We start from the raw sequence: 144,179 nt of genomic DNA, 5'->3' as shown, positions 1-144,179 counted from the left end.
CTGTCATTTTTTTATGAAATCAAAGAGCTTAATTTTGAAAATTATGTCCACTGATCCCATCAACCATGCATACTTTAAGTACCAAAACCTCTTCAAGAGTAAATTGCTATGAAGTAGCTAGAAAAAAAAATATCAATATATATATATATATATATATATATATATATATATATATATATATAAAAACGAAACACTAAACTTATGGGATGGTGAAAAGATAATTCCTCATGATAATTAAAATAAAGATGGTGTGAAGAACCCTCGTACAACTGCTTATTTAACTATAAAAATCTCTCACGATCGCTCCAAAAAAAATACGGGTTAAATGTAAGTGTATAAATATTTGAGAAAGACATCTTTGACAAGAATAAGCATAAAATATTATCTCAGCACATATATGCTGCCTTGAAACACAATTGGAACAGATATAGAAAGATGGGCCCTCAAGCCTTGTCAACAATTGTCCTATTCTTCAGATTCATTTCCTCCCTTGACAGAAACTAGGGTCTCCATGTAAGTAACCAACTGCATCTCCTTCGAGTCACTATGTCCATGAATTTGGAGATCAGTCATTTGTTGTGTAGAGGGGTCATACAAGAACAGTTGTCCGCTATCAATTTTAGTCAAGAACATGGTGTCATTCTTCCAAAATCCTAATGGTTGGTGAATTCTTGCAATCGATGGTCCAATAGTAAAAAGTCTATTCCAGGAGTCCTTAACACCAACTTTAAGCAACAACCATATATCATATCCAATCTCCCTCCATCTTTCATCAAACGGCATGAGAGCAACCATGGCAATCGATTCATTCAACATGAAAAGGCTTTGCCCAGTAACATTATCTGGAAGTGGTGTTTTTAGGAATACCTCATCGCTCATGTCAAATGACAAAACAAATAACTTCGGGTCTTCAACATATGCCAGCCAAGAACCCATCCCAGTGGTGTGTGTACCACTCGCAATAAAACACTGGGGTCCATCAACTTTTCTCCAAGAATCGGTGCTTAAGCTGTATACCTCTTTTTGGTATATGATTTCTTTAACGTCTTTCATAACATAGTCGTCGAAATTGGGTTCATACATACTAACAAAGTTGATTATCTTGTAGTCATTAGTTTTGGCATCAAAACCAAATCCCATATCTTGAATAAGGGTGCAATAGCCAGCGGGGGCGAAGATGGGCAGGTTTGATTCGGGGACAACCTTTGTTTCTTTAGTTGTAGGGTTCCATATAACAACATTCAATGTATTGTAAGCGTGGAGACAAACGAGACCATTGCAAGAACCCACCACAGAAATACTAAACATCTCGCCAAACGGCTCATCGTTCCTAAAATACTGTGGAGGTAGAGGTTGTGTAAGGGGGGATATTTGGAGTTCTTCATAAGAAATCGTGGATACAACATAATCGTCCATTGTTTTGTTGCTCGTTTTAAGGAGAAGGTGGGTGTTGCTGTTGTTGTTGTTGTGTAGGAGGTGTTTCCTTACGAAGTTTTGGTGTGTGATGAGAGCGTACCAGGATTTGCAGACGCACTTGAAACGCAAGAGAGAGACGACCGGAAGCCATAGCAGAATCTGCGTCACCAAGTCTTCAGGCAATTCGTTGGCCATTGGTTTCTCTGTTGCTTTAGGGTTAGAGAATAAGAACGCCAAGCCGCAGGGTTAGGTTTTTATTTTGCGAATATTTATTCTTATCAATTTTTTGTTTCCTTTTTCCTTTTTCGGTTTGTTGTTATTGTAAGTTAGTTATATCGTGGTGGCTGGTAGAGTGGTAGGTAATACGAATTATAATTAATAGTTACATTTTGCTGGAAAATTATATATACATATGACTATTAATTAGAGTATATGGTAATCTTTCTGATAATAAATTTCTTCAATTCTCATTTAAATTTAAATATCATAAATTAGGCAACTACATTATTATTAGATATTTCTTTCTATTTTTCCAATTTAACGTAATTAGGTTATATATTTAAAGAGATATATAACCTAATTAAAAGTATATTAAACAAAAGTATATTAGGTTATTTATTTATTCCAAAAAAAAAAAATTCTTAAAAAATTGTTTAGTTATTTTACAATTATTTTATTTGTTAAAAGAATAAAGGTATTATAGGAATATAAAAAAATATGTGGCCTTTTGGCTTCTGTCTCAACCTAACATACTGAGCAATGTAAACAGTTGTTAGCGTAGTGTTGTGCAATGTGACTGGTAATAGTTCCAACGGTGAGTGCAACAACATCCTGTGTTCCTTGAAGAACAAGATCTTGCTAAAGAAATGGATGCAACTATTCACAGGCATGAGATCAAGTCTGCCTTAAAACTTTGCTTCTTCCTGCGATGCTTTATGTGATGATATGGACTTATATATAGCACCGTACCATTAGAATTATTGAAATCCGGGAAATATGAGATTTGGTGAAATTCATTTTTTTTAACCCTTAAATATAATGGGCAGTCAAATTTTAAAATACGAACTCAAATTCTCTAAAAATTCAAGGGAATCCAAATCTTTGTTTAGTTGTTTTGGTGTTCGCCAGGCCGGTGAGAGTTAAGCAACTTGTGGTGTAGCAAATAAAAAAATGAAACTATTCTTTGCTTATCTTCTTCTTTTTATAACGAAAGACAATTTATTATAAAAAATTGTAATATTAGATTTCATATATTTCATCCCATTTCACGTTTGCAATCATCCCTTCGTTTTTTTCATAATCCATAAATAGATTAGTGTTCTATTAAAAAACATAGAAAAGAAAAGTAAAAGAAAAACCTCAACGAAAGATTATTCACCAAAAACTTTGCAGGAAATGCATATGATGCAGAAGAAAATCGACGTATTAGGCTCATCTTCATGTGGAAATGAGTTGAATAGATCAGGTAGCAAAAAAACTCTTCATGTGGAAAAGAGTTGATTGGACTTTGGAGCATTGTTGTTCAGCTGTGGCCACGTACAGTCTATAATGATGAAGGTAGGGCCTCAAGAGCACTTGATTTCGCAGTATTGCACAATGCGGGAGGCGGGGTAGGAATACGAGTAGTCATATGCCAATCCAGGCAATCCTTGAACACATAACCTGGTGATAAAAACCAGGTATCCCATTAGACTTAATTCTGTCATTTTATTCTCGTATTTACTGTGTGGAGCTGCATGTGTGTAGACCTTCCTGAATTTTGGCATCCAGCAAACCCAAAGAAGTATGATCTATGTCAATTTCGTTTGTTATTTGAGCAAATGCTGATCGAGTTTGTGGTCAATTGATGAGAGTTGTGAGCAAATCTGTTGGTTTTCAATTTCGTTTGTGGTCTGATGTTTTTAATTTCTTCAAGTTTGACGAGCTTTGTGTGTTCAGTTAGTGGAGTGGAATATTATCTGGATTTGGGCATTCGTTTTAGGTGCGCTTTGTGGAGGGGGTATGCATGGGCTTTGTGGATGGCATTCGATTTGATTTGTGGTTGACAAGCTTTGTGTAGTTGGAAAATCTGGTTTTGGGGGAGAAGAAAAAACAGTAGATGGGATATGCGCGGAGAGCGAGTGTGAGAGAGACGTTTTAAAAATGAATAAAAAATTTTGGAAAATATATTTTAACAAAGTTGAGAGTGGAATAGATAATTTATTGAAATTTGTATTAAAAAGCTAGTAGCTAAAATAGGAAGAAAAAAATGTTGAGTAGCTAAAATAACCACTATTCATTCTATAAGAAAAAAAATGTTAGAGAAGCTGCTGGAAACAAAAAATAGCATAATAGTCAAATTTGGCTATTATCGGTCATTTGCCTATTCTGCTAGAGAAGCTCTAATATGTCACGTCAACTAAACATATGTGCACAAAAAATTTGCTATTCACCTATTGATGGCATTGTGACATTTCTAAAAAAAAAAAAAAAAAGAAGAAGAGAAATTTGACACAGTTCAAGAACAAAAATTATACTATCACCTAATTACAATCTCTTAAAAGATAAAAGATGGTAAGCCCACACCCCGCTGAAGGCCCATGGTGGGGGTGAGCCCAAGGTACTGTTTCGGGCCATAGGTGAAACCGGATACCTCGTATAAAAAACAAAAACAAAAGAAAAAAGAAGAAAAAAAAAAAACCTTAAATCACTAAGTGGCTACTAATTGAAATCTTTGATACCAAAATTGTTTGTCAAAAAAATGTTGCGACATAAGTAAAATACAGAAACAATTCAGTGTCAATTCATTTTGAAAGCAAAAGAATATTGAAATAGTGTGTTGCTTGTAGTAAAATCTTCCTTCAGCCAGCCCTATCCTAACATTTTAAGATTGATCTCGAAGAACCAAAATAATTGAGTTAGAGTGACAAAAAATCCGTTGACTAAAAGTTCTGGCACTTATAGTGTTCCTAACTGGACTTGATAAAAATTGATTGGAATCCCCCCACACTGAGTCACAATTGCAGCATTCACTGGATCTGCAGAACTAAAACACAAAAACTTGGTAAATCACGGGCTGGGGCCCAACCATCATTATATTCTATAAGGGAAAACAATATGTCTTTAGGATTTCTTAGGATCTGCAAAGAGGGTAAGTTGCTACACAGGAATTGCAGATCCCTCCAAGCTCGAATTGCACAAGCTTCTCATTGCATTCTGTTATGCAGTCAGGGAAAAGTTCCAAAACATTGAGTTGTTTATGAATCACATGTATAAGAGATGGAAAAAAAAAAAAAATAGTTGCATTGTAGAAAAATTATTACCAAAAGCAATACACCGTACCTGGCGCAAGAATTTATAATTGTAAGGGTCATATGCATAGTTTGTTAGATTAGAAGCAATTCTCTCTTTCGTTTTTGTCAATAAAAGAACAATTGATTAATTACATGTTTCAGAGTTAAGGATATTCCCACAAGTGAATTAATTGTCATTAAAAATTAAAAGCCTTACCCCAAGTACACCCTGCACCCAGATATTGACAAAGTGAGTGACAATATCAGATAAAAATTCTTTTGGAAAACAAATTAAAAAACGATATGAAAGCAAAGGAGCATGTCTACATATAGCATAAATGGTGAATGCCACACTTTTTCCGGGAGTTGCCTCAAAGCTCAATTAAGAGAATCCATGTGTCCTCAAGAGCAGTAATGAGAGGAGCATGGAAGGAGAATTGTTTCAACAATTAAAACAAAAACTAATTATATAGAGAATTTGAGTTTGAACCAACATGAAGGAAACTTTGTACTACAAGGAACAAGAGTAGAGGTGGTAGAACTCATGCTCTGGTAACCATTCAAGCTGATGATGAAAGGAAATAAACAATTAGCAGTTATCAACTTAAATCAATAGCAGATATTCTTCACATCAGTGCAATTGCTCATAACCGATCTGTCCTTAATTCCAGCAACAAATTAGCTAGGTTTAGTACTTAAACTACACTGACATGGGTGTAGTTACAAATGTGGTGCCTGTTATTAGTAGCAATCAATCACCAGATAACAATCAAATCACATCATTCATGCATCCTAAATGTTTAAGAGCCTATCTACATTAGAGCCCTAACACTGTATTTGAAATAAGGTTTGCTATGAAGCCACAACATATATGATATAGCCTACACAGTAAAAAAAAAATTGGCGGCAACCGTATTTCATGAAGATCGAAAGATGCAGTGGAGGTAAGCTTTTACATAGTACAGGGCACGTTACGATTGAGCTCCTAAATGGAAAAACCATACAAATCAACAAAACTAGAGAACTAGACAGCCCCTTTATGCAGGCAATACATCAGGTGAATCAAGAAAAGGAAGCATCCATTTGAGCTTCTTCACTCTTCAGAGGTCAGGAAAAGAATTTAACAGCATACACAAAAGGTATGGATGTCTCAATTCAAAGGTAAAATTCCAATGGCAACCAACACATGCAAATTAGATAAGCCAATTCATCTTAGAGCCAGGAAAACCCAGCTTAATTCCATCCTTACAAAACCTCATTTCAAAACTAGAGAAGCGCAACATCAACTAGACATGCCAATATCTACATACTAATCTAAAATCTATAGCAGATATCACAAACACTAAATGAGGAGGAATTTTGCATATGATCAAGGTTAGAAAACTAGTCAACAAAGGAAAAAATGAAAAGAACGCAATAGAATTTTGTCTACACAACTACTTGCAAGAAATATGAAGGTTTCTTCGACGTGTGTTCATGCATACGTGTAAAGATAATACATGAATAAAGCTCTCAAAAAAGAAACTAATAATAGGAAGGTAGAGTAGCGAAGGCTTTATACACATGTAATAATAAGAACAATAACAGAGTTGTCCCATGTAAGAGCTATGCTAGATATCTTAATGATATGTGGAAGAAACGTTTTCCAGGAAGCTATTCCAGATTTGAACCTAACAGAAATTTGCTTTAGTGAACTATTCTTGTTTTTATTTTACTTTTTCACACATTTTTGTTGATAAATCTTGCATCCTAGTGTTTCTCTTTCCTAAAATGCTGCTGCTGTTGGGGTTTTAAATTCCAGAAGACAATATGAAGTGCTTTCATATCCATTTGGCCTAGACAAAATTATATAACTAAAATCTTGCATCACACGCATTGCTTGTCCTGGCATCACCCATGGTCACAGTTATGTAATTGGTTTAGTTCCTCTTGGTAAACATTTATCTTATGGGAAAATGGTGCAACAGAGTTGTTCTACGTAAGAGCTTCTCCGAACACCTGCCCGAACAAGTTTGGATAAAGTCTCATATAGAAGCAATTTTTTTGCACATGATTTAAATTGGGAAAATTCTACCATAACTGTTTTCTGGTACTAAAATTCATCAACTTTTTGATACAATTGCTGAATTGTTTATACTTTATATGTGCACTTAGGCACTGAAAAACTTCGAACATTATGACATCCCATTTACTCATTCCTTAGTGACCCCTCAAAATCCACCTAAGTCCTAAAGTAATAAACAATATTTAAACCTGGGGGGTTTCTGAAACTTAGCCAACTGACCTGAAAAAGTTTGTATTTTAAACCAGGTGAACCACCTTTTACAGCAACCTGCATTACCTATTACACTTAAAATGTCTATAGTGACTTAAAAGATTAACAGTCCTTATCAACTTTTACTTCATATAGTTCACAGACAAAATTTCTGTTTGTAAAACAAGGTAGTTAGAAGCATTTTTGTAGTGAATTTTCAAATTTTCAATATAAAACAACAAATAAACGTAATAATTAATAAACCAAAATACTTTTAGGCATTGGATTTTAAGAAAATAGGGAAGACTAAAAAACATTGACCTACAGGCCAAAAATGATGTGTCATTTCTTGTGAAATCTGACGTCTAATTAAAGAGCTCAATCTTGAAAATTACTTCCACTGACCCCATCAACCATACCTAAGTACCAAAGCCTCTTCAAGAGTAAAGTCCTATGAAGTAACAAGATAATTCCTCATGATAAGTAAAATAAAGATCATGTGAAGAACCCTTGTACAACTGGTTATTTAACCATAAAAATCTTTCACAATTGCTCCAAAAAAAAATACGGATTAAATGTAAGTGTATAAATATTCGAGAAAGACATCTTTGACAAGAATAAGCATAATATAAGCGCATATATGCTGCCTTGAAACACAATTGGAACAGATATAGAAAGATGGGCCCTCAAGCCTTGTCAACGATTGTCCTATTCTTTAGATTCATTTCCTCCCTTGACAGAGAAACTAGGGTCTCCATGTAAGTAACCAACTGCATCGAGTTACTGTGCCCATGAATTTGGAGATCAGTCATTTGTTTGGTAGAGAGGTCATACAAGAACAGTTGTCCATTATCAATTTTATTCCAGAACATGGTGTCATTCTTCCAAAATCCTAATGGTTGGTGAATTTTTGCAAAAGATGGTCTAATAGTAAAAAGCCTATTCCAGGAGTCCTTAACACCAACTTTAAGCAACAACCATATATCATATCGGATCTCCCTCCATTTTTCATCAACCGGCATGAAAGCAACCATGGCAATCGATTCATTCAACACGAAAAGCTCTTGCCCATTAACATTATCTGAAAGTGGTGTTTCTAGGAATACCTCATCGCTCATGTCAAATGACAAAACAAATAACTTCGGGTCTTCAACATATGCCAGCCAAGAACCCATCCCGGTGGTGTACGTCATCGAGCCAAAGTCCGAAATAAAACACTGGGGTCCATCAACTTTTCTCCAAGAATCGGTGCTTAAGCTGTATACCTCTTTTTGGTATATGATTTCTTTAACGTCTTTAATAAAATAGTCGTCGAAATTGGGTTCATACATACTAACAAAGTTGATTATCTTGTAGTCATTAGTTTTGGCATCAAAACCAAATCCCATTCCTTGAATACGGGTGCAATAGCCAGCGGGGGCGAAGATGGACAGCCTTTGTTTGTCTAGTTGTAGGATTCCATATAACAACATTCAATGTATCCTAAGCGTGGAGACAAACGAGACCATTGCAAGAACCCACCACAGAAATACAAAAATTCTCGCCGTTCCCGAATAACGGAGGAGGTAGAGGTTGTGTAAGGGATATTTGGAGTTCTTCATAAGAAATCGTGGATACAAAATAATCTTCCATTGTTTCGTTGAACGTTTTAAGGAGAAGGTGGGTGTTGCTGCTCTTGTTGTGTAGGAGGTGTTTTCTTACGAAGTTTTGGTGCGTGATGAGAACGTACCAGGATTTGCAGACGCACTTGAATCGCAAGAGAGAGACGACCGGAAGCCATAGCAGAATCTGCGTCACCAAGTCTTCAGGCAATTCGTTGGCCATCATCATCATCATCATATGTGCGTTGCTTGATTAATTAGGGAAAGCAGAGATGGTTCGCAGCCGCAGGGTTTTCAGTTTCGACAAAGAGGGACACGAAATGTAAAAGAGAGAGATTGAAGTTCAACATTTGCCCATTTGGGCTTGGGCTTGAGCTTGGGCTTGAGCAATAAGCTTTGAGTTAGCAGTTCAAAATTCTCTAGAATCAGGCCCAGCCCAGTGTGCAGCTTCCTAATCGTATTCAAACTTGATAGAAATTAATTTCCAATATCTCTATAGACTATGGAGGACTGAAGCAGCCAATTTTTATTCAAAACTAATCTCAAAGAGCTCCTCTCAGTGAAGAATTTCAGAGAGCTTCTTGGTATTTTTGACTGAAATTATTATTATTATTATCAAAAAAAAAAAAAAAAAAAAAAAAAAAAAAAGGAGAGACAAAAACAGAATTAAGACATGTTATTTACTTTCAAACAATTGAACCCTCTCTGCCCATCTGGCCATCACTATTCCGAATTTGCTCAAAAATAAATAGGGAAAAGAGTTACAAAATTACCGGTCGATAGGGGCATGTCCGGGCTAGAATTCGAGCACTAATGGGTGTTTTAGGGTCTGGGTGTTGCGAAAGAAGGAGCTTGGAGCTTAATGGGTGTTTTAAGGTCTGTTTGGAATTGTAGTTTCAATAAGCGCGATTTTAAAAATTGCATTTTTGAAATCGCTTATTTTTAAAATCGCAACGACGTTTGGTAAAACATGTTAAAAAATATCTTCTTTCTTTTTTTTATCAAATATTTGTTATGCGAAATCATGATTTTTGCTTAAATTCGCACTTCTTCAAATAATCACCCCTAGTCTACTTATAGAAATCGTTGAATGTTTTCGTATATTAAATTAAGTACTTTTTAAATCGCAATGTCAAACGCTTTATGTTTTACGATATCTTTTAAAAATCCAGATTATTTTTACAAAATTGTAATTTCAAACGCATCCTTAGAATCATACATGGAGGTTGAACATGATCAGGAAGCTGCACATTGGGCTGGGCCTTAGTCTAGCGAATTTTGAACTACTAACTCAAACTTATTGTTCAAGCCCAAGCCCAAGCCCAAATGAGCAAATGTTCAAATTCAATATTTTACATTTGGTTCCCTGAGAGTAACTTTGTGGGGATGTTACACAAAACTTATTTTTTGTGACTTTTAGAATTACTTTAAAGAACCCGTGAAATAGATTCTTTTGTTGTTCCCTGAAGCAAGGGAATAGAAGTTGTACCCTAAATCGTTTTTATTGCCAACAAAAATGGTAGTATTTTTTTCTTTTATAAAGCGTGCACGTAAAATACTTTAATTATGTTAAATGGATAATTCTTAAGCATTTGAGCTTCCCTCATCCAAGCATTAACATATCCACTAAAATGATTTAATTGCCTAATTAATCACATTACCCTTACACATAAAGAGATCCAAATATTGAATTTCTATCTTATAATGTATAATGTCTATCTAGTATATTGAGCATTCATGTTCTTGGAGATCTGACCCAACCCTCCTTTGGTCTGCCAAATGGATAAGCAAATATTGCTTTCACAATATTCATATAATTATGACCATTACATGCACCTACCACCTGATAATTGATGTCCATACCCCTTAATTTTTCTCAAAAAAACCCAATAATTGTTTTTTTTTAAAAAAAAAATAAAAAAATGAAAAAGACTAAACCACACTGAAATTATTAAAAAAAAAAAAAAAAAAAAAGGGTCAATCAAGGTTTATTGAATCAAGCCCATGCATTTTGGACTGAAATCATCCACAAATTTTGAAGCAACGAAAACCTAATGGTTGGCATACGATAAAGAGCGACTTTCAAGTTGACGGAATACAAATCTCTACCTTCAATAGGCTCATAGGCTTATGACCGACAAGGCTTAGTAGCAAATAGCTAGAGTGTGAGCTCAGTCAATAAATATTTGCTTTTTGATAATTGATGGTTGTCCAATTATAATGTACAATTAGTTGTTACAGGTATTTTCATTATATTTCAGTATGGAGAAATGGAAATTAAAAATGAATTACCAGAAAGATTATCAAGTCTTTTCACTTATTAAGTGAGGACTTTTTATAATGATGATATTTATTTATAGTTATATATTGAAATTTTTATAATTTCATAATAATAATAATAATAATAATAATAAAAGGCTAGGAGTTTTGATTTTGGAACACGTACAATCATTCATGGACACAATTGCTATTCTTCGATTTGTGCTTTCGTGTTCTTGCTTTGAGTGAAATGAATGAAGAAAATGAAAGACAATTCTTTTTGTTTGGTTTATTTCGTGTCGTCTCAAACATACATACTTTAAAAAAATAATAATAAAATAAAAATGAAGAAAGACATCAAAGACAGTGACCCAATAAGACCAAGGCACGTCAGCTAGGTAGACCCAATTATTATACAGAATATGCACAAAAAGACTTGCATAAATTAATCTAAAAATAAGATAACATGTGAAAAAGCAGAACTTCCTCTATCTAAGCTCAAGCTCCAAACCAGTAGCCAACATCCAAAAGATAAATGTGTAACACTTCTCATTACATCACCATTAACTCATTGACTGCAATTAATCACTCTTACCAAAACCCATCTTCATTAATTTGTCAGATAGTGGGCATTGCAATTAAGGTGGTCACCATAGACTCCTCAAATAGGATCTTCAATTCTCATTAAAAGCCCCATAAGATATAAAATACTTTATTCAAATGCCATCTAAAAAGAAGAAGATAAAACCCTAAAAAATTATGTTTTAATTAATGATGGCAACATCTTAGTTGGTCAAACATATTCTGAATTGTCCCCAAGAGATAGCTCAATCGGTTAGAGACCACACCCTATGAAGCGAAGGTCATTAATTCGAATCCTCCATCTCCCTCTTGTGTGGACATGTCCAAAAAAAAAAAAAAAAAATATTCTGAATTTATTTTTACTATTTTGTTTTTCAAGAGATACAAAAATTAAAAAAGGAAGATAAATAATGTAATTAAAGGAAAAAAGAATGATAGAATTAAATTAATATCATCAAACTTTTAATGCATCTAGGTGGAGCAATAATTTCAAGCGACTTTAGTTTTTATTCCTTAATCATGACAAATATCCTTTTGAATTCCTATTTGTTTGGGTCCCACAGTGTCTTAATTAAAATTACATCTCTATTCACCAACTTCCATATATTTGTTATTCATTTCTTTTATCTTCAAATTAAGGAAGAAGGGGTTGAGCTTAATTTTGACCAAACACAAATCACTTATCTGATTTTCCAAAATTTCCTAGTAGCATGAGAAGAAGGATTTGGCTAATTAAGTGATGTCTTAATTGTCCATATTTAATTTGTTATAGGGTCTATATTTAATTTAATTTAATTTTTCTCTCTTTCTCATAAAAAAATAAAAAATGAAATATAGACAACAATAAAAACTTCAACATAGATGCTGTAGTTTTCTTTACATCAATATTTATAAAAGATATATATATGTCTCGATTATATAATGTGATAATTAATTAAGCAGGGATTTAATTAATCCAAGAGTGTCAAATCAATTAAGGATTTGATGAATTATACACATGCATGCAGGAGTGTGTATAGGTGACCAATAATTATTATGTGCACAAATATAGAAGGCAGATACGTGTAGGGGTAATTGAATCAAATAAATAGTTTTCTCATATTGTTAGCCAACGCAATTCATTGTTAATGAAGATGGATGGGGGCATTAATTACTCATGTGTGCATTATTTAGTCACATATATATGATTCATTAATTGTCAAATTAATATTAGAGACAACCTTTTTATTTTATTTTTATCTTTTTAAAACCAATTTTAACCAAAATATCTTCCTAAAATACCCTTAATTTGACCATTTCAAAACCAATTTTACCCTTTGTAATTATGAATTGGTAAAATAAAGACTACTAAATTTTTGTTTAAAAAATAAAAATAAAAATCTAAGGTCCCCAGATGCAATGAATGTTGGAGCCACGTCACTATAAAAAAAGATTTGTTTTTAAGTTTTATTAAAAAAGAAATGAGATAAAAAATTTAAGTGCGACCGAACCACCTAATTTTTATTTGAAAAAAATGTAAAATAAATCTGTGTCAAATCATCATTTTAAATATTTTAAAAAATAAGTTTTTGGGAAATTTGAAATACCAATCGATGACTTCTGTCATTTTGGGAAATTTCCTAATCGTATAATTAAGTAAAATGATTTGGAAATTTCCTAATAGTATAATTAAGTAGAATGATTTGGCTTATAAGGTACCATGTAAAGAAAACTAGAGCATCTATATATGTTGTAAATTTTTATTATATATAATGAATTTTTATTACCATGTTTTCAAAATCTTTATATATATATGATAAATTTTTTATTATATCAAAATATATAAATTTTGAAAATTAATTGATCAGGTTTAATATATTTTATTTTTGAGTATTTGGAGTTTTTTAACACTTAATTAAAAACAGTTTTGGGTCTCCATCGCTCTTCATTACATCCTATTTAGCCGTAGCCTTCCACTCCCTTGTCCACTAGCACCTCCATTCAATCTAAATCAGGTATTGTGCATGCTATATATGTATTTAAGTTTCTAATAAGTGATCAAGTTTAATATATTTTATTTTTGAGTAGTTGGAGTTCTTTAACACTTAATTAAAAACAGTTTTGGGTCTCCATCGCTCTCTTCATACATCCTGTTTGGCATGCACTCCCTGATCATTAATTGAAAACCAGTTCGATCTCTCCCAGGTAATTAAGGTTGATTGCTTGCAATTGGTGCTTTCTTCAGCTATAGGGATTATTAGCATCACATTAATTAATCCAAGGCACCAACTCCCCAACTTCCACCAAACAACTTAATTTAATACCTCTAATCATCTATATATTCAAGGGAGTAGTGTACGCGGGAGAAGCATGTTCTTGAGATCGAGTAATTAAGAGTACGTATAGGGATCAGTAAGAATGAAAGTTTTCTTTGTGTTTTTCGTTTTTCTTTTCTGTCTCCCACCAATAGTATTGGGCGCCTTTGATTTTTATCTCTTGTCCCTACAGTGGCCACCGGGTTATTGCTATCAAAGCAATTCAACTTATAACCAATGTAAGCAACCTTTTCCTATGTCGTTCACCATACATGGCCTATGGCCACAGAACTATAGCCATAGCCTTCCACTCCCTTGTCCACAGGCACCTCCATTTAATCTAAATGAGGTATTGTTCATGCTATATATGTATTTAAGTTTCTAATAAGTGATTAGAATTTAGTAGTGTTAATTATGGATAGTCATGATTCTTCTTATTTTCTCATCATTTGTTATATGCATATACGTAGGTGACAAGTGACCCACAACTCTTCCAGAATATGAACGCACTTTGGCCTAACTTATTAAGAGTTAAAAACTCAATATTCTGGGGGAATGAATGGACTAAGCACGGAACTTGTACCACTTTTACTCAGCATGACTATTTTCAAACAACTTGTGGCCTCGCCCTTAGCCTCAATCAGCTGCTTGGTGAACTACAGAACAATGGTTTAATTGCTACACATTTGTGTTTTTTCTTCTTCTTCTTCTAAAACTCCGGCCCTTCTACTTCTACGTGTTTAATCAATATATATTTACATTAATGCTTATTTATTTATTTATTTTCTACTTTTTTGTGTAACAACTAACAGGGATGTCTCCCGGTCGATCATACCCGTTGAATGACTATAAGGCAACCATCGAAAGTGCATATAACGTAACACCACTCATAGCATGCAACAGGCACTTCCAAAGCCGCGCCATACAAATGTTCGAGATAAGATTTTGTGTTGACCCGACAGCAAATGATTTTATAAACTGTGCATGGACCGTTTCTAAGTCGTGTGGAAGTTCCTCCTCCTCCCCTATTGCATTTACTATGTGAATGTCATATAATTTCCCATGTGCATGGACTCGGGCTCTATGTGTGGTTCCTCCTGATCTAGCTATTGCCGTTGGTGGGTATTTTGGGTTGTAGTGAAAAATTTAGTATTAAGTCTTATATTTGAGTATGTATGTTTCTAAATTATTGCCTTTAATTTGTATGGATCGAAGGGTATTATCTTATAATATTTGATCAGTATGCATGTTTCTAATTAACCACGTTCTGTAACTTCTTTTTTTTATTTTTTTTTATTATTTTTTTTTTTTATGTTAATTATGTCATAAATACTGTTCATCATAGCTCACATAATTAATTCGGACGTACATATTCAAAAACCCAAAATAATAATAATAATAATAATGAAATGAGAGAGAGAGAGATAAAGAGGTTGGTCTACCTTTGGCTTCTAAATGGAGATTTGGGTGAATATCTTTAAGATAAAATGAAATCATGAGACACTGCAAGAAAATCAGGATGCCCCCTGGCCTTAATTAATTATTGTTGTCCTTAATTATGATACACATTCCTTCAAACTCCCACAACCGTTTAAGGCAATGGCAATGGCAATGCAATTCAAAATATATGTAGTACTTAATTCTATGTATATATATGTCAACCAAGTACGTAAAATCCAATTGCATGTATTTGTGAACCATCAACTAATTAATTTATTTAGTAGAATTTTCAAGGCCAAAATATATTTAGTTTTTTTAGTGTTTCAACACAATGGATCGAGGGTGGTTAATTGGTGCCTTATGAATCATGGCTCGATCGGTTGGTTTTGCAATCTTTTCTTATTTTTCTCTTTGTATTAAGTCCGTTTGGCATGCAATTTTGAAATATATATATATATGCTGCAGACTGCAGAGCATGCATCTGCAGGCATTTATTATTTACATAATACATGTCAATTCTTTTCCCACAAATAGTATGCAAGTAAGAGTAGTGTCTTATAATTTGGTCCACATCTCTATTTTCCCCATGGGGGAAAGCTTTCGATTTCATGGCCATCAATGCGATGCTAATAATCCCAATACTCCTCTCTTTGAAATAAAGGACAGATGTTCTGTCACATATATATATATATATCGAACACTAAGCCAGTTTTGTACTTAACCCACTAATATTAATATTTTGATTAAACATAAGTAGGAGTTTAAAAAAAAAGAAAACAAATGAAATGTAAACCAAACCATATTGATGTACAAAAATTACAGCATTTATGTTGAAGTTTTTTAATTGTCTATATTCAATTTTATGTTTTTCTTGAGAAAGAGAGAAAATAAAATTAAATATGAACAATTAAAAAACATGTGGAAGTTCGTGAATATATATGTAATTTTAATTCAGACATTGTGGGACCGAACAAATAAGAATTCAAAATGATATTTATAGTGGTTAAGGAATAAAGACTCAAGTGGCTTGAAATTGCTCCACCTAAATGCATTAAAAGTTTGGTGATATTAATTTTATTCCATCTTCTTTTTTCTTTAGTTACATTACTTATCTTTTATTTTTTTTATTCTTTTATTTTTAATTTTTTATCCCTTGAAAAGCAAAATAATAAAAATAAATTCAAACATGCTAAGATGCTGCCAGGGTTTATTTCTTTCGTCTCCCGAAGTCTCAAGACACTCTCTGCTAGGGTTTCATCTCTAGTAGAGAGCACCGTCGGAGGGGGAGAACCCCTGTTCTCCCCCTCCCCCCTCCTCCCCCTCATCTTCTCCCATTGCCCTAAAGCTAGCCTATTTACTTAATGTCCCTTGCTCTTTGAGCGTTTTCTTCATCTCCCTCCCTCTCTGCCCCTTTTTTGATTTTATGTTTTTTAAGAGGTCGATCTTCTGCCCTTCTCCATCTGCCGTGCCTGTTGCGTGGTTGGGTTTGGCTCTAGTTCATGTCCTGCCCGATCGATCGCCTGTCGCCTGGTCCACTTCGACGCATGTTCCACCACCTTGCTACTCGGATCTGCTAGTGCCCATCACACCTTTTGCACGAGATTCGTCTCTCCAGATGTGGTTTGGTTTCGGCTCTCTCCAGCTGTTTTTTTATTTTGTTTCTAGTTGTTTTATTTCATTTCCTTTATGTATGTTTTTTGCTGTGTATTTTGGTATGTTGTTTTTGTTGTCTTGCCTGTTTGTCACACTTTGTGGGTGATGCTCTTAGGGAATTCACTCAAACTCCCCCCTCCTGGTTTGTTTTGTGTGCGACGTCGATCTCCTCCACGTCCGCTCTGCCACCCACCGTCAGCATCTTTCCTCGTATCCCTTGTCCCCCCACGATGAGCTCCAACGCCACCTTCCGCGTCGGTTACTAGCATGTGATCGGCTTCCTTCTGGCTGCCGTTTCCTGCTTAGTGTGATTCTCTAGTTTTTTCCCTGTTTTGTTGGTTTCCTTTTGTTGTTTGTCCATTTTTTCTATTCTGTTTGTATTTCTGTTTTAGCCCCTTTATTTCTCTGTACGCTTTTATTTCCTGTTTTTTGCTTGTAATAAGGCTCTTTCCCCTCTTGATCTGCATGCGTGATGCCCTCTGGGTTATTTGCTATGGTCTAGACCTTTGGGTTGTGGATGTGAACGTTATCCTCGCTTTCAAGTCAATGAGGTAGAGTTTCGGTTGGGGGTTTGTCTACCCTCAGTTCCGAGAAATAAGCACTACCTACGCATTAGTTTGAGTCTATTTGGCACATATCTGTTTTTTAATATGTAGATTAGTCATGGGTTAGTAGATTGGTTTTGGGTCTGAAATGCAATACGTCATCTATGACGCTTGTAACATCGTAGCTTTGGTTATGATTGCTTATAAGAGCTTTATGCTCATGATAATTTCTATGAATGAGACTGATATGGATTCCCTTTCAAAAAAAAAAACTAAGATGCTGCCATCATTAATTAAAACATAATTTTTTAGGATTTTATTTTCTCTTTTTTTAGGGGGCATTTGAATCAAGTATTTTATATCTTATTGGACTTTTAATGCAGAGATCCTATTCGAAGAGCCAATGGTGACAACCTTAATTGCAATGCCCTCTAGCTAGCATTTGATGCCTTGCAAATAAAGATGGGTTTTGGTAAGAGGGGTTGCAGTTACAATTGGTTGATGGTTGTATAAGGAGAAACACATCCATATCTTACTCATCTTTTTTGTAAATCCACAATTAAATCTGTAGGACCACATGTGATCCCACATATTCAATGGTAGATTGGTCAATCTCTTGTATGAGATGAACAAAAGATGAGTGAAGGATAAAAACAAAAAGCTTTGTTTGTAATAATGGTAATAGTAATTGGGTAAAATTTCTTTTCTTCATATAGACGATAAGTGGTTGATGTGGCTAATTTTTTTTTATTTTATTATGTAAAAAAAAAAAGGAAAACTTATTTGGGAGCACAAAATTTGTTGTATATTAGCACACTAGGAATTAGGAAACATACTAATTTCACATAAGTGAATTAGTATTATATTTTGAGAATAACTTCATTCTGGATGTGGTGTAAAGCAACACTTTTATAACCTTCAATATAAAGTTAACACATCAGTTAAAAAAAAAAAAAAAAACAAACAAACAAACTTATAGAATGCTGATGAGAACACAAGATCTTTGACCCAAGGGAAAGATGGTGGCCTTGGAAGGTGGCTTTGGGCGAATTTCAGTGATGGCATTTGATAGAAGAGGTGGACTTTAGGCATGAAGTTAGAATGGATGGAAAAAGTGAAAATGTTTTGTCAATCAATTGATTTAGTTTAAAGATCTGTCGTTTTCATATCTATTTTAGTTAATTTTACATGTGTAGATAGAAGGGGCTCTCTTTTTTAGATCTATCCATGGCTAAATTCAAGATATATAAATGATATGCAGAAGTCCTCTCTTTGTAGCAAATTGGCCATCGCAACTTTAACAATCGAGCCATGTAATTTGTCATCCTCTGAAAAAGTCTCATCATTCTTGCAAAAACACTTATGGTAATCATGTTACTCTTTGCATGCTTCTTATTTATATGCCAAAGAATAATGAGACTCTCATTTATCAACAAAAATTAATCATTGGATGAACTATTGTAATAATAAAAAATAAAAAACCAAGAGTTCATATGCTAATAGTAAAAAAAATATTTAATTAATATTTTAAAACACTTTATGAGCACAAAATTTCCTTCAAGTTCAACATAGGACGTGGAGACATGTTCCGAATTAGGATCTCTACTCTCATAGTAATTAGATGTCCTAAAGTTTAAATTGATTTAAAACAAAAACGAATTTAATCATTTAATTAATATTTTAATAATTAACAATTAACATAAATGACTCTAGTGCAATATTGTCCTTCTATATTAAATTCCTAGTTACGTCCTTAATATTGAATAAATAATGTATAAATAACTTGAGAACAATGAGAATAATATACCTTGATCCAAATGACTAGTCTTGAAAGGAATCTCATTCGTCCAATTGTTAATGGCTATTGAAGTAATGTTACAAGTCCCTCTTGTGTCATTCCAAAAATAATATGGCTCTTAAAATCAGCATTAGGCTTGTGATTGATCATTATTGGATTTTGATCAAATAGTACTTTTAAGAGCCACATCTTTATTAGAGTGACTTTTAAAATTACTCTGAATAGTGCTACATGTTTCTGCTCAAATATCACCAAATATATTTTCTATGAGGCCTCATATAAAGGAATGGTTGAAAATGCACATACTACAGAGAAATTTTAGCCACCAACAAAGGAAAATTTTCTCTAAAGCCAAGCTTGATAGCATATAGAATAGCAATCAAAGCCAGAACTTGCAAAAAAAGGGAAGCCAGTGTTCAGCCAAGCACAAGCAGCATGGGAGCTTCCATTCCATGGACAAATACCAAAGGTGGCTTTTGAATCTTTCACCAACAGAAAAATGCTTCATATGGAGAAATCATCACAGAAAGAAAACAGTCGAGTTAAGAGATAGCGAAAGAGTTATAAAAATAGCGTCCAGATTTGAGAGTGACTCAGAAAGAGACGAGAAGAATGAGAGATGATTTATACCTGGAAGCTGGAGGACGGAGCAATTACGACGGCAGCGACGGGGAAGAGCAAGTTGAGAGCTTCAGAGGAAGGTTTAGGGCTCAAATTTCTTTAGGCATCAAATGAATTGGGGGAATAGACATTGTTTTCGTTTTTTATTTTTACAAAAACCTCTTTAAAATAAGGGAAAAGAATAGAGGTTAAAATATTCCTAGTTCAAAGATTAAAGATATTAGAAATAAAAACTTCATTTGCCTATCCTGCACAAGTCATAATCCATGCAGTATTTCACAAGTTTCAGCAACTCCTTCCAAGGATATAGATCTACATACTTGACGGCTAAATTGACCTTTTTAGGCCCTAAGAAGTGTACCACAACCAGACCAATCCATCCTCATGTCCAAATTAGCAAATGTACAAGAACTAGACAAAAATTAGCATTTCACATTCATAAATTTCAGGATCTTAAAGCAATTGCATAAACCACTACGAAACCATTCTTTATAATATTCTCCTATTGTTTAATTTACTAGCACTGATGGAAAGTTGATGCTATCCAGCAACAGAAAGCCAAATAAGAACACCACAACCACTATGTATCTAAGACAATAACAGGATAGCATGAAAATAATTTACCTTCTTTGCATCATCTGTCTTCAATCAGTTCAATGTAGGAACATGGTAAGTGACAGAGAAAGCATCACAAATACCAATTGAATCTAAGAAGCCAACTTCATTCGCTGTCCCTATAACCAGAAGTTTTTTTTCCCTGACAACAAAAATCACAAGATGAACTATTAATTATGACTTCAGCAAGGTCAGAAAACTACCATTCACCAAATCATACTTCACAAAATTGCTGAAGAAAAAACCATGGCCCAAGATATCAGAAATTGTCACACATGAGGCTGTCTATGAATTCAGCCAGTCATCGCTCATTGGAGAGCCAGTGATTGTGACCTGAATAATCATGGACAAAAGAGCAAAACAACTTTTGACCATTGCAGCAAAATAGTACTATGATTTAATGCATCCATCTAGCTCCAAATGTCACTTCTTTCTTTTATAGGTATTTACAGCTCATTTACCCGTAGAAGGGATTTGAACCCATGACCTCATCCTCCACCCTTTCATTGGATAGGAGATGCCAGATCTTAGCTTTGCTGTCAAAAATTGCTTAAAGAAATAGCAGTCTAATATAGACTGAGAGTTGCAAATTTAACAAATGAATTACAATAGCCTTGTGGGATTTTCGTGTTCTCCACAGACCAGAAAAAGCAAGCTCAATTGTTTGTTTCCAATGGCTGCAAATCCATTTCACCAGTAGTCGAGTTTTGGCAACCAAAACAAAGACAGAAGAACCAACTAGTTCAGAGTTCATCATAGTACTACCAACCCATGACATGGAATTCAATGCATAAATTTCAACAAGCATATGATAACATCAAAATGAAAAGGAAAAAATAGTATTATAACCATGAAAGCCACAACGCGCAACATTATTACAACCAAAGTTGACTAGCTTGCATGAGATCAAAAATGCTCAGGTAATGCACGAACATTTAATTAAATAATAAGGTTTGTAATTTCTACACATCTACAGTACAGGGATTACGCTCAAGAGTTACAAAACAAAAATCCATTTGTTTTATTGCACTTATAAAATTGAATACAAAAACATGCGCAAGGTAAATTGCAGTATATGATTTGAGATGTCAATACTTATTCCACAGCTGCCAAATCAATCGTTGACTTCTTGTTTGATCTCTCTTTGTAACTCCTCCTTGTACTCCTCAAATGTTCCAGGGTAAGTACTCGCAGTTCCATTTTCCACAAACCAAATTTCACTCCTCTCTTCATCCTCATAAACACATGATATGAGCCTAGAGTCATGAGTCATGACCGACAAGGACAACTCCACCAGAAAACTCATCCAATGCATCAGCCAGTGCGTCAATGCTCTGCATGTCCAAATGATTTGTAGGCTCATCCAATAGCAATATGTGTGACTTCGACATGGAAATTGAAGTGAAGACAACCCGTGACTTTTGCCCTCCAGATAATTTTGCTATTGGGGTGAGGTGATTATGGCTGGGTAGTCCAAATTTCCCAAGCTTTGCACGAACAGCCTCTTGCTTGCTAAGTCTCTCTTGATCTGGATGAAGACGAAGAAGATACTGCACTAGTTTTCCTCCATTGTTAGCACGTCCACAAAGTGCTGTGAATACCTCCCAATCCTCAACTTCTGACTCCTCCGTACTTCACCCTCAGTTGGAACCAAATCTCCCCAAACCATTATCTATGCACAAACAAATTCCATTCCAAGCCCACCTCTGACCCTTCTAAAACCTATGAACAATCTAAAAGAGGTAGTAGGAAGAGGTGCCAAGAGGGTGGATGAGGTGAGTGAGCACTAGCCCACAAGCATTAGCACTTATGCAATCCTTTGGTCAATTGAAGTCCCTGGAGAAAATTGCTTACGAAATTTCTGCTCTAAAATATTTTGTCTACAAGTCCCTTTTTGTCATCTAGAATCCAAAAATCAACCAAAACAAAAAACTCCATGGTTTGAGCAAAGTAAATAATTAATGAGAAAGTAACATTACTCTGTCTCACAAAATCATCCGATAAGTAAACCTTCTTGATATATATATTTTTTTTATATCGGGGAACCTCTACAAGGCAGGGTCTTTCGAACCCACCCCTGCAGAGTAAACATCGGTCTCGTGCACCGCACCTTCGGGAGTTTTCTACACGGAATTGGATAAATCGCTGGCTTTTCACCAGGGGGTATGGCCCCAAAGAATTGTTTGCACCCAAGAAGTACTAAACCTTAGACCTTGAAGGGACTAAACCTCCGAGACCAAGGCCTTCACCACTTGGGCCAACCCTTTGGGGTTCATGATAATTAAAGTGAAAAGAAGAAATTTTTTCGATGTCCTTGCTACCTTAAATGAACAAGATTAAGAAATGCTGGTGGAACAGCTGGTTTCAGAACAAAAATCTGAAAGACAAGTAAATAATTAATACCAAGGAAACTAGACACGTTAAGAATTGACACCATAGAAAGGAAAGCAGCAGGAAGATGAGTTATGATCATGATGAGTAAAACAAAAGCGCTTCTACACGAATGTCAATAGTTTTGTCTTAATAAAAAGTGAAAAGCGCAACTCAGGTACACAAAAACAAATGTCAATACTTAATCACTAAGGAAGTTTTATCTTAAACAATGAAGAAACGTTGTAGCTTAAGAATTTAATATTAGAGTATACATGAACTTAAAGAAATCAATATAACTATAATACCATAAAAAGCCCATATTATAACAAAGAAATCCCTACCACATCTTCAACCAATACAACTTTGGCTCTCAACCAAAACCATTTTGGAACATAAAAAGTTCATTGATATTTCAAATATATGATTTCATATAAATTGTTTCAAATCCATATTCTGTTAGTTGTATAATACTAATGTGCATCTATATATAATCAGGTTCCGATGCTTGTTACTTATCTTTCTTATTTAAATTCTTCCTGTATCATTTCTGCATTTCATCGTCTATGAACCCCAATTCAAACGAATCAGCCCCTACCAATATAACAGCCAATCCCAATGCTTAAACCCATGCTGGAACCTGAGCCAACTATTGTAAATGTTTAACATCATCAAAAGATATTGGTGATGATTAGATTCTTCCCATCATCATCAACAACTCAGATGCAAGCAAAGAGACTCGATTACATTCTCATCCTGACTTGATAGTTAATTTAATTATCAAGAACACAGATAGGATTCTACAATTACCACTAAAACTTTTTATACAACCAAGAAAGCATCTCACACAAAAACAAAACAAAAACAAGAACAAATTAATAAATATACAACTTGAAAGTCAATTCTTTCAAGAATTCACAAATCCTCTAAAAGTGATATACATCCTACGAAGATGAGCTTAGGAGAGAAACCTTTTTTGCCGGATTATCCAACTTCCTTTGGGCTAGATAAAGCTAAAGCATGACAAAATTGTTATTTTATTTCACCAACTTCTTTTTTGCCAGATAATCCAAATTGTTATTAGTATTTCCAACTAAAGAGAAAAATCATAAAACATTTCACAAAACACTAGATTCATATCTAAATGGCAAGCTTGTAATGGAAATTACATGCTCACTAACCAATAAGAAAATACTCTTGCCTCCAGGATTGTCAGCAACCTTTTGCCATTAAAACTTGAAACCCATTGCTGCTTTCTAGCTTCTATTGACCAGTAACACATTGAATGTAAAGTTTTTTTTTGATAAGTAATAAACAGTTTTATTAAAAGCGTATAGGCGCCCCAAAGTACACTGGGAGTATACAACGGAATCACCTAACGAGAAGAGGAAAAGTGAAAAAGAAAATCATCATAAGTAAACGACGTCGTAAAGACATTCGCCACAGTCCAGAGGTACAAAGTATGAAAACAAAAGGCTAAGATGTCTTCCAAGGTCCCCTCTAAATCCTCAAAACACTTACTATTTCTTTCTTTCCATAAACACCAAAAAAAACAAGTGGGCACCATCTTCCAAACCGCGGCACTCCCCCTCCTCCCCGAGGACCACCAACAGGCTAGTAGATCCGAAACCCGTCTCGGCATCACCCAAGACAACCCAAACCGACCAAAAAAAGTACACCATAGGGCATAGACAACCTCGCAATGAAGGAGAAGATGATCCACTGTCTCCTCACTCCTTTTGCACATATAGCATCTATTCGTTACAATCACCTGTCGCTTCCTAAGGTTATCTAGGGTCAGAATTTTGCCCAAAGCCGCTGACCAAACAAAGAACCTCGCCATCGGCGGCGCTTGAGTTTGCCACACACTCTTCCAAGGAAAACCCCTCCCTTCGGTGCAAGCCAATGTAGAAGAGTTTGACCTTAAAGCAGCCTCTTTTGGAAGAGTTCCACCACAACCTATCTTTACACCCTCGACGCACTCTAGTAGAATGTAACACCTGAAAAAAGGAGGCCAAAACATCCACCTCCCAATCATGAGCCTCTCTAGCAAAACTAACATTCCACTGGATAGAGCCACCTAGCATCTCCAAGTGATCCGCAACTGAGGCGGCCTTGGCACAGGCAATGTTGAATAAGCCTGGGAAAGCTATCTTGAGAGCCGTATTACCACAACACAAATCATGCCAGAATCTGACCCTAGTCCCAGCCCCCACCTCAAAGCTAATAAACCTTTTGAAGGTGTCCCAACCTTTCCAAATGTTCTTCCATAACCCCACCCTAAAAGACCCACCCGGCTCCAAAGAGCACCACCCTCCCCAAACACGACCAAACTTCGCCTCCACCACAGTTCTCCACCAAGAATCTCGCTCAACTCCATAGCGCCACAACCATTTCCCTAACAGGGCGCGATTGAACACCAAAATGTTCCTGATGCCCAAGCCTCCCACCTTAATCGGGGTACAAACCTTCAACCACTTTACTAGATGGTACTTGAACTCATCGTTTAGACCTCCCCAAAGGAAACCCCGCTGCAGCTTCTCAATCCGCTTAGCAACGCTAACTGGAATGGGGAAACGAGACAAAAAGTATGTAGGCAAATTGGAGAGAGTGCTCTTGATCAACGTGACTCTTCCACCCTTCGACATGAATGTAAAGTTATTATTCACTTCATGTTAAATGCCATAGAAGACGACACACAAAAGTTCTCTCTCCTACAAGCATCTTAATATTCAAACATTCTAATTCTCCTTCTAGCTAGGTGCTGTTCTTGTATACTTCTTGTGTATCTGGGTTCGTTTACGTTTTTAATGACATCTCGATTACTTATTAAAAAAAAATTCAAACATTCTAATCATCTTATAGTTTCAATGATTAGCAAATATGATATAACATCTCATTTATCTATTTTTTAGTGATCTTTAAAAAGTCACTGATGGTCCTAAAACGATAAACAATGTTTAACCCTCGGGTGGTTGAAACTTAGCCAACTAATTGGCATGGGAACTTGAGAAGAATCCCTAAAAAAGTTCATTAGATCTCAACCGGATGAACCATCTTGCATTACCTATCACACTTAAAACATCTATAGTGATTTGAAAGATTAACATATAATTCAATGCCAAAATTTATGTTAGTAGAACAAGGTAACGAGAAGCCTTTATTTATTTTAAATGAAACTTCAAATTTTCAATACATAAATCTACAAAAAAATGCCATAATTAATAAGCCAAGAGATTTTTGGGCATTTTTTTTTTTTTTTTTTTATAAGTAATGAAAAACTTTATTGAAAGCGTATAATGTAACGAAGAAACTGGAAGAATGTTCAAAACACCCGCGCAATGGAAAAACAAATTGAGAAACCTATTGCTAAGTTCTGCCATTGTCAATTCCTTATCTTCGAAACATCGAGCATTCCTCTCCCTCCAAATAGTCCACATAAGGCACAAAGGGGCCATTCTCCAAACCTCCATCACCATTTATTACCTCTTTGGCCTTTCCAGCAAGCCAGGAGATCACTAATCCTACCATTCATGACCCACTTCACATCAAAAAGGGAAAAAAGAACACTCCATAGAGCATGAGCCACGTCACAACGGAGGAGGAGATAATCAATGGACTCTCCACTCCTTTTACACATGCTACACCAATCCACCACGATTAAACCTTGCTTCCGAAGGTTATCCAAAGTGAGAATCCTTCCAAGGGTAGCTGTCCACACAAAGAAACTAACTCTGAGCGGGACTTTTAACCTTCCAAATACTCTTTCACGGGAAAGAATAGCTCCCCACCTCATGCCTCTCCACAGGAGAAGGAATCTCATCGAAGAAAGAACATACCTCAAAAAGCTTCCTCTTTGAGGGGATCCACCAAATGCGATCCACCCCCCCATTTACTGTATGGAGCTGTGTGTGTGAAGACCATCCTGAATTTCGGCATCCAGCAAAATTTTGGAGAGTAAGAGTGTGAGAGAAGTTTTAAAAATGAATATAAAATTTTGGAAAATATGTTTTAAGAAAGTAGAGAGTGGAATAGAAAATCTGTTAAAATTTGTATTAAAAAGCTAGTAGCTAAAATAGAAAAAAAAAAAAAAATGTTGAGTAGCAAAAATAACCACTATTCATTCAATAAGAAAAATAAAATGTTAAAGAAGCTGTTGGATACAAAAAAAAAAAAAAAAAATTGCCCATAATAGTCAAATTTGGCTATTGTGGGTCATTTGCCTATTTTGTTGGAGAAGCTCTAATATGTCACGTCAACTAAGGATATGTGCACAAAAAAGTTGCTATTCGCCTACTGATATCATTGTGACATTTAAAAACAAAAATGAAATTTGGAACAGTTGAAGAACCAAAATCATACTATCACCTAATTACCATCTTTTAAAAGATAAACGAAAAAGAAACCTTAAATCATCAAGTGGCTAGCAATTGAAATCTTTGATACCTAAATTGTTTGTCAAAAAAATGTTGGGACATAAGTAAAATACAGAAACAATTCAGTGTCACTTCATTTTGAAAGCAAAAGAATATTGAAATAGTGTGTTGTGTGTAGTAAAATCTTCTTTCAGCTAGCCCTATGCTAACATTTGAAGTTAGATCTCCAAGGACCAAAATAATTGAGTTAATGGAGTGACAAAAAATCCATTGACTAAAAGTTTTGGCACTTACAGTGTTTCTAACTGGACTCGATAAACATTGAATGGAATCCCCCCACACTGAGCGACAATTGCAGCATTCACTGGATCTGTAGAACTAAAACATGAAAACTCGGTAAATCACGCGCTAGGGCCCAACCATCATTATATTCTATAAGGGAAAACAATGTCTTTAGGATTTCTTAGGACCTGCAACAAGGGTAAATTGACATACTTATCAACATAGGAATTGCAGATCCCTCCAAGCCCGAATTGCACAAGCTTGTCATTGAATTCGGTTATGCAGTCAGGGAAAAGTTCCAAAACATTAAGTTGTTTATGAGTCACAAGTATAATAGATGAAAAAAAAAAAAAAATTAGTTCCTTCGTAGAAAAATTATTACCAAAAGCAATGCACCATACCTGCAGGCGCAACAATTTATAATTGTAAGGGTCATACGCAAAGTTTGTTAGATTAGCTGCAATTCTCTCTTTTGTTTCTATAAATAAAAGAATAATTGATTAATTACATGTTTCAGAGTTAAGGATATTCCCTCAAGTGAATTAATTGTAATTAAAAATTAAAAGTCTTACCCCCAAGTACACCCTGTAGGCTGTAGCCTGATATTGACAAAGTGAGTGACAATATCAGATAATAATTCATTTTAGAAAACAAATCAAAAAACAATATGAAAGCAAAGGAGCATGTCTACATTTACCATAAATGGTGAATGCCACACTTTTTCTCTGAGTTGCCTCAAGGCTCAATTAAGAGAATTCATGTGTCCTCAAGTGCAGTAATGAGAGTAGCATGGAAGGAGAATTGTTTCAACAATTAAAACAAAAACTAATTATATAGAGAATTTGAGTTTGAACCAACATGAAGGAAACTTTGTACTACAAGGAACAAGAGTCGAGGCAGTAGAACTCAGGCTCTGGTAACCATTCAAGTTGATGATGAAAGGAAATAAACAATTAGCAGTTATCAACTTTAATCAATAGCAGATATTCTTCACATCAGTGCCATTGCTCATAACCGATCTGTCCAATCAATAAACCCCTATTATTTATAGGTTCTATCTGTATGAAAAAGTACATCTTTAGAGCTAGTAGTAAACTACAGAGTCAATAGGAACCCTTCAGACAATCAATAATCATATCTACTACATCTAAAATCCCCTGAAATTAAAATTTTTTGGTGCACCTTAACACATACAAAAGCAAAAATTCCAGCCACAAATTAGCTAGGTTTAGTACTTAAACTACACTGAAATGGGTAAAGTTACAAATGTGGCACCTGTTACGATTGAGCTCCTAAACGGAAAAACCATACAACTCAACAAAACTAGAAGACTAGACAGCCTCTTTATGCAGGCAATACGTCAGGAGAATCAAGAAAAGGAAGCATCCATTTGAGCTTCTTCACTCTTTAGAGGTCGGGAAAAGAATTTAACAAGATACACAAAAAGTATGGATGTCTCAATTCAAAGCTAAAATTCCAATGCCAACCAACACTTGCAAATTAGATAAGCCAATTCATCTTAGAGCCAAGAAAACCCAGCTTAATTCCATCATAACAAAACCTCATTTCAAAACTAGATAAGCACAACATCAACTAGACATGCCAATATCTACATACTAATCTAAAATCTATAGCAGATACAACAAACACTATATGAGAAGGAATTTTGCATATGATCAAGGTTAGAAAACTAGTCAATAAAGGAAAAAATGAAAAGAACGCAATAGAATTTTGTCTACACAACTGGTTGCAAGAAATATGAAGGCTTTTTCGACATGTGTTAATGCATGCGTGTAAAGATAATACATGAATAAAGCTCTCAGAAAAGAAACTAATAATAGGAAGGTAGAGTAGCGAAGGCTTTATGCACATGTAATAATAAGAACAATAACAGAGTTGTCATATGTAAGAGCTATCCTAGATATCTTAATGCTATGTGGAAGAAAAGTTTTCCAGGAAGTTATTTCAGATTTGAACCCGACAGGAATTTGCTTTAGTGAACTGTTCTTGTTTTTATTTTACTTTTTCACGCATTTTTGTTGATAAATCTTGAATCCTAGTGTTTCTCTTTGCTCAAATGCCGCTGCTGTTGGGGTTTTAAATTCCAAAAGACAATATGAAGTGCTTTCATATCCATTTGGGCCAGACAAAATTATATAACTAAAATGTTGCATCACACGCATTGATACAATTTCTGGGACTAAAATTCATCAACTTTTTGATACAATTGCTGAATTGTTTATACTTTATATGTGCACTTAGACACTGAACAACTTCAAACATTAGGATTGGACTGGCTCAAAAGGAAGAACTATATTAACATTTAAAATCACTTAAATTTGGGTAAAAAAGGAAGAACCATATTAACATTTGCTTCGACACAGCCGAGCCCCTCATAACACACAAACCATTCCCAAAATCCAATTTACAGCAAGCAATTTAGCAGTAACAATTTACGCAGCATGTAGATACATGTCAGTCCAATAAAATCTGTCCATCTACTTTATCCAAATACCGAAATTACAGCCAATAGTTACAGCACTAGCAGCAGCTTCCCTTTGATTTTCCGTAAGTTTAGGGAATAAAACTCTTTTTGCTTCTCTATAAAAATATATTTCGCAATAGATCCCCTTACATTTCTCAATACCATTAAAATATTATTTCTTTACAAAATACAAGTTCCCTACCTACCATCACTTTTTTTCACAAAATCCCAACACAATCCCCAATTAAATACAAAAAAGATGAAAGATGAGAGAGGAAAGAGAAATGTTTTATATTAAAATAATGTATAGGGAACCACTTTTGGTTCCCTATACATTGGTAAACACTGTAGCAACCCTTGAAGGATGGTTAAATGTAGAGAATCTGATGTAATTAGGTTTTTGAGGTTTTTTTGAAATTTTTCCTAAACATAAGGAAGGGAATGACATATAGAGCATCTGTTGCTAGTGCTTTAACCACTAAATCTTTGAAAACACCATAGTTTATGATATCTTAATGACCAGCAAGAGAACTCAAAACAACATTGTCAATTCAAATAACATTCCTGTTGATAGCCATTAACTGTTACATTTACAGCAAACCAAGCATGACACTCAAGTATGCTTGGAAAATCCATCAGTGGCAACAAAGAAGAACACCACCAAAACTCTAAGTTTCTATGTGCTTTATAAAATCTAGACAACAGTGTGTATTTGTATTTTCTAATCCATACAACACTCTTAAGAAACTCAAACTCACACCTTTGGCAATCAATAATTCAATATCCCATGGGAGTAGTAATTAAATATCATGCTACTCTCCCATCTTGCAATACTTTGGCATTCGGACACGCTTAGGATTTTGAAATTCAAAACCTATATCTGCAACTATTTACAGTTTCATATTCATATTTTCTTATGAACTGGTTCCAAAACAAGGTCATCTTCTTCATATGAAGGAGGGATAAAATACAGCACACGAAAAAAAAAAAAAAAAAAAAAAAAAGGAGTTATGTTTCCTTTACTCATTTACGATTCGTCAAACAAAATCAATAGACCCAACCCGTAAAGACTGATTTATAATTTCTCATTAACCTTTGGCAAGGTTGTAATGGAAATTAGATGTTCACCAACCAAAAAGAAAATGCTCTATCCTCCAAAACTGTTAGCAAATTTTTGCCTTGGAATCTTGCAACCCATTGCTGCTTTTTAGCTTCTATTGACCAGCAGCATGCAAAGATATTATTCACTACGTGTTAGGTGCCATAGAAGACTAGACACAAAAGTTGCAGCATCTTAATATTCAAACATTCTAATCATCCTATAGTTACAATGGTTAGCAAATAGGGTATAACATCCCATTTACCTAATCCTTAGTGATCCTTGAAAATCTACCTGAATTCCTAAAGTAATAAACAATGTTAAAACCTGGGGGGTTCTGAAACTTAGCCAACTGACCTGAAAAAGTTTGTTTTTTTCAACTAGCTAAACCATCGTTTACAACAACATGCATTACCTATCACACTTAAAAGCATGTATGGTGACTTAAAGCTTAACAGCCCTTATCAACTTTTACTTCATATAGTTCACAGACAACATTTATGTTTGTAAAACAAGGTAGCCAGAAGCCTTTTTGAAGTGAAATTTCAAATTTTCAATGTAAACTCTGAATAAATGTTATCATTGATAAACCAAAATACTTTTAGGCATTGGATTTTATGGAAATAGGGATAGACTGAAAAAAAAAAACATTGATTATCAGGTACTAATGTGCTGTCATTTTTTTATGAAATCAAAGAGCTCAATTTTGAAAATTATGTCCACTGATCCCATCAACCATACTTTAAGTACCAAAACCTCTTCAAGAGTAAATTGCTATGAAGTAGCTAGAAAAAAAATATCAATATAAATAAACAAAACACTAAACTTATGGGATGGTGAAAAGATAATTCCTCATGATAATTAAAATAAAGATGGTGTGAAGAACCCTTGTACAACTGCTTATTTAACCATAAAAATCTCTAACAATCGCTCCAAAAAAAATATGGGTTAAATGTAAGTGTATAAATATTTGAGAAAGACATCTTTGACAAGAATAAGTATAAAATATTATCTCAGCACATATATGCTGCCTTGAAACACAATTGGAACAGATATAGAAAGATGGGCCCTCAAGCCTTGTCAACAATTGTCCTATTCTTCAGATTCATTTCCTCCCTTGATAGAAACTAGGGTCTCCATGTAGTTAACCAATTGCATCTCCTTCGAGTCACTATGTCCATGAATTTGGAGATCAGTCATTTGTTGGGTAGAGGGGTCATACAAGAACAGTTGTCCGCTATCAATTTTAGTCAAGAACATGGTGTCATTCTTCCAAAATCCTAATGGTTGGTGAATTCTTGCAATCGATGGTCCAATAGTAAAAAGCCTATTCCAGGAGTCCTTAACACCAACTTTAAGTAACAACCATATATCAAATCCAATCTCCCACCAATTTTCATCAATTGGCAGCAAAGCAACCATGGCTATCGATTCATTCAACACCAAAAGGGCTTGCCCATTAACATTATCTGGAAGTAGTGTTTTTAGGAATACCTCATCGCTCATGTCAAATGACAAAACAAATAAGTCCCGTTGATTAACATAATCAACATATGCCAGCCAAGAACCCATCCCAGTGATGTATGTCATCGGAACATCTTCCACAATAAAACACTGGGGTCCATCAACTTTTCTCCAAGAATCGGTGCTTAAGCTGTATACCTCTTTTTGGTATATGATTTCTTTAACGTCCTTCATAAAATAGATGTCGGAATTGCATTCATACATACTATCAAAGTTGATTATCTTGTAGTCATTAGTTTTGGCATCAAAACCAAATCCCATACCTTGAATATGGGTGTAATAGCCAGCGGGGGCGAAGATGGGCAGGTTTGATTCGGGGACAACCTTTGTTTCTCTAGTTGTAGGGTTCCATATAACAACCTTCAATGTATCGTAAGCGTGGAGACAAACGAGACCATTGCAAGAACCCACCACAGAAATACTAAACATCTCGCCAAACGGCTCACCGTTCCTAAAATACTGTGGAGGTAGAGGCTGTGTAAGGGGGGATATTTGGAGTTCTTCATAAGAAATCGTGGATACAACATAATCGTCCATTGTTTTGTTGCTCGTTTTAAGGAGAAGGTGGGTGTTGCTGTTGTTGTTGTTGTTGTGTAGGAGGTGTTTCCTTACGAAGTTTTGGTGTGTGATGAGAGCGTACCAGGATTTGCAGACGCACTTGAAACGCAAGAGAGAGACGACCGGAAGCCATAGCAGAATTTGCGTCACCAAGTCTTCAGCCAATTCGTTGGCCATCATCATCATCGGGTAACTGGTAGAGAGCTTCGTAGGGTTTTTAGTTTCAACAAATAGGGGATCGTAGCCAATTTGGGGTTGGGCTTGAGCAATAAGCTCTGAGTTAAGCCCAAATGCATCAGCAAATATTGCTTTTACAATATTTATATAATTATGACCATTACATGCACGGATGCACCTGCCACCTGATAATTGATATGTCCATAGACTCCATACCCCATAATTTTTCTCAAAAAAACCTGATAAATATTTTTTTTTTAAATGAAAGGACTAAACCACTCGGAAATTGTTAAAAAAATAAATAAAAAATAAAAAAGACTCGGGCTCCATCAAGGTTTATTGAATCAAGCTCAGGCATTTCGGACCGAAATCATCCACAAATTTCAAAGCAATGAAAGCCTAATGGTTGGCATACGATAAAGAGGGACTTTTAAGTTGACAGAATGCAAATCACTATCTTCAACAAGCCCATGGGCTTATGACCAAAAATTTTGAGTTGCAAGCAGCTAGAGTGTGTGTAAGCCCAGTCAAGAAATATTGCTTCTTGATAATTGATGGTTGTCCAATTATAATGTACAATTAATTATTTTAGGTATTTTTATTATATTCCAGTATGAAGAAATGGAAAAATGAATTACCAAAAAGATCAAGCAGCTATACACATGCATGCAGGCGTGTGTATAGGTGACTAATAATTATTATGTGCACAAATATAGAAGGTAGATAGGTGTAGGGGTAATTGAATCAAATAAATAGTTTTCTCATATTGTTAACCAATGCAATTCATTGTTAATGAAGATGGATGATGGGAGCATTAATTACTCATGTGTGCATTTTTTTTTTTTATCAAAAAAATATATATGATTCATTAATTGTCAAATTAATATTAGAGACAACCTTTTTATTTTGTTTTTATCTTTTTAAAACCAATTTTAACCAAAATATCTTCCTAAAATACCCTTAATTTGACCATTTCAAAACCAATTTTACCCTTTGTAATTATGAATTGGTAAAAATAAAGACTACTAAATTTTTGTTTAAAAAATAAAAATAAAAATCTAAGGTCCCCATATGCAATGAATGTTGGAACCACGTCACTTTAAAAAAGATTTGTTTTTAAGATTTATTAAAAAAGAAATGAGATAAAAAATTTAAGTGTGACCGAACCACCTAATTTTTATTTGGAAAAAATGTAAAATAAATCTGTGTCAAATCATCATTTTAAATATTTTAAAAAATAAGTTTTTGGGAATTTTGAAATACCAATCGATGACTTTTGTCATTTTGGGAAATTTCTTAATAGTATAATTAAGTAGAATGATTTGGCTTATAAGGTACCATGTAAAGAAAACTAGAGCATCTGTATAGGTTGTAAATTTTTATTATATATAATAAAATTTTATTACCATGTTTTCAAAATCTTTATATATATATGATAAATTTTTTATTATATCAAAATATATAAATTTTGAAAATTAATTGATCAGGTTTAATATATTATATTTTTGAGTAGTTGGAGTTTTTTAACACTTAATTAAAAACAGTTTTGGGTCTCCATCGCTCTTCATTACATCCTATTTAGCCGTAGCCTTCCACTCCCTTGTCCACTAGCACCTCCATTCAATCTAAATCAGGTATTGTGCATGCTGTATATGTATTTAAGTTTCTAATAAGTGATCAAGTTTAATATATTTTATTTTTGAGTAGTTGGAGTTTTTTAACACTTAATTAAAAACAGTTTTGGGTCTCCATCGCTCTCTTCATTACATCCTGTTTGGCATGCACTCCCTGCTCATTAATTGAAAACTAGTTCGATCTCTCCCAGGTAATTAAGGTTGATTGCTTGCAATTGGTGCTCTCTTCAGCTATAGGGATTATTAGCATCACAGTAATTAATCCAAGGCACCAACTCCCCAACTTCCACCAAACAACTTAATTTAATGCCTCTGATCATCTATATATTCAAGGGAGTAGTGTACGCAGGAGAAGCATGTTCTTGAGATCGAGTAACTAAGAGTACGTATAGGGATCAGCGAGAATGAAAGTTTTCTTTGTATTTTTCTTTTTTGTTAATTATGTCATAAATACTGTTCATCATAGCTCACATAATTAATTCGGACGTACATATTCAAAAACCCAAAAAAATAAAAATAATAATAATAATAAAATGAGAGAGAGATAAAGAGGTTGGTCAACCTTTGGCTTCTAAATGGAGATTTGGGTGAATATCTTTAAGATAAAATGAAATCATGAGACAATGCAAGGAAATCAGGATGCCCCCTGGCCTTAATTAATTATTGTTGTCCTTAATTATGATACACATTCCTTCAAACTCTCACAACCGTTTAAGGCATTGGCAATGTAATTAAAATTTTATGTAGTACTTAATTCTATGTATATATATGTCACCCAAGTAGGTAAAATCCAATTGCATGTATTTGTGAACCATCAACTAATTAATTTAATTAGTAGAAGTTTCAAGGCCAAAATATATTAAGTTTTTTAGTGTTTCAACACAATGGATCGAGGGTGGTGAATTGGTGCCTTATGAATCATGGCTCGATCGGTTGCTTTTGAAATCTTTTCTTATTTTTCTCTTTGTATTAAGTCCGTTTGGCATGCAATTTTGAAATATATATATATTAACAACATATTTATGCATGCTGCAGACTGCAGAGCATGCATTTGCAGGCATTTATCATTTACATAATATATGTCAATTCTTTTCCCACAAATAGTATGCAAGTAAGAGTGTCTTAGAGCATTCTCAGCAGCTTCCTCGTCATTTTTCTTATATTTAAGGATCCAAATTACTTTTTGCTTCCCTATATCAAAATACACCCCAATAGCTTCCCTTCATCATTCCCTATATCATTAAAATATTATTACTTTTATTTTACTTTTATTTTATTTTATACTTTTAATTTATTAGACAAACTTTCTCTCTCTCCCTCATATTTCTTCCCAAGACTGAAACCCATTTGAAATCCATCATCTTCTTCTATAGAGTCCACAAAATAGAAGTAATATTTGATGTTTTGGTTTCAGTTTCTTAAATTTTTGTCCGACATGACGAAGAAGAACGGAGAGTGGGTGTCGTCCGGCATGATGAAGAAGAACGGATATGCGTTGTACTGGGTTTTTGAAGGCATATGCGTTGTTCTCTTAAATCTACTGGGTTTCTATTTCTATGGATGATTTTGGTTTCTTGAGGGCAAAAATCTATGGTTGATTTTGGTTTCTTGAGGGTTGATCCAAAATCTATGGTTGATTTTGGTTTCTTAAGGGCAAAAAACAACTGGGTTTCCAGATTAAGAAGAAGAAGAACGAAGATCAGAAGTAACGGAGATCAAAAATAGCGTCTGCGATTTCTTCTCCGATTTGCAGTCCATAAAATAGCAGTAATATTTGATGTTTTGGGAGCGATGTTGGTTGAACTCCATTGCAGGTGCTTGAACAAAGAAGAAGAGGATGCTTTGAGAGGCGTGAGAAGAGAGAGAGTATTTTCTTATTTGTGATTATAATAATCACATGGATTGCTACAGTGGAACCCAAAACATTGGGTTCCACTGTAACATCTGATGGTTTAAGAAAGCATATAGGGAGTTTGCTGTGGGTGGCTTTTTGCGATTTTTCTGACATTTTCCCTAAACTTAGGGAACAAACCCCCTTATAGGGAGTCTACTGGGAATGCTCTTATAATTTGGTCCACATCTCTATTTTCCCCATGGGGGAAAGCTTTCGATTTCATGGCCATCAATGCGATGCTAAATCCCAATACTCTTCTCTTTGAAATAAAGGACAAATTTTCTGTCATATATATATATATATATCGAGCACTCATTTTATACTGGCTAACGTGATGTGTTTTATACAGTTAAAAAGCTCAAGGACTAATTTTATCACTTTTGAAAACCCAATGACTAATTTGATACACACCAAAAGCATAAGGACCAATTTTGTATTTAACCCAATAATATTAATATTTTGATTAAACATAAGTAGGAGTTTAAAAAAATGAAAACAAATGAAATGTAAACCAAACCATATTGATGTAAAAAAAATTACAGCATTTATGTTGAAGTTTTTTAATTGTCTATATTCAATTTTACGTTTTTCATGAGAAAGAGAGAAAATAAAATTAAATATGAACAATTAAAAAACATGTGGAAGTTGGTGAACAGATATGTAATTTTAATTAAGACATTTTGGGACCGAACAAATAAGAATTCAAAAGGATATTTGTAGTGGTTAAGGAATAAAGACTCAAGTGGCTTGAAATTGCTCCACCTAAATGCATTAAAAGTTTGGTGATATTAATTTAATTCTATCTTCTTTTTTTCTTTAGTTACATTATTTATCTTTTATTTATTTATTATTTATTTATTTTTTTAATTTTTATCCCTTGAAAAGCAAAATAATAAAAATAAATTCAAAACATGTTTGATCAACTAAGATCCTGCTAGGGTTTATTTCTTTCGTCTCCCGAAGTCTCAAGACACTCTCTGCTAGGGTTTCATCTCTAGCAGAGAGCGCCGTCGAAGGGGGAGAACCCCTGTTCTCCCCTTCCTCCTCATCTTCTCCCATTGCCCTAGAGCTAGCCTATTTACTTAATGTCTATAACATCCCCAGCCCGTTAAGGCTGAGTTTGTCACTTTTCTTCTTTTACAACAAACATTTTTTTTTGCAAAGATCTATAAGGTCTATCAGAGTACTTGATTTTAAAGGATACGATCAATGTATAAAACATTCTTCAAGAGATTTTATTACAAGCGAAATTAGGAAACATTAAACTTTAGTTGCGGAATATCATATTAATACAATAACTGATATGAAAAGACTTAAAAGTTAATAATTATTCCCGCCCTCATTCCGGCCTCCTATTCCAGCGTCCTTTCTACCTGAAAACAAAAAATAAAACTGAATGAGCCCAAAGGGGGCTCAGCAAGTAAAATCCACAACCATAAATAGTTTTACTCATTGTTCTCAATTTTGAAAATCGTTTTCACAAATAAATATACATCCAGCCATAATAATACCTGTATGTACGGTTGCATCTCCCTCTGACTAAAGCTAAAAAGTGAATTTACTTACCTCTAGATTGAAGCTAAAAAGTGGTCTGAAAGATCTAGTTGCTCCAATCTGACTAACGCCACTAGTATATCTTTTGAAACTAATTTCTCAAGTCCGTTCTCTCTCGTGTTCTTTCTTTCTTGCAACGCTTTGTCTCGCCCTTTCTCTCTGCGCTTCGTGTAAACACTTTCAGAAAGAAGAAAGACCGAGTAGAAAACGGAAGAAGGAAGAATATGTGGAAGAGAAGGGAGAGGAGATGAGTGGTGAAAATTGTGAAGGGTGAGAACTCTATTTATAGAAAAAAAAAAAACCAAATATTATTTCGCCTTTCATTTACAATTCTACCCTCCATTTACTATTTCACCTACCAAATACTATTATACCTACCATTTACTATTCTACCTTCCATTTACTATTCTACCTACCCTATACTACTATACCTACCATTTACTATTCTACCTTACTATTTCATCTACCAACACTATTATACCTACTTTTACCCATCTACAATTCTACCCTCCTTCTATCAATACTATTTCTCTTACCATTTACTATCCTATTATTTTACCAATTACCATTCTCTAATTATCATTCTCTATAACACCATAAATTTCCCAAAAATCATTGGCTAAAATTGATATTAAAATAACATCATCATCAAAATAGTCCAAACCGTGTGGTAAGAGAAGGAAGGAAGAAAAGAAAGGAAAATTAAGTAAAGGAAAGGTAGGTGTGTTGTCGGCAAGAGTGGGTTGGTGAAAGTAAAGAAAAGAAAGATAATATAACTTAAAAGGTAAAGAAGAAAGAATATGCATGATTGAGGGGAAGAGAGAGAAAAGTAAAGGAAAAGAGTGGTAATGTCAAAAATGGACAAAGAAGAAAAGTGGACTAATTTGGGTACAGATTTTCCGAAATCTGACCCATCATAATCTGTCTAATGTCCTCATTTAATTAGTCACCAAATATTATAATCATACTCCAAAATATATTAATCAATCTTCAATTATTATATCTCTTAAATCACCTAATAAAATAATCAGATAAAAATCAATATCATATGATCTAATAAATTCCTCAAGATTAAATATCATTACTTAATTATTATCAAAATAAATATCTAAAATAAGACTTTTAAGATCTGGGGCGCTACAATGTCCCTTGCTCTTTGAGCGTTTTCTTCATCTCCCTCCCTCTCCGCCCCTTTTTTGATTTTATGTTTTTTTAGAGGTCAATCTTCTGCCCTTCTCCATCTGCCGCGCCTGTTGCTTGGTTGGGTTTGGCTCTTGTTCGTGTCCTGCCCGATCGACCGCCTGTCGCCTGGTCCACCTCGACACGTGTTCCACCACCTTGCTACTTGGATCTGCTAGTGCCCATCACACCTTTTGCACTAGATCCGTCTCTCTGGATGTAGTTTGGTTTCGGTTCTCTCCGGCTGTTGTTTTATTTCGTTTCTGGTTGTTTTATTTCCTTTCCTTTATGTTTGTCTTTTGCCGTGTATTTGGTGTGTTGTTTTTATTGCCTTGCCTGTTTGTCACACTTTGTGGGTGATGCTCTTGAGGGATTCACTCAAACTCCCCCTCTCCCCCCCCCCCCCCCAGTTTGTTTTGTGTGCGACGTTGATCTCCTCCGCGTCCGCTCTGCCATCCACCGTCTGCTGTTTGGTCTTTCCTCGTGTCCCTTGTCCCCTCGCGATGAGCTCCAATGCCACCTTCCGGGTCGGTTACCAGCACGCGATCTGCTTCCTTCTGGCTGCCGTTTCCAGCTTAGTGTTATTCTCCGGTTTTTTCCTTGTTCTGTTGGTTTCCTTTTGTTGTTTGTCCATTTTTTTCTATTCTGTTTGTATTTCTATTTTAGTTCCTTTATTTCCCTATACGCTTTTATTTCCTATTTTTTGCTTGTAATAAGGCTATTTCCCCTCTTGATTTGCATGCGTGATGCCCTCTGGTTTATTTGCTATGGTCTAAACCTTTGGGTTGTGGATGTGAACGTTATCCTTGCTTTCGGGTCAATGAGGAAGAGTTTCGGTTGGGAGTTTGTCTACCCTCAGTTTCGAGGAATAAGCACTACCTACGCATTAGTTTGAGTCTGTTTGGCACATATCTGTTTTTTAATATGTAGATTAGTCATGGGTTAGTGGATTGGTTTTGGGTTTGGAATGTAATACGTCATCTGTGATGCTTGTAACCTCGTAGCTTTGGTTATAGTTGCTTGTAAGAGCTTTATGCTCATGATGATTTCTATGAATGAGACTGATATTGTTTCCCTTTCAAAAAAAAAAAAAAAAACCCTAAGATGCTGCCATCATTAATTAAAACATAATTTTTTAGGGTTTTATCTTTTCTGTTTTTAGGGGGCATTTGAATAAAGTATTTTATATCTTAATGGATTTTTAATGCAGAGATCCTATTCGAAGAGTCTATGGTGACAACCTTAATTGCAATGCCCTCTAGCTAGCATTTGATGCCTTGCAAATAAAAATGGGTTTTGGTAAGAAGGATTGCAGTTGCAATTGGTTGATGGTTGTATAAGGAGAAACACATCCATATCTTACTCATCTTTTTTGTAAATCCACCATTAAATCTGTAGGACCACATGTCATCCCATATATTCAATGGTAGATTGGTCAATCTCTTGTATGGGATGAACAAAAGATGAGTGAAAGATAAAAATAAAAAGCTTTGTTTGTAATAATGGTAATTGTAATTGGGTGAAATTTCCTTTCTTCATATAGACGATAAGTGGTTGATGTGGTTGATCTTTTTATTTTATTATGTAAACAAAAAAGGAAAACTTATTTGGGAGCACAAAATTTGTTGTATATTAGCACACCAGGAATTAGGAAACATACTAATTTCACATAAGTGAATTAGTATTATATTTTGAGAATAACTTCATTCTGGGTGTAAAACGACACTTTTATAGCCTTCAATATAAAGTTAACACATCAGTTAAAAAAAAACACAAACTTATAGAATGCAGATGAGAACACCAGATCTTTGACCCAAGGGAAAGATGGTGGCCTTGGAAGGTGGCTTTGGGCGAATTTAAGTGATGGCGTTTGACAGAAGAGGTGGACTTTAGGCATGAAGTTAGAATGAATGGAAAAAGTGAAAATGTTTTGTCAATCAATTGATTTAGTTTAAAGATCTATCGTTTTCATATCTATTTTAGTTAATTTTACATGTGTAGATAGAAGCGGCTCTCTTTTTCAGATCTATCCATGGCTAAATTCAAGATATATAAATGATATGCAGAAGTCCCCTCTCTTTGTAGCAAATTGGCCTTCGCAACTTTAACAATCGAGCCATGTAATTTGTCATTCTCTGAAAAAGTCGTCATTCTTGCAAAAACACATGGTAATCATGTTACTCTTTGCATGCTTCTTATTATATGCCAAAGAATAATGAGACTCTCATTTATCAACAAAAATTAATCATTGGATGAACTATTGTAATAATAAAAAATAAAAAACCAAGAGTTCATATGCTAATAGAAAATAAAATATTTAATTAATATTGTAACACTTTATGAGCTCAAAATTTCCTTCAAGTTCAACGTAGGACTATAATGTGGAGACATGTTCCGAATGAGGATCTCTACTCTCATAGTAATTAGACGTCCTAAAGTTTAAATTGATTAAAAAAAAACGAATTTAATCATTTAATTAATATTTTAATAATTAACAGTTAACATAAATGACTCTAGTGCAATATGGTCCTCCTATATTAAATTCTTAGTTATGTCCTTAATATTGAATAAATAATGTATAAATAACTTGAGAACAATGAGAATAATATACCTTGGTCCAAATGACCAGTCTTGAAAGGAATCTCATTCGTCCAACTGTTAATGGATATTAGAGTAATGCTACAAGTCTCTCTTATGTCATTCCAAGAATAATATGGCTCTTAAAATCAGCATTGGGCTTGTGATTGATCATTATTGAATTTTGATCAAATAGTAATTTTAAGAGCCACATCTTTATTAGAGTGACACAAGAGTGACTTTTAGAATTACTCTGGATATTGTTACATGTTTCTGCTCAAATATCACCAAATATATTTTCTATGAGGCCTCATATAAAGGAATGGTTGAAAATGCACATACTACGTAGAAATTTTAGCCACCAACAAAGGAAAATTTTCTCTAAAGCCAAGCCTGATAGCATATAGAATAGCAATCAAAGCCAGAACCTGAAAAGAAGGGAAGCCAGTGACTTTTAGAATTACTCTGGATATTGCTACACGTTTCTGCTCAAATATCACCAAATATATTTTCTATGAGGCCTCATATAAAGGAATGGTTGAAAATGCACATACTACAGAGAAATTTTAGCCACACACAAAGGAAAATTTTCTCTAAAGCCAAGCCTGATAGCACATAAAATAGCAATCAAAGTCAGAACCTGAAAAGAAGGGAAGCCAGTGTTCAGCCAAGCACAAGCAGCATGGGAGCTTCCATTCCATGGACAAATACCAAAGGTGGCTTTTGAATCTTTCACCAACAAGCAGCATGGGAGCTTCCATTCCATGGACAAATACCAAAGGTGGCTTTTGAATCTTTCACCAACAGAAAAATACTTCATATGGAGAAATCCTCACAGAAAGACAACAGTCGAGTTGAGAGATAGAGAAAGAGCTACAAAAATAGCGTCCAGATTTGAGAGTGACAGAGAAAGAGACGAGAAGAATGAGAGATGATTTATACCTGGAAGCTGGAGGACGGAGCAATTACGACGGCAGCGATGGGGAAGAGGAAGTTGAGAGCTTCAGAGGAAGGTTTAGGGCTCAAATTTCTTTAGGCATCAAATGAATTGGGGGAATAGACATTGTTTTCGTTTTTTATTTTTACAAAAACCTCTTTAAAATAAGGGAAAAGAATAGAGGCTAAAATATTCCTAGTTCAAAGATTAAAGATACTAGAAATAAAAACTTCATTTGCCTATCCTGCACAAGTCATAATCCATGGAGTATTTCACAAGTTTCAGCAACTCCTTCCAAGGATATAGATCTACATACTTGACGGCTAAATTGACCGTTTCAGGCCCTAAGAAGTGTACCACAACCAGACCAATCCATCCTCATGTCCAAATTGTCAAATGTACAAGAACTAGACAAAAATTAGCATTTCACATTCAGGATCTTAAAGCAATTGCCTAAACCACTACGAAACCATTCTTTATAATATTCTCCTATTGTTTAATTTACTAGCATTGATGGAAAGTTGATGCTATCCAGCAACAGAAAGCCAAATAAGAACACCACAACCACTATATATCTAAGACAATAACAGGATAGCATGAAAATAATTTACCTTCTTTGCATCATCTGTCTTCAATGTAGGAACATGGTAAGTGACAGAGAAAGCATCACAAATACCAATTGAATCTAAGAAGCCAACTTCACTCGCTGTCCCTATAACCAGAAGTTTTTTTTCCCTGACAACAAAAATCACAAGATGAACTATTAATTATGACTTCAGCAAGGTCAGAAAACTACCATTCACCAAATCATACTTCACAAAGTTGCTGAAGAAAAAACCATGGCCAAAGATATCAGAAATTGTCACACATGAGGCTGTCTATGACTTCAGCTAGTCATCGCTCATTGGAATTTGGACAGCCAGTGATTGTGACCTGAATAATCATGGACAAAAGAGCAAAACAACTTTTAACCATTGCAGCAAAATAGTACTATGATTTAATGCATCCATCTAGCTCCAAATGTTACTTCTTTCTTTTATAGGTATTTACAGCTCATTTACCCGTAGAAGGGATTTGAACCCATGACCTCATCCTCCACCCTTTCATTGGATAGGAGATGCCAGATCTTAGCTCTGCTGTTAAAAATTGCTTAAAAAAATAGCAGTCTAATATAGACTGAGAGTTGCAAATTTAACAAATGAATTACAATAGCCATGTGGGATTTTCTTGTTCTCCACAAACGAGAAGAAGCAAGCTCAATTGGTTGTTTCCAAGGGCCACAAATCCATTTCACCAGTAGTCGAGTTTTGGCAACCAAAACAAAGACAGAAGAACCAACCAGTTCAGAGTTCATCATAGTACTACCAACCCATGACATGGAATTCAATGCATAAATTTCAACAAGCATATGATAACATCAAAATGGAAAGGAAAAAATAGTATTATAACCAAGAAAGCCACAACGCGCAACATTATTACAACCAAAGTTGACTAGCTTGCATGAGATCAAAAATGCTCAGGTAACGCACGGACATTTAATTAAATAATAAGGTTTGTAATTTCTACACATCTGCAGTACAGGGATTACGCTAAGAGTTACAAAACAAAGATCCATCTGTTTTATTGCACTTATAAAATTGAATACAAAAACATGCGCAATGTAAATTGCAGTATATGATTTGAGATGTCAATACTTATGCCACAGCTGCAAATCAATCGTCGACTTCTTGTTTGATCTCTCTTTGTAACTCCTCCTTGTACTCCTCAAATGTTCCAGGGTAAGTACTCGCAGTTCCATTTTCCACAACCCAAATTTCACTCCTCTCTTCATCCTCACAAATACATGATATGAGCCTAGAGTCATGACTGACAAGGACAACTCCACCAGAAAACTCATCCAGTGCATTAGCCAGTGCGTCAATGCTCTGCATGTCCAAATGATTTGTAGGCTCATCCAATAGAAATATGTGTGGCTTCGACATGGAAATTGAAGTGAAGACAACCCGTGACTTTTACCCTCCAGATAATTTTGCTATTGGGGTGAGGTGATTATGGCCTGCTAAGTCACTCTTGATCTGGATGAAGACGAAGAGGATACTGCACTGGTGTTTCCTCCATTGTTAGCACGTCCACATAGTGCTGTGAATACCTCCGAATCCTCAACTTCTGACTCCTCCGTACTTCACCCTCAGTTGGAACCAAATCTCCCCAAACCATTATCTATGCACAAACAAATTCCATTCCAAGCCCACCTCTAACCCTTCTAAAACCTATGAACAATCTAAAAGAGGTAGTAGGAAGAGGCGCCAAGAGGGTGGATGAGGTGAGTGAGCACTAGCCCACAAGCATCAGCACTTATGCAATCCCTTGGTCAATTGAAGTCCCTGGAGAAAATTGGTTACCAAGTTTCTGCTCTAAAATATTTTGTCTACAAGTCCCTTTCTGTCATCTAGAATCCAAAAATCAACCAAAACAAAAAACACCATGGTTTGAGCAAAGTAAATAATTAATGAGAAAGTAACATTACTATGTCTCACAAAATCATCCGATAAGTAAACCTTCTTGATAATTTTTTTTTTTTTGATATAGGGGAACCTCTACAAGGCAGGGCCCTTCGAACCCACCACTGCAGAGGAAACCTTGGTCCCGTGCACCGCACTCTTGGGAGTTTTCCTACACGAAATTGGGTAAATCACTGGCTTTTCACCAGGGGGTATGGCCCCAAGGAATTGTTTGCACCTAAGAAGTATTGAACCTTGGACCTTGAAGGGACTAAACCTCCGAGACCAAGGCCTTCACCACTTGGGCCAACCCTTTGGGATTCTTGATAATTAAAGTGAAGAGAAGAAATTTTTTCAATGTCCTTGCTACCTTAAATGAACAAGATTAAGAAATGCTGGTGGAACAGCTAGTTTCAGAACAAAAATCTGAAATACAAGTAAATAATTAATACCAAGGAAACTAGACACGTTAAGAATTGACACCATAGAAAGGAAAGCAGCAGGAAGATGAGTTATGATCATGATGAGTAAAACAAAAGCACTTCTACACAAATGTCAATAGTTTTGTCTTTATAAAAAGTGAAAAGCGCAACCCAGGTACACAAAAACAAATGTCAATACTTAAACACTAAGGAAGTTTTATCTTAAACAATAAAGAAACGTTGTAGCTTAAGAATTTAATATTAGAGTATACATGAACTTAAAGAAATCAATATAACTATAACACCATAAAAAGCCCATATTATAACAAAGAAATCCCTACCACATCTTCAACCACTACAATTTTGGCTCTCAACCAAAACCATTTTGGAACACTAAAAAGTTCATTGATATTTCAAATATATGATTTCATATAAATTGTTTTAAATCCATCTTTTTTTTTTTTTTTTTTTTGAGATAACGTAGGAGAACTTTACTCATATTAATTGCACGTTGCAAACGCATACTGTACAACAATCCTCACCGTTAATCAAACTCCTACGGGTAACTGACCCCACCCGCCAGAACTAGTTACCAGGTAATCCAGGAGCTTTCACCTCTGACGGGCTAAGCAGTTTATCCTCATGTCTAGCAGTTTAAATCCATCTTCTGTTAGTTGTATAATACTAATGTGCATCTATATATAATCAGGTTCCGATGTTTGTTACTTATCTTTCTTATTTAAATTCTTCCTGTATCATTTCTGCATTTCATCGTCTATGAACCCCAATTCAAACGAATCAGCCCCTACCAATATAACAGCCAATCCCAATGCTTAAACCCATGCTGAAACCTGAGCCAACTATTGTAAATGTTTAACATCATCAAAAGATATTGGTGATAATTAGATTCTTCCCATCATCATCAACAACTCAGATGCAAGCAAAGAGACTCGATTAAATTCTCACCCTGACTTGATAGTTAATTTAATTATCAAGAACATAGACAGGATTCTACAATTACCACTAAAACTTTTTATACAACCAAGAAAGCATGTCACACAAAAAGAAAACAAGAACAAGAACAAATTAATAAATATACAACTTGAAAGTCAATTCTTTCAAGAATTCACAAATCCTCTAAAAGTGATATACATCCTACGAAGATGAGCTTAGGAGAAACCTTTTTTGCCGGATTATCCAACTTCCTTTGGGCTAGATAAAGCTAAAGCATGACAAAGTTGTTATTTTATTTCACCAGCTTCTTTTTTGCTAGATAATCCAAATTGTTATTAGTATTTCCAACTAAAGAGAAAAATCATAAAACATTTTACAAAACACTAGATTCATATCTAAATAATCTTTGGCAAGCTTGTAATGGAAATTACATGCTCACTAACCAATAAGAAAATACTCTTGCCTCCAGGATTGTTAGCAACCTTTTGCCATTAAAACTTGAAACCCATTGCAGCTTTCAAGCTTCTATTGACCAGTAACACATTGAATGTAAAGTTATTATTCACTTCATGTTAAGTGCCATAGAAGACGACACACAAAAGTTCTTTCTCTCCTACAAGCATCTTAATATTCAAACATTCCAATTCTCCTTCTAGCTAGGTGTTGTTCTTGTATACTTCTTGTGTATCTGGGTTTGTTTACGTTTTTAATGACATTTCGATTACTTATCAAAAAAAATTCAAACATTCTAATCATCTTATAGTTTCAATGATTAGCAAATATGATATAACATCTCATTTATCTATTTTTTAGTGATCTCTGAAAAGTCACTGAAGGTCCTAAAACGATAAACAATGTTTAACCCTCGGGTGGTTCTGGAAACTTAGCCAACTAATTGGCATGGGAACTTGAGAAGAATCCTTGAAAAAGTTCATTAGATCTCAACCGGATGAACCATCTTGCATTACCTATCACACTTAAAACATCTATAGTGATTTGAAAGATTAACATATAGTTCAATGCCAAAATTTCTGTTAGTAGAACAAGGTAACGAGAAGCCTTTATTTATTTTAAATGAAACTTCAAATTTTCAATACATAAATCTACAAAAAAATGCCATAATTAATATGCTAAGAGATTTTTGGGCATTGCATTTTTTTTTTTATAAGTAATGAAAAACTTTATTGAAAGCGTATAACGCAACGAAGAAACTTGAGGAATGTTCAAAACACCCGCGCAATGGAAAAACAAATTGAGAAACCTATTGCTAAGTTCTGCCATTGTCAATTCCTTATCTTCGAAACATCGAGCATTCCTCTCCCTCCAAATAGTCCACATAAGGCAAAAAGGGGCCATTCTCCAAACCTCGATCACCATTTTATTACCTCTTTGGCCTTTCCAGCAAGCAAGGAGATCACTAATCCTACCATTCATGACCCACTTCACATCAAAAAGGGAAAAAAGAACACTCAATAGAGCACGAGCCACGTCACAATGGAGGAGGAGATAATCAATGGACTCTCCACTCCCACATGCTGCACCAATCCACCACGATCAAACCTTGCTTCCGAAGGTTATCCAAAGTGAGAATCCTTCCAAGGGTAGCTGTCCACACAAAGAAACTAACTATGTGCAGGACTTTTAACCTTCCAAATACTCTTCCACGGGAAAGAATAGCTCCCCACCTCGTGCCTCTCCACAGGAGAAGGAATCACACCGAAGAAAGAACGTACCTCAAAAAGCTTCCTCTTTGAGGGGATCCACCAAATGCGATCCACCCCCCCATTTACTGTATGGAGCTGCGTGTGTGAAGACCATCCTGAATTTCGGCATCCAGCAAACCCAAAAAAGTATGATCTATGTCCATTTTGTTTTTATTTGAGGAAATGCTAAGTTCGTGGTCAATTAATGAGAGTTGCGAGCAGATCTGTTGGTTTTCAATTTCGTTTGGGGTCTGTTGTTTTCAATTTCTTCGAGTTTGATGAGCTTTGTTCGGTTAGTGGAGTGGAATATTATCTAGATTTGGGCATTCGTTTCAGGCGCACTTTGTGGACGGCGTTAGATTTGATTTGTGGTTGAAATGCTGTGTCGTCAGAAAATTTGGTTTTGGGGAGAAGAAAAAATAGTAGAGGGGATATGCGTGGAGAGTAAGAGTGTGAGAGAGAAGTTTTAAAAATGAATATAAAATTTTGAAAAATATATTTTAAGAAAGTAGAGAGTGTGGAATAGATAATCTGTTAAAATTTGTATTGAAAAGCTAGTAGCTAAAATAGAAAAAAAAAAAAAAAAATGTTGAGTAGCAAAAATAACCACTATTCATTCAATAAGAAAAATAAAATGTTAAAGAAGCTGTTGGACACAAAAAAATAGCCCATAATAGTCAAATTTGGCTATTATGGGTCATTTGCCTATCCTGTTGGAGAAGCTCTAATATGTCACGTCAACTAAGGATATGTGCACAAAAAAGTTGCTATTCGCCTATTGATGCCATTGTGACATTTCAAAACAAAAATGAAATTTGGAACAGTTGAAGAACCAAAATCATACTATCACCTAATTACCATCTTTTAAAAGATAAAAGAAAAAGAAACCTTAAATCATCAAGTGGCTAGTAATTGAAACCTTTGATACCTAAATTGTTTGTCAAAAAAATGTTGGTACATAAGTAAAATACAGAAACAATTCAGTGTCACTTCATTTTGAAAGCAAAAGAATATTGAAATAGTGTGTTGCGTGTAGTAAAATCTTCTTTCAGCTAGCCTTATGCTAACATTTGAAGTTAGATCTCCAAGAACCAAAATAATTGAGTTAATGGAGTGACAAAAAATCCATTGACTAAAAGTTTTGGCACTTCTAGTGTTTCTAACTGGACTCGATAAACATTGAATGGAATCCCCCCACACTGAGTGACAATTGCAGCATTCACTGGATCTGTAGAACTAAAACACGAAAACTTGGTAAATCACGCGCTAGGGCCCAACCATCATTATATTCTATAAGGGAAAACAATGTGTCTTTCGGATTTCTTAGGATCTGCAAAGAGGGTAAATTGACATACTTATCTACACAGGAATTGCATATCCCTCCAAGCCCAAATTGCACAAGCTTGTCATTGAATTCGGTTATGCAGTCAGGGAAAAGTTCCAAAACATTAAGTTGTTTATGAATCACAAGTATAATAGATGGAAAAAAAAAAAAAAAAAAAAAATTAGTTCCTTCATAGAAAAACTATTATCAAAAGCACTCCACCATACCTGGGGCAACAATTTATAATTGTAAGGGTCATACGCAAAGTTTGTTAGATTAGCTGCAATTCTCTCTTTTGTTTCTATAAATAAAAGAATAATTGATTAATTACATGTTTCAGAGTTAAGGATATTCCCTCAAGTGAATTAATTGTCATTAAAAATTAAAAGTCTTACCCCCAAGTACACCCTGTAGCCCGATATTGACAAAGTGAGTGACAATATCAGATAATAATTCCTTTTAGAAAACAAATCAAAAAACGATATGAAAGCAAAGGAGCATGTCTACATTTACCATAAATGGTGAATGCCACACTTTTTCTCTAAGTTGCCTCAAAGCTCAATTAAGAGAACTCATGTGTCCTCAAGTGCAGTAACGAGAGTAGCATGGAAGGAGAATTGTTTCAACAATTAAAACAAAAACTAATTATATAGAGAATTTGAGTTTGAACCAACATGAAGGAAACTTTGTACTACAAGGAACAAGAGTAGAGGCAGTAGAACTCATGCTCTGGTAACCATTCAAGTTGATGATGAAAGGAAATAAACAATTAGCAGTTATCAACTTAAATCAATAGCAGATATTCTTCACATCAGTGCCATTGCTCATAACCGATCTGTCCAATCAATAAACCTCAATTATTTACAGGTTCTATCTGTATGAAAAAGTACAGCTTTAGAGCTAGTAGTCAACTACAAAGTCAATAGGAACCCTTCAAACGATCAATAATCATATCTACTGCATCTAAAATCCCCTGAAATTGTTTTATCATTCTCATTTGACCATATAAGAATTTTTGGTGCACCTTAACACATAGAAAAGCAAAAATTCTAGCCACAAATTAGCTAGGTTTAGTACTTAAACTACACTGACATGGGTAAAGTTACAAATGTGGTGCCTGTTACGATTGAGCTCTTAAACTGAAAAACCATACAACTCAACAAAACTAGAAGACTAGACAGCCCCTTTATGCAGGCAATACGTCAGGTGAATCAAGAAAAGGAAGCATCCATTTGAGCTTCTTCACTCTTTAGAGGTCAGGAAGAGAATTTAACAGCATACACAAAAGGTATGGATGTCTCAATTCAAAGCTAAAATTCCAATGCCAACCAACACTTGTAAATTAGATAAGCCAATTCATCTTAGAGCCGGGAAAACCCAGCTTAATTCCATCCTTATAAAACCTCATTTCAAAACTAGATAAGCGCAACATCAACTAGACATGCCAATATCTACATACTAATCTAAAATCTATAGCAGATACCACAAACACTATATGAGAAGGAATTTTGCATATGATCAAGGTTAGAAAACTAGTCAACAAAGGAAAAAATGAAAAGAACGCAATAGAATTTTGTCTACACAACTGGTTGCAAGAAATATGAAGGATTTTTCGACATGTGTTAATGCATGCGTGTAAAGATAATACATGAATAAAGCTCTCAGAAAAGAAACTAATAATAGGAAGGTAGAGTAGCGAAGGCTTTATGCACATGTAATAATAAGAACAATAACAGAGTTGTCATATGTAAGAGCTATCCTAGATATCTTAATGCTATGTGGAAGAAATGTTTTCCAGGAAGTTATTTCAGATTTGAACCCGACAGGAATTTGCTTTAGTGAACTGTTCTTGTTTTTATTTTACTTTTTCACGCATTTTCGTTTATAAATCTTGAATCCTAGTGTTTGTCTTTGCTCAAATGCCGCTGCTGATGGGGTTTTAAATTCCAAAAGACAATATGAAGTGCTTTCATATCCATTTGGGCCAGACAAAATTATATAACTAAAATGTTGCATCACACGCATTGATACAATTTCTGGGACTAAAATTCATCAACTTTTTGATACATTTGCTGAATTGTTTATACTTTATATGTGCACTTAGACACTGAACAACTTCGAACATTAGGATTGGACTGGCTCAAAAGGAAGAACTATATTAACATTTAAAATCACTTAAATTTGGGTAAAAAAGGAAGAACCATATTAACATTTGCTTCGACACAGCCGAGGCCCTCATAACACACAAACCATTCCCAAAATCCAATTTACAGCAAGCAATTTAGCAGTAACAATTCACGCTAAATTTAGCAGTAACAATTTACGCAGCATGTAGATACAAGTCAATCCAATAAAATCTGTCCATCTACTTTATCAAATACCGAAATTACAACCAATAGTAAGAGCACTAACAGCAGCTTCCCTTTCATTTTTCGTAAGTTTAGAGAATAAAACTCTTTTTGCTTCCCTATAAAAATATATTTCGCAATAGATCCCCTTACGTTTCTCAATACTATTAAAATATTATTTCTTTACAGAATACCAGTTCCCTACCAAACATCACTTTTTTTTCACAAAATCCCAACAAAATCCCCAATTAAATACAAAAAGACTAAAGATGAGAGAGGAAAGAGAAATGTTTATATTAAAATAATGTATAGGGAACCACTTTTGGTTCCCTATACATTGGTAAACACTGTAACAACCCTTGAAGGATGGTTAAATGTAGAGAATCTGATGTGATTAGGTTTTTATGGTTTTTTTGAAATTTTTCCTAAATATAAGGAAGGGAATGGCATATAGGGCATCTGTTGCTAGTGCTCTAACCACTAAATCTTTGAAAACACCATAGTTTATGATATCTTAATGACCAGCAAGAGAACTCAAAACAACATTGTCAATTCAAATAACATTCCTCTTGATAGCTCTTAACTGTTACGTTTACATCAAACCAAGCATGACACTCAAGTATGTTTGGAAAATCCATCAGTGGCAACAAAGAAGAACACCACCAAAACTCTAAGTTTCTATGTGCTTTATAAAATCTAGACAATAGTGTGTATTCGTATTTTCTAATCCATACAACATTCTTAAGAAACTCAAACTCACACCTTTGGTAATCAATAATTCAATATCCCATGGGAGTAGTAATTAAATATCATGCTACTCTCCTCATCTTGCAATACTTTGGCATTCAGACACACTTAGGATTTTGATATCTGCAACTATTTACAGTTTCATATTCATATTTTCTTATGAACTGGTCCCAAAACAAGGTCTTCTTCTTCATATGAAGGAGGGATAAAATACAGCACACGAAAAAAAGAAAAAAAGAAAAAAAAAAAAAAGGAGTTATGTTTCCTTTACTCATTTACGATTCGTCAAACAAAATCAATAGACCCAACCCATAAAGACTGATTTATAATTTCTCATTAACCTTTGGCAAGGTTGTAATGGAAATTAGATGTTCACCAACCAAAAAGAAAATGCTCTAGCCTCCAAAACTGTTGGAAAATTTTTGCCTTGGAATCTTGCAACCCATTGCTGCTTTTTAGCTTCTATTGACCAGCAGCATACAAAGATATTATTCACTACGTGTGAGGTGTCATAGAAGACTAGACACAAAAGTTGCAGCATCTTAATATTCAAACATTCTAATCATCCTATAGTTACAATGCTTAGCAAATAGGGTATAACATCTCATTTACCTAATCCTTAGTGATCCTTGAAAATCCACCTGAGTTCCTAAAGTAATAAACAATGTTAAAACCTGGGGGGTTCTAGAACTTAGCCAACTGACCTGAAAAAGTTTGTTTTTTTCAACTAGCTAAACCATCTTTTACAACAACATGCATTGCCTATTACACTTAAAAGCGTCTATGGTGACTTAAAAGCTTAACAGCCCTTATCAACTTTTACTTCATATAGTTCACAGACAACATTTATGTTTGTAAAACAAGGTAGCCAGAAGCCTTTTTGAAGTGAAATTTCAAATTTTCAATGTAAACTCTGAATAAATGTTATCATTAATAAACCCAAATACTTTTAGGCATTGGATTTTATGGAAATAGGGATAGACTTAAAAAAAACATTGATTATCAGGTTCTAATATGCTGTCATTTTTTTATGAAATCAAAAAGCTCAATTTTGAAAATTATGTCCACTGATCCCATCAACCATACTTTAAGTACAAAAACCTCTTCAAGAGTAAATTGCTATGAAGTAGCTAGAAAAAAAATATCAATATATATATATAAACGAAACACTAAACTTATGGGATGGTGAAAAGATAATTCCTCATGATAATTAAAATAAAGATGGTGTGAAGAAATATGGGTTAAATGTAAGTGTATAAATATTTGAGAAATACATCTTTGACAAGAATAAGCATAAAATATTATCTCAGCACATATATGCTGCTTGAAACACAATTGGAACAGATATAGAAAGATGGGCCCTCAAGCCTTGTCAACAATTGTCCTATTCTTCAGATTCATTTCCTCCCTTGACAGAAACTAGGGTCTCCATATAAGTAACCAACTGCATCTCCTTCGAGTCACTGTGTCCATGAATTTGGAGATCAGTCATTTGTTGGGTAGAGGGGTCATACAAGAACAGTTGTCCGCTATCAATTTTAGTCAAGAACATGGTGTCATTCTTCCAAAATCCTAATGGTTGGTGAATTCTTGCAATCGATGGTCCAATAGTAAAAAGCCTATTCCAGGAGTCCTTAACACCAACTTTAAGTAACAACCATATATCAAATCCAATCTCCCTCCAATTGTCATCAACCGGCTTGAAAGCAACCATGGCTATCGATTCATTCAACACCAAAAGGGCTTGCCCATTAACATTATCTGGAAGTGGTGTTTTTAGGAATACCTCATTGCTCATGTCAAATGACAAAACAAATAAGTCCCGTTGATTAACATAATCAACATATGCCAGCCAAGAACCCATCCCAGTGATGTATGTCATCGGAACATGTTCCACAATAAAACACTGGGGTCCATCAACTTTTCTCCAAGAATCGGTGCTTAAGCTGTATACCTCTTTTTGGTATATGATTTCTTTAACGTCCTTCGTAAAATAGCTGTCGAAATTTGGTTCATACATACTAACAAAGTTGATTACCTTGTAGTCATTAGTTTTGGCATCAAAACCAAATCCCATACCTTGAATATGGGTGCAATAGCCAGCGGGGGCGAAGATGGGCAGGTTTGATTCGGGGACAACCTTTGTTTCTCTAGTTGTAGGGTTCCATATAACAACCTTCAATTTATCGCAAGCGTGGATACAAACGAGACCATTGCAAGAACCCACCACAGAAATACTAAACACCTCGCTAAACTCGCCAAACTCCTCGCCGTTCCTAAAATACTGTGGAGGTACAGGTTGTGTAAGGGGGGTAAGGGGGGTTATTTGGAGTCCTTCATAAGAAATCGTGGATACAACATAATCGTCCATTGTTTTGTTGCTCGTTTTAAGGAGAAGGTGGGTGTTGCTGTTGTTGTTGTTGTTGTTGTTGTTGTGTAGGAGGTGTTTTCTTACGAAGTTTTGGTGTGTGATGAGAGCGTACCAGGATTTGCAGACGCACTTGAAACGCAAGAGAGAGACGACCGGAAGCCATAGCAGAATCTGCGTCACCAAGTCTTCAGGCAATTCGTTGGCCATTGGTTTCTCTGTTGCTTTAGGGTTAGAGAATAAGAACGCCAAGCCGCAGGGTTAGGCTTTTATTTTCGAATATTTATTCTTAATTTCTTATCAATTTATTTATTATTATTATTTTTTTTTTCCTTTTTCGGTTTCTTGTTTGGCGAATAGCTGTAATATTAATATCGTGGTAGGTAATACGAATTATAAATAATTATATTTTGCTAGAAAATTATATAGACATGAAAACCGGATCGTATATGGTAAGGGTAATATCATAAATTAGGCAACTACATTATTATTAGATATTTATTTCTATTTTCCCAATTTACCATAATTAGATTATATATTTAAAGAGATATGTGAGATATATTCAACAAAAGTATATACCGTGTGTATATTCGCATTTTTTATTCTTAAATTTTGTACAATTTGATCAATTTCTCAAAGTATTTTAGGTGGGGAACCACTACATATCATTTGCTCTTCAACTTATTAACTAAATTATTAAAACAATTCTAGATTTAGAGCCTAATTATGAGAAATTATCCAAAATCATATTTGAAAAGAAAAAAAGAAAAAAAAAAGACTTATCTTCAAAGAAATTACAATTTAATATAATTTGTTTTTGTTTTGGGAGGTAAACGAATTGTAAGTTGTTTTTTGTTTTGAGAGAGAATCAAAATAAATAAAATTACTTCAAAAAATATATATCCATTTGTGCGTTGCTTTTTTATTTTGAGAAAAAAATAAGTTTTTTCATTTCTTTAATGAGACCAAAAAACATTTCATTTTTTTAAACTCTTAGATATAATAGACGGTCAGATTTAATAATTTGAAAAACTCGAATTCTCTAAAAATTCGAGGGGATCCAAATCCTTGTTTTGGCGTTCGCTAGGATGAGGGCTGTGAGAGTTGAGCAGCTTGTGGTGTAGCAAATAAAAAATGAAACTATTCTCTGCTTATCTTCTTCTTTTTATAATGAAAGACAATTTAATTAGTATAAAAAATTGTCATAATAGATTTCATACATTTTTTTTTTTTTTTTTTGATAAGTAAAGAAGATTTCATACATTTCATCCCATTTCACGTTTTCAATCATCCATTTTTTTTTTTTATTCATAATCCATAAACAGATTAGTGTTCTGTTATAAAACATAAAAAATTAAAAAATTAAAAAAAAAAAAACAGATTAGTGTTCTGTTAAAAAACACAAGTAAAGCAAGATCAAGACATTCTGCATGAGCTCGCATATCAAGTAGACATTACGTTGACAGTAAATTATAATCAACAGCCAATTTAAAGCAAAGAGCCTACATGATATGATAGGGACTAGAATACCTAATCCCAAGTATACGTATTAGCTCGATCTTCTTCAGCTAGGAGAGTAAAGGATAAAGGGATGAGTCAATAAAGTTATTTATGATTATCATGTTAGTAAGTCGTTTATGTCATTTACTTAACCTTGCTCTTATGATCGATTGGTATCAAAAACTTTTCCCAATCCTGACCAAGTTATTTTCAAAGACATTGCTCCAATATTTTGAAAAGTTTTCTATCCAAATTTCATCAAATTAGTAGAAGATATTAGATAAATCAACACTTGGGACTTTATTTTTCCATAAAAAGGCCAAACATACAGCCAAGTATCTACAAAAGAAGTAACAAGACAATTCAGAAACGACTGAAATAAATATAGGAGTATTAATACCTTGAAAGCTACATGAGACTTGCAGGTGTTTTTAAGACCTGCGTACTAGGCTCATCTTCGTGTGGAAATGAGTTGAATAGATCAAGTAGCAAAAAAACTCTTCATGTGGAAAAGAGTTGATTGGACTTTGGAGCATTGTTGTTCAGCTGTGGCCACAGTCTATAATGATGAAGTAGGAAGGGCCTCAAGAGCACTTGATTTCGCAGTATTGCACAATGCGGGAGGCGGGGCAGGAATAAGAGTAGTCATATGCCAATCCAGACAATCCTTGAACACAGAACCTGGTGACAAAAACCAGGTATATTCCCTTTAGACTTAATTCTGTCATTTTTTTTTTTTTTTTTGATAAATAATCAAGAATATCATTGAAAAGCGTAGAGGAGCGCAACCCAAGGACACATGAAGTATACAAAGACACCCCTTTGCTTTAAAGATAAAAAGAAGAACATAAATCTACAAATTGATGCAACGAAGAAACTTGAGGAATGTTCAAAACACCCGCCCAATGGAAGAACAAATTGAGAAACTTATTGCTAAGTTCCGTCATTGTCAATTCCTTATCTTTGAAACATCAAGCATTCCTCTCCCTCCAAATAGTCCACATAAGGCACAAAAGGGCCATTCTCCAAACCTCCATCACCATTTTATTACCTCTTTGGCCTTTCCAGCAAGCAAGGAGATCACTAATCCTACCATTCGTGATCCACTTCACATCAAAAAGGGAAAAAAGAACACTCCATAGAGCACGAGCCACGTCACAATGGAGGAGGAGATGATCAATGGACTCTCCACTCCTTTTACACATATATCACCAATCCACCACGATCAAACCTCGCTTCCGAAGGTTATCCAAAGTGAGAATCCTTCCAAGGGAAGCCGTCCACACAAAGAAACTAACTCTGAGCGGGACTTTAACCTTCCAAATACTCTTCAACGGGAAAGAATATCTCCCCATCTCGTGCCTCTCCACAGGAGAAGAAATCACACCGAAGAAAGAACGTACCTCAAAAAGCTTCCTCTTTGAGGAGATCCACATAATGCGATCCACCCCCCCCCCCCCCCCCCATTTACTGTGTGGAGCTGCGTGTGTGAAGACCATCCTGAATTTTGGTATCCAGCAAACCCATAAAAGTATGATCTATGTCCATTTTGTTTTTATTTGAGGAAATGCTAAGTTCGTGGTCAATTGATGAGAGTTGCAAGTAGATATGTTGGTTTTCAATTTCGTTTGTGGTCTGTTGTTTTCAATTTCTTCGAGTTTGACGAGCTTTGTGCGTTCAGTTAGTGGAGTGGAATATTATCTAGATTTGGGCATTCGTTTCAGGTGCGCTTTGTGGACGGCGTTCGATTTGATTTGTGGTTGAAATGCTGTGTAGTCGGAAAATCTGGTTTTGGGGGAGAAGAAAAAACAGTAGAGGGGATATGCGTGGAGAGTAAGAGTGTGAGAGAGAAGTTTAAAAAATGAATATAAAATTTTATATTTTAAGAAAGTAGAGAGTGGAATAGATAATCTGTTAAAATTTGTATTAAAAAGCTAGTAGCTAAAATAGAAAAAAAAAAAATGTTTAGTACCAAAAATAACCACTATTCATTCAATAAGAAAAATAAAATGTTAAAGAAGCTATTGGACACAAAAAAATAGCGCATAATAGTCAAATTTGGCTATTATGGGTCATTTGCCTATTCTGTTGGAGAAGCTCTAATATGTCACGTCAACTAAGGATATGTGCACAAAAAAGTTGCTATTCGCCTATTGATGCCATTGTGACATTTAAAAACAAAAATGAAATTTGGAACAGTTGAAGAACCAAAATCATACTATCACCTAATTACCATCTTTTAAAAGATAAAAGAAAAAGAAACCTTAAATCATCAAGTGGCTAGTAATTGAAATCTTTGATACCTAAATTGTTTGTCAAAAAAATGTTGGGACATAAGTAAAATACAGAAACAATTCAGTGTCACTTCATTTTGAAAGCAAAAGAATATTGAAATAGTGTGTTGCGTGTAGTAAAATCTTCTTTCAGCTAGCCCTATGCTAACATTTGAAGTTAGATCTCCAAGAACCAAAATAATTGAGTTAATGGAGTGACAAAAAATCCATTGACTAAAAGTTTTGGCACTTACAGTGTTTCTAACTGGACTCGATAAACATTGAATGGAATCCCCCCACACTGAGTGACAATTGCAGCATTCACTGGATCTGTAGAACTAAAACACGAAAAACTTGCTAAATCACGCGCTAGGGCCCAACCATCATTATATTCTATAAGGGAAAACAATGTGTCTTTAGGATTTCTTAGGATCTGCAAAGAGGGTAAATTGACATACTTATCTACACAGGAATTGCAGATCCCTCCAAGCCCGAATTGCACAAGCTTGTCATTGAATTCGGTTATGCAGTCAGGGAAAAGTTCCAAAACATTAAGTTGTTTATGAATCACAAGTATAATAGATGAAAAAAAAAAAAAAATTAGTTCCTTCGTAGAAAAATTATTACCAAAAGCAATGCACCATACCTGGCGCAACAATTTATAATTGTAAGGGTCATACGCAAAGTTTGTTAGATTAGCTACAATTCTCTCTTTTGTTTCTATAATGTTTCTATAAATAAAAGAATAATTGATTAATTACATGTTTCAGAGTTAAGGATATACCCTCAAGTGAATTAATTGTAATTAAAAATTAAAAGTCTTACCCCCAAGTACACCCTGTAGCCTGATATTGACAAAGTGAGCGACAATATCAGATAATAATTCCTTTTAGAAAACAAATCAAAAAACGATATGAAAGCAAAGGAGCATGTCTACATTTACCATAAATGGTGAATGCCACACTTTTTCTCTGAGTTGCCTCAAAGCTCAATTAAGAGAATTCATGTGTCCTCAAGTGCAGTAATGAGAGTAGCATGGAAGGAGAATTGTTTCAACAATTAAAACAACAACTAATTATATAGAGAATTTGAGTTTGAACCAACATGAAGGCAAATTTGTACTACAAGGAACAAGAGTAGAGGCAGTAGAACTCATGCTCTGGTAACCATTCAAGTTGATGATGAAAGGAAATAAACAATTAGCAGTTATCAACTTAAATCAATAGCAGATATTCTTCACATCAGTGCCATTGCTCATAACCAATCTGTCCAATCAATAAACCCCAATTAATTACAGGTTCTATCTGTATGAAAAAGTACAGCTTTAGAGCTAGTAGTCAACTACAGAGTTAATAGGAACCCTTCAGACAATCAATAATCATATCTACTGCATCTAAAATCCCTTGAAATTGTTTTATCATTCTCATTTGACCATATAAAAAGTTTTGGTGCACCTTAACACATACAAAAGCAAAAATTCCAGCCACAAATTAGCTAGGTTTAGTACTTAAACTACACTGACATGGGTAAAGTTACAAATGTGGTGCCTGTTACGATTGAGCTCTTAAACTGAAAAACCATACAACTCAACAAAACTAGAAGACTAGACAGCCCCTTTATGCATGCAATACGTTTGGTGAATCAAGAAAAGGAAGCATCCATTTGAGCTTCTTCACTCTTTAGAGGTCGGAGAGAGAATTTAACAGCATACACAAAAGGTATGGATGTCTCAATTCAAAGCTAAAATTCCAATGGCAACCAACACTTGCAAATTAGATAAGCCAATTCATCTTAGAGCCGGGAAAACCCAGCTTAATTCCATCCTTATAAAACCTCATTTCAAAACTAGATACGCGCAACATCAACTAGACATGCCAATATCTACATACTAATCTAAAATCTATAGCAGATACCACAAACACTATATGAGAAGGAATTTTGCATATGATCAAGGTTAGAAAACTAGTCAACAAAGGAAAAAATGAAAAGAACGCAATAGAATTTTGTCTACACAACTGGTTGGAAGAAATATGAAGGATTTTTCGACATGTGTTAATGCATGCGTGTAAAGATAATACATGAATAAAGCTCTCAGAAAAGAAACTAATAATAGGAAGGTAGAGTAGCGAAGGCTTTATGCACATGTAATAATAAGAACAATAACAGAGTTGTCATATGTAAGAGCTATCCTAGATATCTTAATGCTATGTGAAAGAAATGTTTTCCAGGAAGTTATTTCAGATTTGAACCCGACAGGAATTTGCTTTAGTGAACTGTTCTTGTTTTTATTTTACTTTTTCACGCATTTTCGTTGATAAATCTTGAATCCTAGTGTTTGTCTTTGCTCAAATGCCGCTGCTGATGGGGTTTTAAATTCCAAAAGACAATATGAAGTGCTTTCATATCCATTTGGGCCAGACAAAATTATATAACTAAAATGTTGCATCACACGCATTGATACAATTTCTGGGACTAAAATTCATCAACTTTTTGATACATTTGCTGAATTGTTTATACTTTATATGTGCACTTAGACACTGAACAACTTCGAACATTAGGATTGGACTGGCTCAAAAGGAAGAACTATATTAACATTTAAAATCACTTAAATTTAGGTAAAAAATGAAGAACCATATTAACATTTGCTTCGACACAGCCGAGGCCCTCATAACACACAAACCATTCCCAAAATCCAATTTACAGGAAGCAATTTAGCAGTAACAATTTACACAGCATGTAGATACATGTCAGTCCAATAAAATCTGTCCATCTACTTTATCCAAATACCGAAATTACAGCCAATAGTAAGAGCACTAGCAGCAGCTTCTCTTTGATTTTCCGTAAGTTTAGGGATTAAAACTCTTTTTGCTTCCCTATAAAAATATATTTCGTAATAGTTCCCCTTACATTTCTCAATACCATTAAAATATTATTTCTTTACAAAATACAAGTTTCCTACCTACCATCACTTTTTTTTCATAAAATCCCAACACAATCCCCAATTAAATACAAAAAGATGAAAGATGAGAGAGGAAAGAGGAAAGAGAAATGTTTATATTAAAATAATGTATAGGGAACCACTTTTGGTTCCCTATACAATGGTAAACACTGTAGCAACCATTGAAGGATGGTTAAATGTAGAGAATCTGATGTGATTAGGTTTTTATGGTTTTTTTGAAATTTTTCCTAAACATAAGGAAGGGAATGGCATATAGGGCATCTGTTGCTAGTGCTCTAACTAGGGGTGTAAACGAGCCGAGCTTGAGCGAGCTTCCCTTGTTCAGGCTTGGCTCGTTTAAATTTGACTCGAGCTCGAGCTCGAGTCGAGCTTAAGGGCGAGCCAAAAAAATCGAGCTCGAGCTAATAATAAGTCGAGCCGAGCCAGCTCGCGAACTAGCTCTTATATTTAATGTTTTTGTTTTCAATTTTTTTTTTTAACTTCAAGTACTCTTAAACGGCTTAAGAAGTTAGTTTGCATATGAGCATTTGCTTAACCTGACTAGTCGAGTATAGAGCCTGAGTCAATACAGTAAGGCATTTGGTTTCAAAGAGAGAGGATATGCATCCTTTTATAGATAAGCAAACTTAGAGATTGATGTTTTCTTAACAGGTAGTGATAGTGTTTGGGTCTATTTGATTCTTCAATAGTTTATACCTTTCACAATCTCCCTCAATAGTTTCTGCTTGATTCTTCTTCATTTCGTTTGGATATGTTCTAATTGAATCAAGGTCTTTTTAATGATTGCTCTCTCTCTTTGATTATGAAGGGTCTAGAATTTTCCATTCTCTAACGCTTAAATATAAATGCAATTTTAAGGTTTTAATAATTATGAGATTTATAATTAATTATGTATTACTTAGTTTATATATATATATAAACTAAGTAATACATAATTAATTATAAATCTCATAATTATTAAAACCTTAAAATTGCATTTATATTTAAGCGTTAGTATATATATATATATATAGACATACACACACACTCGAGCTTATACGAGCTGTTCACGAGCTTAGCCGAGCCGAGCTTGCTTCGTTTAATATTCGAGCTAGGATTTGTGTTCATGAAGTGTTTCATTTAATATTCGAGTCGAGCACGAGCCGAGCTTATGCGAGCCGAGCCCGAGCTTGCTCGCGAGACGCTTCGCTCACATAACAGCCCTAGCTCTAACCACTAAATCTTTGAAAACACCATAGTTTATGATATCTTAATGATCACTAGCAAGAGAACTCAAAACAACATTGTCAATTCAAATAACATTCCTCTTGATAGCTATTAACTGTTACGTTTACATCAAACCAAGCATGACACTCAAGTATGTTTGGAAAATCCATCAGTGACAACAAAGAAGAACACCACCAAAACTCTAAGTTTCTATGTGCTTTATAAAATCTAGAGAACAGTGTGTATTCGTATTTTCTAATCCATACAACATTCTTAAGAAACTCAAACTCACACCTTTGGTAATCAATAATTCAATATCCCATGGGAGTAGTAATTAAATATCATGCTACTCTCCTCATCTTGCAATACTTTGGCATTCGGACACAGTTAGGATTTTGAAATTCAAAACCTATATCTGCAACTATTTACAGTTTCATATTCATATTTTCTTATGAACTGGTTCCAAAACAAGGTCATCTTCTTCATATGAAGGAGGGATAAAATACAGCACACGAAAAAAAAAAAAAAATGGGAGTTATGTTTCCTTTACTCATTTACGATTTGTCAAACAAAATCAATAGACCCAACCCGTAAAGACTGATTTATAATTTCTCATTAACCTTTGGCAAGGTTGTAATGGAAATTAGATGTTCACCAACCAAAAAGAAAATGCTCTAGCCTCCAAAACTGTTAGCAAATTTTTCCCTTGGAATCTTGCAACCCATTGCTGCTTTTTAGCTTCTATTGACCAGCAGCATGCAAAGATATTATTCACGACGTGTTAGGTGCCATAGAAGACTAGACACAAAAGTTGCAGCATCTTAATATTCAAACATTCTAATCATCCCATAGTTACAATGGTTAGAAAATAGGGTATAACATCCCATTTACCCAATCCTTAGTGATCCTTGAAAATCCACCTGAGTTCCTAAAGTAATAAACAATGTTAAAACCTGGGGGGTTCTGAAATTCAGCCAACTGAACTGAAAAAGTTTGTTTTTTTCAACTAGCTAAACCATCTTTTACAACAACATGCATTACCTATTACACTTAAAAGCGTCTATGGTACTTAAAAGCTTAACAGCCCTTATCAACTTTTACTTCATATGGTTCACAGACAACATTTATGTTTGTAAAACAAGGTAGCCAGAAGCCTTTTTGAAGTGAAATTTCAAATTTTCAATGTAAACTCTGAATAAATGTTATCATTAATAAACCAAAATACTTTTAGGCATTGGATTTTATGGAAACAGGGATAGACTGAAAAAAAACATTGATTATCAGGTTCTAATGTGCTGTCATTTTTTTTATGAAATCAAAGAGCTCAATTTTGAAAATTATGTCCACTGATCCCATCAACCATACTTTAAGTACCACAACCTCTTCAAGAGTAAATTGCTATGAAGTAGCTAGAAAAAAAATATCCATATATATATAAACGAAACATTAAACTTATGGGATGGTGAAAAGATAATTCCTCATGATAATTAAAATAAAGATGGTGTGAAGAACCCTCGTACAATTGCTTATTTAACCATAAAAATCTCTCACAATCGCTCCAAAAAAAAAATACGGGTTAAATGTAAGTGTATAAATATTTGAGAAAGACATCTTTGACAAGAATAAGCATAAAGTATTATCTCAACACATATATGCTGCCTTGAAACACAATTGGAACAGATATAGAAAGATGGGCCCTCAAGCCTTCTCAACAATTGTCCTATTCTTCAGATTCATTTCCTCCCTAGCTTGACAGAAACTAGGGTCTCCATGTAAGTAACCAACTGCATCTCCTTCGAGTGACTATGTCCATGAATTTGGAGATCAGTCATTTGTTGGGTAGAGGGGTCATACAAGAACAGTTGTCCGCTATCAATTTTAGTCAAGAACATGGTGTCATTCTTCCAAAATCCTAATGGTTGGTGAATTCTTGCAATCGATGGTCCAATAGTAAAAAGCCTATTCCAGGAGTCCTTAACACCAACTTTAAGCAACAACCATATATCATATCCAATCTCCCTCCATCGTTCATCAACCGGTATGAGAGCAACCATGGCAATCGATTCATTCAACATGAAAAGGCTTTGCCCAGTAACATTATCTGGAAGTGGTGTTTTTAGGAATACCTCATCGCTCATGTCAAATGAAAAAACAAATAACTTCGGGTCTTCAACATATGCCAGCCAAGAACCCATCCCAGTGGTGTGTGTACCACTCGAAATAAAACACTGGGGTCCATCAACTTTTCTCCAAGAATCGGTGCTTAAGCTGTATACCTCTTTTTGGTATATGATTTCTTTAACATCTTTAATAAAATAGTCGTCGAAATTGGGTTCATACATACTAACAAAGTTGATTATCTTGTAGTCATTAGTTTTGGCATCAAAACCAAATCCCATATCTTGAATACGGGTGCAATAGCCAGCGGGGGCGAAGATGGGCAGGTTTGATTCGGGGACAACCTTTGTTTCTTTAGTTGTAGGGTTCCATATAACAACATTCAATGTATTGTAAGCGTGGAGACAAACGAGACCATTGCAAGAACCCACCACAGAAATACTAAACATCTCGCCAAACGGCTCATCGTTCCTAAAATACTGTGGAGGTAGAGGTTGTGTGAGGGGGGATATTTGGAGTTCTTCATAAGAAATGGTGGATACAACATAATCGTCCATTGTTTTGTTGCTCGTTTTAAGGAGAAGGTGGGTGTTGCTGTTGTTGTTGTTGTGTAGGAGGTGTTTCCTTACGAAGTTTTGGTGTGTGATGAGAGCGTACCAGGATTTGCAGACGCACTTGAAACGCAAGAGAGAGATGACCAGAAGCCATAGCAGAATCTGCGTCACCAAGTCTTCAGGCAATTCGTTGGCCATTGGTTTCTCTGTTGCTTTAGGGTTAGAGAATACGAACGCCAAGCCGCAGGGTTAGGTTTTTTTTTCGAATATTTATTCTTATCAATTTTTTGTTTCCTTTTTCCTTTTTCGGTTTGTTGTTAACTTGTTATGGTAAGTTAGTTATATCGTGGTGGCTGGTAGGTAATACGAATTATAATTAATAGTTATATTTTGCTGGAAAATTATATATACATATGACTATTAATTAGAGTATATGGTAATCTTTCTGATATTAAATTTTTTCAATTCTCATTTAAATTTAAATATCATAAATTAGGCAACTACATTATTATTAGATATTTCTTTCTATTTTCCCAATTTAACATAATTAGGTTATATATTTAAAGAGGTATGTGAGATATATTCAACAAAAGTATATTAGGTTATTTATTTATTCAAAAAAACTTTTTTTCTTTTTGTATTTTAAAAAAATTGTTTAGTTTTTTTTACAATTATTTTATTATTCTATTTGTTAAAAGAATAGGGGTATTATAGGAATATAAAAAAATAAGTGGCATTTTTGATACATTTCGGTAGTTTGGGAGGGCTATATTGCAAATGACTAGTAGTTTGAAGTTCTTTTTATATTTTTCCCTTGTTTTTTTGTTTTGAGAGAGAAACAAAATAAATAAAATTACTTCAAAAACAAATCCATTCATGCGTTGCTTTTTTATTTTGAGAAGAAAATAAGTTATTTCATTTGTTTAATGAGACCAAAAAACATTTTTTTTTTTAACCCTTAGATATAATGGATGGTCAGATTGAAAAATTTGAACTCAAATTCTCTAAAAATTCAAGGGATCCAAATCCTTGTTTTGGCATTCGCCAGGGTGAGGCCAGGTTGGTGAGAGTTAAGCCCAACCCCAAATTGGCAAAAGTTTAACTTCAATATCTGTCTTTTACGTTGAGAGTACATTACGATCCCCTCTTTGTTGAAACTAAAAACCCTACGAAGCTCTCTACCAGTTACCCGATGATGATGATGGCCAACGAATTGCCTGAAGACTTGGTGACGCAGATTCTGCTATGGCTTCCGGTCGTCTCTCTCTTGCGTTTCAAGTGCGTCTGCAAATCCTGGTACGCTCTCATCACACACCAAAACTTCGTAAGAAAACACCTCCTACGCAACAAGAACAGCAACACCCACCTTCTCCTTAGTACGTTCAACAAAACAATGGACGATTATGTTATATCCACCATTTCTTATGAAGAACTCCAAATATCCCTTACACATCCTCTACCTCGAACGTATTTTGAGAACAGCGAGAATTTTTGTATTTCTGTGGTGGGTTCTTACAATGGTCTCGTTTGTCTCCACGTTTACGATACATTGAAGGTTGTTATATGGAACCCTACAACTAGAGAAACAAAGGTTGTCCCTGAATCAAACCTTCCCATCTTCGCCCCCGCTGGCTATTTCACCCGTATTCAAGATATGGGATTTGGTTTTGATGCCAAAACTAATGACTACAAGATAATCAACTTTGTTAGCATGTATGAACCCATTTACGACGCCTATTCTATGAAGGACGTTAAAGAAATCAGATTCCAAAAAGAGGTATACAGCTTAAGCACCGATTCTTGGAGAAAAGTTGATGGACCCCAGTGTTTTATTTCGGATGGTACATTTACATACACCACTGGGATGGGTTCTTGGCTGGCATATGTTGAAGACCCGAAGTTATTTGTTTTGTCATTTGACATGAGCGATGAGGTATTCCTAAAAACACCACTTCCAGATAATGTTACTGGGCATAGCCTTTTTGTGTTGAATGAATCGATTGCCATGGTTGCTCTCATGCCGGTTGATGAAAGATGGAGGGAGATTGGATATGATATATGGTTGTTGCTTAAAGTTGGTGTTAAGGACTCCTGGAATAGGCTTTTTACTATTGGACCATCGATTGCAAGAATTCACCAACCATTAGGATTTTGGAAGAATGACACCATGTTCTTGACTAAAGTTGATAGCGGACAACTGTTCTTGTATGACCCCTCTACCCAACAAATGACTGATCTCCAAATTCATGGACATAGTGACTCGAAGCAGATGCAGTTGGTTACTTACATGGAGACCCTAGTTTCTGTCAAGGGAGGAAATGAATCTGAAGAAAAGGACAATTGTTGACAAGGCTTAAGGGCCTATGTTTCTATATCTGTTCCAATTGTGTTTCAGGCAGCATATATGTGCTGAGATAATATATTATGCTTATTCTTGTCAAAGTTGTCTTTCTCAAATATTTATACATTTACATTTAACCCGGCTTTTTTTTGGAGCAATTGTGAGAGATTTTTATTGTTAAATAAGCAGTTGTACGGGGTTCTTCACACCATCTTTATTGTAATTATCATGAGGAATTATCTTTTCACCATCCCATAAGTTTAGTGTTTCATTTATATATATATTGATATTTTTTTCTAGCTACTTCATAGCAATTTACTCTTGAAGAGGTTTTGGTACTTCAAAGTATGGTTGATGGGATTAGTGGACATAATTTTCAAAATTGAGCTCTTTGATTTCTTAAAAAAATGACATAGCACATTAGAACCTGATAATAAATTTTTTTCACTCTTCCCCTATTTCCAACCATCTTTTAAGCTTTTAAGTCACCACATATGCTTTAAGTGTAATAGGTAATGAAGGTTGTTGTAAACGATGGTTTAGCTGGTTGAAAAAACGAACTTTTTCAGGTCAGTTGGCTAAGTTTCAGAACCCCACCAGGTTTAAACATTGTTTATTACTTTAGGAACTCAGGTGGATTTTCAAGGGTCACTAAGGAATAGGTAAATGGGATGTTATACCCTATTTGCTAACCATTGTAACTATAGGACGATTAGAATGTTTGAATATTAAGATGCTGCAACTTTTGTGTCTAGTCTTCTATGGCACCAAACACGTAGTGAATAATATCTTTGCATGCTGCTGGTCAATAGAAGCTAGAAAGCAGCAATGAGTTGCAAGATTCAAAGGCAAAGATTTGCAAACAGTTTTGGAGGCTAGAGCATTTTCTTTTTGGTTGGTGAACATCTAATTTCCTTTACAAGCTTGCCAAAGGTTAATGAGAAATTATAAATCAGTCTTTATGGGTTGGGTCTATTGATTTTGTTTGACGAATTGTAAATGCGTAAAGGAAACATAACTCTTTTTTTCTTTTCTTTTCATGTGCTGTATTTTATCCCTCCTTTGTATGAAGAAGATGACCTTGTTTTGGAACCAGTTCATAAGAAAATATGAATATGAAACTGTAAATAGGTGCAGATATAGGTTTTGATTTTCAAAATCCTAAGAGTGTCCGAATGCCAATGTATTACAAGATGAGGAGAGTAGCATGACATATAATTACTATTCCCATGAGATATTGAATTATTATTATTATTTTTTGATAGGTATGAGATATTGAATTATTGATTACTGAAGGTGTGATTTTGAGTTTATTGAGCAAGGTTGTATGGATTAGAAAATAAGAGTAGTTGTCTAGATTTTATAAAGCACGTAGAGACTTAAGAGTTTTGGTGGTGTTCTTCTTTGTTGCCAGTGATTGATTTTCCAAACATACTTGAGTGTCATGCTTGGTTTGATGCAAACATAACGGTTAATAGCTATCAAGAGGAATGTTATTTGAATTGACAGTGTTGTTTTGAGTTCTCTTGCTTGTCATTAAGATATCATAAAGTATGGTCTTTTCAAAGATTTAGTGGTTACTATTGGCTGTATTTTCGGTATTTGCATAAAGTAGATGGACAGATTTTATTGGACTGACGTGTGTCTGCATGCTGCGTAAATTTTTTACTGCTAAATTGGATTTTGGGAATGGTTTGTGTTATGAGGGCCTCGGCTGTGTCAAAGCAAATGTTAATATGGTTCTTCTTTTTTTACCTAAATTTAATTGTTTTTAAATGTTAATATAGTTCTTCCTTTGAGCCAGTCCAATCGTAATGTTCGAAGTTGTTCAGTGTCTAAGTGCACATATAAAGTATAAACAATTCAGCAATTGTGTCAAAAAGTTGATGAATTTTAGTCCCAGAAATTGTATCAATGCGCCTGGTGCAAGATTTTAGTTATATAATTTTGTCAATGGATATGAAAGCACTTCATATTGTCTTCTGGAATTCAAAACCCCAACAGCAGCGGCATTTGAGCAAAGAGAAACACTAGGATGCAATATTTACCAACAAAAATGCGTGAAAAAAGTCAAATAAAAATAAGAACAGTTGAGTAAAGGAATTTCCTGTCAGGTTCAAATCTGAAATAGCTTCCTGGAAAACGTTTCTTCCACATAGCATTATGATATCTAGGATAGCTCTTACATATGACAACTCTGTTATTGTTCTTATTATTACATGTGCATTAAGCCTTCGCTACTCTACCATCCTCTTATTAGTTTCTTTTCTGAGAGCTTTATTCATGTATTATCTTTACACACATGCATGAACACATGTCGAAAAAGCCTTCATATTTCTTGCAACCAGTTGTGTAGACAAAATTCTAATGCGTTATTTTCATTTTTTCCTTTGTTGACTAGTTTTCTAACCTTGATCATATGCAAAATTCCTTCTCGTATGGTGTTTGTGATATCTGCTATAGATTTTAGATTAGTTTGTAGATATTCGCATGTCCAGTCGATGTTGCGGTAATGTACGCTTATCTGGTTTTGAAATGAGGTTTTGTAAGGATGGAATTAAGCTGGGTTTTCCCGCCTCTAAGATTAATTGGCTTATCTAATTTGCAAGTGTTGGTTGCCATTGGAATTTTAGCTTTGAATTGAGACATCCATACCCTTTGTGTATGCTGTTAAAGTCTTTTCCCGACCTCTAAAGAGTGAAGAAGCACAAATGGATGCTTCCTTTTCTTGATTCACCTGACATATTGACTGCATAAAGGTGCTGTCTAGTCCTCTAGTTTTGTTGATTTGTATGGTTTTTTCGTTTAGGAGCTCAATCGTTACATGTCCTGTACTATGTAAAAGCTTACCTCCACTGCATCTTTCGATCTTCATGAAGTACAGTTGCCGCCAAATTTTTTTACTGTGTAGGCTATGTCATATATGTTGTGGCTTCATAGCAAACCTTGTTTCAAATACAGTACTAGGGCTCTAATGTGGATAGGCTCTTAAACATTTAGGATGCATGAATGATGTAATTTGATTGTTATCTGGTGATTGATTGCTACTAATAACAGGCACCACATTTGTAACTACACCCACGTCAGTGTAGTTTAAGTACTAAACCCAGCTAATTTGTTGCTGGAATTAAGGGCAGATCGGTTATGAGCAATGGCACTAATGTGAAGAATATCTGCTATTGATTATGTTGATAACTGCTAATTGTTTATTTCCTTTGATCATCAACTTGAATGGTTACCAGAGCATGAGTTCTACTGCATCTACTCTTGTTCCTTGCAGTACAAAGTTTCCTTCATGTTGGTTCAAACTCAAATTCTCTATATAATTAGTTTTTGTTTTAATTGTTGAAACAATTCTCCTTCCATGCTACTCTCATTACTGCTCTTGAGGACACATGAATTCTCTTAATTGAGCTTTGAGGCAACTTAGAGAAAAAGTGTGGCATTCACCATTTATGCTAAATGTTGACATGCTCCTTTGCTTTCATATCGCTTTTTGATTTGTTTTCTAAAAGAATTATTATCTGATATTGTCACTCACTTTGTCAATATCAGGGTACAGGGTGTACTTGGGGTAAGACTTTTAATTTTTAATGACAATTAATTCACTTGAGGGAATATCCTTAACTCTGAAACATGTAATTAATCAATTGTTCTTTTATTTACAGAAACAAAAGAGAGAATTGCTTCTAATTTGACAAACTTTGCGTATGACCCTTACAATTATAAATTCTTGCGCCAGGTACGGTGCATTGCTTTTGGTAATAATTTTTCTACGAAGGAACTATTTTTTTTTTTTTTTTGCATCTCTTATACTTGTGATTCATAATCAACTCAATGTTTTGGAACTTTTCCCTGACGGCATAACAGAATTCAATGTGAAGCTTGTGCAATTCGGGCTTGGTGGGATCTGCAATTCCTGTGTAGATTAGTGTGGCAACTTACCCTCTTTGCAGATCCGAAGAAATCCTAAAGACACATTGTTTTCCCTTATAGACTGTAATGATGGTTGGGCCCTAGCGCATGATTTACCAAGTTTTTGTGTTTTAGTTCTACAGATCCAGTGAATGCTGCAATTGTCACTCTGTGTGGGGGGATTCCATTCAATGCTTATCGAGTCCAAACACTGTAAGTGCCAAAACTTTAAGTCAATGGATTTTTTGTCGCTCCTTTAACTCAATTATTTTGGTTCTTGGAGATCAAACTTCAAATGTTACCATAGGGCTGGCTGAAGGAAGATTTTACCACAGGCAACACACTATTTCAATATTATTTTGCTTTCAAAATGAAGTGACACTGAATCGTTTCTGTATTTTACTTATGTCCCAACATTTTTTTGACAAACAATTTAGGTATCAAAGATTTCAATTACTAGCCACTTAAGGATTTAAGGTTTCTTTTTCTTTTATCTTTTAAAAGATGGTAATTAGGTGATAGTATGATTTTGGTTCTTGAACTCTGTCAAATTTCATTTTTTTTTTAAAAAAAAAAAAAATGTCACAATGCCATCAATAGGCGAATAGCAACATTTTTGTGCACATGTCCTTAGTTGACATGATATATTAGATCTTCTCCAACAGAATAGGCAAATGACCCATAATAGTCAAATTTGACTATAGACTTCGCTACTCTACCTTCCTATTATTAGTTTCTTTGTCTGATTGCTTTATTCCTGTATTATCTTTACACGCATGCATGGACACATGTCAAAAAAGCCTTCATATTTCTTGCAACCAGTTGTGTAGACAAAATTTTATTGTGTTCCTTTCATTTTTGCCTTTGTTGATTAGTTTTCTAACTTTGATCATATGCCAAATTCCATCTCGTATAGTGTTTGTGATATCTGCTACAGATGTAAGATTAGTCTGTAGATACTGGCATGCCTAGTCGATGTTGGGGTAATGTACGCTTATCTGGTTTTGAAATGAGGTTTTGTGAGGATGGAATTAGTTAGTATTTGGAATGCAAATTAAGATGGGTTTTCCCATCTCTAAGATTAATTGGCTTATCTAATTTGCAAGTGTTGGTTGCCATTGGAATTTTAGCTTTGAATTGAGACATCCATACCCTTTGTTTATGCTGTTAAAGTCTTTTCCTGGCCTGTAGAAGCTCAAATGGATGCTTCCTTTTCTTGATTCACCTGATGAATAGGTGAATAGTAACTTTTTTGTGCACATATCTTTAGTTGACGTGACATATTAGAGCTTCTCTAGCAGAATAGGCAAAAGACCGATAATAGCCAAATTTGACTATTATGCTAGTCCTTCGCCCGATCCCTATCATATCATGTAGGCTCTTTGATTTAAATTTGCTGTTGATTTTAATTTACTGTCAACTTGTAATGTCTGCTTGATATGCGAGCTCATGCAGAATGTCTTGATCTTGCTTTACTTAGGTGTGTTTCTTTATTATATTTATCCTCATCTAATTGTTGGGTCAGTGGCACTAATTAATCTGGAAGCTGAGACTGCAATTTATGTTTGTTGAGTTTATTGAGTCAAAATATGTTCACATTTTCTAGAAAAGAAGTGGAGATGACAAAAAAGAAATGTAAAGTTTTTGAAAGTTTGATTTAAAAGCAGCAATGGTTTAAGTAGGAATTTCTTTTGAGACTCAGGTGGATTTCATATGCTATTGAATTGTGTTGCTAAGAATAAATTTTAAATAATAATAATAATAATAATAATAATAATAATTAAAAAAAAAATTGATAAGAATAAATTTTGTTCCCCAACTTGGTCGAAAATAAAAACCTAACCCTGCGGCTTGGCGTTCTTATTCTCTTAACCCAGCAACAGACAAACGAATGGCCAAGGAATTACCTGAAGACTTGGTGACGGCGATTCTGCTTTGGCTTCAGGTCCTCTCTCTCTTGCAATTAAAGTGCGTCTGCAAATCCTGGTACGCTTTCATTACTCACCAAAGTTTCATAAGAAAACACCTCTTACACAACAAGAACAAGAGCAACATCAACACCCAGCTTCTCCTTTAATTGCGCGACAAATTCACCGAAGATTTTGTTGTCTCCACGATTTCTTATGAAACACTCCTAGTATCCCTTACACAACCTGTTCCTCCACTGTTTTCTTTTGGGTTGATGGAGGAGGGTGGGATTTTTGTCGTGGGTTTTTGCAATGGTCTCGTTTGTCTCCACGGTTTTTCAACATATCACTTCAATGTTGTTATATGGAACCCTGCAACTAAAGAAACAAAGGTTGTCCCCGAATCAAACGTGCCCCAGTTCCGTGGCGGCTATATTGGTGGTATGGGATTTGGTTTTGATGCCAAAACTAATGACTACAAGATAATCAAGATTCATTTTCTCCCTCATGGCGAGTCTAAGTCTAGAAATTATTCATACTAAAAAGGGGTATACAGCTTAAGTTCTGATTCTTGGAGAAAACTTGATGGACACTGCGAATACACAAGGTCACCTTTTCTTACTGATAAATGGGTCAGTTGACATACATCAACGGGATGGCTTCTTGGAGGGCAGCTGGTGATGCTAGTGATGATTGGGCAGGTGTTTTGTCATTTGGCATGAGCGAAGAGGTATGCCTAGAAACACCGCTGCCGGATGATGTTGTGAGGAATCGCAGATTCGCAATCCACTTGTTTGGCCAGAGTTATTTGTGTTGAATCAATCGATTGGTATGGCAGTTAGAATCTGTTCTGAAGATTGGTTCAAAACACGCTTTGATATTTGGTCGTTGCTTGAAGTTTGCGTTAAGGACTCCTGGACTAAGCTTTTCACTATTGGACCGTGTATGGGAATTATACGACCGTTGGGATTTTGGAAGAATAACACCATGTTCATGGAAACTTCTCACAAAAATTCTCGTAGAGTGGTCTTGTACGACCCCTCTACCAAACAAATGACCAATCTCCAAATTGATCCTGGGGTAACATTCTCGTCACAGTTGGTTACTTACATGGAGACCCTAGTTTTTGTCAAGGGAGGAAATGGATTTGAAGAGCAAGATAGATAGTTGTTGACAATGCTTGATGACCAATCTTTCTACATATGTTCAAGTGTGTTTTAGGCAACATATATGTGTTAAAGATAATATTTTATGCTTATTCTTGTCAAATGATATCTTTCTCATTAAATATATATATGCATTTAACTCGTATCTCTTTTGGAGCAATTGTGAGAGAATTTAAACTTAAATAAGCACTAGTACAAGGGTTCTACACAATCTTTATTTTACTTATCATGCGGAAGTATTTTTCCACAGTCCCATATGTTTAGTCTTTCTTTTATATATATATATATTTCTTTGCTGCTACTTCTTAGCAATTTACTTTTGAATATGTTTTGGTACTTTTGAAGAGGTTTTCATAAAATGCAATGCATATCTAGGCATGGGAAAGGCAAGGCTCAAGCTTGTTAGCATCTGAGGGCTTTGTTGTCCTGTGGGCTTTTTGAGTGGGTCGGGTTGTGGGCATTTTTGCTTCTGTTTTTTTTGGGTTTTGGGCATGTGGGAGCTCCTTGTATATACGGCCTATGTACTTAGGGGCGCGCCTTACGCCTTACGCTTTCAATAAAGTTTTTCATTACTTATAAAAAAAAAATGCAATACCCAAAAAATCTATTGGCTTATTAATTATGGCATTTTTTGTAGAGTTATATATTGAAAATTTGAAGTTTAATTTAAAATAAATAAAGGCTTATCGCTACCTTGTTCTACCAACAGAAATTTTGGCATTGAACTGTATGTTAATCTTTCAAATCACTCTAAGATGATTAGAATGTTTGACTCTTTTTTTTTAATAAGTAATCGAGATGTCATTAAAAACGTAAACAAACCTAGAGACACAAGAAATATACAAGAACAACACCTAGAAGGAGAATTAGAATGTTTGAATAGGACAAAGTTTTCTTCCAAACTGGGTTGGAGGAATTTCCTTCAACCTAGTCTATAAAAGTAACATGTGTCCCTTGAACATGTTAGATGCACATGAGTTTTTAATAGTAGGGATAAAGTTGGAATAAATTTTACTAAAAACTCATGTGTATCTCATATGTTATTAAAAAAATAGACACATGTTACTTTTATAAACTAGGTTGAAGGAAATTCCTCCAACCTAGTTTGGAAGAAAACTTTGTCCGTTTGAATATTAAGATGCTTGTAGGAGAGAATATTACTTATCAAAAAAAAAAAAAAAGATGCTTGTAGGAGAGAAATAACTTTTGTGTCTCGTCTTCTATGGCACTTAACATGAAGTGAATAATAACTTTGCATTCAATGTGTTACTGGTCAATAGAAGCTAGAAAGCAGCAATGGGTTTCAAGTTTTAATGGCAAAAGGTTGCTAACCATCCTGGAGGCAAGAGGTCGATGATTGATTTGGCAGCTGTGAAATAAGTATTGGCATTTCAAATCATATACTGCATAAGTGCAATAGAACAGATGAATCTTTGTTTTGTAACTCTTGAGTGTAATCCCTGTATTGCGGATGTGTAGAAATTACAAACCTTGTTGTTTAATTAAATGTTCGCGCGTTACCTGGACATTTTTGATCTCATGCAAGCTAGTCAACTTTGTTTGTAATAATGTTGCTGTGGCTTTCTTGGTTATAATTCTATTTTTTTCCTTTTCATTTTGATGTTATTATATGCTTGTTGAAATTTATGCATTGAATTCCATGTCATGGGTTGGTAGTACTATGATGCACTCTGAACTGGTTGGTTCTTCTGTCTTTGTTTTTTGGTTGCCAAAACTTGACTACTGGTGAAATGGATTTGCAGCCCTTGGAAACAAACAATTGAGCTTGCTTCTTCTAGTCTGTGGAGACAAGTGTTAATCTCTCATAGGGAACAAGAAAATCCCACAACGCTATTGTAATTCATTTGTTAAATTTGCAACTCTCAGTCTATATTAGACTGCTATTTCTTTAAGCAATTTTTGACAGCAGAGCTAAGATCTGGCATCTCCTATCCAATGAAAGGGTGGAGGAGGAGGTCATGGGTTCAAATCCTTTCTACGGGTAAATGAGCTGTAAATACCTATAAAAGAAAGAAGTAACATTTGGAGCTAGATGGATGCATTAAATCATAGTACTATTTTGCTGCAGTGGTTAAAAGTTGTTTTGCTCTTTTGTCCATGATTATTCAGGTCACAATCACTGGCTGTCCAATGAGCGATGACTGGCTGAATTCATAGACAGCCTCATGTGTGACAATTTCTGACATCTTGGGCCATGGTTTTTTCTTCAGCAACTTTGTGAAGTATGATTTGGTGAATGGTAGTTTTCTGACCTTGCTGAAGTCATAATTAATAGTTCATCTTGTGATTTTTGTTGTCAGGGAAAAAAACTTCTGGTTATTGGGACAACGAGTGAATTTGGCTCCTTAGATTCAATTGGTATTTGTGATGCTTTCTCTGTCACTTACCATGTTCCTACATTGAAGACAGATGATGCAAAGAAGGTAAATTATTTTCATGCTATCCTGTTATTGTCTTAGATATATAGTGGTTGTGGTGTTCTTATTTGGCTTTCTCTTGCTGGATAGCATCAACTTTCCATCAATGCTAGTAAATTAAACAATAGGAGAATATTATAAAGAATGGTTTCGTAGTGGTTTATGTAATTGCTTTAAGATCCTAAAATTTATGAATGTGAAATGCTAATTTTTGTCTAGTTCTTGTACACTTGCTAATTTGGACATGTGGATGGATTGGTCTAGTTGTGGTACACTTCTTAGGGCCTGAAACGGTCAATTTAACCGTCGAATATGTAGATCTATATCCTTGGAAGGAGTTGCTGAAGCTTGTGAAATACTACATGGATTATGAGAGTCTCATGAAGTGTTAAAATATTAATTAAATATTTTTTTTACTATTAGCATATGAACTCTTGGTTTTTTATTTTTTATTATTACAATAGTTCATCCAATGATTAATTTTTGTTGATAAATGAGAGTCTCATGATTCTTTGGCATATAAATAAGAAGCATGCAAAGAGTAACATGATTACCATAAGTGTTTTTGCAAGAATGACGAGACCTTTTCAAAGGATGACAAATTACATGGCTCGATTGTTAAAGTTGCGAAGGCCAATTTGCTACAAAGAGAGGACTTCTGCATATCATTTATATATCTTGAATTTAGCCATGGATAGATCTAAAAAAGAGAGCCCCTTCTATCTTCACATGTTGTAAAATTAACTAAAATAGATCTGAAAACAACAAATCTTTAAACTAAATCAATTGATTGACGAAATCTTTTAACATTTTCCATTCATTCCAACTTCATGCCTAAAGTCCACCTCTTCTGTCAAACGCCGTCTCTGAAATTCGCCCAAAGCCACCTTCCTAGGCCACCATCTTTCATTGTGATACTTTGTCAGCTTGGTTTGTTTCTAATAAAGTTGGTTGTGGAGAAAGCCTTACTTTCTTGTAAGTGAAGGAGAAGAAGAGGATGAAGTGAAGAAGGCTCTAAAAAGACTCTCCACCAAAAGCTCCATCAAGAAATGTGAGATTTCTGCAACTCTTTTTGGGATTGTTGACAAAGATGAAAACCCATTGTGAAATAAAGCACTAAAACTAACAACCACCATATGCCACCACAGCAATTCGGCCAAAAAATTTGGCCTCAATTTCTCGGGCCCTTCCTCAGTCTCCTGATGGTCTTATTTCTAATAGAAAAATCTTGCCATTTGGTTGCTAAGAAACATCCGGTCGGGTTACAAAAAAAAAAAAAAAAAAGAGAAGAGATTTTGTCAATGGGTTTCCCTTGGGTCAAAGATCCGGTGTTCTCCTCTGCATTCGATTTGTTTTTTTTTAACTGATGTGTTAACCTTATATTGAAGGTTATAAAAGTGTCGTTTTACACCACAATTAGAATGAAGTTATTCTCAAAATATAATACTAATTCACTTATGTGAAATTAGTATATTTCCTAATTCCTGGTGTGCTAATATACAACAAATTTTGTGCTCCCAAATAAGTTTTTATTTTTAAAAATAAAATAAAATAAAAAGATCAACCACATCAAGGTTTCAGGATATATAAACAAGTAGCATTATCGTCTATATTGTCAATCAGATACAGTCCATATATATTTAGCCATAATTAGTCTTTCTAGTTATGGCATGTTCTTGTATTATAGCTATAGTATATTGTAATTAATAGGTAGATTTTAGTTACCTTATTTGTTTCCCTAGATTGCTGTAATCGCTGAGATACAGCCTGTAATTTCCTAGAAAATTTCTATATAATACGAGCAACCCTCATATTGAGAGGTATTCAGTACAATTGACATGGTATTAGAGCCTAAATCATCTAAATTAGGGTTTCGATTCGAGTTTTTTTTTTTTTTTTTTTTTGGTTTTTTTTGAGTTGGGTCGGGACTGAGTTATTGGTCTCTTTGGCTATCGGTAACTTCAAGGGAAGTTGTCGATAATTTGGTTGAGGGTAGGGAATTTATTCTCACCTGAATTTTTGGAGGTTTTGGGGCTGCCGGAGATTTCTGGAGGATTTGGAGCTGTCGGCGTGGAGGTTTTGGGGCTGCTGGAGATTTCTGGAGGATTTGGGGTTGTCGGCGTGGAGGTTTTGGGGCTGCCGAAGATTTCTGGAGGATTTGGGGCTCTCAGCGTGGAGGTTTTGGGGCTGCCGGAGATTTCTGGAGGAGTTGGGCTGTCGGCGTGGAGGTTTTCGGGCTGCCGGAGATTTCTAAAGGGGTTGGGCTGTCGATCTCGCTCTCGTCGATGACGCTCTCATTGCTGACGTTGTCATCGCTAGCTGGTTCCGTTGCCGGCGTGGACTGTTGCTGGTTCTTGGTGCGATTTTGGTGTTGAGGAGCGTGGACTATCGCTATTTCTGGAGGAGCGTGGACCGTGGTTTAGTGCTTGCTGTTTGGATTTGGGCTTGCTGTTTGGACTTGGGTTTACTGGGATTGGGCTTGGTTGCTGTTTTGAGTTGCTATTCTGGTGGGCCTGTTACTCATTTTTCAGGTTTTATAAATTCTAATTTGTTATTTCATTATGTCTTCTAGCTAGACTTTTGGGGTCTGTTTTACTGGAAAAAATTATTCTGCTTGGGAATTCCAATTTCAATTATTTGTTACGAGAAAAGAGTTGTGGGGCCATATTGACGGTAGTGATCCAGCTCCTACGGAAGCTAAGGATTTGGCTAAGTGGAAGGTCAGGGATGCACGTGTGATGTCTTGGATCTTAAGGTCTGTTGATCCTCTTATTGTGCTCAATCTGAGGCCCTATAAGACTGCAAAGACTATGTGGGAGTATTTGCTGAAGGTTTATCATCAGGACAATACTGCACGCCGTTTTCAGCTAGAATATGAGATTGCTAATTACACTCAAGGCAATCTCTCTATTCCAGAGTATTTTTCTGGTTTTCAGAATTTGTGGGGAGAATTTTTTGATATGGTTTATGCGAAGGCACCTGCTGCATCTCTCTCGGTTGTTCAAGCTATTCATGAGCAGAGCAAGAGAGATTAATTCCTGATGAAATTACGCCCTGAATTTGAGGTTACTCGCTCAAATTTAATGAATCGGGATCCTTCGCCATCTTTGGATGTTTGTTTTGGAGAATTACTTCGTGAGGAGCAGCGTCTTATCACACAGGCTACGTTTCAGCACGTTTCCAACCCAAATCCAATAGCCTATGCAGCCTATGGGAAAGGGAAGGGTAAGGATATGCGCAAGGTCCAGTGTTTTAGCTGTAAGGAGTATGGTCATATTGCCGCCAATTGTGCAAAGAAATCTTGCAATTACTGTAAGAAACCGAGCCACTTTATCAAAGAATGCCCACTCGGCCTCAGAATTGTCAAGCTACTACCTATCAGGCTACAGTAAACACCTCTTCTGCTCCAGTGATGTCCTCAGCCTCTTCTTCTGCGGCCAGATTAGCTGTTCTTACTCCTGAAATGGTCCAGCAGATGATTATGTCAGCCTTTTCTGCCTTAGGGCTCCAAGGTAATGGTACTATTTCGTCTAAGTCTTGGCTTATTGATTCTGCAGCATCCAATCATATGACCAGATCGTCTGATACTCTTTGCAATGTTCGTCCATATCATGGTTCATCTCATATTCAAGTAGCTAATGGAAGTCATTTAGCTATTAATGAAGTAGGAGATATTAATCCTTCATTCAGAGATGTTTATGTCTCTCCTGGCCTTTCTAATAGTCTTATTTCAGTTGGCCAGTTAGTTGAAAAAAACTGTGATGTCCATTTCTCTCGTGATGGTTGTCTTGTGCAGGATTAGGTGTCGGGGAAGATACTCGCGAAGGGGCCTAAAGTTGGCAGACTATTTCCACTGCACTTTTCAATTCCTAGTTGTTTATCTTTGGCTTGTAGGAAAGTTAATATTCCGAACAAAGTATGGCACAAATGTTTGGGTTATCCAAATTTTGTTATTCTGTCTCATATGTTAAATTCTGGTTTGTTAGGCAATAAAGAACGAGTTTCCCAACATTTGTCATTTGATTGTTCTGTATGCAAACTTGGTAAGTTTAAAACTCTTTCGTTTTCTTCTCATGGTAGTCGTGCTACAAAATGCTTTGATGTTGTGCATAGTGATGTATGGGGCATTTCTCCTCTAATTTCTCATGCTCGATATAAATATTTTGTCACATTCATAGATGATTTCAGTCGATATACTTGGGTCTATTTTCTTCGGGCCAAATCCGAGGTTCTGTCTGTTTTTCAGACCTTTGTAGCATATATTGAGAATCAATTTTCTACAAGCATTAAGATTTTGAGGTCTGATTCTGGTGGAGAATACATGTCCCACGAGTTTCATGATTTCTTACGCCACAAAGGAATTGTCTCTCAGCGCTCTTGTCCTTATACTCCTCAGCAAAATGGGGTGGCGGAACAAAAGAACCGCCATCTCTTGGATGTTGTTTGTACTTTATTACTTGAGTCCTCTGTTCCTTCTAAATTCTGGGTTGAGGCATTATCTACTGTCGTTTACTTAATTAATCGACTGCCCTCTCAAGTCTTGCAATTTGATTCTCCTTATTATCGTTTGTATCATTAGCATCCTAGCTATCTTAATCTGCATACTTTTGGATGTGTTTGTTTTGTTCATTTACCTGCTCATGAACGTCACAAACTTTCTGCTCAGTCTGTTAAATGTGCCTTTATGGGTTATAGTGTTCCTTACAAAGGTTATGTTTGCTATGATCCTTGTTCTGACAAATTTCGTATATCTCGTAATGTTGTATTCTTTGAGCATCAATGTTTCTTTTCTACACATGTTGAATCATTGCCTGAGATTAGTATTCTACCTTGTTTTGATGAATTGCCTCTTTTGCCTAAGCGGTTCAAACCTAGAATTGTGTATATTCGACGTCTACCAACTTTGCCCCTTCCCGCGACTAACCCTTCATCTGAAACTGTTCCGACAACTCCTCTGATTGACCCGCCATCTGAGACAGTTCATGAGTCTGGTCCTCGACGATCTGCTAGGGTATCACGTCCTCCTGATAGGTATGGTTTCCCCACACTTCCTTTAATACTACTTTAACTTCTATTTCTATCCCTACATGTTTTTCTGAGGCTGTTAAATATGAATGTTGGCGGAAAGCGATGGATGAGGAACTTCGGGCTTACCAGGACAATCATACATGGGACATAGTTCCTTGCCCCTCTCATGTTAAAGCCATTGGCTGTAAATGGGTTTACTCGATTAAGCTTCGCTCTGATGGGACTTTGGATCGGTATAAGGCCCGATTAGTTGCTCTTGGGAACAGGCAAGAATATGGGGTGGACTATGAGGAGACATTTGCTCCGGTCGCGAAGATGACTACAATGCGTACAATTATTTCTCTTGCCGCCTCCCAAGGCTGGCCACTTCACCAGATGGATGTCAAAAATGCTTTTCTTCATGGTGATCTCAAAGAAGATATTTACATGACTCCTCCTCCGGGGTTGTTTTCTTCTCCATCTGCCGCTGTGTGTAAGTTGAAGCGGTCTCTCTATGGCTTAAAACAGGCTCCCTGGGCATGGTTTGAAAAATTCAGGTCTACTCTGCTTCGCTTCTCCTTTGTCCAAAGCCAATATGATTCTTCTTTGTTCCTTTGCAAGACTCCGACTGGTCTTGTTCTTTTACTTGTGTATGTGGATGATATTGTCATTACGGGAACCGACTCCAGTTTGATTGCACATCTCAAGCGGAATCTTCAAGACTCTTTTCATATGAAAGACCTTGGTCCTCTTACATATTTTTTGGGGTTGGAGGTGCACACTAATTCTTCCGGTATATTCTTGAATCAACACAAATATACCCAGGACTTGATTAGTCTAGCTGGTCTTCAGGATTCTTCTTCAGTGGATACTCCTATGGAGGTTAATGTGAAATATCGAAGTGAGGAGGGTGATCTTCTCTCTTATCCTACTGTGTTCCGACAGTTGGTAGGCAGCTTGAATTATTTGACTATTACTCGGCCTGATATTTCCTTCGCTGTCCAGCAAGTTAGCCAGTTTATGCAAACTCCACGCCATCTTCATTTAACAGTTGTTCGGCGTATCATTCGATATCTTCGGGGCTCTTCTAGTCGTGGGTTGTTCTTTCCAACTGGTTCTCATCTTCGCCTTGTTGCTTATAGTGATGTGGATTGGGCAGGATGTCCTAACACTCGGCAGTCTGTCATGGGTTGGTGCATGTTTCTTGGTGATTCTTTGATTTCTTGGAAGAGTAAGAAGCAAGCTCGCGTTTCTAAATCATCTACTGAATCTGAATACTGGGCAATGTCTGCTGCTTGTTTTGAGATTGTCTGGCTTCGTGGGCTTTTGGCTGAGCTTGATTTTTCTCAAACTGATTCTACTCCTCTTCATGCTGATAATACTAGTGCCATTCAAATAGCTGCTAATCCTGTTTACCATGAACGTACGGAGCATATTGAGGTAGACTGTCATTCTATTCGGGAAGCCTTGGACACTCGTGTTATCTCTCTTCCTCATGTTTCCACTGATCTCCAGATAGCTGACGTCTTCACGAAGGCTATGACACGACAACGTCATCAGTTTCTTGTGGGCAAATTGATGCTTCTTGATCGACCAGCATCAATTTGAGGGGGGATGTCAATCAGATATGGTCCATATATATTTAGCCATAATTAATATTTCTAGTTATGGCATGCTCTTGTATTATAGCTATAGTATATTGTAATTAATAGGTAGATTTTAGTTACCTTATTTGTTTCCCTAGATTGCTGTAATCGCTGAGATACAGCCTGTAATTTCCTAGACAATTTCTATATAATACGAGCAACCCTCATATTGAGAGGTATTCAGTACAATTGACATATATGAAGAAAGGAAATTTCACCCAATTGCTATTACCATTATTACAAACAAAGCTTTTTGTTTTTCATCTTTCACTCATCTTTTGTTCATCCCATACAAGAGATTGACCAATCTCCCATTGAATATGTGGGACCACATGTGGTCGTACAGATTTAATGGTAGATTTACAAAAAATATGAGTAAGAGATACATGTGTTGGTCCTACAGATTTAATGGTAGAGAGTAAGAGATGGATGTGTTTCTCCTTATACAACCATCAACCCATTGCAATTGCAATCCCTCTTACCAAAACCCATCTTTATTTGCAAGGCATCAAATGCTAGCAGAGGGCATTGCAATTGCCATTTAACGTTGTCACCATAGACTCTTCAAATAGGCATTCCTTTGGAGTTGCTCACCCTAAACCTCCACCTCTGGTGGCTACAGAGGAGCTAAAGCACTTCAAAGAATGTGTACTTTTTTTTTTTTCTTTTTTTTTTTTTACTTATCAAAAAAAAAAAGAATGTGTACAAGATGCCTCTAGAAAGGCCAGGTATATTTTATTCATTCTATTGCAAGTTCCTATCACATGTTATGCTTTTAATAACATGAGTGTCTTTCATTAAGAAAGAACACAATTCGATGCTTCATGATTGAAGCAGAATGAGCATGTTTCATGATTGAAGTAGCAGTAACAACTTAGGAATTGATTGGATAACAACGGTATCTATTTGGGAATGGAAGAGGGAGTAATGGCACGAGTCATGATGCATGGAATTTGGTATAAATGAAATATGTCTTCTACCTTATTGTAAATAGGATACCATTACATGAAACAATGAAATATCTTCTTTTAAGATGTTCATATTAATAGATAGAAAAATATATATGAATGTATTTCTATATTTAAAAGAAGAGTAAAAAAACCTCGTATCGTATGGTCCTTTCTTTTTTGAACATGTTCTCTGGTCACCTGCATTTGTCCTGATTTTAGAAAGTCTTCATAGACCCCTGAGCACATTTTGACATTCTTCTAATCAATTATTGTTGCCTGTTGTAGTATTAGAACATAATTATTAAAGGATGAGAAGACTACATAAAAGTCCGAAGTCTATTACACTTCCTTCCGTTTCAAATGTTACCAAAGTTCATTCTACTTCACATTCGAACCGTTACAGAAAATGAATAGTCTTAATTAATGTGGTTTTATTTAATTGTTTATGATTATTGTATAGTACATGTTGTGATGTACTAATGAGACTGCGGTGGTTGCTGCCAGGGATAGAGCAAAAATGTTACTTGAATCCATTCTCAAATTGGACAAATATAGGGAAGCCTTAAGCTTAAAGAATCGACCGCTTAGTGATCTTTCATCAAGTGAGAGATCTGGTGGAGTAAACTTAGCAAAGATGGGAAGCCAGATTAACAGAAACTCTCATGCCACTGTGACTCAAAGATTGGAGGACAGAACCAAGAGTATTGGGTTGAATATTAAGATTTAGCTCTCATCTATTTCTCTAATATTCAGCCTTCAACTCTGTTTGCAAATTACTTTAATGGGAGTGACATTAAATTTAGAGGGGATAGTTTTTAAGTCTGTTAGTCTGTTATTGTTACTCTTTTGTTGATTTATTTTAATCTCATTTAGAATCATTTTGTAATGAAAGATTAAATTATCTCTTATGTCTTATTTGAATTTAAATGGAGAATTGTTTTTTTGTTTAATTTCTTAAATGGTACATTGACTTATTTGTGCACATACATACTCCCACACAATGTTACCAGAAATCTCTTATCAATTGTTGGTTGATGATTGAGTGATTCTAAGTTGCGTTCAAATACAATAAACACTCAAAAACTTCCGTTGAGCAAGATTAGCTTTCTTCTATTTATTTTTCTTTTATGTTTGAATTTCTTTGCAGGAAGCTTGGTTGGGAGCCTAAGCAACGGGAGAGTCATCTAGATGCAATGTTGAGAGGAGAGATTTTGACTGCCTTAGCTGTGTTTGGACATGATTTGACACTAAATGAAGCAAGTAGGCATTTTCATGCTTTCTTAGATGACAGAAATACATCACTTCTCCCTCCTGACATAAGAAAGGTTGGTGAAGGAAACATTGGGCAATTTCTAGTATTCCTTCATTTACATTTTACAATTCCAATGGATGTTTATGGACTTGGTTAGCAGGCAGCATACGTGGGTGTAATGCAGAGAGCCAGCACCTCAAACAGATTAGATTATGAATCTCTGTTCCTCAAGCCCCCCTGAACTTCCAGCTGATTTTGTCGACCCCCCTGAACTTCCAAATCTCTCATTTTAGACCCTTAAACTTCCATTCTCTCACTTTAGACCCCTCTATTAGTTTTCAACGTTAAATGCCCATTATACCCCTACCCAGCCCACTTGAAATTCCGAAAATACCCAAAACTACAGCACCCACCCCAGCCCAAAACGACACCCACCCCAGCCCAAAACGACACCGTTTTGGGCATTAAAATTATATTTTTTTTTCTTTTTTTAAAAAAAAAAAGAAAAAAAGAAAACGAAAGGGGAAACTTCAGAAAACTCCCCTGAACTTCCAGCCAATTTGAAAAACCCCCCCTGAATTTCCAAAACTTTCATTTAGGCCCCCTAAACTTTGGTTTTCTCTCATTTTGAACCCTTTTAACATTAAACTACGTCGTTTTGGGCTGGGTAGGTGTTGTAATTTTAGGACACAAAACAACATAGTTTAATGTTAAAAGGGTCCAAAGTGAGAGAAAACCAAAGTTCAGGGGGCTTAAATGAGAGTTTTAGAAATTCAGGGGGGTTTTTCAAATTGGCTGGAAGTTCAGGAGGGCTTTCTGAAATTTCCCCAAAACGAAAAATATTAAAAATATTAAAAAACTAAAAAAAAAAAAAAAAAATACCCAACCCAAAGCGGTGTTGTGTTTGGGCATTAAAATTGTTTTTTTTTTTTCTTTAAAAAAAATAAAAAATAAAAGTGAAAGAGAAAGATCGGGGTGGCTCCAGCCACCCCGATCTTTCTCTTTCTCTTTTTTTTTGGGGGTGGCTCGGGGGTGGTCCGGCCACCCCCAAAAGGCCATAAAAAAAAAAAAAAAAAATGGGTTTGGGGCTTTTGGGGGCGGCTGGACCACCCCCAAGGGCCTGGGGGTGGTTTCGGCCACCCTCTACGGCCGGTATGGGGGTGGCCGAAACCACCCCAGGCCCTTGGGGTGGTTTCGGCCACCCCCAAAAGCCCCAAACCCATCCCCTTTTTTTTTTTTTTTTTTTTTGGGCTTTTGGGGGTGGCCGGACCACCCCCCTTGGCTATGGGGGTGGTTCGACCACCCCCAGACCGGCCATGGGGGAGGCTCCAGCCACCCCCTTGGACAAAAATGGGGTGGTCCGGCCACCCCATTTTGGCCAAGGGGTGGCTGGAGCCACCCCGATCTTTCTCTTTTTTTTTTTTCTTTTTTTTTTTTAATATTTTGCTTTTAAAAAAAAAAAAATTTAATGCCCAAAACGACGTCGTTTTGGGCTGGGTGAGTGTTGTAGTTTTGAAGCCCAAAACGGTGTAGTTTTAACGTTGGGGTATTATGGGTATAAAAAAGTCAAACCGTTTAATTTAACGTTGAAAACTGATGGATGGGTTCAAAGTGAGAGCAAATGGAAGTTCAGAGGTTTAAAATGAGAGATTTGGAAGTTTAGGGGGGTCTGCAAAATCGGCCAGAAGTTCAGGGGGGCTAAGTGAAGTTTCCCCTAATTATTATAAATATGTTTTTTCCATGTTGAATTGGGTTATTGTAAATGTGTTTGATTGTTCCGTGCCCAATACTATTTGTTCATATTGGAACTTATCATATCTAAAGAATATTGGTGTTTTTCAATCTTTTTTCTCACTTGTATCCCTTCATTAAGGGTGAGTATGCAATCCTTATGACATTGTATGTATTTGATTTTCTTTTATGAATAGAATTTTTGTCTCCATTTCTAATAGCTGCCGAAGCCCACAAAGACATAATTGATATAAAAATAAAATTAAAAATAAATAAATAAATAAAGCATTTACCATTACTATTAGCGACGACATGGGTAAAAAGCATTTACCCATTAGCGACAACATTATATACTATATAGTCGTTGCTAATGAACATATTATTAGCAATGACAATGCTGTTGCTGATATGTGTATCATTAGCGACGACATAAAATTGTCACCACCGATGATGTGGTAATAGCAACGACAAGCCATCTTATGGGAGGTCATTTTAGTGACTACTTTTAATGTCATCAGCGACAACAATTGTCGTCACTAATGATTACTAATCAGCAACGACTCTGAATGTTGTTGCTAATGAGTCTTTGACGATGGGTGATGAAAGTTTTGGTCACTAATAGTCATTAGCGACCACTTTAAGGCCTTTTAGCGATGACTCAAAAGTCGTCGCTAAAGACTGTTTTTCTTGTAGCATTAACTTTATATTGAAGGTTATAGAAGTGTCGTTTTACTCTACATCCAAAATGAAGTTATTCTCAAAATATAATACTAATTCACTTATGTGAAATTAGTATGTTTCCTAATTCCTGATGTGCTACTCAAAACAAAACCATGTATATAACAAATTTTGTGCTCCCAAATAAGTTTTTATTTTTTTAAAAAAATAAAATAAAAAGATCAACCACATCAAGGTTTCAGGATATATAAACAATTGGCATTATCATCTATATGAAGAAAGGAAATTTCACCCAATTGCTATTACCATTATTACAACCAAAGCTTTTTGTTTTTCATGTTTCACTCATCTTTTGTTCATCCCAAACAAGAGATTGACCAATCTACCATTGAATATGTGGAACCACATGTGGTCTTACAGATTTAATGATAGATTTGCAAAAAAATATGAGTAAGAGATGGATGTGTTTCTCCTTATACAACCATCAACCCATTGCAATTGCAATCTCTCTTACCAAAACCCATCTTTTTTTGCAAGGCATCAAATGCTTGCAGAGGGCATTGCAATTAAGTTTGTCAATATAGAATCTTCGAATAGGATATCTGCATTAAAAGCCCAATAAGACATAAAATACTTTATTGAAAAGCCCCCTAAAAAAAGAAAAGATAAAACCCTAAAAAATTATGTTTTAATATATTAATGATGGCAGCATCTAATTAGTTGATCAAACATGTTTTGAATTTATTTTTATTATTTTACTTTAGAAGGGATAAAAAAAAAATGATAAATAATGTAACTAAAGAAAAAAAGAAGGTAGAATTAAATTAATATCGCCAAACTTTTAATGCATCTAGGTGGAGCAATTTCAAGTCCCTCGAGTCTTTATTCCTTAACCATAACAAATATCCTTTTGAATTCTTATTTGTTCGGGTCCCACAATGTCTTAATTAAAATTAAATATCTATGCACCAACTCATACCTATTTCTTACTCCTTTCTTTTATCTTCAAAGGGGGGAGGGGTTGAGCTTGACCAAATACCAATCTCTTCTCTCGTTTTGAGAAATTTCCTAATAGTATGAGTAGAATGATTTAGCTAAGGTAGTGTAAAGAAAACTAGAGCATGTTGTAGTTTTTTAATTGTTCATATTTAATTACAAATGGTCTATATTTAATTTTATTTTCTCTCTTTCTCATGAAATACGTAAAATTAAAAATAGAAAATTAAAAAACTTCAACATAGATACTGTAATTTTCTTTACATCAGTATGGTTTGGTTTACATTTCATTTGTTTTCATTTTTTTAAAGTACTCCTACTTATGTTTAATCAAAATTGACATTGCTTATTATTATTATTATTGGGTTAAATACAAAATTGATCCTTATGCTTTTGGTGTGTATCAAATTAGTCATTGTGTTTGCAAAAGTGATAAAATTAGTTATTGAGCTTTTTAACTGTATTAAACATGTCACGTTAGCCAATATAAAATGAGTGTTATATATATATATAAAAGAAATAAAAAAAAATATATAGTAAAAATAACAGAGAAGAATATAATATACATATACGACAGAAAATCTCTCATTTATTTCAAAGAGAGGAGTATTGCATGGGATTATTAGCATCGCATTGATGGCCACATGAAATCGAAAGCTTTCCCCCCATGGGGAAAATAGAGATAGATGTGGACCAAATTATAAGGCACTCTTACGTACTTACATACTATTTGTGGGAAAAGAATTGACAAATATTAAATGCCTGCATATGATATGCATGCATGCAGTCTGCATATATATATATATGCATAAATATTGTTGTATATATATATATATATATATATATATATATATATTTTTTCAAAATTGAATGCCAAACGCATCGGACTTAATATACAAAGAGAAAAATAAGAAAAGATTTCAAAACCGATCGAGCCATGATTCATAAGGCACCAATTAACCACCCTCGATCCATTGTGTTGAAACACTAAAAAACTAAATATATTTTGGCCTTGAAAATTCTACTAATTAAATTAATTAGTTGATGGGTCACAAATACATGCAATTGGATTTTACCTACTTGGGTGACATATATATACATAGAATTAAGTACTATATATATTTTTAATTGCATTGCCAATGCCTTAAACGGTTGTGGGAGTTTGAAGGAATGTGTATCATAATTAAGGACAACAATAATTAATTAAGGCCAGGGGGCATCTTGATTTCCTTGCGTTGTCTCATGATTTCATTTTATCTTAAAGACATTTACCCAAATCTCCATTTAGAAGCCAAAGGTTGACCAACCTCTTTATCTCTCTCTCTATCTCTCTCTCTCTCTCTCTCTCATTTCATTATTATTATTATTATTATTATTTTGGGTTTTTGAATATGTACGTCCGAATTAATTATGTGAGCTATGATGAACAGTATTTATGACATAATTAAAAAAAAAAAGGCAATAATATAATGTCCCCAATAATAAGTACTTCAATTAAAAAAAAAAAGTTACACAACATGGTTAATTAGAAACATGCATACTCAAATTACAGTGTATAAATTGATTTGCTCTCGGGTCATATCTCGAACATTTGTGCAGTATTGGGGGTTGGCCCAGTTCTGGAGGGCGGTTTGCATGCTATGAGTGGCGTTAGGTTATATGCACCTTTGATGGCTGCCTAATAGTAATTTAACGGGTATGATCCACGGGGAAACAACCCTGTTAGTTGTTACACAAAAAAAGTAGAAAATAAATAAATAAATAAATAAGCATTAATGTAAATATATATTGATTAAACACGTAGTCGTAGGAGGGAGTTTTAGAAGAAGAAGAAGAAAAAAAACAAATGTGTAGCAATTAAACCATTGTTCTGCAGTTCACCAAGCAGCTGATTGAGCCCGAGGTTAAGGACGAGGCGACAAGTTGTTTGAAAATAGTTAAGTGGAGAAAAAGAGGTATTAGTTCCGTGCTTAGTCCATTCGTACCCCCAGAAGGCTTTGTTTTGACCTTTTAAGTCAAGCCAAAGTGATATCATATTCTGGTAGAGTTGTGGGTAACTTGTCATTTACATATACATATATGCATATAACAAATGATGAGAAAATAAGAAGAATAATGACTATCCATAATTAACACTACTAAATTCTAATCACTTATTAGAAACTAAAATACATATATAGCATGCACAATCCCTTATTTGGATTGAATGGACGTGCTCGTGGAAAAGGGGGTCGAAGGTTCTGTGGCCATAGGCCATGTATGGTGAACGACCGAGGAAAAGGTCGCTGACATTGGTTATCAATTTAAACACTTTGATAGCAATAACCCGGTGGCCATTGCAGGGACAAGAGATAAAAATCAAAGGCGCCCAATATTATAGGTGGGAGATAGAAAAGAAAAACGAAAAACACAAATAGTGCTTTGTAAACACAACCCATTAGTCTTCCCATTTATGAAATTACACTCTTGTCCTTCGTTTTCCTACCCCGTGGCTAGAGGTCTTGCCCACCGATTCCGGAGTCTGGCTACACCGGCAGAACGTATGGCCTCAGATGTAGATGGGTGTTGGGGTTTTTTGTGAGGTGAAGCCTCTAATATATACATGAAAAAGAAGGAAGGGCGGCGGCTAGCTTTGGGCATTTTGGGGTTGGGACTTGAGCATGCCGAGTGATGTCAAACATCACGCCGGGCGTGATGCACGCCGGCTGATGTGATATTTTAAAATAATAAAATATAATATTTTATTATTATAATTATTAAAAAAAAAAAAAAAAAAAAAAAGCCGGTGCATGACTATTCAAACCCATGCCCGGGTAGGGTTTTCAAACCCATATAAGAACCGGGTCACGGGTATGGGTTTATTTAACCCAACCCGATATGAATCACTTTACAATTGTGACTTGTGAGAGATATTTTGCATCCCATTTCCCAATAACCATTTATCATATATATGGTACCGTTATTCTCTTTCTTATTCTCGATTTAAATGGCTTTGCGTGAAGTTGGTGAGCCAAAAAGGTTGGCTAAAGACAAGGCCTTAATTTTCCATTTTGCGGTCTTAATTTCCATCATTCTTAATATTGCATTACCGAAACTAATATTGTAATTCAAAAAAATGATGTGCTCCACGCTTCAGTTGTAAAAATTTATTTCAGTTCCTTCTTCTCCAATCTTTTAGAGGAGAAGAAGTCATTTATTATTATTCTATACAAAATGGGACATACATATTCAATTTCCTACTCTCAACTGCGCAATAAAAATTATTATTAAATTTATACGGGTTAATCTATATATGATACATCAATGGTAATTTTTACCGTCACATCAGAGAGTAAACATTGAAAAGTTAAAAGTAAACACTTCAAATACGTGTAGCATTTATCTTATTTATTGGATTGGTTGTCAACAATATAATTTTTTAAGAGAATTCTTTTTTATTTTTTATTTTTCAAATAAAGTTTTTTTCAATACCATAAACGTCCTGGAATTCAGCCTTCACTCCAGAAAAAAATTATTTTACATTTTGATGGAAATCTGCGTGATTTTTTTCTTTTTCTTACTCAGAGGAATATTGCTTCCAAACTATCATTTTATATCCAAACTACGTAAAAGTCAAGTCAAAATTGGAGGGATTGGGTTCAATATGGATTATGCAACCACTTTTTGTGTATGTTTCTGATTTTAGATATCAGAAAATGATTATTAATTAGGTACTCTTTAGAGAACTTTTACAACTAATGCAAAAATTTACTTGATCTACAAAAAAATGAATCTTTGGTAGACGAATAGCTCAAATAATGTAATTAAATTATCTTTGCATTTATCATTTTTATTGCAGAACTAGCTAGATAGTTATCTAAACGCTTATTAATTATCAAGTTTTGACAGCAAATACGCAGCTCATGATCATCAAAGTAATACATTTTAGAGTTTTGTAATCATCTAATGTTAATTATTTATTTTATTTTTTTGGCATATGCACACAACAAAAACACATAACCATATACATTGCATTTTAAAGAGGCAACTCAGAACCTATTTCTTAGTATCAAATCTCACACAATATATATATTCTAACATCCCCTTCAAATTCAACGTAGAAGATTCTTAAATCTTGAGTTTGAAATAAGTTGACAACGATCGGAGGCAAGGGAGTTAGGTCTTTAGCAACAATAGGCCAAGAATTTTCAAAACAAGACAAACTATGGGCCAAGACGAGAGAGCCAAGAAAGGACCGAAATGAGGTGATCAACTATGAGCCTAATATGGTCTTGGGTTTTAAGCATTATCATAAAGGCCATACAAATATGGTCCAAATTAATATGGGCCATATATGGAGCCAACTATGGATTAAAATGAGTTTAAGTTTTAAACAATACTGCAAATGCCAAAATGAGAGTCAACTATGGACTAAAATGAGCTTGAGTTTTAAACACTACTAAAAAGTGTAGAAATTGTGCCCACAAAGGTCTAGAAGTAGATTTAGGTCAATAAAGCACCAAATAAATAAGCCAACAAAGGGTGGAAAGGTGGGCAACTTGAGATCTTTTGATTTTTCTTTTCTTTTCTTTCAACTGATTTTTTTTTTCTTTGCAAATCTATTCATTTCTTTTTCTTTTTTTCTTTTTTATTTTTTATTTCCCAAATAAGTAGGAAACAAATCTGTATCAGATTTGTCAATCTTGTGAGCATTAATCTTTGTTGAGGTAAAGCCTAAGGTCTAACTTGTTCCAAGGGCACATACCACAACAATTATGTCTTCTTTCAAGTCTTAAGATTATAGACCTTGAAGATAATAATGATTTTTCATGAGCAATCGCTCAATTTTTAGGGAACTTGAGTAATTACAACGATGGAGAAATTGTTGAGAGCTATGGTGATCAAATGGTACTATTGGTTTCTAAAGGAAGCCAACGTTTATATTATAATCGAATTATTTATCTTGTCTATTCCATAGACCTTTTGGACCATTCTGCCATGCTTCAATATTCATCTGTCCGAAGCCAAAATAGAACAATATATACTTGGAACAGATCAATCTATGTTTCAAGAAATAGCTTCTTTCACTGACCCATTCAAATTGACAAAGCTTTTGTTCGAACTAATCATTGAAAACTTGATTGTTACAAGGATTTCTAAAAATGAGAGTTGTTACAAGAACTAATCATTGACAAAGATTCTTTCATTTTCCACAAATGAGAGTTGTTTGTTGAAAATGAGAGAGTTGCTTGAGAGAGTTGTTTGAGCTTTCTCACATTTGATGTGATATAAAAGTGAGAAATATCAAACACGCAATGATTTTAGGCTGCATCCAATGCATCCAATCCAATATCAAACAACTCTCTCATTTTCCACAAACAACTCTCATTTGTGGAAAATGAAATAATCTTCTACGTTGAATTTGAAGGGGATGTTAGAATAATAATAATAATAATAATTGTTGGGAATAAATTCACATTACAAGCCCACCAAATTTTGAGCCCAATGGCTAAGGATAGGCCCATGAAGATATTAATTAAATATCAAGGGCTATTTAATTAATTAATAGTCTTATATTCCAATTAGGATAATATTGGGATAAATACGTTCTACTTATCTCTACAAGATGACTACTCAAGATTATCTCTACATGGTATCTGTTGAAGGTTTATCTCTACATGATAGCTATTGAGTTCTATCTCAACTTTGGACTCTCAAATCAATTCAAATAAGAAGATCCAATCCAATTCTACTTCAACAGCCTAAGCCTATAAATAGGCCCCGACACAAGGTACTAAGGGATCTTGAATACTGAAATATTCTCACATATTATTGAGTTAGAAACTTTCTGACTTTGGCATCGGAGTGTTCCCGGGGAACCGGGGACCCCTTGACAATGTTGTCTTTTTTGTAGTGATTTGAAGTGCACGACGACGTATTGAAAATTCCGAAGAAAGCGCATCCACCGTGTTGAAAACTGTTCTAACAGTTTGGCGCCGTCTATGGGAATCGACAAGTTCGTTTCTCATAAAAAAAATTGTATTCATCACGGTGTGCATTGCCATAGCAGATCTGCCTCTTACATCGCAGATCCACCGTTCACTGAAGCCCAAACGATCAGCCCACGGCAGTCACCGTCGGACCCGCTGGTTCTTAAAGTTGCTGTTTGCCATAGACCCGTCAGCGACGAACCTCCAAACTGGACTGCCGGGGACCACTGCTGCAGGCGACCCAAATTGCCAGAAACCCACTGTTGCAGGTCTCCGACCCAGCGCGCAACACGATCCGCAGCACCTCCAAACCGGACCGCCGTTCGCCGAAAGAACCTCCAAACTCGCACCTGTCACCGCCAACCTCCGGACTGCCGCATCGCCGACCTCCAGCCGCAGCATCACCGACCGCGGTCTCTAGGTTTCCGATCTGTCAACACCCGTGAAGGAAAAACGCTGCTGTGCGTAGAAGAGTCTGTGAAAAAGAAAGAAAAAAGAAAAGGAAGAAGAAAGAAGAAAAAAGATAAAAAGAAAAGAAAAAAGAAAAACGTGAAGGGCTGTACGTTGGGTGAATTCGGAGCAAAAAGGGGCGTTTGGTAACAGGTTTAATTCTTATCCAACATATATTTTTATTCTGGTTTAGGAATAGGCTATCCTGATTTAAGTTTATATTCTTATTCTGGTTTAAGAATAGGCTATTCTGGTTTAAGTTTATATTCATATTCTAGTTGAAGAATAGGCTAACCTTGGTTAAAAACAATTAACGGGAGACAACCCGGTAAAAAACAAGAAGATTCACCCCAGAGGCAAGGAGAAAACCTTGAGCAAAAACAAGAATAGGGAGACAACAAGGACAAGGAGAAAACCTTGGTTAAAAACAATTAACGGGAGACAACCCGGTAAAAAACAAAAAGATTCACCCCGGAGACAAGGAGAAAACCTTGGATAAAAACAATTAATGGGAGACAACCCGGTAAAAAACAAGAAGATTCACCCCAGAGACAAGGAGAAAACCTTGGGCAAAAACAAGAATAGGGAGACAACAAGGACAAGGAGAAAACCTTGGGCAAAAACAAGGATAGGGAGACAACCCTCTAAAACAAGGACAAGGAGAAAACCTTGGGCAAAAACAATCAACCGGAGACAACCCGGTAAAAAACAATGAGCTACCCCAAGACAAACGGGGAACAAAGGTTAGTCTGTTGAAAGACTTGTAATTATTGTTTAAAGATTATTATGCTTGGGGCATTTGAGAGATGACCGGGCATGATCCCCGAGTATCTCAAGGATATAATAGGCTTAACCCCCGGGCAAAGGAAATAGTTGGGGGTACTCGCGGCAACAAGGAGACAAGAAGAAAACTTTGGACAAAAACAAGAAATCACCCCAAGGCGAACGGGGAACAAAGGTATCTAGGAACTAGGACGGGTTTAACCCCGGGCAAAGGATAGAGCTGGGGGTGCTCCCGGGAACTCAGGCGATGCCAAAGACAAAGCTGAGGAGCTCTAACTGACGAGCTCAAAGCACATTCACTAGAGAGACACGAGTCTCGGATAAGGTCAAACAACAAGCCGCTAGAAGGCTTTGACTAAATTCTCATTACCCAAGTACCTTGGCTAAGGGAATTGGGGGGTAACTGTTGGGAATAAATTCACATTACAAGCCCACCAAATTTTGAGCCCAATGGCCAAGGATAGGCCCATGAAGATATTAATTAAATAGCAAAGGCTATTTAATTAATTAATAGTCTTATATTCCAATTAGGATAATATTGGGATAAATACGTTCTACTTATCTCTACAAGATGACTACTCAAGATTATCTCTACATGGTATCTGTTGAAGATTTATCTCTACATGATAGCTATTGAGTTCTATCTCAACTTTGGACTCTCAAATCAATTCAAATAAGAAGATCCAGTCCAATTCTACTTCAACAGCCTAAGCCTATAAATAGGCCCCGACGCAAGGTACTAAGGGATCTTGAATACTGAAATATTCTCACATATTATTGAGTTATAAACTTTCTGACTTTGGCATCGGAGTGTCCCCGGGAACCGGGGACCCCTTGACAATGTTGTCTTTTTTTGTAGTGATTTGGAGTACACGACGACGTATTGAAGATTCCGAAGAAAGCGCATCCACCGTGTTGAAAACTGTTCTAACAATAATTAACATTAGATGATTACAAAAAGTGGTTGCATAATCCATACTGGACCCAATTCCTCCAATTTTGACTTGACTTTTACATGGTTTGGATATAAAATGATAGTTTGGAAGCAATATCCCGTCTAAATTTAATAATAATTTTTATTGCCACGTCAAAGAATAAGCAGTTGAGAGTAGGAAATTGAATATGTATGTCCCATTTTGTATAGAATAATAATAAATGACTTCTTCTCCTCTAAAAGATTGGAGAAGAAGGAACTGAAACAAATTTTTACAACTGAAGCGTGGAGCACATCATTTTTTTGAATTACAATATTAGTTTCGGTAATGCAATATTAAGAATGATGGAAATTAAGACCGCAAAATGGAAAATTAAGGCCTTGTCTTTAGCCAACCTTTTTGGCTCACCAACTTCACGCAGAGCCATTTAAATCGAGAATAAGAAAGAGAATAACGGTACCATATATATGATAAATGGTTATTGGGAAATGGGATGCAAAATATCTCTCACAATTGTAAAATGATTCATATATATAGGGGTGTAAGCGAGCTCATACAACTCGCCAATTCGCTCGATACCCGCTCGGTTAAGCTCGACCCGAACTCAAGCTTGACATTGTACAAGCCTGCTCGTTACTGTTGAAACCTGCTAAATTAGTTAGTGATACATACCCATTTTTTTCTTCGTGGGTCGAGCCGAGCTAGGATTTAGGTACCCAACTAAAGCTCGGCTCAAGCTTGGGCTCGAGTAAAGTGTGAACAAGCCGATCCTGAACATACCCAACTCGCCCGAACTCAGCTCGATCACAGCCCTAATTCCTACTTTTCAAATCGCACATAAGGGAGAAGCATGGGCATTGCTACATTTTATCAACAGACCACTTTTACTTTTTCTGCAGCTGTGTAATTTTGGGCCTAAGCCTCCATATACCTTTCTTGTGTACAATGGCTAATAAATGGCCCGGGTTTATCCATTCCTTCGTTGGCCCAAGGACAAAAAATATCCTCAACATCTTACAAAATCAAAACTCCTAGCCTTTTTTTAAAAAAAAAAATTTTTATTTTATTATTATGAAATTCAAAAATTTCAATATATAACTATAAATAAATATCATCATTATAAAAAGTCCTCAGTTATTAAGTGAAAAGACCTGATAATCTTTCTGGTAATTCATTTTTCCATTTCTCCATACTGGAATATAATGACAATACCTGTAACAATTAATTGTGCATTATAATTGGACAACCATCAATTATCAAAAAGCAATATTTGTTGACTGGGCTCACACTCTAGCTATTTGCTACTAAGCCTTTTCGGTCATAAGCCTATGGGAAGGCAGCGATTTGTATTCTGTCAACTTGAAAGTCGCTCTTTATCGTTTGCCAACCATTAGGTTTTCGTTGCTTTGAAATTTGAGGATGATTTCAGTCCAAAATGCATGGGCTTGATTCAATAAACCTTGATTGACCCTTTTAAAAAAAAAAAAACAATTATCAGGTTTTTTTGAGAAAAATTAAGGGGTATGGACATCAATTATCAGGTGGCAGGTGCATGTAATGGTCATAATTATATGAATATTGTGAAAGCAATATGTGCTTATCCATTTGGCAGACCAAAGGATGGTTGGGTCAGATCTCCAAGAACATGATTCACATGAATGCTCAATATACTACATAGACATTATACATTATAAGATAGAAATTCAATATTTGGATCTCTTTATGTGTAGGGGTAATGTGATTAATTAGGCAATTAAATCATTTTAGTGGATATGTTAATGCTTGGATGAGGGAAGCTCAAATGCTTAAGAATTATCCATTTAACATAATTAAAGTATTTTAAGTGCACACGCTTTATAAAAGAAAAAAACACTACCATTTTTGTTGCCAATAAAAACGATTTAGGGTACAACTTCTATTCCCTTGCTTCAGCAAACAACAAATGAATCTATTTCGCTGGTTCTTTAAAGTAATTCTAAAAGTCACAAAAAATGAGTTTTGTGTAACATCCCCACAAAGTTACTCTCAAGGAACGAAATGTAAAATATTAAAGTTGAACATTTGCCCATTTGGGCTTGGGCTTGAACAATAAGTTTTGAGTTAGCAGTTCAAAATTCGCTAGACTTAGGTCCAGCCTAGTGTGCAGCTTCCTGATCATGTTCAACCTCCATGTATGATTCTAAGGATGCGTTTGGAATTGCAATTTTGTAAGAATAATCTGGGTTTAAAAGATATCGCAAAACGTAAGGCGTTTGACATTACGATTTAAAAAGTACTTAATTTAAAATAGGAAAAAAATCAACAATTTTTATAAGCAGACTAGGGGTGCTTATTTGAAGAAGCGCGAATTTAAACAAAAATCATGATTTCGCATAACAAATATTTAATAATAAAAAAAAAAGTATTTCTTTACATGTTTTACCAAACGTCGTTGCGATTTTAAAAATAAACGATTTCAAAAATGCAATTTTTAAAATCCCACTTATTAAAACTGCAATCTCAAACAGACCTTAAAACACCCATTAAGCTCCAAACTCCTTCTTCCGCTACACCCAGACCCTAAAACACCCATCAATGCTCGAATTCTAGCCCGGACATGCCCCTAACGACCGGTAATTTTGTAACTCTTTTCCCTGTTTATTTTTGAGCAAATTCGGAACAGTGATGGCCTGATGGGTCCCGAGAGTTCAATTGTTTGAAAGTAAATAACATGTCTTAATTGTTTCAAAAAAAAAAAAAAAACATGTCTTAATTCTATTTTTGTCTCTTTTTTATTTTTTATTTTTTTTAATAATAATAATAATAATAATTTCAGTCAAAAATAGCAAGAAGCTCTCTCTGAAATTCTTCACTGAGAGGAGCTCTTTGAGATTAGTTTTGCATAAAAATTGTCTGCTTGAGTCCTCCATAGTCTATAGAGATATTGGAAATTAATTTCTATGAAGTTTGATTGTTTGAATACGATTAGGAAGTTGCACACTGGTCTGGGCCTGATTCCGGCGAATTTGGAACTCCTAACTCAAAGCTTATTGCTCAAGCCTAAGCCCAAGCCCAATACCAAGCCCAAATGGACAAATGTTGAACTTCAATCTCTCTCTTTTACAGTTCGTGTCCCTGTTTGTCGAAATTGAAAACCCTGCTGCTGCGAATCATCTCTGCTTTCCCTAATTAATCAAGCAACGCACATATGATGATGATGATGGCCAACGAATTGCCTGAAGACTTGGTGACGCAGATTCTGCTATGGCTTCCGGTCGTCTCTCTCTTGCGATTCAAGTGCGTCTGCAAATCCTGGTACGCTCTCATCACACACCAAAACTTCGTAAGAAAACACCTCCTACACAACAAGAACAGCAACACCCACCTTCTCCTTAAAACGTTCAACGAAACAATGGAAGATTATTTTGTATCTACGATTTCTTATGAAGAACTCCAAATATCCCTTACACAACCTCTACCTCCTCCGTTTTTTGGGAACGGCGAGAAGTTTTGTATTTCTGTGGTGGGTTCTTGCAATGGTCTCGTTTGTCTCCACGCTTACGATAGATTGAATGTTGTTATATGGAATCCTACAACTAGAGAAACAAAGGTTGTCCCCGAATCAAACCTGCCCATCTTCGCCCCCGCTGGCTATTGCACCCGTATTCAAGGAATGGGATTTGGTTTTGATGCCAAAACTAATGACTACAAGATAATCAACTTTGTTAGTATGTATGAACCCAATTTCGACGACTATTTTATTAAAGACGTTAAAGAAATCATATGCCAAAAAGAGGTATACAGCTTAAGCACCGATTCTTGGAGAAAAGTTGATGGACCCCAGTGTTTTATTTCGGACTTTGGCTCGATGACGTACACCACCGGGATGGGTTCTTGGCTGGCATATGTTGAAGACCCGAAGTTATTTGTTTTGTCATTTGACATGAGCGACGAGGTATTCCTAGAAACACCACTTCCAGATAATGTTAATGGGCAAGAGCTTTTCGTGTTGAATGAATCGATTGCCATGGTTGCTTTCATGCCGGTTGATGAAAAATGGAGGGAGATCCGATATGATATATGGTTGTTGCTTAAAGTTGGTGTTAAGGACTCCTGGAATAGGCTTTTTACTATTAGACCATCTTTTGCAAAAATTCACCAACCATTAGGATTTTGGAAGAATGACACCATGTTCTGGAATAAAATTGATAATGGACAACTGTTCTTGTATGACCTCTCTACCAAACAAATGACTGATCTCCAAATTCATGGGCACAGTAACTCGATGCAGTTGGTTACTTACATGGAGACCCTAATTTCTGTCAAGGGAGGAAATGAATCTAAAGAATAGGACAATCGTTGACAAGGCTTGACGGCCCATCTTTCTATATCTGTTCCAATTGTGTTTCAAGGCAGCATATATGCGCTGAGATAATATATTATGCTTATTCTTGTCAAAGATGTCTTTCTCAAATATTTATACACTTACATTTAACCCGTATTTTTTTTGGAGCAATTGTGAAAGATTTTTATGGTTAAATAAGCAGTTGTACAAGGGTTCTTCACATGATCTTTATTTTACTTATCATGAGGAATTATCTTGTTACTTCATAGGACTTTACTCTTGAAGAGGTTTTGGTACCTAGGTATGGTCAGTGGAAGTAATTTTGAAGATTGAGCTCTTTAATTAGAGGTCAGATTTCACAAGAAATGACACATCATTTTTCGCCTGTAGGTCAATGTTTTTCAGTCTTCCCTATTTTCTTAAAATCCAATGCCTAAAAGTATTTTGGTTTATTAATTATTACGTTTATTTGTTGTTTTATATTGAAAATTTGAAAATTCACTACAAAAATGCTTCTAACCACCTTGTTTAACAAACATAAATTTTGTCTGTGAACTATATGAAGTAAAAGTTGATAAGGACTGTTAATCTTTTAAGTCACTATAGACATTTTAAGTGTAATAGGTAATGCAGGTTGCTGTAAAAGGTGGTTCACCTGGTTTAAAATACAAACATTTTCAGGTCAGTTGGCTAAGTTTCAGAAACCCCCCAGGTTTAAATATTGTTTATTACTTTAGGACTTAGGTGGATTTTGAGGGGTCACTAAGGAATGAGTAAATGGGATGTCATAATAATGTTCGAAGTTTTTCAGTGCCTAAGTGCACATATAAAGTATAAACAATTCAGCAATTGTATCAAAAAGTTGATGAATTTTAGTACCAGAAAACAGTTATGGTAGAATTTTCCCAATTTAAATCATGTGCAAAAAAATTGCTTCTATATGAGACTTTATCCAAACTTGTTCGGGCAGGTGTTCGGAGAAGCTCTTACGTAGAACAACTCTGTTGCACCATTTTCCCATAAGATAAATGTTTACCAAGAGGAACTAAACCAATTACATAACTGTGACCATGGGTGATGCCAGGACAAGCAATGCGTGTGATGCAAGATTTTAGTTATATAATTTTGTCTAGGCCAAATGGATATGAAAGCACTTCATATTGTCTTCTGGAATTTAAAACCCCAACAGCAGCGGCATTTTAGCAAAGAGAAACACTAGGATGCAAGATTTATCAACAAAAATGTGTGAAAAAGTAAAATAAAAACAAGAATAGTTCACTAAAGCAAATTTCTGTTAGGTTCAAATCTGGAATGGCTTCCTGGAAAACGTTTCTTCCACATATCATTAAGATATCTAGCATAGCTCTTACATGGGACAACTCTGTTATTGTTCTTATTATTACATGTGTATAAAGCCTTCGCTACTCTACCTTCCTATTATTAGTTTCTTTTCTGAGAGCTTTATTCATGTATTATCTTTACACGCATGCATGAACACACGTCAAAGAAACCTTCATATTTCTTGCAAGCAGTTGTGTAGACAAAATTCTATTGCGTTCTTTTCATTTTTTCCTTTGTTGACTAGTTTTCTAACCTTGATCATATGCAAAATTCCTTCTCATATAGTGTTTGTGATATCTGCTATAGATTTTAGATTAGTATGTAGATATTGGCATGTCTAGTTGATGTTGCGCTTCTCTAGTTTTGAAATGAGGTTTTGTTAAGGATGGAATTAAGCTGGGTTTTCCCGGCTCTAAGATGAATTGGCTTATCTAATTTGCAAGTGTTGGTTGCCATTGGAATTTTACCGTTGAATTGAGACATCCACACCTTTTGTGTATGCTGTTAAATTCTTTTCCCGACCTCTAAAGAGTTGTGTGTGCTATATCATATATGTTGTGGCTTCATAGCAAACCTTATTTCTAATGTGGATAGGCTCTTAAACATTTAGGATGCATGAATGATGTGATTTGATTGTTATCTGGTGATTGATTGCTACTAATAACAGGCACCACATTTGTAACTACACCCATGTCTATGTAGTTTAAGTACTAAACCTAGCTAATTTGTTGCTGGAATTTTTGTTTTTGTATGTATTAAGGTGCGCCGAAAATGTTTATATGGTCAAATGAGAATGATAAGACAATTTCAGGGGATTTTAGATGCAGTAGATATGATTATTTATTGTCTGAAGGGTTCCTATTGACTCTGTAGTTGACTACTAGCTTTAAAGCTGTACTTTTTCATACAGGTAGAACCTATAGATAATTGGGTTTTATTGATTGGACAGATTGGTTATGAGTAATGGCAGTGATGTGAAGAATATCTGCTATTGATTTAAGTTGATAACTACTAATTGTTTATTTCCTTTCATCATCAACTTGAATGGTTACCAGAGCATGAGTTCTACTCCCTCTACTCTTGTTCCTTGTAGTACAAAGTTTCTTTCATGTTGGTTCAAACTCAAATTCTCTATATAATTAGTTTTTGTTTTAATTGCCGAGACAATTCTCCTTCCATGCTACTCTCATTACTGCTCGACACATGAATTCTCTTACTTGAGCTTTGAGGCTACTCACAGAAAAAGTGTGGCATTCACTATTTATGCTAAAATGTAGACATGCTCCTTTGCTTTCATCATTGGATATGAGTCCTACAAATCCAATGGTGGATTTAAAGAAAAAATATATATATATTATCCAACAGAGGATCCAACTTAAGAGCAAAAACTCTTGTGTGCATTTCTCAACAGAGGATCCATATTCACTTGTCTCCAACTACTGCGTAAGTCTTCATTTTCCTTGCTTCTCTTAAACCTGCCCTTGGACATAACCTTTATTCTAACTTCCCAGCAGATTTTCTGGCTTATATGATTTCTCTCCCTCCCAAAGATTTTTCTGGGTAACAAAGGCTGGCAACAAGAGTGAAGATAAAAGATGTATAGAACTGTATTTGAAATATTACAAAAGTTGACAAAGCGCTCAACAATGGCATGCCATCCTTTTCACTATATCTTCTTCTCAAACTCATTAAATCCCCAGCAAAAGCTTTCTTAGCCCATCACCAATGACAAACAAGCTGACAACTCTGGGATTTCGGAAACTGGCATGCATGTACATCTAGAATGGCAAGAATGAGGCTCCATAATCATCACCTCCAAACAAACAGCACAAGATATCTTAGTAAAACTATCTAGTAAAAAAATAAAAGCACCTTCAAAAAATAAACATTCAAAACATTATTATTAAACTTGGGTCGTGACACGTGCAAATCTCAAATTCAGAAAATTAACATCAGATTTGACACAAATCCAAAAAAGAAAAAGGTATCTTATGCAACAATAAGACAATTTTCACAATGCTAGATTCATATCTCTAATATCTAAATAATCTTTGGCAAGCTTGTAAGTTGTAATGGAAATTAGACGTTCACCAACCAAAAAGAAAATGTTCCAGCCTCCATGACTTGAAACCTTTTGCCTTTTAATATTGAAACTCATTGCTGCTTTCTAGCTTATATAGACCAGTCGCACATTCTAATCATCTCCCATTAACCTATTCCTAAGTGATCCCAAAAAATTCACCTAAGGTCCTATAGTGATAAACAATGCACGAACTTGGGCGGTGTCCGAAACTTAGTCAACTAATTGACGTGGGAACTTTAGAAGAAACCTTGAAAAAGTTTATGCGGTTTCAATCAACTAAATTTATACCACAATTTTTTCATCGCACCTAAGCCAAATTTTGAAATGGACACCTTTGAAAAACTATTATGATCTTAAGTGTTCCACATGGCTTAAATATAAGCTTAATCATGTGTATATAAGCTCTTGGGCATCCTCGCTTTACAAACCAATTTTCAAGAGTGAGTTATACTCAAGGTTTATATTATTTGGTATCAAAGTTAACCACCATATTACTGGTTCAAATCATGGAATGGGTGACTTATGGCTAGATAAAAATAATTAAAGGTGAAAAGGCGGACAATTAATAACCGTTCGTTAACCGCACTAACCGCTAACTGCCTTTATATATATTATATTTATATATATAAAAATGCATGAAATGACATTGTTTTTGTGTTTAAATATATATGAAAATTTAGAAATTATGCTGTATGTCATATTACCATAAAAACGAAGTCTTTTTTTTTAAAAAAAAAAATTAACTTTTTAATTTTTTTTAAAAAATTTCTTCTTTAAAAAGCAGTTAGCAGTTAATAAAGTATTAACAGCTAACTGCCGGTTAACTGCATAGGCGGTTAGCGGAGATGGTTAGTGAATTTTACTAACTGCTTAGGCAATTATAGTTAGCGGTTTTAGCCAATAACTACTAACCTCATTTTCACCCCTAAAAATATTAATAGGTGAGTAGAACTACCAACAGAGAAAATGGATACCATTGGGTCAGTGTTGGATGTTGGCCACGGAAGCTTGGTCGTGGTGGTATGTTTACGTTATGATCCTATGTGTATAGTATATAAGCTTTTTGATACCTTCTTCTTATAAGCTAATTTTCAAGGTTGAATTTTACCAAAAAATTATATAAATAAAACATATATAATAATATAAACAATGTTTTTTTCCCAATAGAGCTATAGACCTTGTGCAATTGTGCTTGTTATACATTTTTTTTTTAACATGTATATAATTTATTGTCAAAATGTCCTCAAGAGGTAGCTCAATCAGGATCACGTCACATAAAGTGGAGGTCATTAGTTCGAATTTCCGTCCCTCTTTTGTACGGACATGTAAAAAAAAAAAAAAAAAATTATGGTCCAGATTAATATTACATTACTTAGTGTCAAGGATCCCATTGTAACCTACCCTTTTCCGAGTATTGGAGAAGATCAAGAAAAAAAAACCTGAATGGCACTGGGGAAAGGTCGAGAATTGTTGATTTGTTTTTTCAGGAAAAAAGAAAAAAAATGGAATCTTCTATTTCGTACATAAGCATATCCACGATGATAAATGCGAGGACAAAGGATAACCACCCAAACATACCGCCATGTTCTGAGCCGATCAATCCCCACCACCTAATCGGTTAACAATGTCCCCACTGATCAACCATCAAGATTCCTCATGATGCAAATCTTTGTTAATGCAGAGTCAACCAACCGCATAATAGGAATCAGCAAGAGACAACCCAGTTGAACCAAACTCTCAGTCTCAGAGAAGATGTTTTGTGGAGTTCTAACGTTGACCAACTTTGTATGTTCATCTTCATCTTCAACCTCCATTTATGATTCTAAAACACCCATTAAGCTCCAAGCTCGTTCTTCCGCAACACCCAGATCTCAGTGCTCGAATTCTAGCCCGGACATGCCCCTAACGACTGGTAAGTTTGTAACTCTTTTCCCTGTTTATTTTCAATTTTTTTTTTTTTTTTTTTTTTTTTGGGCAAATTCGGAACAGTAATGGCCTGATGGCTGCTTGAGTCCTCCATAGCAAGAAGCTCTCTGAAATTCTTCACTGAGAGGAGCTCTTTGAGATTAGTTTTGAATAAAAATTTGCTGCTTCAGTCCTCCATAGTCTATAGAGATATTGGAAATTAATTTCTATCAAGTTTGAATACGATTAGGAAGCTGCACACTGGGCTGGGCTGGGCTGGGCCTGATTCCAGCGAATTTTGTACTGCTAACTCAAAGCTTATTGTTCAAGCCCAAGTCCAAATGGGCAAATGTTGAACTACAATCTCTCTTTTTGACCTTTCGTGTCCCTCTTTGTCGAAACTGAAAACCCTGAGGCTGCGAATCATCTCTGCTTTCCCTAATTAACCAAGCAACGCACATATGATGATGATGATGGCCAACGAATTGCCTGAAGACTTGGTGACGCAGATTCTGCTATGGCTTCCGGTCGTCTCTCTCTTGCGATTCAAGTGCGTCTGCAAATCCTGGTACGCTCTCATCACACACCAAAACTTCGTAAGAAAACACCTCCTACACAACAACAACAACAACAGCAACACCCACCTTCTCCTTAAAACGAGCAACAAAACAATGGACGATTATGTTGTATCCACGATTTCTTATGAAGGACTCCAAATATACCCCCTTACACAACCTCTACCTCCACAGTATTTTAGGAACGGCGAGAACTTTGGCGAGAAGTTTAGTATTTCTGTGGTGGGTTCTTGCAATGGTCTCGTTTGTCTCCACGCTTACCGTACATTGAAGGTTGTTATATGGAACCCTACAACTAGAGAAACAAAGGTAGTTCCCGAATCAAACCTGCCCATGTTCGCCCCCGCTGGCTATTGCACCCGTATTCAAGGTATGGGATTTGGTTTTGATGCTAAAACTAATGGCTACAAGATAATCAACTTTGTTAGTATGTATGAACCCAATTTCAACGACTATTTTATGAAGGACGTTAAAGAAATCATATACCAAAAAGAGGTATACAGCTTAAGCACCGATTCTTGGAGAAAAGTTGATGGACCCCAGTGTTTTATTTCGGAAATTGGCCCGATGACATACACCACTGGGATGGGTTCTTGGCTGGCATATGTTGATGACCCGAACTTATTTGTTTTGTCATTTGACATGAGCGATGAGGTATTCCTAGAAACACCACTTCCAGATAATGTTAATGGGCAAGAGCTTTTCGTGTTGAATGAATCGATTGCCATGGTTGCTTTCATGCCGGTTGATGAAAAATGGAGGGAGATCCGATATGATATATGGTTGTTGCTTAAAGTTGGTGTTAAGGACTCCTGGAATAGGCTTTTTACTATTGGACCATCTTTTGCAAAAATTCACCGACCATTAGGATTTTGGAAGAATGACACCATGTTCTGGAATAAAATTGATAACGGACAACTGTTCTTGTATGACCCCTCTACCAAACAAATGACTGATCTCCAAATTCATGGGCACAGTAACGCGATGCAGTTGGTTACTTACATGGAGACCCTAGTTTCTGTCAAGGGAGGAAATGAATCTAAAGAATAGGACAATCGTTGACAAGGCTTGACGGCCCATCTTTCTATATCTGTTCCAATTGTGTTTCAAGGCAGCATATATGCGCTGAGATAATATATTATGCTTATTCTTGTCAAAGATGTACTTACATTTAACCCGTATTTTTTTTGGAGCAATTGTGAGAGATTTTTATGGTTAAATAAGCAGTTGTATGGTGGTTCTTCACACTATCTTTATTTTAATTATCATGAGGAATTATCTTTTCGCCATCCCATAAGTTTAGTGTTTCTTTTATATATATATATTGATATTTTTTTCTAGCTACTTCATAGCATTTACTCTTGAAGAGGTTTTGGTACTTAAAGTATGGTTGATGTGATCAGTGGACATAATTTTCAAAATTGAGCTCTTTGATTTCATAAAAAAATGACATAGCACATTAGAACCTGATAATCAATGTTTTTTCCAGTCTTCCCCTATTTTCATAAAATCCAATGCCTAAAAGTATTTTGGTTTGTTAATGATAACATTTATTCGGGGTTTATATTTGAAAATTTGAAATTTCACTTCGGAAAGGCTACCTTGTTTTACAGACATAAATTTTGTCTGTGAACTATATGAAGTAAAAGTTGATAAGGATTGTTAAGCTTTTAAGGCACCATAGACGCTTTCAGTGTAGTAGGTAATGCAGTTTGCTGTAAAAGATGGTTCAGCTGGGTGAAAAAACAAAATTTTTCGGGCAAATTCGGAACAGTGATGGCCTGATGGGTCCAGAGAGTTCAATTGTTTGAAAGTAAATAAAATGTCTTAATTCTGATTTTTTATTCTTTTATTTTTTTAATTTTTTTATTTTTTATAATAATAATGGTTTCAGTCAAAAATAGCAAGAAGCTCTATGAAATTCTTCACTGAGAGGAGCTCTTTGAGATTAGTTTTGCATAAAAATTGGCTGCTTGAGTCCTCCATAGAGATGGAAATTAACTGCCTGTTAGGTTGAAAGAAATTCCTTCCTGATTTGAAACTGATAAAAGTGCTAAACTTGTTATTGTCCCGATTTTATTTTTTATTTTAATTTTTTTTTGAGGAAGTTGAAAGTGAAAATAGTTGTATTTATTTTACTTAATGATCTTTTGCTGGCCATTGTGAACAGCTGTAGCTAATTTTTGGTGCCTGTTTGTCTGAGAGAGAATGCCCTGTCAATGTACAATTTTACTTAAAATTGGGTTGTAGGTAGTGGTTGTCACTTTACTCTGCGTTACAAATAGAAAGTAGGATGTTCATAGATCTTTGGTGCATAATGCCAGGCCATTAAGCAAGTATATTGCCCTTTTGTCAAGATACTTTAAAGCATATTCAGTCCATCTGCTAAATGTATTGTTGTTTTAGTTGTGTTGCCTTGGAATTTGGAGAATGGATAGATATTATTGTTTGAATCATTATCTATAGGGGTGTTGAATTGTTTCTGGAGATTCCATTATTTTAGATTCCGAAAGTTGTAGAGTTATGATGGTATGAATCTAATGATATGCCTGAATCCACTTTGCACAGTGTCTGTTAATTACAAATGATCAATAGAAAATCTTTCTTATGTGATAATCTTGTGATCTAATATATGAACTGAACATATATCAACTAGAATGTATATCAAGGGTTCAGTTGCTCTAAGAAATCCTCAAGGTGCTTGCATATATTTGATAAAATATAGAGTTGATTCCAATGACGCATTTTACGACAGAGAAATTCCAAAATGATGGTTCTATGACTGGTGGTGCATATGATTTTGAAAGAGCAACAACATCACTTTCCAATCAGTCATTGTCGTCGTCTAAGAAGGTAACTCTTGTGAGGCACGGCCTTAGCTCTTGGAATGAAGAGAGTAAAGTTCAGGTGTGTTCCTCCTCTGCTTTTTCAAAATCTTTATCCATCTTCTGTTATGTTTCAGCATTATCCTATAATCATGTTAGAATGGAAAAAAAAAAAAAAAAAAAAAAAAAAAAAAAATCGAATTTATGCACATTAAAAAACTAAGTACTTCAGTTTCATTCGTTGACAAGAAACAGAAGTACCTGAACTTCTAAAATTGATTTTCACTATATACAAATGCTTATTGTCCTATTCTCTTTCACTGTATTAGGATTTAAGGAGCCATTTTACCCAACTTAGTTAATCATTTTTCTTGAAGGCTTCTATGGTTGAACAAAAGTTCAAGTCCCACTCTTCACCTTGTCTATTATCATTCTATTGAGAGTAATGCTATTTAGTAGACTCATGTACAATTGTCATACAACTGGATAACGTGATAGTAAAAATCAACACTTGGATTAGCACTTGTAAAAGAAAAGAAAAAAAAAAACACTTCATTCTATAGAGTATCTAGCGACTAACCTGGTTGCTATATCTACATTCAGGGAAGCTCAAACTTATCAATCCTAACAGAAACTGGAGTGAGGCAAGCAGAGAGGTGCAGAAAAGCCTTGACAAATATATACTTTGATCAATGCTTTTCAAGTCCAATATCTCGTGCTAAGGTTCGACTAACACAATTTAGTGTGCTGATTTTTAGTACTTTACCAATTTTATCTCTGAGTGTTTAATGCAGTCCACTGCTGAAGTTATATGGCAAGGGAGGGAAGAGCCACTTGTTTTCCTTGATTCGTTGAAGGAAGCCCATCTATTTTTTCTTGAAGGCATGAAAAATGGTCTGTCTCCTTTTTATACAGAGTTCTAAAACTTCAGAGCTGTATTTGATGCAACTTATCTAATTCGCAGTGACATTATTAAATTGATTTACTTTATATCTTACACATTGAATTTAGTCATCTCTAGCTAGCTTGAAACTTGCTTTAGTTAAATTGTAGATTTATAATGGTCCTTGATTTATGTTATCTCTTTAGTTCTTTCTGCATAAGACTAAATCACATTCAGAATTTGGAGGCAGTGGATGCTAAGGAGAGATATCCAAAGGAGTATACCACATGGAGAGAAGATCCTGCTAATTTCTATGTGAATGGTGTCTACCCTATACGAAAACTATGGGCAACGGCAAGAGAGGCTTGGCGGGAAATATTACTCTCACCAGTACGCTTTTCCCTTTCTCTACCATTGTTTTACTATTTTCAGGTTTCAACTCAATATAGTTACATTATAAATATCTTTCTCATTTTCCAGGGGGAGAATTTTCTGGTCATCACTCACAAATCAATTTTGCGGGCACTGATCTGTACAGCTGTAGGGCTACCGCCAGAGAGGTATGTAATGGTATTAAATATATGCAGTCACCCAGGAAGTTATTTTTGGTGATCCTTGCAAAATAAAATCTGATTGTTTACTAAGTTTCTTGATTATTTGAATCTGAAAATTGTGATATTCATACAAAAGGTGTGAAGGTTTGACAAATGACATGAGAACTTCATGAACTGTGCCTCATATAGTATGGTCAATCCCTATTAAATTCAGTATATTCCTTCCCCAAATGATCATGATTTATATGAAAACTATGAACAATAATGCTGCTGGTCTTTGGATAATGTCAGTAGAAGCCCAAGGGGTTGGCTCAATGGTTGGACAGCCTAGGACTTTGAGTATGCTCCTCAAAGTCTTAAGTTCGAAACCCACTGAGTGCAAATTGCTTCTTGTGGCCATCGGACTGTGGGTTCGCCCGTTGAATTAATCGAGTTATACTTGTGGAAAACTCCTTGTCTAGGGCCTGTGCATCCCCGGGATTAGTCGGAGCGAAGCTCCGGATACCCGGTGCCAAATCAAAAAAAAAAAGAAAAGATAATGTCAGTAGCCTATTATAAAGACTGTTATAATATAGGCTTTCTATATAGGTTAGATAATTTCCTTCCCTATACATTTTCCTTGGTTAGTTGATTGTAACCTAACATCTTATTTGTATTGTATTCATTTACCTCCTTTCCCAATAAATAGAGATCATTTATATTGTAAAGATCAACCATGTAACGCTTAATGTTCTGCTTTGAACTTATGGTGTGACCAATCAAACAATATGAGCAAAATGTAGCCCTTAGGGCAATTACCTAGTGGTGGACGTAGGCAATATAATGTCGAACCACCTGAAAATCCTATCTCCATTTTCTCTCCTTTTCCACTTTTCTCTTTAATTTTCTATTTCATTATGAAATTCTTCAAAGACCAAGTAAAATCGCTTAATTCATACAGGTGTACCCCAAGTCTGATGTGATAGTGTTAGCTGCTGTTGTGTGTTCTTTTCTTTTACTGGGTTACTTTCATGTCTTTTGCACATTTTAGAATGGCACTGCTGCTCCAATGATACATTTCTCATCACTTCTTCACTGGTTAGCTGAACAGTAAAATTAACCATTTCATCATCTTTTGATAACCATGAGATATCATTGGAGTGAAATATAACACATTATGCACTATAATTTCCTTTGATAGTCAACCCTAACAAAACTTTTGATGGTTCAGGTTCCGAGCAATAGATATGAATAATGGCGGAATATCTGTTTTTAACTTCAACAAAAGAGGAGAAGCAATGCTTCAATCTTTAAACATGACAGCCCACATGTATAGTGATCACTTCTATATTTACTAAAACTTATTGATATGGCACATTCATTGATGAGAAAGAAGCCTACCTTACTGCCCAATATCTAAGGACACAGATACAAGCTGCACAATCATACAACACTAAACTGGTTTATGCCTGTAATCAGGTTTGAAGTTGAGAAACTTATACTCGAATTTATTTGCAATGATGTAACACTTGAATTGCATGGCAGTGGCTGTGAATTTTCATGGCATGTTATTTTGGATGAATAGGGTGAAAAAATTTGTTTTTGTTTTTGTTTTTTTTTTTTTTCCCTGAATCTATCTACCTTTCCTTAAATAAGTTTTTATTTATTTTTTTTTTTTTAATTTGGCACGGGGTATCCGGAGCTTCTCTCCGATTAATCATTTCCTTAAATAAGTATTTGTGTGCCTATGTCTATGTTCTCTTAAATTTTTACCCTTCTCAAAGCATTATAGCCAATAGCTGTATATGTGGTAGAAGAGTACTGCGACTCCTCATTTATTTATCACACCTATTTCACATTAGCTGACGTGGCATGTTTTAAGTGGCTTCATATGTTAGTCACTTAAAAAAACAAAAGGAAATCTATGTAAAATACTCCGTGTCAGCTGATGTGAAATGAGTATGAAGAGTAACATTACTAGTGGTATAAAAGACTGGTATTAGTACAATATATCAGCTTAATCATTGATGGTTTCCCATAACTAATTCTTTGCCTTTGCCACTATGTCTCATGTTCATTCATGTTCCTAGAATTATATTGAGTATATTTCTTCAAATCTCGACCATTGGTTTGAAATTCAATGGTTGATATTTTGTCATATCAACGACTATTTCTATCAGTAGCTATCACTTTTAACGAGTAAATAGTTATAACTTTTTTTTTCCCCTGAGCAGTTACTATATATATATATTGCAAGTGATAAGCATTGATTTAGCCAAATTTCAACCATTAAATTCCAGATGTTGAGATTTGATGAAATTCACACAAAAATATACCTAAGAATTCTAGGGAATCCTTGTCCCTTAAAACAGGCAAGAGAACCAGTACAAAGGGGCTTGGGATACGCCTCTAAAATTAGAGAAGCAAAATGATGGGGTCTGAAGTCTAAACTTTATTAGAGTGAAGGGCTACTGAATCCGCCACAAGAACTTGTGAATCCTGCTAGTTCCCATTATATAAGTAAGTTCTCTCTCTTTCTTCTACTACTTTTTGGCTAAGAACTAAGACAAATTTCTTTCCCGCATAAGAGATTCTATCTTCTCCACATCTTTTGGAGTGTCCACCCCATGAGCATCATGGTCAACCTTGATCACCTGTCAGAAAAGCAACAAAACATATAAACTTTCTGATTAGGAGAACAAGTCTCAATGACCATTTTATTAGACAAAATACAAATATGACTGCTTCAAGTAATTTTACATGCAAGCAGCGGGTAAAACATAACCATAACTAGACTCTGATGCCATATAGAGTTAAACAGATACAGATGACAGAAAATTGATAGAATAGATATAGAACAAAACAATCAAATATAAAACATGATCATATGATACCTTCATCTTATACCCATTCTCAAGGACTTTAAGCTGCTCTAAATCTTCTTCTAGTTGCAATGGAGTAGATGAAAGCTCTGGATATATCTTTAAAAACTGTGCATCATAGCTCTGGGAAGACAGCAGAAAGGCAGCATGATAAAAAACTTTCTCACATAAAAAGCTCACAAGGGAAGTGCCTTCTAAACATACAAGTCATATCAATACCTGGATTCCAAGATGAAGTAAATATGGGAAGTGTGGATTGACCTTCCCTGACCTGTTTTTTGTACACAAAGATATACTAGAAATATTACTAAGCTGCTACAAGTTCTATTTTTGTATTGTATACATATAGGAAATACAATAAAACTCACTTGTTATATGGGATCAGACCCCTTGAAAAATAGATTGCATATCCATGAGTATCCACCACACATTTCACTCGATTTGGATCAGATGCATCTTCTGGTTTCAAAGATGTAACTGCAGTGCTGAATACAGCATCTGGGGCTGCCTGCAGTACTTAAAACTACACCAATCAATCCACATAAAAAAGGGGGAAAAATCATAAATGATTGACCAGTCTAAAGAACATTCATATGAAGAGAATAATTTGGAGCTGTTGTATACATTATCTTTCATAAACAGATATTGGGCATCAAAGATGAGAGAAGGTTTCAGAGTTAGCCATATTATGTTGTTCTATCAATTAGAAAATATTGTAAAATCATTCGTCTGAAATGAAGAAGATATTATGAATTCAAGAGAACATGTAAGTTTCTTTGTTTCAGATGTGAATGGTCATCTCATCTAATAAGAGAACATGCAAGGAAATACCTGCAGAGCTTTGACAACCCCATCTATTATCTCGGGCTCCATTAGAGGCTCATCCCCTTGAATGTTTACAACAATGTCAAATTTCTTTCGAAGCTTTTGAAGTGCCTCGCTGCAGCGTTCAGTTCCTGCAGAGCAAGCAATCAACACAAATTTTGATTGGATTTGTTTGGTAAATAATTTCGTTTCGGTTTGATACTGTAACAAAAATTTTGTTTTGTAATGATTTTTTTATTTAAATAGTAATAAAAAGTTATCGATGTGATGTAAAAAGTAAGAGAATGTTGGGAAAATGAAAAAGTGGGTTGCCTTTGCCTTTGCCAAACCCTTTAACAAACGAAAGCCAAGCTTTTGAATCTCCCCCTTCAAGTTAGGAAAATATAAATGAGACAAAATTAGGTAAAACAATTACTCTTACCATTACGGCAAGACTCTGATGTCATTATCACATCAGCTCCAAACCCTAAACAGATTTCTGCTATCCTCTCATCGTCGGTGGCCACAACTTGTAGAAAGAGGAAACCAAATATAATAAGTTACAAGATAAAAACTGAGTGAGAGGGAGAGAAAAAAAAGTTTGACTTAAACAAGTTTTTCATGATGATATATGCTTAATGCGTGTGCTGAAATTCATTCATATGATTCTTAAAATAGATCCCCTTGCAACAGTTGAGAAGGATCACAGAGTAAAACTAGTCAACCTGATTGGCAAAACCACATAATTTGTAACTTTTTGCCATTCATAAAGCAAGATAATATCATACACAATGCGATTTTCATCACTGCCTCTAGGTAGCATATATCAGAGGCCATAGCCGCATCTACGTCACAAATGATGACTGCAACACATGCCATAAAATAAAAACCCTCATAACCCTGAGGGGTTTGCTCGAGTGATAAGAGTCTTGGTTTTTGTGGTAGTCCATGAGGTCTAAGGTTTGAATCCCCTTGGATGCAAACAATTCTTTGGAGCCAGCCTGTTGACAAAGCCAGAGTATTACCCAGTTCGTGTGCAGGGGGTGCTTTACACGAATTCGAGATTTATCTAACGGAATCGGTACACGAAGTGACCCTGTCTTGGAGGAGTTCTTTGTTATATATATATATATATATATAAAACCCAAATGCGAGATCTCTAGGTTCATAATCTCATATGCTATATTGCATGTTTTTAAAAATATTCTACTCTTAGTAACAATATATGGAGCAATCATCTTGGAAAATAAGAGAAAATTTAAACCTAATTACAAGACATACAAAGTTTGTTTAGTGAGGTAGCAAGTTTGGCTCTTTCCCATGTTCTCTGCAAAGCAAAAGAAAATTGGTCAATAACGTCAATAGAACACATTACGGTGGAAGCCAGGAAGAAAACGAGCTTTAAAACATGGATTACAAGGAAAATTAATGTCATTTTTCTATCTTTCCTCGTTTATGTATTTGCTAAGATAAAGCACGAAACTTTATCAAACTCCCACAGTAATAAATAATATTTGACTAAAAATTAATTTAACCCATTAAAGAAAAACATTTGCAATTCTAAACTCAGAATTCAAATGAAAAAAAAAAATGAAAACATAGGACCTGAATCATGGGTTTTCCGAGGATTGGGACCAGTGGTTTGCCTTGGAATCTGGAGGAGCTGAAACGAGCCGGTATGATTCCAACTACCCGGCTCCGAAACTTTGCGGATCGGCGCGTGGATATCACCACGTATGCCCCAGCTGCGGCCACTATGGCAGCTCCGGAGAGTAGGCCGTGCACGAGCCATGAACTGGTGGTGCTGGTCGAGCCGAAGGAAGAGGAAGAGGCAGAGGTGGTGCTCGATGTGGGACTCATGGTTCAGTTATTTGCAGCTGGGATTTCTCGGGGACGTAGAGGGAAGTGGCGCGTGTGGTGAAAGTGACGGTTCCCGCGCGTGTTTATAGCTGTTGCAATTGGAGGAAGCTTCGTAGGGCGGGAATTGAAACAGTTTCGTTTTTGGCCTGTCGTGTGTAGCTTCCAATACGGTGCGTTTTTGGTCTACATCACCCGGAAAATAAAGTTTCAAACTTCGGACTTTCCCTCACTTTCTTTCTCTCATTTTCATGGCAAATTTTCATGGATGCCAAACAACTCCGACAACAACAGCAAGTAGTCGATCATCAACACAGGGAATCACACTCACACTCTCCTGCCTACCAAGCTCTTCTCAGGGCGGGCCCACGTATCAGACCCCTCCAACAAGTACACGCCCAAATCGTGGTCTTAGGCAAGTGTCGCAGCCTATCCCTTCTCACCAAGCTCCTCACACTGGCTTGCGCCGCGTGCTCAATAACCTACACTCGCCGGCTCTTCCTCACTGTCCCAGACCCCGACTCCTTTCTCTTCAACTCCCTCATCAAAGGCTGCTCCAAGCTCGGGTTCCCAAAGGACGCCGTCTTCTTCTATCGCCGAATGGGCCTCGCGAGTATTTCGCCGTCGAATTATACTTTCACGTCCGTGATCAAAGCGTGCGCGGATCTTTCGGCTTTGAGACTTGGTAGGGAGATTCATTCCCATGTTTTGGTTTCTGGGTACGGCTCGGATTCATTTGTGCAGGCTGCGCTGGTTGCGTTCTACGCGAAATCTGGTGATTTGTGTGTTGCCCGGAAACTGTTTGATAAAATGCCGGAGAGAACGGTTGTGGCTTGGAATTCGATGATATCGGGGTACGAGCAAAATGGGTTCTCGAGGGAAGCCATTGGATTGTTTTATCAGATGCGAGAGTGGGGTGTTGAGCCTGACTCCACAACGTTTGTTAGTGTATTGTCAGGTTGTGCTCAGTTGGGGGCAATTGGTTTGGGATGTTGGGTTCATGATTATGTCGTTAGTCATGGCTTTGATGTCAATGTGGTTCTAGGTACTTCTTTGATTAATATGTATTCTAGATGCGGGAATGTGACCAAAGCGCGAGAAGTTTTTGATTTGATGAGTGAACGAAATGTAATTTCTTGGACGGCTATGATTTCCGGGTATGGAATTCATGGTTATGGTAGAGAAGCAATGCAGCTCTTTAGACAAATGAGAGTACATGGTCCACGTCCTAACAATGTCACATTTGTTTCTGTCTTGTCGGCATGTGCTCATGCAGGGCTCATTCAGGAAGGGCGCTGTGCCTTCGCAGACATGATGTCAGAGTATGGGTTGGTGCCAGGAGTGGAACATCATGTTTGCATGGTTGATATGCTGGGGCGTGCCGGACTTCTCAATGAAGCTTATCAATTTGTCAAAGAATTGAATCTTGGGGAGCTGGCTCCAGCAATTTGGACTGCAATGCTTGGGGCATGCAAGATGCATAAGAATTTTGATCTTGGAGTAGAAGTTGCTGAGCATCTTTTAGCTGTAGAACCAGAAAATCCGGGTCATTATGTTTTGCTTTCAAATATATATGCACTGGCTGGTAAGATGGATCGAGTGGAATTGGTTAGAAACATGATGATTCGGAAAGGCCTAAAGAAGCAAGTTGGCTATAGCACAATAGAGGTTGGTCAGAAGACTTACTTGTTTAGCAATGGTGACAAGTCCCTCCCTGAGATTGAAGAAGTTTATCGGTATTTAGACGAATTGATGTCGCGGTGTAGAGAAGCAGGATATGCACCAGCACCTGCGTCTGTGATGCATGAGTTAGAAGAAGAGGAGAGGGAATATGCTCTTAGATATCATAGTGAGAAGCTTGCAATAGCATTTGGGTTACTGAAAATGAACCCCGGTTTAACCATCAGGGTTGTGAAAAACCTTCGAATGTGTGAGGATTGTCATTCAGCAATAAAGTACATATCAATTGTTTCTAACAGAGAAATTATTGTCCGGGATAGGCTTCGTTTCCACCACTTCAATAATGGTTCATGTTCTTGTCTCGATTACTGGTGACAGATTCCATTTGCTTGCTGAGAGTGTCCTGACAATTTTGCAAGATTGATCATCAAGGAGTAAGGTTCATCAAGGCAGTCAAAGAACAACTTGTTGCTTTTTTATACATGTGAGTGAGACTGACCTTTTTCTTTCCCTTTCTCTTGTATGTGTGTGCATAAGTAAATGATTCTTTATTTGCAATGAAGGACGAGCACCATGACAAGATAGTTTTTTCAGTTTGGTTTTAGATGGTAGGCCTAGCTTATAAAAAGTGAATAATATTGCCATTGTCCAATGCTAGTTGACTAAATTCTCTCTGCATAATGCTTGTTGGCAGGCATGCTCCAATTCTCTCTGCATAATAAGAAACGGCATTTAGAAAACCAAAGGCTTTAACATAGCATTAGCTAGAAAATAACATTGCCCAAGATAAAATTGCCTTCTAAGATAAATCAACAAGGTTTATTTCTTATCATTGCAAGATGGTTTGATCATTTCGTTTCAGTATTAAGATGATTGCATACTGACATTTGGCAAGGATTCACTGGGATACCTTAAACATTTCAAAGTACTTCAATTTAGGGAATCAATTGAGTCAATTTAAAGTTCAGTGGGGATTGTAAATATGATGATAATTCGAGACAAAAAGATGTGATTTATCATAGAAAATAATAAATACCTTTGTTACGTGATTGCGTAATGGACCGAGTAACTCGAGCTTCGACAGGATAAAAAGCAGGATCTTGCCTCTTTCAAACAATTGAGTTTGAGAATATAATTTGCATGCCTTCTTATTAAACGATCACCTCTTTAAATAGAGGGGACTAAACCTTCTTGGAGTTGAGTTCTAGAACTTGGAATTCAACTCCTACAATGACACTTACTCATTCACGTGGAATTCAATCCAGTGAGGATTATTTGCAATTTAAACTACTTGAGATAACTCCTAAGACTTGAAGATAAGATAACAACTTGAAAATAAGATAACTTGATAAGTGCTGCACTATTATCTAATGCAATACATATCCTAACTCAATTTAAATAACAGACTCTAACTAATAATAAACCTCTGCATGCAATCTAGTCCTCCACGGCACCTCTCATAACATTCCTCCCTCCTTTGAATCGTTCTTGTCCTCAAGGACGAAGGCTGGAAATTGTTGCTTCAAGGTAGTGACTCTTTCCCATGTTGCATCTGCTGGGCTATATCCCTGCCAATGAATCAACACTTCTTGCTTGCGATTGGCTCCCCTGCAATCTAAGATGGCTTTTGGAGATAAAACCTGATCTGCATGAAGAACTTCCGGTAAACTAGTGCTTGTTGTCAAAGTGGGACCAACCTGTTTTTTAAGTAAGGAAACGTGAAAGACAGGGTGTATCTTAGACCCCATAGGTAGCTCCAGCTTGTAAGACACCTTCCCCACTCTACCCATAATTTTATATGGCCCATAATACTTAGCGGCTAGCTTCATATTCATTCTCTTAGCTACCGTATGCTGCCTATAAAGTTGTAGGCGGACATACACATTATCTCCCAGCTGAAATTCACGTTCTTTATGCCCCCGGTCATAGACTTGCTTCATCCTATTTTGAGCTTGGTACATTTTCAACCGAACTTGCCTTAGCACCTCATCACGTTCCCTCAATACCTGCCCCACTGCTTCAACTCTAGCCGTTCCAGGTATATAGGATAGCAAATTTGGAGCTGGTCATCCATATACTAGCTCAAAGGGAGCCTTGGTCGTGCTAGAATGCCAACTCGTGTTGTATGTATATTCCACCCATGCTAACCACTTGACCCACTCTTTAGGTCTAGCACTTGTGAAGCATCGCAAATACATTTCTAGGGTCCTATTAACCACTTCTGTCTGGCCATCCGTTTGTGGATGATAGGCTGAACTAAAGTTGAATTTGGTTCCCTGTAGGCTAAAGAGCTCCTTCCAAAACTTGCTTGTAAATGTGGGATCTCGATCGCACACAATAGACGTGGGCATCCCATGTAATTTGAAAATGTGCTCAAAAAATTCTTGAGCGACTGTGAGTGTTGTATATGGGTGTTTAAGTGCCATAAAATGAGCATATTTTGACAACCTATCAACCACCACAAAAATAACAGATTTACCTTGAGAATTTGGTAATCCTTCCACAAAGTCCATTGATATATCACTCCATATTGAGATAGGAATTGGCAAGGGTTGAAGTAAGCCAGATGGTAGCGTAAGTTCTGATTTGTTTCGTTGACACGTGTCACACTCCCTTATATAAGCCTTTATTTGTGAGCATGCTCCTTGCCAATAAAAAACTGATTTCAAGCGATGCCATATTTTGTGAAAGCCCTCATGAGATCCACTGTGATACTCATGTATTATTGCCCTTGTCAATGGAGATTGAGTGCGCAAGTAGATTCTGTTTTTGTAAAAAACCAGCCCTGCTCTATAACTCCAATGTTCTCCCGCAGCCCCTTGTTCTATCTTCTGGATAAGGTCCTGCACTTCTTGTTCTTGTAAGGTCTCCTCCTTGATGGACTCTACCCAATTAAGAATTGGACTAGAAATTGCTTGAAGCTCTTTGTGGTCCTTCCTTGAGAGGCTATCTGCAGCAGAATTTTCCACTCCTTTTTTATATTCTATGATGAAGTCGTATCCCATTAATTTAACCAACCACTTTTGTTGTGCCCCCGTGGTGATAGTTTGCTCAAATAAGTATTTGAGGCTCCTTTGGTCAGTTCGTACCACAAATCGTTGTCCCAATAAATAGGGTCGCCATTTTTGAACTGCTACAATGAAAGCCATCATTTCTTTTTCATATGTTGAACAAGCTAAATTTTTACCTCTAATGGCTTGGCTGAAAAATGCAATGGGTCGTGATTCTTGCATGAGAACTGCTCCAATTCCTATGCCGGAAGCATCACATTCCACTACAAATGTTTTGTTGAAGTCTGGTAAGGCTAGTACCGGCCCCGTAGTCATTGCTTGCTTCAAGTTATTGAAGGCCTTGTCTGTTGCTTCTGTCCACTCAAACGCCTCCTTTTTAAGTAGCTGCGTCAAAGGCCCAGCGATTGAACCATAGTCCTGGATAAATTTTCTATAATAGCCAGTCAGCCCCAAAAATCCCCGCAATGCCTTGACATTGGATGGCATGGGCCACTGCACCATTGCTGCAATTTTTTCTACGTCCATAGACACCCCTTGGTTGGAGATCACGTGTCCTAGGTAGCTGATGGAATTTTGACCGAATTGACATTTCTCCCGACGTACGAATAATTGATTAGCTTGTAAAATTGACAAAACTTCCTTAAAATGCACTACATGTTCTGACCTTGTTTTGCTATATATTTTTCAAGCTAATCAATAATCGCACATTAATTTTCAGAACCTATAATCTATCCCGTTACGTATTCACGTAACATTTGGTATCAGAGCCAAGATCTTGTCAATGGCGAATCCAAGGCTGGATCGACTTGAGCAGCAGCTAGGAAACCTCATGACTATGGTTGAAGGCTTTATGAAGAAGATGGAAGAAAATAATGAGATGATTCAAGAAAAATTGTCTGCCAAATTCGATGATGGTTTAGCTGATAACAACGATGAACTTCATTGCTATGAGCAGCCACAAATGGTGCTACCACTATATCCCATGCCATCACTGGATTTCCAGCCAACCGAAGACATCAACAACCTTGTTAACCCACAGGATCCATTTCACCATGTTGAAATCTCACCACCAACAATAAAGTCCTCATGCCGCAACCACCTGAAACCAGCAGAACGACTTCCATGGATGCAAACAAAGATGATGGATCAAAAAGACAAGACCTGTGTGTTGAGAATCGATACACACCGGTTACAATTCTGGTTGTGTTTGATGACCAGCATGCTTGCAAAAATGGAAGTGCATCAGCCGAGAGAACGACCACCTAGGAAGAGGATGAAAGGCCAAAGACGAAAAAAATGCAAAAATGGGGGGCAACATTGGAAGAAAAGAATTTCTAGACCTTGAGGACAAGGTCTCCTTAAGGGGAAATGATTGTTATGGAAGTAACATAGGGATAAAGTAGACATTATATTATAGTAGATTTATATTTAAAATGAATTAGATTTCATTTAGATTAGTTTTGTTATCAGTATTTTTAGATTAGAGATAGACATGTGTCTATTTGTATTTTAATTATCTAGTTATTTATTTTAGAGTCAGGATTACATTAGTTATCTTTCTAGGTTTATCTCCAGTGTAAGAGTTTTACTCCAAGTTTAAGTCATTGTAATCTTCCTATTTAAAAGATGATATTTTAATAAAAAAGGACCAAAAAATTAATCACAAACCTTGAGTTTGAAAAGGGTTTTTTAGGTTTCCTCAAAATCTAAAAGGTCTAGGTTCCCTTTGAATCTAAGGTCTAGGTTCTCTCAGAACCTAAAATCTATCCCCGTTACGTATTCACGTAACAACCTTTTTGTTTAAAAACCCATTATTTGTAAAAGCAACATTTCTTAGGCGTAATTTGGAAAACTTCTATCATTTGGGCCTGGTTAGGGAATGAGGAAGACAACTTTTGTAAACTGTTATGGGCATTGGCATAACTTTGGCATTGAGATCTCTAGTAATTTACCATTTAGCTTGCTATTAATTTAGAGAATAACTATGAGAAAATTCATTTGAGACTCATCTCTCTAAATAAATTTTGGACTATCAAAGTCAGGAGCATCTTTTCTTTTTCTTGACAATTCTCAATGAGAGCATATGGTGTCACATGTGTGATATTGCCTGCTACAGCTTATTCTGTTTGGCGCAAGAGGGATCTTTGGAGGTGCTCCTTCCAATATTTGATGACCTCTTCTTATTTCAATCAAAATTTGTATGGATCTCGAGAAGGCATATAATTGGTTGGAACTGTATAAAAACATGGTGGTATCGTTTCAAAATATCTAGAAAAACAATGGGTATTTTTGCTATTCAAGTTTTTGACTTAAGTGTATACTTATAGCTTAAGTTAGACACATGTCACTTATCCATTGGAATTAATTAATTATTATTATTTATTTTTTTTTTTTAATGTTCTTTCAAATGTCAAATTTATGATATAAGGTGATAAGGCTTGTGAAAAGGGTATGATGGTTAGTGACATGTGTCAGAAATTGTGTCAAATCAACATTGTTATCTTAACAATCCCTTGGACCGGATTGTTGCAATTAATTGGGATAGAGATTACCTTGCTGGAGTAAGGATATATCATATATGAGTGCAGGGAGAGTCTTTAGGTCCCTCAAGCCACTCTATATGTATATATGTAGGGATATATGAGTGCAGGGAGGGTCTTTAGGCCCCTCAAACCACTATATATATATATAGATATATATATAATTTGCATATAAAATTTTATCCTTCAACTTTTTTAATTTTTAGTTGTGTCCCCCACAAACTCTGAATATTAGTTCTACTTTGTTCAAACAAGTATATAGGTATTTTGAGTTGGTGGAACTCGAGCTAGGGTATGATGCTTTTTTGGTGGTAGTGAAAACAAGGCTAAAAATGCAAAAGTAGTTGTTGGAGTGTTTTTATGGGTTGCTATTTGGTGGCCAAACCACCTCCAAGTGGGTGGTTTAGCCGCCCTTAGATTTGCCAATCGAGAGTGACTGAAGTTCGACCTCTCAAACAATCTCTTGTGGATGTGAGTGATTCAGTCACCAAACAGTCTCCTCAAATAAACTACTCAATATGATTTGTGTTTAAATGGAATGTCCGCAAAAAAGGAATTACTTTAGATATTGCATGAGATTTCAATCTAATAAGTAATGTTACATACACTAATTCTCACAGGTTCTAATTCTCACACTCCCTAATCTAGCTTGTAAAAGTATCATTAGATTTGAGATTGATCATTATTAAATACGTCAATGAAGAGGTCACTAGTTTAAATTTTCTCTCCCCCTACTTTTATGTGGACATGTAAAAAAAAAAAAAAAAAAAAAAAGGGTCAATGAGTGAATGCATGTAGCACTACTCCAATCCAATTGTTTGTAGTGCATGCAATACCAACCGTTAATTTGAGAAGATAAATACTCCCCTCAACTCTTCAAAAAGCCAAACAATTCAAGCATGTGTCAAAAAATGTGTAGCACTCTGCTTGACTTTAAGAATATTCTGTTAATTCTATTTGACAGAAAATTCTGTTATCTTTAAAAAAAAATTAAAAAAAAAATAAAAAGTAAAAAGACAAAAATACCCTTCAAATCTATTTAATTGTCTCCCTTTAAATGCCTCAATTGTGTACCTAATTTTATTTTCCCAACACATGGCAATAAGGTAAACCAGCTCTTTTTATAACAGTTCTCCATAAATCGTGAACCTGAAAAAGACACAAATTCTCTGCCTTTATAATGCATTAAAAAGTCACAGAGCCGTTGATGACACTCAACGGAATCGCAAACGGAATTCTTTAATTAGCTCATAACCCCCGTTCTGTAGCTCCGTTACGATTCTTTACGAAGGGGACAAACCCAAAGGTCCCCACGTCACTTATTTCATTTTATATATATCTTCTGACATTTTTGCAGGCTCTCTTTTAACGTCTATTTGCAGCACCACGAATCCACCGCCTCAATTTGAATTCAACGGAACCCTTGAAACCCTAGCTTTGATATTCTTACCAAGAAGAATATACAATTAGTATTTTTCCTTTGAATCGTATGGTCACGTGTGGCACATTCTGGAACAAGTTATATATTGTTTATGACGTGGAAGTTTAACCTTTGCCAGTTGTCACTACAAGCCACTAAAGGCGGTTGTATCGTCAATTTTTGCATTATTGTGGGGGCGCTGTTTTCTCACATTCCAAGAGAAAAATATGTTTTCAATAAATAAAATAATTATTGTGGGTCCCCACCTGATTCCCACTCACAGAAACCAGAGAGCTGGCTTTCTCCGTACTCCACGCGCCTCCCCTCGCGCGTGGCTCTTCGCACAAAATCCAGCTTACCTCGCACGTAGATTGAAACTACTTTTGAAAGGCTTATTTAACGCAACAGTTAGTACGAGGAAAACAAAAAAAGAAGAAAAAGAAAAAGAAAAAGAAAGTGATTTGGACTGTATGCAAAAAGTTGTGGATTATTATTAATTTTTTTTTTTAAAAAAAAAAAAAAAGGAAAAAAGAGTAGGCCCTTTTCTGGCACAAGAGGTGAATTTGACCATCTAAAGGTAAGTTAGGTGTCAATATAAAATAAATAACTAAAAAATTAGGGTAAAGTCTACTTAATATTTTCAAACTATCACTCTAATGATAATTTACTTATTAAACTATTAATTACGACAATTTACCTCACAAACTACTAAAAACAATGATAATGTACCTCCAATGCTAACAAAATGATGAAATTACTCCTGTAGAATTTTCAATAAAGCAAAAATACCCTTAAAATTTGAAAAAAAAAATTAATTAATTTTAGTATTTTTGTTTTTATTTTAGTAAGGGTAATTTTGTCATTTTGTTAAAATTTGGGATACAATGTCATTATTTTGGTAGTTTGGAGGGGTAAATTGTGGCAATTAATAGTTTACGGGTAAATTGTCATTCGGGTGGTAGTTTGAGGAGATTAAGTGGACTTTACCCAAAAAATTAATTTGTCAAAAAAAAAAAAAAAAAAGGAAATGGGTGACTGCCAATTGAGCCAGCCACAAGGTTTAATTTTGCATTTATCCATATTTTTTATACCACATGAGCTATTTGTAGTTTAAGCCAACAATAGTGGCTAATTTTGGAAGGTAAATTGTGACAATTGATAGTTTAGGGGTAAATTGTGACTTTACCCAAAAAATTAATTTGTCAAAATAAAAAAATAAATAAATAAAAAAGGGGAAAGGGGTGGCTGCCAATTGAGCCAACCACAAGGTTTAATTTTGTATTTATCCATATTTTTTATACCACACGAGCTATTTGTAGTTTAAGCCAACAATAGTTGCTAATTTTTTATTCAATCAAAAAAAAAAAAGTTATTTATTCACCTCTTGGTTTTTTCTTTTTTAAAAAAAAAATTTATTGTTTGTTTAAAAAATAGTTTAGTTTATTTTTTATTTTATTAATTTTTTATTAATTTTTAAAAGATTAGGGGTATTATAGGAATATAAAAACATATGAGACATTTTTGACACACTTTAATAGTTTGATGAACTACTTTAATACCTTTTGAACATTATAAAATTCTATTGCAAACAATTGTTAATTTTATGAGCTTTTTTTTTATATTTTTCCTTTCATTTTATCTTGATTGCCCATTTTAAATAAATGGTCTAGATTGTAATAGTAAACACAAAAAATAAACAAAAAAGTTAGGGTGGGTGAAAGAGTGTCTGAACAACTTCCTATGATCGTCGGGTGGTCAAATTACTTAAATGGTCAAAATGGTAATTCAATTACCCAAAACTAACCATTAGAAGCAGCCAAACCACTTCTAAACTAGCCATCATAGGTAGTCGAACTACAAAGCCATTAGGCTAATAAGAGAATCTAGCCACTGCTACCCTACACAATATCCTAAATATCACACGTGTATGCATATATAGTTTGAGAAATGTTATATAGACTTTCATCCTTAACCACTTAAAAGCACATTATTATAGCACTAAAAATACTTAATAAATTTAGATAAAAAAATGTTAAGCGTTCGTATAATATTTTGCTGATATTTTTTTAACTGTGATGTAACTTTTAAAATTATTATTATTAATTTTTAATTTATTGATAATTTTAAAAATTACGTTATAATAACATCAAGCATTTCTCATTTAAGTAACTCACTATTAAATTTTAAATTTAATAATAATTTTTAATGGCACCGCAAATAGTGTACATGAGTTAAAAAGAATGGGAAAATTTTTCCAGTATTGCCCTCGTCGTGGTCAAATTAAACGCCCCAGAGTAAAAGCTCTGTACTGCAAACAACATTGTCTGCGATCGCTGTACTTTCTCCTTTCTCGTCACTTTACTTTACTTGTATCATCCAAAGAGCGTCACTTTGAAGAAAAGAAAAAAGAAAAAGAGAAGAAGAAAAACCAGTCACTTCTCGCTGCTCATAAATGAAAACAAAACACTTGAGGAGGAAATAGAAACAGTTACAACTAGAAGACTCCGAGGCCGCCATGAACCTACGGCAGCGGCCTGCGCCCACTCGCAGGCGCAGCAATATCCACGCGCTGCCGGAACTGCAGGAAAGGGACGTCTACAACATAATCCCCATCCACAACCTCCTTGTGGAACACCCGTCCCTGCGGTACCCGGAGATACGCGCCGCCGCGGCTGCCCTACGCGCCACCGGGGACCTCCGGAAACCGCCGTTCGCGGAGTGGAACCCGAACAACGACCTACTGGACTGGCTGGGGGTTCTCTTCGGGTTCCAAAACGACAACGTAAAGAACCAGAGGGAGCACCTGGTTCTCCACCTGGCCAACTCGCAAATGCGGCTCCAACCACCTCCCAACATCCCCGACGTCCTCGACCCGGCTGTCCTCCGCAAATTCCGGAGCAAGCTCCTCAACAACTACTCCTCCTGGTGCTCCTATCTCGGCCAAAAATCCCAAATCTCGCTCTCCTCCCGCCGTATCAGAACTGGTATCGGTTCAGCCGAGTTCAATGGTCTCCGCCGAGAGCTCCTCTACGTGTCGCTTTACCTTCTAATCTGGGGCGAGTCCGCGAACCTCCGGCTCGCGCCGGAGTGTATATGCTACATATTTCACCAAATGGCCAAGGAGCTCAACGACGTTCTCGACGAGAAAATCGACCCCGAAACGGGCTCGCCATACTTGCCGCGGCAGTCGGGAGAGTGTGGATACTTGAAGAGCGTGGTGATTCCGATATATCAGACGATAAAAACCGAGGTTGAGAGCAGCCGAAACGGCAAGGCTCCGCACTCGGCGTGGAGGAACTACGACGATATCAACGAGTACTTTTGGAGTATGAGGTGCTTTCATGGGCTGAAATGGCCTTTGAATTACTCGTGCAACTTCTTCGCCACCACGCCAAAGGCGAAGCGAGTGGGGAAGACAGGGTTCGTGGAGCAGAGGTCGTTCTGGAACGTGTTTCGGAGCTTTGACAAGCTCTGGGTGATGTTGATACTCTTCTTTCAGGCGATGCTTATCGTCGCTTGGGAGGGGAAAGAGTTCCCATGGCAGGCCCTGAAGAGTAGAGACGCTCAGGTTAAGTTGCTGACGGTGTTCATCACGTGGGCTGCCTTGAGGGTTTGGCAATCGGCGCTCGATGCTGGGACTCAATATAGTTTGGTTTCGAGGGAGACGGCGTGGCTCGGTGTGAGGATGGCGCTGAAGTTCACGGCGGCGCTGACTTGGACGGTGGTGTTTGCGGTGTTCTATGCGAGGATTTGGAACCAGAAGAATGCGGATGGACGGTGGTCCGATGAGGCCAATCGGAGGATCGTAAGTTTTCTTGAGGCTGTTCTTGCTTTTGTGCTTCCGGAATTGTTGGCATTGGCTTTGTTTATTGTTCCATGGATTAGGAATGTGCTTGAGGAATTGAATTGGCCTGTGTTGTACTGGTTGACATGGTGGTTTCAAACCCGAATCTTCGTGGGTCGAGGGGTGAGGGAGGGGCTAGTGAATAATGTCAAGTACTCGTTGTTTTGGATTGTTGTTTTGGCTTCAAAATTTTCCTTTAGTTATTTCCTTCAAATCAAGCCTTTGGTTGGCCCGACAAAGCTCCTTTTGGGGCTTAAGGAGGTGACATATAAATGGCACGAGTTTTTCAATAGCACCAACAGGATGGCTGTTGTGTTGTTGTGGGTTCCTGTGGTGTTGATTTATTTCATGGATTTGCAAATTTGGTATGCCGTTTACTCCTCTTTTGTTGGTGCAATAATTGGGCTGTTTTCGCATTTGGGCGAGATCAGGAATATTGAGCAGCTAAGGCTGAGGTTTCAATTCTTTGCTAATGCAATAAAGTTCAATCTCATGCCGGAGGAGCTGCTCCTAATTCCCGAGTTGACTCTGGTGAAGAAGCTCCGCGATGCTATCCACCGATTCAGGCTGAGATATGGGCTTGGACAGGCCTTCAGTAAGATCGAATCCAGCCAAGTGGAAGCTACCAGGTTTGCCTTGATCTGGAATGAGATCATAGCAACTTTCAGGGAAGAAGATCTCATCAATGATCAAGAACACGAGCTCTTGGAACTGCCACCTAATTGTTGGGACATTAGGGTCGTTCGATGGCCATGTGTCCTCCTCTGCAACGAGCTGCTGCTTGCTCTCAGTCAGGCAACAGAGTTGGCAGACGACCCTGACCGGTTGCTTTGGTTAAGGATATGCAAGAATGAATATCGGCGGTGTGCTGTTCTCGAAGCTTATGATACCGTTAAGTATTTGCTTCTTATGATCATTAAAGATGGCACAGATGAGTACTCAATCATCCATAATTTGTTTGAGGAGATAGATAACAAGATTAAGAATGAACAGTTCACGGTGACATACAAGATGTCTCTGCTACAACAGATTCATGCTAAGTTAATATCACTTGTTAAGCTTCTGAAGCAACCAAAGAAAGATCTGAGTGAGGCAGTGAATATACTACAGGCCTTGTATGAACTTTCCGTCAGAGAATTTCCGAGGGCGAAGAAGTCCATTGCGCAGTTGAAAGCAGAAGGTCTGGCACCTCGTAGTCCAACCAGTGATGCAGGGTTGCTCTTTGAGAATGCAGTCGAGTTCCTTGATGCTGACGATGCTAGCTTTGATAGGCAGATCCGGCGTTTGTATACTATTCTTACTTCTAGGGACTCGATGCACAATGTTCCAAGGAATCTTGAGGCAAGAAGGCGAATTGCTTTCTTTAGCAATTCACTATTTATGAACATGCCCCGTGCTCCGGCTGTTGAAAAAATGTTGGCTTTCAGTGTTCTCACACCCTACTATGACGAAGACGTTCTCTATGGCCTACTGAATCTTCGAAGTGAAAATGAAGATGGCATTTCCACCCTGTTTTATCTGCAGAAGATCTATGAAGATGAGTGGGAAAATTTTTTGGAGCGGATGCGCAGAGACAGCGTGCAGAATGGCGATGATCCCTTGGAGACAAAACAAAGGGATGTTCGTCTTTGGGCATCGTACAGAGGCCAGACCTTATCCCGCACTGTGAGAGGAATGATGTATTATTATAGAGCTCTCAAGATGCTTTCCTTTCTTGATACTGCATCTGAGATGGACATAAAGGAGGGACCACGAGATGGTTTGGATGGTCCACACTTGGGTATGCCATTACCTTTGCAGAATCTAAACAGAGCAACTAGCAACGTAAATCTTTTGTTTAAAGGACACGAGTATGGGAGTGCTCTTATGAAATTCACATATGTGGTTGCCTGCCAGATGTATGGGCTACATAAGGCAAAGGGAGACTCCCGTGCTGAAGATATATTATATTTGATGAAAAACAATGAGGCTCTTCGAGTTGCCTATGTTGATGAGGTTCACTCCGACCGGGGAGAGGTTGAGTATTCCTCTGTTCTTGTGAAATATGATCAGCAGTTGCGTAGGGAGGTGGAGATCTATCGGATCAAGTTGCCTGGGCCCTTGAAACTTGGGGAAGGCAAACCAGAAAATCAAAACCATGCCATAATCTTCACCCGAGGTGATGCTCTTCAGACCATTGACATGAACCAAGATAACTATTTTGAAGAGGCTCTCAAGATGCGGAATTTGTTGGAGGAATTCAATAACTATTATGGTATCAGGAAGCCAACTATCTTGGGGGTTCGTGAGAATGTTTTCACCGGTTCAGTGTCTTCACTTGCTTGGTTTATGTCTGCTCAGGAGACAAGTTTTGTGACCTTGGGCCAGCGTGTTCTGGCAAACCCTTTAAAGGTGAGAATGCATTATGGGCACCCAGATGTATTTGACAGGTTCTGGTTCTTGAGTCGGGGTGGAATCAGCAAGGCTTCTAAAGTGATAAATATCAGCGAGGATATATTTTCTGGCTTCAATTGCACTCTGCGAGGTGGCAATGTGACACACCATGAGTATATACAGGTTGGCAAGGGGAGGGATGTTGGGTTAAATCAGATCGCAATGTTTGAGGCCAAGGTTGCCAGTGGCAATGGTGAGCAGGTTTTGAGCAGAGATGTATATCGGTTGGGTCATAGATTGGATTTCTTCAGAATGCTTTCAGTTTTCTACACAACTGTTGGGTTCTACTTCAATTCAATGATGGTGGTACTGACTGTTTATGCATTTTTGTGGGGCCGCCTTTATCTTGCCCTCAGTGGTATTGAAGATGCCCCACTGTCCAATACCCCACTGTCCAATACTAGTAACAATAAAGCTCTTGGTACAATCCTTAATCAGCAGTTCATTATCCAGCTTGGTCTCTTCACTGCCCTCCCTATGGTTGTTGAGAACTCTCTTGAGCACGGGTTCCTCCCAGCAATTTGGGATTTCTTGACAATGCAGCTTCAGCTGGCTTCATTGTTTTACACATTCTCATTGGGAACTCAATCCCACTTCTTTGGCCGGACTATTCTGCATGGGGGTGCAAAGTATCGAGCCACTGGCCGTGGTTTTGTGGTGCAGCACAAGAGCTTTGCCGAGAACTATCGATTGTATTCTCGGAGCCATTTTGTGAAGGCAATTGAGCTTGGGATTATTTTAATTGTATATGCTACTGAAAGCAGCATGACTAAGAACACATTTGTCTATATCGCCTTGATGATAACAAGCTGGTTTCTTGTAGTGTCATGGATAATGGCCCCCTTTGTGTTTAATCCTTCCGGATTTGATTGGCTGAAGACTGTGTATGATTTTGATGATTTTTTGAATTGGATATGGAGCAGTGAGGTGTTTACAAAAGCAGAGCAGAGCTGGGAAACATGGTGGTATGAGGAACAGGACCATCTGAGAACGACTGGTCTCTGGGGCAAACTGTTGGAGATTATTTTAGATCTTCGATTCTTCTTCTTCCAGTATGGCATTGTGTATCAGCTGCATATTACCGGTGGAAATAAAAGTATAGCTGTTTATTTACTATCATGGATATACATCGTTGTGGCTGTTGGGATTTACATCATCTTATCGTATGCTGGGAACAAATATGCTGCAAAAGAGCATATCTACTACCGACTAGTTCAGTTTCTTGTCATTTCGCTTACAATACTTGTGCTTGTTTTATTGCTGAAGTTCACTCCCTTCCAATTTCTTGATTTTGTGACAAGTCTCTTGGCATTCATCCCAACAGGCTGGGGCATAATATTGATAGCCCAGGTACTTAGACCTTTTCTGCAAACCACTGTGGTGTGGGATACTGTGGTTGCCTTGGCTCGGCTGTATGATTTGCTGTTGGGAGTGATTGTTTTGGCTCCCGTGGCATTACTGTCATGGTTGCCAGGATTCCAGTCGATGCAAACAAGGATCCTGTTCAATGAGGGATTCAGCAGGGGCCTCCAGATATCTCGTCTTCTGACTGGAAAAAAGTCCAACTGAGATGTGACTTGAGGTACTTTCTATCTCAACCTTTTCTTAAAGTTTGGATTCCTCCATCATTCAACATAAACTCTTTCTTGCTTAATAATGTAACTAATCTGCAGTGAAAAAGAGTGCATTAGCTAAACTTTACTCGGGGACTAGATTAAAATGTACTACTAATTTTCTTTTTCTTTTTTTCTTTTCTAATATACACACATCTATCCATCCATACAAAAATACATAAGTGCGCAAAACGCCCGCGCATGCGCACATACACATATCTGAATGAGCTTCCAATTTTCCAGTGAAACTGGGGACTGAAAGTTTATGAGAGATGGCAAAAAGATGCTTCAGTTTCTAGGCTAATTCAGTGTCTTGTGGATGCTATCAATGAGATAGTTAGACAAGCCTCTTGGGGGATCTTTTGTGTCTTTAAATGGACACAATCAAATGAAGGGAAGGGAGCTTCACCATGAAGGAAGAAGAAAACCAACACTTCTAGAATGCAAGCTTATCCTTGATTTTTTTTTTTTTTTTTTTTTTGGGGGGGGGGGGGGGGGGGTGAGAAGAATACCATTACTGAAATTATAAAAAATGATTTGTAAATGAAGGTAGCGGATGACAAATAACCCTCTCCGACAAAAAAACTTCTAGTACCTACCCCATTTGTAATTCCATCGATTACAGGTCTATCAATAGAAAAATGTGCAGTGAGGTATCTTAGTCTTTACTTAACTCAGTCCAAGCAATGCCTAAAGGCTTCCATTCCTTTCTTGGTTGGACCAACTAAACCGGCAATTTCCAACAAGTCTTTCTGAATTTTAGGTTCGTGGCATGAACTCATTTCTGATTTCCCAACCCCTACCTGAAATCCAACTTTAGTGGGCTTCCCTCAAGGTGACACCGAAGGTCTACCTCCTTTTGTGTGCCCCTCACCTCCTCCATGAGATAACAGACCATTATTTTAAACCATCCTGTTGCAGGGAATCTTAGGATATCAGTTTGAAGGGAGTCCCATACATCAGAATAAAAAAGGGCTAATGGCATTGAAACAATCAGAAGGGTGGGATTTGTGGGTGTTGCCAGCTGGCAGAATGAAGAACAAATGGATGCAGGAAGCAATTGAAGGCATCTTGTTTGTTTGGCACGGTGTCCCAGGGATCTAATTGGGGCGAAGCCCCAAATACCCGGTTATCAAAAAAATAATAATAATAATAAGAGGCATCTAGTTTGTTCCATCTAGTCGAAGACCTAACAATCAACAAGAAGAGCTTCCCTCTATAAGGCCTTAGTTGCAAAGATCAGGAATCTCTTTGTTGTGAAGAAGCCATAAATAAATATATTTCTCTTTGTACCCCGCCTGGTGAGCCTAATATTGATAATTACTCTAAAGGGAAGGAGAAGGAGAGAGCACAAAAAGCCCCCTTTAGATGGAGAGAAAAAAGTAAGCGGGCTTCCCTACATGGAAAATGAATCAAATCAGTTCTCTTCGACCTGCAGGTATTCTAAATGCTTATTGTTTATGCTTGTATAGCATAAAAATGAACCCCAAGGGGTTGGCTCAGTGGTTGGACAGCCTAGGACTTTGAGTAAGCTCCTCAAGGTCTTAGGTTCGAAATTCACGGAGTGCAAACTGCTTCTTAGGGCCATCGGATTGGGGGTTCGTCCCTTGAATTAACTGAGATGTACTTGCAGGAAACTCTTTGCCGAGGGCCTGTGCACCCCCGGGATTAGTCAGAGCGAAGCTCCGGATACCCGGTGCCAAATAAAAAAAATAAAAATGATTCATTGGGAGTGTCATGGGAAATCCAGTTCATCCCTTCCCTACGTCATCAAAGCCTCCAAGCCAACACAAAGACTAGGACACGTTGGAAACTAAAGTACTCAAATAACCACGTCACAAATGACCAAGCCAACTATGTCATAGATTATCCAAATAATAAGACCTAGACACACTCTCAAGCAAATCCTATAGCATAGGAATGGCAGATGGAGACAGTCCATGTAATTGAGCTTCCTTGTGTACAGGGGGGTTGTCCAGTGACATAGACCTCCATTTCCTTCTGATCATGAAACAGCACAGTCATGGGTTGCTGGCAACATTTCCTCAGTATTCGTTAGACCAACTGGCATCACCTTGTTAGGACACTACTTGCCAAGGATTTGTAGGAAAGATGCCTCAAAACTGCTTTTTTAGGATGGGAAGGACAACAAGAGAGGTTTTCCTACTATCCGCCACTAAGAAGGAGAGGTAAGATTTGCTTTCTCTTTGGTTATAGGAAGACAATTTGGTTATGGAGCTCTTACCATTCTCACGTTTGTCTTTCTCGCAGATGGATTCATCAATCAATCTTCTTTCTTGTCTGCTTCACTACCTTACTAATAAAAGAAGAAATTCCTTGCTAATGGCAAAAATAGCTTGAATCCTTTCCTTTTTCTATAAAATATAACCTTACTTTTTATCATTTATCTAACCAGTAATAATAAGCTGACCTTCCCTATTATTTTCTTTTGTCTATAGAGCTCTACTTGATTGGCTATCGACTGGTCACTTGCTAGTGCTGTCTCTTCCTGCTAAAGATTTTGGCATTTGATCTTTGGTTAAGCCTGTGTCATATTTTTCTTATTATACAATCATTATGAAAGTTGGAAAGAAAAATATTTGGCAATTGTTGTTTGAATAAACAAGACTGTGTAATGTGTAACCCACAAACCAGTCAACGACATGTAATTTTATGCATTGCATCCTTGCCTACAAATGCAAACCTGTCTGTGATTGAATGAAGAAAACTGTTATGGTTTCACCGTTTCATGCTATTAAAACAATAATACCACATTTGGACAGGCATTATCCAAGCCAACTCAATCCAGTTCCACTGACTTCTATTATTTACTATTCACTTGCCTTTATTCACTTTATATAGGAAGGATGGAAAGCTGATGCTAGAAATAACTCCTGCAATATAATGAGAAAAAGAATGAAAGTATTTGTTACTGCAGGAACCTAGGGAAAATGTTGGAAGTAATTTGTTCCAATTTTAACAGATGTCTCTGAAGAGGCCTTGACAAATTTGTTATGTTCGATTTGGTAGGAGGATTGTGATTGCCATCAGAACTTTGCTCTAATGAAGGAAATTGAACGCATTTCGAAAAGTTTGGGTAAATGCTTACTTCCAAATGACCTACTTGCTGTTTGCATTTTCTCAACACATGGATTCTCTAAATTGTTGCAGTCATTCTCTGGATTCATAGTTTTGTACTCTAAAAGTGTGAAATGATCACATATTGAAATAAGCATGAAGAATTAACTAACAGCGGGTGGATTGTGCTTCTATGTTCTGCCTTTTTCTTTCTTTTCTCGATTAATTTGAAAAAAATACATATATTTGCATCATTCTGTATTTGGTAATTGATGACCACTAATGTCATAATTCTATCATTTTTACTGGTTTGTGTTGTGTTTCAGGTATGAGGTGGAACTAGGAGTAGAAAACTGAAGTAGACAGCTTGCCTTTATTTCCACTGACTGAGGTGGTTGTATGTACCGTGCTGTGGCAATGTTCATTTTACTGGGGAAAGCATATTATGATTTTTCCATCATCCCCTCGTCTTCCTATCACTGTAGTATCTGACTGCAAGCTCACATGTCATTAGTGCTTGAGATCTTGTGATGGCACAGCTTATTAAGTGATTAATCAGGAAAAAAAGGGTTTAACCACGACGTTTATTTAGCACTCGGTTCTGTACATATTGTCCATGTACAGTGTAGCTTAATGCTAGTCTATCAGATGTGTTTGTTTATGGCACAAATTTTCGGGATTTTTGTCTTGTTTTTGATCATGCCAACATTCAGTTCTTTATAGATTGCTTTAGTCATGAAGTCTGCAATGTACAGTGTAGCTTACATGCTAGTCTATCAGAAGTATTTGTTTATTGCAATTTTACAAGTTTTCTGGATTCCTTATGCATGGTTTTGAACATATGAACATTCAGTTATTTTTTATTTATTTATTTTTAAGTTGATTGATTGCCTTAAGAGTCTGTTTGCTTCTGCAATTTTGCAAGTGAAAAAATGTATTTTTAAACAAAATTGCGGAAAGTGTCTTGTTTAAAAGTGTGTTTATAACTTAATTGTCTTGTAAAGGTCATCATCAAGCACATGTTCACCAAACATCTATTGTCACGGTGGTTGCCGCCTAATGTAACCTATGGCTGTGCAACTTTCCGGTACTCCAACCGCCGCCCTCCCTGCGCTGGTTGGCTTCAAACAGTAGGTGGAGGCTTTGATTTTAGTTTTCCGACAAAAGTTGGATTTGGAGTCGTAAAGTCTTTTAGTAGAACTGAAGTTTTATAGCAAAAGTATTTTAGGAATATAATTATATAAGAAATTTCCTTAACAAATGATGTTAATGTAAGGAATAACCTAGAAGTCCCTAATGGATAGTTCAATCGGTTATGAATCATGTTTCATGAAGTGGAGATTACTAATTCGAATTTTTCTTTTCATACTCTTGTGTAAACATGTCAAAAAAAAAAAAAAAAAACTAGAATCTTTAATTGATTTTTCTATCAAATCAATTTGGACCGTTGAGATGAGTTCATTAAGATAACTATTAGGTGGGATATAACTTTTATAGTTTCTAACCGTCAAATTGAATCAATTTGGAATTAAATGATATAATACCTTTTAGTATCATCAAATGTTGGTGGAGAATGGGATCCTCTCCATTTCCTTTGAAATGGAGAGGATTCGATTTGTACAATTTAGGAGGGGTAAAATGATCTTTTTAATTGAAAAGACCAATTTGCCCTCTTATTTTTGCCTAACCAGTTCCTTTATCCGTTAGAATTTTTTGTTAAATCTGTTGAACTTATTAAAATACCATAATTTAAAAATAAAAAAACTGAAGGGTCAGGTGACCTACCTTGTGACCCTAGGTCACCAGACCCACGATGGGGTCTACCATGAGTCACACCTAGTCAATTTCTCTCTCTCTTTTTTTCAGCTTCAATTTCTTTCTCTCTTTTTTTTTAAAAAAAAAAAAAAAAGATAAATAATAATAATAATAATAATAATAATAATAATTGTATTTTAAGAGTAATTTTTATAATTTTATGAAGTTTACAAGAGTATAAGGGTAATTTTATCCTTTTAACATTTTAATTTAACCTCAAACCCTAACGGGAGAGGGTTGTGATTGCAAAAAATTAAAAAGTTTGATACACTAAATTAAGAGTTTTGAACTTTAAGAAAGTGATTGCAAAAGTAATGAAAATTTATAGCGTTAAGTAAAATCGTCCCTAAAAGTTTTCACAAATTTGATGGATTTTGTCTGTTAATCTTAAGTATGAACTAACCCCACTAAATGTTTACATTCAAACACTTGTTTAGAACACTAAATTGGCCAATAAAAAACCTAACACAATATATAATTTTGTACAACTCCTGGTATTCAAAAATAAGAAAAGGAATTACTCTATGCCAAGACCAAGAGTAGCAATAATAAAACAACGAAATCTGAGTGACAATTTGGTTAATAAGCATCGGAAATTTGAGCTTGGGGTGCTTCCAACAACACAATGAAAAAGTCACTTCTGTGCAATAAATTATGTATCCTGTAGTAAATGTAGTAAAACCATATTGAATGAGTTTTCCTCACAAATCGTCATTGCTAATAACAGGCACCTTCTCATATGCAGAAGTCTCTCTAAATCTCTTGGGAAGAACGCAACGGCCTCCAAATCGCTGCTGCAAGTAAAGTAGCACAGCAAATAGCAGACCACCACAAGGGATGATGATGTCCCAGGCAGTGGAATAAAAATCCATTCTATGGTTGGCATAAATGTATGATAAATCAAGGTACCATGTAGAACTGTGAGCCCTGTAGAGATCATAAGCATGAGGCAGCAGACGAACAATGGTGGTTCCAATGTAAAAGGTAGAGGCAAGAGCCCTTTCTCCTGAATTAAAGAACAAGTTGAATAGTATTTGTGGAAGTAGAAAGCCATCCAGGAGCAAACCAGCATAAGCTTTTATGTCCTCCCAAAAGGAATGCCGCAACGAATGCAGCTGGTAAACCTTGCCATAAGGTCGTAGAAATGGCCCCAAAGGTCTCTGGTAAGAATTCTTCCATTGGTGCACAAACCAAGCAATCAACCCACCGGCTACATACATTGGTAAAGTCAAATAGAGAACCTTTCTTTCGGAAACCCACAACTCCTTCTGCCTTTCATCACCTTGTCTAGCAGACCAAGTCAGTTGGAGAAGACGTAACTGCAAAAGGAAAGCTACCATTGTTACTACCCTTACTATTACTTCATTCACTTCAAGCCATCCACCACTCCCAAGAAAGACATTCGTCTGGTTACGCTTAGCCACGAACAAGGCTTCAAAGTTCAACAGTAGAGGAATCATGTGTCCCAGCGTAAGAACAATGAGCATCACAATGGAAATGAAAGGATGCACATGAGGGTGCTTTTTCATGTAAAAGAGCTGCAAGCCTACAAAGATACATGCTAGTGTAATAGAAATCAGAACCATGGTAATCTCCAAGTCCATTCTCCAAATGGATGCTTTAGCTTGAGTAGTGGTTATTGAATTAGAAGACAACTGAAGACGTTCGAAGTAAAGAGGATCTGACTTCGCTCGTGTGCTTTCAATAGTTCCCTTGACAATTTCACCATGCTCGGCATGCAACGGAGGGAATTGGACATTAATCATTAGCGCACAGTCCAACGAATCATTACTAATAACTTGATTATTTGATCCAAGATGCCAACATCCTATCATGCACAAAATACCTGTATCTCTATAATATATTCCTTCAGCAGAAATATAAACTACTTTGGATGAAGTATTGTCACGGGAGTTGAAATCAGGTGGAGTTGTGAAGCTCATCCTGTAGCTGATATTAACCATGCTATTATGACTGTTATTCAGCTGAGATTTAACAGGCTCTGCTAGCCTTGGCACTGGCATCCCAAATGGGCGCCGATAGCCCCACCGTGGATAAAGCTGATCGCCAACAAATAGTGGGGATGAAAAACCTTCTGCTACTTTTCCTTTGCTGTCTGTCAGCGACATATCAAATTTCATGTCCAATGAAGACCCATCAGGATACGTCTTTCCCTTGATCTTAACAGCCTTCCCTTTTGCACATGACTTTCTTACAGTGTCAATCTCAGTATACTGATATTTAAGTCTTTCGGCGTCAATTGATCTTGCCCAATAACTTCGGAACCCAATTTTGCCAAAGTAACCAGAATCATTCACATCTTTCTTGCTCCAAATTTCCCCAACAACTTCACTCCGATTTCTTAAGGTAAAAAGTGCAGGAAATCTCAAAGTCAACCTAATCGAGCAATCTCCAACAAAAGCATTAGCCCAAGACTCTGTAACATTCAAAATCCGGCATGCAACACCGCAAAGCTGATTCTCCTTCTCATCCCACTCACCCTCAGCAATCAATGTCACATTAGGATCGAAAGGAAACTCACTACCTCTATAACTAGAGTTTGGAAAACCCAACAACATCTGCACCTTTCCTCTCTGCTTACACAGAGTTCCTTGATAATACATCGAATTTGGCAGATACCCAATACTCCCACCAATGGGATTGCAATTGACACTACCACAATCACTCCCATATTCCAATTCATAACTGCCGGTACGTCCTCCAAGCAGGGCACAACCACCACTGAGAAACGACTTGCTTAGAGACAAACTATCTCCCCCACCATTTCCACTCAAACAATCACTCCCATTTGCTTTCTCAACCAATGTGTATTCATAATTCGGATCCTTATTCAAACCCAATATTGAAATTGGCTCAAAATAGTTCGAATTATCCTTATCATCATGCATACTTTCTAAAGTCCCACTAATCAAACTACCATAAATACTTGCATTGATCCGATAATTAAACTTAAGAACAACACCCAGCTTTACATTACCCGGATCATGGTATCTGGAGCCCGATCCAACCATACAGAGCTTCCCAGAGGATTCTGACCAATACCCAATAAGCGAAAACTGCCCTAAGGCCTGCCAAGAGGACCATCTAGGTCCCCGAAACCGAATCTGGCGCACCCGCTGGTGTTTCGTGCTGTTGAAAATAGACAACACAACACGGTTTCGGAGGGTCAGGACGGCTTGGACCTTGTATTCGCCATCGGAGACGGTCTTCTGCAAATCGTAGGGGATGAATGAGAGAGTTCTCAGGGTATCCGTGGCGGTTCGGTTGAAAATCCGGTCGCCACCGGCGAAGAATCCGGTGCTGAGCCGGAGGATATTGGAGGTGTTAATGAACGAGGATAAGGAGGAGGTTTTGGGGGCTAATGGGGACTCGGGAACGACATCGTTGCAGTGCTGGGTGTACAGGACTTCGGGGTTTGAGTTTCGGTCTCCGACCAGAGAGTCGGAGGTGGTAGTCGGCTTGTTGGCGATGAATACGAGAAGGAAACAGAGGAAGGGACTGAGTGGGAATTTGTGGGGTTTTGAAAGGTTCATTTGGGATTTGAGCAATGGAGCTGGAGAGGAAGAAGAAAGAAGAAGAAGAAGAAGGAAGAAGAAGAATTGGAGTCCGTTCGGCTGTGCGTTGGTGGTGAAGTTTGAAGCGTTGAAATGCGTTTTAAATTTATAGGTCTCTTCAGCTTTCATGTTGGGCATCTATAGGATCCGTTTGGCTCCGGCTTTCCAAAATGCGATTTTGGAAAAACGCTTTTTGTTCCGAGGCAGAGATTGGAAAAACGCTTTGAGACCCCCAATGAGTCAATGACGCTCGGAGATCCCCAATGAGTTAAGTGGAACAGAAATAAGTTATTTTAAAGTTATTTTTTATTTTGTTATATTTAATAGGGCCATGATACCAAGAACGCCGGCGTGCATGACTGTTCATGCGCGCCATGCTTTTATTTTTTATTTTTAATAATTATAATAATAAAATATTATATTTTATTATTTTAAAATATCAAATCACCCTGGCGTGCATCACACCGGGCAGATGTTTAACATCACCCTATTTAATATTGTAGATGATACCATATTATTTTAATGAAATCAAATAGAATGTATTCACAGTGGAAAATTCTATGAGTTTTTCTAGCATTCTCCTGGTGTCCTTCCAACTGTGATGTGACTTTTAAAATTATCGTTAAATTTGAGATTATCATTATTGACTTTTAATCTATTGGTGATTTTAAAAGTCATATCACAATTAGGAGGACACCAAGAGACACCTAAATTCTCTGAATTCTCATTCATGATAAAACTGAAGCGCATGGTAAAAGAAGCAACAGAATTGGACAACAAACTTTGGACTGTGCTCCGGCGTCGTCTCCAGCAATATATGGGCTGGGATGCACCTCGCTGCTGGAGAGTGGAGAGGGAGAGAAAGAGAGAGAGAGAGAGAGGAAGGGAGAGCACGTCGCCGTTGGAGAGAGAGAGAGAGAAAGTGAGAGGGGAAAAAATGAGGATTTTGTGGATTTAATCGGGTGTTTTCCATCTCATTTAAGTTGGTGTGATAATCCTAGCTATCCATATCTAATTGGTG

At 36.1% G+C, this 144,179-nt stretch overlaps 5 protein-coding genes, 1 long non-coding RNA gene, 1 other non-coding gene and 10 pseudogenes across 15 annotated transcripts; 8 read left to right on the top strand and 9 right to left on the bottom strand.

Annotated features, from left to right (window-relative positions):
- Positions 1-375: 375 nt before the first annotated feature.
- Positions 376-1,639, bottom strand: LOC132169844 (F-box/kelch-repeat protein At3g23880-like; annotated as a pseudogene).
- Positions 1,640-7,580: 5,941 nt separating this feature from the next.
- On the bottom strand, positions 7,581-8,834 carry LOC148589871 (F-box/kelch-repeat protein At3g23880-like; annotated as a pseudogene).
- A 10,309-nt stretch (positions 8,835-19,143) lies between these two features.
- Positions 19,144-23,774, bottom strand: LOC148589870 (uncharacterized). The gene is made up of 2 exons (XR_015909479.1): positions 19,745-23,774; positions 19,144-19,616 (listed from the first exon to the last, which is right to left on the bottom strand). It is a non-coding gene; the product is annotated as an uncharacterized LOC148589870 (long non-coding RNA).
- An 8,130-nt stretch (positions 23,775-31,904) lies between these two features.
- LOC132172800 (F-box/kelch-repeat protein At3g23880-like) lies at positions 31,905-33,269 on the bottom strand (annotated as a pseudogene).
- An 11,439-nt stretch (positions 33,270-44,708) lies between these two features.
- Positions 44,709-45,213, bottom strand: LOC132169848 (ABC transporter F family member 4 pseudogene; annotated as a pseudogene).
- A 9,077-nt stretch (positions 45,214-54,290) lies between these two features.
- On the bottom strand, positions 54,291-55,596 carry LOC132172897 (F-box/kelch-repeat protein At3g06240-like; annotated as a pseudogene).
- Positions 55,597-65,009: 9,413 nt separating this feature from the next.
- On the bottom strand, positions 65,010-66,171 carry LOC132169843 (F-box/kelch-repeat protein At3g06240-like; annotated as a pseudogene).
- A 958-nt stretch (positions 66,172-67,129) lies between these two features.
- LOC132169842 (F-box/kelch-repeat protein At3g06240-like) lies at positions 67,130-68,501 on the top strand (annotated as a pseudogene).
- Positions 68,502-74,120: 5,619 nt separating this feature from the next.
- Positions 74,121-75,303, top strand: LOC148589869 (uncharacterized; annotated as a pseudogene).
- Positions 75,304-80,478: 5,175 nt separating this feature from the next.
- On the top strand, positions 80,479-81,574 carry LOC148589868 (uncharacterized; annotated as a pseudogene).
- A 19,697-nt stretch (positions 81,575-101,271) lies between these two features.
- On the top strand, positions 101,272-102,632 carry LOC132172338 (F-box/kelch-repeat protein At3g23880-like; annotated as a pseudogene).
- A 4,807-nt stretch (positions 102,633-107,439) lies between these two features.
- On the top strand, positions 107,440-114,215 carry LOC132168718 (putative 2-carboxy-D-arabinitol-1-phosphatase). 5 transcript variants are annotated; one of them, XM_059579745.2, is made up of 7 exons: positions 107,440-107,797; positions 111,121-111,272; positions 111,794-111,913; positions 111,985-112,084; positions 112,324-112,463; positions 112,554-112,633; positions 113,838-114,215. In XM_059579745.2, the coding sequence occupies exons 1-7, from the start codon at positions 107,638-107,640 to the stop codon at positions 113,962-113,964; spliced, it is 879 nt and encodes a 292-aa protein (XP_059435728.2). In that variant the 5' UTR covers positions 107,440-107,637; the 3' UTR covers positions 113,965-114,215. The 5 variants fall into 5 exon arrangements, with proteins under 5 accessions (XP_059435728.2, XP_059435729.2, XP_088368618.1 ...); XM_059579746.2 differs by having other exon boundaries at positions 107,741-107,797; positions 111,022-111,272; XM_088512491.1 differs by lacking the exon at positions 107,440-107,797 and adding an exon at positions 107,866-108,735.
- A 98-nt stretch (positions 114,216-114,313) lies between these two features.
- LOC132168717 (3-deoxy-manno-octulosonate cytidylyltransferase, mitochondrial) lies at positions 114,314-118,316 on the bottom strand. The gene is made up of 8 exons (XM_059579744.2): positions 117,898-118,316; positions 117,574-117,619; positions 116,735-116,821; positions 116,320-116,444; positions 115,857-115,996; positions 115,708-115,759; positions 115,501-115,611; positions 114,314-115,260 (listed from the first exon to the last, which is right to left on the bottom strand). Exons 1-8 carry the CDS (start codon positions 118,150-118,152, stop codon positions 115,168-115,170), a joined length of 909 nt encoding a protein of 302 aa, XP_059435727.2. The 5' UTR covers positions 118,153-118,316; the 3' UTR covers positions 114,314-115,167.
- A 14-nt stretch (positions 118,317-118,330) lies between these two features.
- LOC132168716 (Pentatricopeptide repeat (PPR) superfamily protein) lies at positions 118,331-120,403 on the top strand. Its single transcript, XM_059579743.2, has one exon. The coding sequence runs from the start codon at positions 118,414-118,416 to the stop codon at positions 120,202-120,204; it is 1,791 nt and encodes a 596-aa protein (XP_059435726.2). The 5' UTR covers positions 118,331-118,413; the 3' UTR covers positions 120,205-120,403.
- Positions 120,404-129,156: 8,753 nt separating this feature from the next.
- LOC132171959 (callose synthase 11) lies at positions 129,157-138,592 on the top strand. Of its 5 annotated transcripts, none has more exons than XR_009439098.2 (3): positions 129,160-134,659; positions 137,721-137,787; positions 138,095-138,592. XR_009439098.2 is itself a non-coding variant. In XM_059583380.2 (2 exons), exons 1-2 carry the CDS (start codon positions 129,316-129,318, stop codon positions 134,411-134,413), a joined length of 4,986 nt encoding a protein of 1,661 aa, XP_059439363.2. In that variant the 5' UTR covers positions 129,157-129,315; the 3' UTR covers positions 134,414-134,498. The 5 variants fall into 5 exon arrangements, 3 of the variants coding, with proteins under 3 accessions (XP_059439363.2, XP_059439362.2, XP_088369001.1); XR_009439099.2 differs by lacking the exon at positions 138,095-138,592 and adding an exon at positions 136,657-136,879 and having other exon boundaries at positions 136,962-137,734; XM_059583380.2 differs by lacking the exons at positions 137,721-137,787; positions 138,095-138,592 and having other exon boundaries at positions 129,157-134,289; positions 134,402-134,498.
- On the top strand, positions 132,308-132,388 carry LOC132173180 (small nucleolar RNA J33). The gene has a single exon (XR_009439273.1). It is a non-coding gene; the product is annotated as a small nucleolar RNA J33 (small nucleolar RNA).
- A 1,508-nt stretch (positions 138,593-140,100) lies between the features above and the next one.
- LOC132170966 (DUF2921 family protein, putative (DUF2921)) lies at positions 140,101-143,185 on the bottom strand. Its single transcript, XM_059582133.2, has one exon. It carries the CDS (start codon positions 143,135-143,137, stop codon positions 140,285-140,287), a length of 2,853 nt encoding a protein of 950 aa, XP_059438116.2. The 5' UTR covers positions 143,138-143,185; the 3' UTR covers positions 140,101-140,284.
- Positions 143,186-144,179: the final 994 nt, after the last annotated feature.

This window comes from Corylus avellana, chromosome 1, assembly GCF_965113065.1.
Source record: "Corylus avellana chromosome 1, dhCorAvel1.hap1.2, whole genome shotgun sequence".
NCBI lineage: Eukaryota > Viridiplantae > Streptophyta > Magnoliopsida > Fagales > Betulaceae > Corylus > Corylus avellana.
The sequence above is the reverse complement of the archived record's forward strand: the minus strand, read 5'-3'. Positions and strand labels throughout refer to the sequence as shown.

Coding starts and splice junctions, on each gene's coding strand:
- LOC132168716 (XM_059579743.2), top strand. CDS start 118,414: ATGGATGCCAAACAACTCCGACAACAACAGCAAGTAGTCGATCATCAA.
- LOC132168718 (XM_088512491.1), top strand. CDS start 108,252: ATGATGATGATGATGGCCAACGAATTGCCTGAAGACTTGGTGACGCAG. Junction 112,464..112,553: donor GGGAAATATTACTCTCACCA/GTACGCTTTTCC, acceptor CTCATTTTCCAG/GGGGAGAATTTTCTGGTCAT. Junction 112,634..113,837: donor GTAGGGCTACCGCCAGAGAG/GTATGTAATGGT, acceptor TTGATGGTTCAG/GTTCCGAGCAATAGATATGA.
- LOC132170966 (XM_059582133.2), bottom strand. CDS start 143,137: ATGAACCTTTCAAAACCCCACAAATTCCCACTCAGTCCCTTCCTCTGT.
- LOC132171959 (XM_059583379.2), top strand. CDS start 129,316: ATGAACCTACGGCAGCGGCCTGCGCCCACTCGCAGGCGCAGCAATATC.
- LOC132168717 (XM_059579744.2), bottom strand. CDS start 118,152: ATGAGTCCCACATCGAGCACCACCTCTGCCTCTTCCTCTTCCTTCGGC. Junction 117,620..117,897: donor TCGGAAAACCCATGATTCAG/GTCCTATGTTTT, acceptor TTTGCTTTGCAG/AGAACATGGGAAAGAGCCAA. Junction 115,612..115,707: donor TACTTCATCTTGGAATCCAG/GTATTGATATGA, acceptor CTGTCTTCCCAG/AGCTATGATGCACAGTTTTT.